Source organism: Quercus robur, chromosome 11 (genome assembly GCF_932294415.1).
Source record: "Quercus robur chromosome 11, dhQueRobu3.1, whole genome shotgun sequence".
Taxonomy (NCBI): domain Eukaryota; kingdom Viridiplantae; phylum Streptophyta; class Magnoliopsida; order Fagales; family Fagaceae; genus Quercus; species Quercus robur.
In genome coordinates, this window is record NC_065544.1 from 7,438,180 (window position 1) to 7,582,358 (window position 144,179).

General features: G+C 34.4%; 1 protein-coding gene across 7 annotated transcripts; it reads right to left on the minus strand.

Annotated features, from left to right (window-relative positions):
• Positions 1-523: 523 nt before the first annotated feature.
• On the minus strand, positions 524-85,385 carry LOC126705572 (cyclic nucleotide-gated ion channel 1-like). Of its 7 annotated transcripts, XM_050404639.1 has the most exons (11): positions 19,412-19,526; positions 18,928-19,007; positions 14,367-14,572; positions 13,178-13,278; positions 12,899-13,014; positions 10,377-10,589; positions 8,297-8,530; positions 8,216-8,262; positions 7,373-7,487; positions 2,848-3,093; positions 524-1,117 (listed from the first exon to the last, which is right to left on the minus strand). In XM_050404639.1, exons 3-11 carry the CDS (start codon positions 14,372-14,374, stop codon positions 635-637), a joined length of 1,563 nt encoding a protein of 520 aa, XP_050260596.1. In that variant the 5' UTR covers positions 14,375-14,572; positions 18,928-19,007; positions 19,412-19,526; the 3' UTR covers positions 524-634. The 7 variants fall into 7 exon arrangements, 6 of the variants coding, with proteins under 6 accessions (XP_050260596.1, XP_050260594.1, XP_050260593.1 ...); XM_050404637.1 differs by lacking the exons at positions 14,367-14,572; positions 19,412-19,526 and adding an exon at positions 85,215-85,385; XM_050404636.1 differs by lacking the exon at positions 14,367-14,572 and having other exon boundaries at positions 19,412-19,542.
• Positions 85,386-144,179: the final 58,794 nt, after the last annotated feature.

Here is a 144,179-nt window from a genome sequence, read left to right on the forward strand (position 1 = left end):
GCGCAACATTGGGCCTGACGGATTCGGACTCATGGGCCAATATTAAGCATGGGCCAATATTAAGCATGGGCCCAGGGCTTAGCATCACTTGAAATACTTGGTGTACGAGTTTGGAATCCGAGAGAATCCTAGGGAAAGCAGGACGTCCGTACAAAGATAATTCTAGAAGATCCGCCTTAATGAAAAACCCACTCTACAAGGAAATATTTGTCCATCATGTTTGGGATTGTTAGAGGAAGAGTCCCATAAGGAAAAGACTTCTAGTCCAAGGAAGAGAAGCCGACTTTCTTCTACTATAAAAGCTTCAATACCCTCGCAAATCAAGGTACGCATAATTTACCCTCTCTAGCACTCTAGAGTTGAAAACAATTCTAACTTGACCGTCGGAGGGTATTTGGTCGACACCACACCGGTGTCCATGGCGAGATCACTTCTTTCTTTTTGCAGGTTGTTAGAGCGAGCGTGGATTGTGTTGCTCACTGGTGATATTACGGCATCATCACTAATGAAATGGTACCAAATGGATCATAAAAAGAGTGAGTTTAATTGAGAAACAAGTAGCAACCTTATGACTAGAAAAACAAAATACTACAAAGACATCAAAACAAACTATTGCTTTGCAACAATAGTACTGTCAGGCTTTGATGGATTCTATCAGACAATCAAAACAAGTTTTCTTAAACTGTACAAGTGAAGCTGCCTGGGACAGAAATTGCCTGGAGCGCTGGAATCGTTGTACCAGGGACAGTTGCTCTGGGCCTAATATTTGTTTCAAGTCATGGGCCTCTAGAGCAAAGATTTCCACTTTTGTGTGGGTTTTGAGGGTTTTTGATGATACAGGAAGTATGGATAGGTTGCGCATGTCGTTGGAGGTAGGTTTCATAACCCATTCAAGAAGTTCTCCTCCAATGTACTGACCTTTTTCAAGACGCTCATCACCATTATTGCTTGTATAAGTGCGTACAATGCCATCTGTAACAAGCAATACCTTATCAATTGGATCTGTCTCCCTAACAATGCAGCAGTGCTCGTTGTAGAACATTGGTTTAAGAGAGTCGCAGATTTTAAGCAACAGTTGTTCTTGCCTAGCCAACACATTGTCTTTTATGATATCCAGCTGATCAAGGGAAAAAAAAATACTATTAGTTTGTGTAAATCTAAATTATACCTCTTAATAATTAGGTAATTGAGTTTCACGTAATGCAAATTATCTTAATAATGTTACTATACTTATAATAAATTACATACTAAAAGCATGTCAAGCTAAATTAATGTTTATATTGAGTCATTTGACAGTTCATAAAAAAACATATTGAGTAATTTGACATAAACAGTGTGTGTAAAAACCAACTTCTATTATATTAACTAAAATTTCTACAATATCTATATAATTCCCCAAATAATTATTATTAAAAGTAAAGGTGCTAAGAAATATTTAATATTTTATTTTTAAAAGTATAATGGATGTGAGAAAAAAATACTTTTAGGTCAGCCTGTTAACTTCTAGTCGATTAACATTGTTTCATTATAGGTACTCTATGAATGCATATAGTAGTTTTCTAGGCATAAAGAATACATTTTGAATTTGTTTTTTGGTTGTGTTTGTTAACTCTACTTTGTACTAGATTCTAAGAATATATTTTCCCTAACCTCTACAATTAAATCAGAACAGTAATTCTTATAAATAAATAAAAAATCAGAACAGTAATCCTTAGAGCTGAGGATTCTCATTCCACCCGCCCACCCAACTCACAAGCCATAGCAACCCACTGCTGTCTATGCTGTCAGCCCATACCCATTCATGACTTTTGCGGAAAATTGTTTGTGCATAAATCTCTATAAATTGTTAAGAAATTGTGTAAAATTGTACATAAATTATAAAAATTATGAAAACTCATATAGATGTTAGGGAAATCACTTCGGCTTTTTCTTCTTCTCATTTTTGTACAAATTATCCAATTAAAAATGAGTTTTTTGTTATTTTTTGTTATAATTTTTTCGTAGATCTAATTATACTAGCTCTAGCGTTTAGTTTTTTTTTTTTTTTTTTTTTTTTTTTCTTGTGCTTGATCTATTATTTACTAAAATGACTAACATATCATAGAAAATTTTAATAATAAATTATCATTTTATGAAAAATATATTCTCAAAAAACATGATCAAACGCATTTTAATGAGCATAATTATTTTCTCACTTATTTAAGCATTATTTAAAACTTTTTTTTTTTTTTAGATCCATTAAAATTTATTTCTCCAAACAATGTATTTTGCAAATTTCGTTTGGTTAGAATTTGATATTACAAGAATTCTATTTTCCAAAACTTACCAAACGTAGTCACGACCGTTCTTATGTACACAGTACACTAGTAAATTCTAAAATCTTAATATTCAACATTTTTATTAAATTCTCAAATGATATTTTATTATTAGATTGAATCTGGTAGGATTTTACTATTAATTTTCAAAAATTAGTCATTGTCACTATAAAATATATATTAAAGCCAGTAAATACTTGTTATTTCTAACTGTTATTCAAGACTATAACCAAAAGTACTACTGCAAAAGGGAACAAATATTTTTTCATAAGCTATAAAAATATACAACGGTCATAAAAACGACAGTTTTTTGTTTTTGAGTATAATTACCTAAATATATTCAACCATAAGAAATTTTATCAATCGAACTAATTAAAATGCACAAAATTTGTAAGTTATAGTTTTTAAGTTAAATGGTATTCTTCTATGTTCTATTAACTATTTAATTAGAATATTTCCAAAGTTTAGTACATTGTCATCATGCTTGGGACAAGCAGTTATTTAGCAAATTTATGAAGATAATGAAACTCACATTCTTGAGCAGATTTAAGCAGATATGGCGCTTGACAACGCTTTGAAGTTCAGGAGGAAGACGAGGTAAAAGGGTCTCTACATAAACGTCTTCGTCTGCTTCATAATTCTGACCTACGTAGCCAATAATCCTGTCTTTTGTTGGAATATCAAAGCCATATTTGGACATCCACAATGAAAGGATTTTTAGTCGTTCTCTCCTCATGCGTTCTTCTTGTTCTTTTTTTGCTTTCCACTGCATGTACATCTGTCGTCCCACTTCTACTAGTCAATTCAACTCACCAAATCTTACTATGTTTAGGCATTAAAACTAATAATGTTTTACAATTATACATCTCAATGTTCTACTTCCACACACAACTTTTCTTTTTCCACCTTCTCAAAAAAAAAAAAAAAAAAAACCTTAATTTTCGTTTTTCAAAAAAATAAATAAATGAAAAAAAAGAAAAGAAAAAAAAAGACGTAGATAGGAAAAGGGGTAGAATTTATAGACTTAAACAATCTTGTGGAGGGGAAAACGAAGGGAACAAGATTCAGCCGAAAAATAAAAAAATAAAAAAGGGGTAAAGTACAAGAAAAACCTCATAAATTTATAATTAGGACATATTAAACTCCAGACTTTCAACTGAGAATTGAGACACTTTAATTAAACTCCTGACTTTTATAAATTTACATTTCACATGTGAGGGTGAAATTTGTTTGGAAAGATTTTTGTGTATATTTATGAAAGTCTTGAGTTTAATGAGTCCCATTTAAAAGTGTAAGGTTAATGTGTCCTAATGATAAAACTATGGTGCCCTTTTTATACTTTCCCCAAAAGGAAAATACTAACAACTCAATCACCAACTTGTGCAATATGCGAAAGAGTTCCCTAAGGGTAACAACTAGTTGCTAGCTTCTGGAATATGCAAAAAAATACTAACTTATCTAGCTTCTAATGTAGAGAACACAACTTTGTTGATGGCAACGCCATTTGCTGGAAGAAGTTATGTTAGGAACCCCACACTTCTTGTAAGATCCTCTTATCTGAATAATCCTATCCTTACATCCCTTCAATTAGTAGTTAAGTTCCAAGTAAAATAGATAGAATTAAATCAATTACACATGTTGGGATTATGATAGAGTTAGAGGTATATGTGTAGGGTTGTGCAACCCACTCGGTTACCCAACCTAAGTGATAAACCCCATTGGAGCTGAGCTGACCGTAGCCTGACCTGACTACTCCAATGGTCTGCAACGGATCTCATCCTATATAAACTAATGGCGGCAAGTCAGTTGCAGGTCTCTTTCCTCAAAACCCAAAATACTCGAACTAACTAGAATATATATGAGTTTTCTAGCGAGATTCGCAAGATTTGGCGAGATCTTACTAGATATGGTGAGAAATTTGTCAGATTTGGAGAAATCTCACCAGATTTTCATCGATTTTTGCTGTTAACTAGCCTAATTTTCTCCATTTTCTAGATCTTCGACTCCAATCGAATTGACCACCACTTGTTGAAGGTTCGATCTACCCAATCTGATCAACCTTTTTGGTCGGCGATGAGTTGAGATATGCTTCACCTGTTCAGGTCAGGTTGAGTGCTTGAGCCCAAATCCGATCTGACCCAACCCATGGACAACCTTACATGTGTGGCCAATAGAAGGAGAGCTTGAGTTGTATAAAGAGTGCATGGAACCATACTTTGATATATCTTGAAAACAAAAATGTAATTCCTTGCTTAGTACACTTCCTTTTTTTTTTTTTTTTTTTTTTTAATAATATTTCTCTATAGAGTGTGACTATCTTGAATTAAGGCAACTAACATATGATTCCCATATATTTCCATACGCTTTCCACCCATCCCCAATAGAAACAACCAAGTTCCTAACAAGAGGTATAATAATGCTTAATTTTGCATATTTATATCATTATTAAAAAGTATTATCATACTTATTTTTTATTAATTCATGCATTTTATATTTGGTTTTAGAATAATATTGAATAATTGATTTTGTGCTTAAAATGAATTTTAATGCATGAATATGTCTTGTAGACACCCCATTTCGTTATGACCTACACTCAAATCCCCTAGTCCCAATGACAAGAATATTAGTCGCTACCAATTTGATATGCATCGTGTGTGGAACCCAATGAGCATACAAACCCCAAAGTGGCCCAATACAATTCAAGCCTAAGCCCAACTATGACTCAAGAATCATGCTCAAAAGCCTAAAAGCCCATTTTTGACCTAATTGGGTCAAGACTTACAAAAGGTACATACATCGGGTATTTGATACGTACACACTCAATTTGTGGCATACACACATTTTGGACAAAAGCCTCAAATCACTCATTTTCCATTTTGGTGAGATTCTAGGGCAACTAGCCTGGTCAATTGGCTGCCCAAATGTACCTAATCCTAGATCTCAATTTTTTCTATATAAACCCCCACTTTCACCATCCAAATGGTCCAAATTTTCAATACCTACAGAAACTCTGCCGAAATACCACTAAAAGGGCAAAAACTGTGAGCATTGGATTGATCTTCAGCCATCTTTGGTTAGAAGATAATCTCCTGCACATTTGTGTGTGCAAAATGTTGTTGTTGCATGTCGTGTGTGCAAATGTGGAACTCTGGTATATTTGCAATTTACAAATAAGAGGAAATTTTGCACAATTTTCATTGTGAAAATCTCATCTTGACATTGGACGGCCAAGGGTGATTTTTTGTTTGGTGCTTAAACTGATGATTTTATTGAAATAAAGCATAACATAGTTACAATAACACCACTTAGGACGGAAGCAAACCAAGGATTTTACAACAAACAACAGGCCTTAGACCAAAACACCCCAGAGGCATGTGCCGAACCAGATCTTAGCACAATACACGGAAACTAAAAACTGGATCCCTACTCCGAATCTCCAAAACTAACAGAAGGCCAAGGGTGATATTATCAATAAATTGGACCCTCGGCCCCACCAATAAATGAGCCATGTTTCTTCTAATCTACTCCAATTAGTTTCTTAAAATGATTTTCCAAACCTCAAAACGTTTTCCAAGTTTTCAAAAACACATCGCACCAAAATTATTGATGTTCCATCATGACACGATGGAATACTTACCTTGAAAAACATACGTCAATGTTTTTATATATATTCTACGCATTTATACTTTTAACATTTAAAACCTTAATGTTTAGCAAAAAAATAAAAAACATTTAACACCTTAAAAAGTACTTTTATCTCAATTTCATATCTTCTTATTTTTCACATTAGTTAAATACTATTCATTTATTTATTATTTTTCTCTTTCTATTCTTCTCTATCTCTCTATCTTCTCCCCTCTCTTCAACCCACAGCCACTCATGGCACCACCACTACCACCACCGCAAGTGTGAACCTTCAAGAAGCACTATAGCTATCTGATCAATACCACACGAGCTTCCCCACTTCCATGCTAGGAAGAAACAAAAAACCGGCAAAAACCAAAAAAACAACAGGTCGGAAACCCACAAACCCAACAATCCAAAACCCACGAACCCAGAAATCCCACCGTCGTCGATCACGGTGACGTTTTTCTGTCCTCCTTGACCTAGCACAGAACTTCAATGGGTTGGCGGCTAGGCAACTCTGATGGTACGGTTGACGGCGAGTGGTAGGGGAGATGGGTTGGCGAGAGTGGAGGAAGAGAGGAAAAATTAGAGGATCCAAAATACGAAACAGAAAAAGAGAGAAGAAAATTGGAAGAAACATTATTTGCAAATAAAATATCATTATTTCGGTAAACCTTTTAGCTCTGTTGATGCAGCCCCATTTTTGTTACATTGGTTGTTAAAATTAAAAATTTGGCAATTGGACACTACCAACACTGATGCTTTAGTCACAAGCGTCACTTAAAAAATAGGTATTGTTGTAAGACAGCCGTCATAGGGTAACAATTTCTTTCCTTCAAACTTTCAAGCTCACGTTTTTTGGGTCAAGAATATTATTTTTTATTGACAATGATGTGCCATGCTTTCCATCATCAAATCACTCCCTTCCTGTCTACTTCATTATGTATATCTATTTTTGTTAAAATTGTGTGCTTAAATAATTAAATTTATTATATTTCAATAATTTAAACTTTTGAGACAACTGGTAATTTAACAACACCTAATAAATTAGGGTTTGGTTGATGTATACCCTAATATTAATAATCATTTATTTTTAGAAATATTTTAAACGGAATTGAAAAAGTTATAAAAAAAAAGTTTGTAATTTTTTTCATTTTTCCATAAGAAATACACTAAAATAGTTTACTAATGTATGTCCTAAGGGCATATATTATTAAATCCCAATCACAATGTATTATAAACCTCTCTCACATATAAACATGGGATCCTATATATGGGGTCCATATATGGAGGCTTTTTTTATTTTTTATTTTTTAAAATGTATAAGAAAAGTGTAAAACATTGGATATACTAAATAATTTCACATGTAACTAGGAGCCTTAAAATTTTTGAGAAAGAAAGAAGAAAAGAGCAAAGAATTGGGTGCTCACCTGCGAATATCCCATCATGAAATATAGAAATAGTATCAACCCAAAGATGGAAATACCAAATGCAAAGCAATTTTCCCATATATAGCTACTTGTTTGGAGGTTTTGACCAAGTGAACTGCAAATATGGCACAACTATAATGTATAAGATACGTACTAATGTTAAAACTTTATAACAACAATACGTAAAATAAAAATCTACAAAATTTAGAGGAAATGAATAAATTCCAGCCTCTTACATTAATTATCAAATTTTTCAAAAAACAAAAGGAGCAAATTTCGCAAAGAAAATAAAAAGGAAAAGAAAGAAATGAAACCATCATAATAGGTTTAAAAAGAGGAAAACAAAAACTGAAGAACACTACAATAAACCTGCTCTGGGAGCATTTTTTTTGTAAGCGCTACAAAGAAGACCATTGTTATAACTCATATATTTTTTAGTGTTTAGATGAATCAGAATCCTGTAAGTGTTTATGGCAAAGAAGAAACTACCAAAAGCTACACGAAAAATGTCTCCGGAAAATGATTATAAGTAAACAGGCAAGAAAGTATGAACGTGACACAAATGTTATATATATATATATATACATATATATATATATATATATATATATATATATCTGTATGTATAGTTCAACAGTTTTATATTAAAACAAAAGTTTATTAGCGAAGCAGCAAAGAGCATGGAAATTAGTGGTTTAAAAAATGTATTAGGACGAATGATGTTCTACTTGACGAATTTAAATTAACTAGGGGAAGTTAATAGTTTAGTGCTCCTAATGTGTGCAAACATCAAATTCAAGAATAAATTAATTTGAAATATAGAAAAGAGTAATATGTGCAAACCTCAAGTTTCGCATGCCCCACCAAAAGCTGTATAATAATTTTTGTGGAAAATCTGTGGATTCTTTTTTTTTTTTTGAGAAAAAAATCTGTGGATTCTAAGACACCTGACTGAAGAGCTTCAAGAAATATTCCAAAGTTAAACGACGTTGTATTTGCAATATTTATAGGACAAATGTCATCTATAAAAGAGATATTTTTAAAATTGTGGTCACAGTTAAAAGAACTTCCAACACATTCACTATGATTGTCACATGCTATGTGCCAGCAAGCCGCCAGTCGTTGAGTAGAGAAAAAATACCAAGAGGCTCCCAATGCCTAAAAGACCATAAAATCATTAAATATCAATAAATTATGTAGATAACCTAACCAAATAATGCTACAACAAGAACAATAATAATAAGAGAAAAAGAGAATTATGTAGACATGAAAATTCCACTTAACATATTTGACAGATTATAAAACAAGTATTAGAAATAAATCATTCTCAATTAGCAAAAGTAAGTGTTCTAAAATTTCAGGACCGTTGGAAAAATACTTTGGAAGTTATGTAGGGTCATCTCCAATTGCTGGATAAGGTGCTTATTTAATTAAGTTATTATGCATAGATTAGGCACGAAGGCATCCAAAGTATTTTGCTAGGACATTCTATTTGAACGTGACGGGCAGTAACTGATCATGGACTTGGACCAGAAAGCAGCAAAGAAAAAAAAAAACGAGTACACATAGTGAGAACAAAATAATATACATGATTCGGAAAGATGCTTGTGTCTAGCTGAAGATCAAATTCGCTATACTCCCACTACAGAGAACTTTGTGTTCTATTACATTTTTAGAATTGGGTAAACATTGGTACATTTTTGATTCATTCTTCATCTCATAAGCCATGACAAGTCATTTCCAAATGCTTCTTTTGGAAGAGTACGGGAAAAGCATATGGAGTATTAATTTGGTTTGGGTTTGATTTGGAACTTCTGTAGGTCATGTATTTCTGATGTGTATTAAAAATTTATCATGTCATTTGAAAAATGTCATGTCATCGCTCTGTTAACTACATAGATAATAAGACTAACAACACTTGACACAAGGACTAAATAACACTTATTTTTTAAACTTTCAGGACCGATAGTGCTTGATAGCTTGTATAAAATCTTAGGGACTAAACACTCTCTTGGTAAATTTCAAAGACAACAATATAGTTTGGCTTTAACAAGATGAAACCTTTGGAATCTATAATGTTTTTTTTTTTTAATTTTTTTATTATTATTATTTTTATTTTGGCTTTAATAACATGAAACCTTTGGAATCTATAATACAGAATCAACACTTTTATCAAAGTCATCAAAACATTGATACTGAGGTTATAAGTTGTTAGTAATAGACAAGAAAGTAAGGTCAGTGCTTAGTGGTGAACCCCAACAAAAACCCATAATCACATAAATGGGGTGCTTTAAACAAGAATGATAAACAAATTATAATCCTTAGCTTATATAATAAACAAAATATATGAGTGACAAATTCTTTTTATAAGCTAACAAAAAGCTGCAACATAGTGTACGTTTGACATAAATTAAAAAGTCAGTCTTTTTTACTATTTAACTTATTTTTACTACTATTTATGGCTATGTTTTAAAAACATAAATGAATCGGCCAGTTTGGTCCGATAAAAACCCCTAAAACCAGTGAAAACCGGTCAAAAACCAAGTTGAACAAGGAATTTTGGAAAAAACGGTTCGGCTCTCAGTTCAGTTTTTTTAAAAAATGATCTATGGGTCTCATTGCACTTTTTGATATTATTTATGAGTCCTACTTTACTATTTCAGCTACTTTTTACCTTTATCAACACTACTTTCAACAAAAAGTTTTTAGTTATAGCTAAATAAGCTGTTCGCAAATAGATTTGTGTCCGTTTGGAAATAGTTTATTTAACTGAATTGAAATTTTTTTACTGAAAGTACTGTAAATAAAGGTAAAAGTTAGCTGAATAGTGCAGTAGGACTCATGAATAGTACCAAAAAGTGCAGTGAGACTTATGAATAATAGCAAAAATAAGTTGAAAGTAGAGATAAGCTGAAAAATTCAGCTCATCCCAAACACACACAAAATATTAGGACTTGCCAAGATTAAATTAATGATTAGGAAGTTACTCCTTATTCAAACTTACATGACCAGCAAGGATGTATAGCATGAAATTCAATGAAACTTTGACCAGTATGATTCTTCCAAACTTCCAGTAATTTCTTATTAGTCTGTTGCAGGATAGGTAGATTTGAGATACTCTTGGCACATATTGGAAGAGAACGATAGAGTTCAATAGTTGCACTTTAATCGAAGATTTTGTGCTTCTCATTTCCGAAAAGATAGGCAGAATTACCACCTGAACAACAGATTACAAGAAATTTCGTGTTAATTATAAAATCCATGTGTAGTATAGTGATATTTTAAAGAAAATAGTGATTATGGGTGTAGTGGGAATTACTTCAAATTTCGAATTTGATTTATTAGAAATCTATTTAAAGCGTTTTCATGTTGCAGTAAAACCTTGACGAAACTAGGATTTAATCTTTAGAGGTCAAAGTTGGAACCAATTTTTTTTTTTTTTTTTTTAAATATTCAAGAATAAGAAATATATTAATATCAAACTCTATATTAATACATGAAAACCTAAACTGCCAATTTTAATATTTACAAAATTTAAATAAAAGGAAAACAAAATAATTTTTTTTTTAATATATTCAACTCAATCTATGATAGATTTTATATATAATTTTGAATTTTCTTTTAATATACAAAATTTAAGAGTAATCTTCTATTTTGTTGCAAACCAGATTTAAAAATTTTTGTGGTTAAAAAATCAAATGTTAAACTTGGCACTCTCATAATCTAAAAATAAAATAAATGCTATTTATTACTTCATTATATGTTCAAGATTATTTTATCTAGAAAAATAATTAATGTTGCCAAATAAAAATTAAAAATAATTAATGATATATATATATATCTCGAAGTCAATTAAAAATCTTTTGTAGCTAAAAAATGAGCCATGGAAGAATGTCTTGATATTTTCATGTGTATTTTAATAAGTATTACTGTTTATTAAAAAAAAAAAAAAATCATCTAAATGCTTTTGAAAAATTTACTACTAAGCTGTCAGCGTTGGAACAAAATTTAGGAGGATCAATCTCTGTTGCTTTTAATCTTGCTCCACCTTTGTATAATATCCTAGTGACTACACTGTTTATTTGAAAGATGATACTCATCAGGTTAGAAGAGCTAAATCATTCTCTTAGGGGCAAAAAGGTTCAAGAAGTTAACCAATAATTATATATGTAGTTTAGGCAATTGTGATGAAGTTGGTAACCAATTGTGGTAGGAATATGTCGCGTGTAATGGATTTTGATAGGGAGAAGTCAATATTAAATTTTAAACCAAGGAAGGATATTATAGATGTGGAATTTTGTTACCATCACGCGGAGAGACACTATTAGTATTAATGTAGAAAGTTGAGAGCTAAGTTTTAAGAGTTAAAGAACAGTCCTGATTGTTGAAGTCTATGGATGCAATGGTTACTACTGCATATAGCAAAAAAATAGTGGTGGTGCTCTTATGGTTAGGAAAGGTATATATTCAATTAAAAGTTCATGTGTTTTAGATTTTGCTTGGTTCTTTCATGTTTTGGTTTTGAGATTGTTTTGACATGTGAAGAAAATTATGTTACATTGACTAATAATGTGAAATGTAAAGTTGTGAGAATCGGTTCGATAAAATTTAGATGTTTGATGAGATTGTGAGATGATGATAATGTGAGAGATGTACCCGAGGATGGAAAAAATCTGACTTTGAGATGAAGGTCATATTAGTATCCATTTGAGTCTTGGCCTAGAGGAAATTTATAGCATGTAGAAAATAATTTTATTAGGGATCCTCCAAATTTTTTTAATAAAATGAATACTCATTTGTCAAGTATGGAGGCCAAGATGGTGAAGAAGGATCGAGTCTTATAACCTTGCTTCATATCCTTTTGACTATGTTCTTGGTTTGAAAGAAGATACTTGAGTTAGAAGATGTGATGACAATTCTAAGTTGGGGCAGTTGTGATGAAGTACGAAACAAATCGTGGTAGAAAACAATCACATGGGAAGAATTTTCATAAATAGAAGTCCAGATCAATGTAGACCTACGAAGCATGTTAATGGCGTGGAGTTCAATTAATATCATAAGATGAGATATTATCAATATCATTGTCGGAAATTGAGAGCTGAAGTGCTGAACAAGAAACATCGATAAAAGTCGCGATTTTGTCATAAGGTGGTAGATGCAATATTGATGTAGCAAAATATTGATGGTGAAAAGATATGGTGGAAATGTTCTAGATGATAGCTAAAGTAGAAATTCAGTTAAAAATGCGTAAGTTTAACATTTCTCCTACTTTTTGGTTTGACAAATACAAAATGACGATGGTTTTTTGAGTATATAATATTTTAGAAAATTTTTCCACTCAATGAAGTTTGTTTTCTATTGACTTGTATTTTCCACCACAGCAAACACCAGAACTATGGAAAATGTTTTCGCCAGAAATAAATAAGGGTTGATTTGAGTGAATCCACTTTTACTAGTCATATTACAACAGGATGTGATCATAGTCTGTCCATAAATAATATAGTTAAAGAGAAGTCTTTCCCTTACCTGTGGGATGGGCAGAATAGCTAGAATGTCAATTAGGAAGTAGGGCCACAAATACCTCTTAGCTATTTTCCAAGCATCTGTATCTAAGCCTTTTCCTTGTCTCTCACGTTCCTTGTCTATTAAAGCAGTGCGAAATTGCAATATAATATGCACTAGGTAAATGATATCGGTGATGGATCGCAAAACAATAGCAGTGATCCACAACTTTTTGTCTAACCCAATACACTTCTTGTCTTCATTGATCACGGGAAGGTAAAAGAACAAGGGATCCAGAAATACCTTTTGGGTCAAGAATTGTATTCGGTGTCTTTCTTTCATTCACCGAATGATCACCTCCAACATCCTTGGGAAATTGCCCCTCGATATCCTTATTCCTGAACCTAAACATGGCAAACAAAAAAAAATTAGTTGGTGACTCTCATCCAATGTATTGTGTGTGTGTTCGTTTGTCAACCAATGATAAGCTAGTTTTTTACTTAAATTATCTACTAATTGCAAGTTTCACACTACTTTTTGTCACTGTTTTGTTTTAAATAATATAAGTTTCAGCTTTTTAAAAATAAGTTAACTTTTAATTTTTTAAAAATAAGCTAGTTTTTAGTTTTTTTTTTTTTTTAATCTTATTATATACAAATAAGTTACCGAAAGTGTCTATGGTTAAATAAGATATATGAAGTGTCTATGGTTAAATAAGATATATGAAGTTCATTTTATACTTGTACCATAATAAATTAATTAATGTGTTGATCTGATTATACAGAACATAATAATTAAAAGTGGAGAACATAATAATTAAAAGTGGATGTCATAGGTTAGATCTCTATAAAATAAAATAAAATAAAAATAAAAACTGCCAAAAATCTACAATTCTCAAATTGTATGAAACTTTGGTCCTTTCCGTTTGTTTAGGTCCATTCTACTAAATTACAACCGCTGAAATGTGAACAAAGCTTTATTTTCAAGAATTAGGTAGAACACTGTGTCTATTTGCATTATTTACTCTTTAGAACAACAACGTTAGCATCGGACTTCCACGCCGCCAGAGTCATTGCCGGAGCCTTGGAAAAACGACGGAGATGCAGTAAGCGTGGCATCGCTACATAGGTATCACTTGTTCATTGGGCATCAGACCCAAATTTCTTTATCATCTTTTTCCCTTGCTTCTTGGTATCCTCATTGGGAACTGGGTTTTCGAAAGCGCAGCCTCGCATTACTGGCGACGCCAGTCAGAGGTCAGGGTGTTCCCAGGAACACCTTGACTTCAAAAAAAAAAAAAAAAAAATTTATATATAATAATTAAATTTTTTTTATTTGTTTACCTTTAAAAAAAAATAGGAACACCCTCAAGCAATATCAGGAACACCCTCAAAATTTTTATGCCAAACAAATTTTGAACTAAAATCTAAAAAAAAAAAAAAAAAAAAATAAAAAGCCAAAATCATCAGTTTTTGTCATCACAACCACTCACCACCACATCGCCGGTCACTTCCATGTCTCCGGCCACTTCCATTTGGTCAACTGTAGTCTCCCCACCTGCTTCAGCTTCTTCTTCCTTGTCGTTTCTTCTCCGTTCTCTGTTTTTCTTCGACCTTTCCACTTCTCTGCTCTTTGTTATTTCTAGTTTTTGAACGCCAATTGCCGTATGTTCTTAGAGTCCCACTCCCCACGTGAATACTGAAGTCATTGAATAAGTCAACAGTTTTCAAAATTTTCAACCTTATCTCCAACCACCCACGTGCCTAGCTTTAAGTTTTGCACATTAATTTTTATTTCTCTTGTCTTTTCATTATTGCATTTAGTAAGTACATTTACTTTTTTTTTTTTTTTTTGAAATAAAAAGGTTGTAAGTACATGTACTTGATAATATTATTAAACTACAACTCTTCTAAAAAAAAATTTATACTACAACCATAATTATTACTACATTTAAAGGAATTATTATGTCAGACTTTAAAATCATTTTATATTTTTAAGAAAATATATATATTTAGTGGTAATTTCAAAACAGTACACCGATATTAATTGGTATCAAAATATTTCGTTTCTCTAACTAAACCAAAACGGCCTCCGGTACGGTATTGGAGAGGCAAGGGTGTGTGCACACATGAGGTGTGTGCTAGTGTGTGTGTGCACACATGAGGTGTGTGCTAGTGTGTGCTAATGCACAATGGGGTGTGTGCTAGACTGCTAGTAGTTAGTAAAAAAAATTAACGAAGCAACTAAACATCAATAATTAATAATTTAATTAACTAATACATTATAAAAGACAAAAAAATTAAATTATGTTAGGCTAAAAATCAATTAATAATTTAATAATTAATGAAACAACAATACAACAAATTACAGTTTATAAAAGAAAAAAAAAATTTATGAAACAACTAAACAACAATAATTAATAATTTTATTAATATTTCAAATGAACTTATAATTTATTCTATAGATACCTTTGTTCATTTCTTTTCTTTTCATTTTTTTTTTTCCTTTTGAGATTTTTCGGTGTACAGAATGCAAATTAGTTTTGGTTTTAAGAACATTTTTTTTTTAAAGCACAAACTTCATGCGGGCCAAATCTTGAATTTCGGTTGATATTTACCAAAACATCCCAAAACAGACTGAAATTACCCGAAATTTTTTCAAAGTGGAATAGGAACACCCTGGACAAAATTCCTGGAGTCGCTACTGAATTTACTATCCTAGTATTTGTGGTCAATTTCTTAAAGTTTGAAGTCAATTGAACTCAAGGATAAGGAACAGTAAGAGAATTTGGGCGTGGTGCACAAACATCATGGCAAAAATGAACTCAATGATGGTAGTAAATTGACTTCAAGCTGGTCAAGAATCAATGCTATTAGTGCTAGTGGTGCGATGGGGTCTCGTCTCTCTAATTTATTTATATTTTTTGGGTATTTTCCCACTGTATTTGAGCCAATGAATGAATGAAAGTGTTGGGATTTTTTTATTTGATGCCAAAATACAGAGAAACCCATACCAAAATCAAGTTATTAATGTCCAAACCCCTATGTTCATTGTGTCTTCGGCATTTTTCCGATGCTCTAGTAGTGACTCCAGTAGCGTGGAGGTCCGATGCGAACGTTTCCGTTCTATAGAGCAAGTTTGGGTTTTGGTTTTGTAAATGAATCTAACACCCGATTGAAGTTGTTATTTGGTGTGGTGGGTTTTATTATTATTTTTTAAATGCTTACTTGGCATTCTCTCATTAGAGGGCGTAAATCTAGACATGGCAAACAAGCAGGGTGGGTCAGGTTCGGGACCAGTCAATAGGGTTGCTGGTCTAATGGGTTGCAGGTAAAAAATGGTCATTTTAAGCGGGTTAAAAACAGATCCGTATCAATCAGGTTGCGGGTCAGGTCATGTTGACCCGTATTTTTAATTTTCACATGAATTTAAAAAAAAAATTATAAAGAAAACAATTTGTATTTGCAATTTAGAAAGTCATGCAATAAATTACTTGATGTTAAATGTATTATTTTAAATTCACCACTTATATTAGGAATGAACTCAGGTAAACTTATTAATACTTATTCAATAATTTTAAAATTATACAAATCTCAACATTACTAACTAAAATAAAATAACAGAAAAATAAGTAAAACAAATACACAAGTTTTATTTCTACACAATATTAACATAAAAAAAAAAAAAAAAATTTACTGATGACTTATTGGATAACTTATTTGACAAAGTAAAAAAAACATATAAGAAATTAACAATCTTGAAAATTAATTTTATAATCAATTATCAATTGTGATTGGCATTCTATTTCAATTTGAGAATATACATTAAAGTTTGATTGTTTACTTTTTTATACATGGTCTCTTTTATGAATATCATGTCATTGTTAAACAATACACACTCTAGGAAATATCATAATTTATTTTGAAAAGTCATTTATTTTGGACATAAATTGTTAAAAAGTATGTCTAAGCATTCATAATTTTTACTAATTTGATACTTTGGTTTCACTATTTTCACACTTATGAATGTTTCTCACACATATTTACAATTTTATATCTATATTTTTAACTCTATTATAACTAGATTATTTTGGCATGTACTTTGCTATTTGATATCTAAAAATCTTAGTCATTATAGAATGCTCAACCATTTATTTTTCAATTCATTTGCATGCAATTATGTAAATGTCTCAATTGTTTCCTTAAAGTTTACAACAAATAATTAAACCAATATTATCTTAATTTTATTATTTTTTTATCCCAAAAAAAAAGTTTAAAAGAATGATTTGGATTACAAGTCAGGTTGCAGGTCGAGTTAGGTTGACATGCAAAAAACATGGGTTGGGTCACAGGTTAACCTATTTTTGCTTCGGGTAAAAAATCAGATTTAGGTTGTGTATTTTTCAGATCAGGTCGGGTAAGGTTAGAAAATTCTGAATCGTTATGCCATGTCTAGTTTTACGCTAAGACCGAACCCAATTCACTCTCTCTACAAATTGTATAGTGTAACTCTTGTAAATAAGCCGAGTTTGTGGTCTAGTTAGTTTACTTGTTTGGCTTGTGTAATTATAGTATTGGTGGAGGAGGTTTTTTTTGTTTTTTTTTTTAGAAACTATTGGTGGAGGAGGTTAGTGGAGTTAATTGTTTAATAGAATTTTGGTTTTACTATTGTTACCTAACGGCTATACAGCTAGTATACACTGTTTTTCTATAGATAGAAATGTCTCCAGTGCTGTTAGGAACAACAAAAGAAGATAGAATAAAAAAAAAGAATTAAAAGAATAAAGAAAGAATATTTAATTAAAATTGTAAAAAAAAAAGAGTATAGAATCTATGATCTAGGATGTATTGTAAAGTGGTGTGTTATAATAGATAAATAACTTTTTAATGTGTCAAAATAACATATTTTTAGAACACCTAATGCTAATACTAACCACTTCATCAAAGTATTAGTAGGTTGAAGAAAATTCAAATAAGACTTTTATATGTTTACATTGTACTTGCAATATAAATTTGTATTGTAGACACACAAAAAGTGACAAATGTTGTACATATTTGCAAAAGTGATAAATATGTAAAGTATTAACCACTTTTTGTGTGTTTACAATATAAATTTGCATTTTACTGTACAATGCAAAAGAAGAATTTCTCATTCAAATATATATAAATGAGATATGGGGGATCCTTTGGAATTCTTTTAAAATACGAGGCTCAAAGTTAAAATTTTATCATTCTCGGATTTGAGTATTATTTTATTATTATTATTTTGTTTGACCTAATTTCTTTTTTGTGGATTTTTTAAAAATATTTTATTTGGCAACACGTACTGATTAGGTTTTTTTAGGTAAATTACCATTTTGGTCTTGGTCCCTAATATATAATATGTGTCAATTTGCTTTACAGTAAGTTGGGTTGGATTTGGGTCATAAAATTCACAAATCCGCCTAACTTGACCTGATCTACCTATATTTAATAAATATTTAAAATTAAAAAAATATATTGTAAATATTTTTATTTACTTTTTTACCCCTCTTCCTAAATAAAACCCAAATCTTAAGCTCTCCTCATATGATTTGTATTGATTTTGTGTTATACTCAGTATTATATTATTTGGTTATAAATTTGCTCTTATCTGTGATGATGGCGTTCTAATTCTCAATTTAACATTAGTAATAGTAATTAAAAAAATTTGTCCAACTCGATCCACATGGGTTGGATTGGGTTGGGTTGGACCCCTATGATGAACTAGGTTAGGTTGGATTTTTTTTAACCTATCATAGTGAGTTGGGTTGAAAAAAACCCTTTAACCCAACCCAATCCTACCATGCACACCCTAGTAAATACTAGTGGACAACAGAACAGAACAGTCTGAACAGACATGCGAAATCTTCTTGAAAAATGTTTGAGCTGATAGCCTAATAATAACCATTTTATTTATTAAAAGAAAACTGCAACAATTTAGAACTAAATTTGTTAGACTACTGGCCAAAAGAAAAAAGAAAAAGAAGAAGAAAAAAGTCATTTTTAGCATATAAGTAGAGAAAATGAAACTACCTTGCTTGTTGATGAGCCATCCTCTGAACTATGTTTGCACAACCCAACGAGCTTTACAAAAAAAGTTTGAATTTTGATCCCTGGAGAAATGGAAAATAGAGATTAGACAATACTAACAAATTTTTCATTTATTTCAAAGTGCAACAATACTAATGAAAAATAAGGCTATTGACCTAATTGTTCAAAAATATAATAAAAGTAAACAACAAGTATTTCTAAATATATATATATATATATATATATATATATATATATATATATATATTTTGGAGTTATAAATAGCATCACAAAATATATGTCTCCTTAATGGGTGGTTGAAAATATAGTGAAGTTGGCTTGGTTGAGACTGCGTGGTCTATTGATCTGGTATTGACCTTAGCATACCCCCTCGTTCTTTCTTGGGTTAAATTTAATGGAACGAATACTTGTTCAAGAAAAAAATAAAAGGTAACCCCTTATTGAGAAAGAGAATGTGTAATTGAACCTGATCACAAACTCAAGTAGCATGCATTTTACAAGGCGGAACAAGAGGAAAGGGAATTTGGACAAAACAAAGAGTGGCAGAAACTAGCTTTCTTATAGAATTTTAAAGCTGCATTTGGATTGGGCTGATTGCGTCTGCGTCTGCATTTTGTTTTGTTTTGTTTTTTTTTTTTTTTTTTTTTTTTCACGCGTTTTTCAGATTGTGGCTACTGTTCATACACTGTTCAATGAACAGTAGCAGTAAAGTTTGACTTTTTCAAACTTTTTTGGAACAATCAGTGCACATCATGTACTGTTTACGGACTCATAAATTTCACTTTTCAGCAACTTTTTTATTAAAAATGGGTCTCACGTTTACACATTTAAAAATTATTTTGCTATAGTATTTTTCAGTTTTCAGCTGTATCTAAACGGACCCTAAGAGCATGCATAGGTGCGGAAGCAGCTGAAAGTAATAAATAAGATTAAGACCTGTCATCATGATCTTAATTGGTGAGTAATATGAACCATTCACACTTAATTGGTCAATCCCTCAAGTCTTCCCATGTTTGTCTTTTTCACCAACCAACAAATATGGGTGGAAAGGTTTGGAGATAGGATTTTAATGGAGGGGGCAACGTATGAATTTTCTATTTTAATGAAAATTCAAATTAATATTAACAAAATATCATAAAATGAAAAGATACAAAATAATTGTTTATATATATATATATATATATATATGCATACAAAATATTTAGTTACTATTAGATATCAGATTTGCAACTATAGTGTAGAACGTAACAATAAGAGTATTAGCATCTGAGGTGCTGAAGAAGTTTTATTTTACACTCTAAAAATTTACTTTGTACCCGTTTGGGAAGCGTGTTTTGCACATTCTCCGACAAGTGCGTTTTTTTAGTAGGTCCATAAGCACTGTTCATGGAACTCACAACTTGAGAAAAATGCAAATTTAACTTTAAAACTGGGTCCTACTGTACTATTCACACATTTAAAATTATTTTGTTATAGTGTTTTCAGTTTTTAATTTTCAATTTTCAGTAATAAACGGTATCCAAATAGACCCTTTATCTATTTTATCATCTCATTTTATACTTTTGTACGTAAAAATGGAATTTTTTTTTCCTCATTTGTATGAGAAACTGTCACATTTAAGAGAATTAATACCGTACCGTGTATGGTTGGTTTTTTTTTTTCGTACCAGTGAATTGACTGGTACCAAAACCCTCTTGATTTGTACCACTCTGAGTACCAGCCCATACCAGATTGTTTCGGCCTTACTGGCGAAAATTGGATGTTTTGGCTAGTAAATCAAAACCGGGCCGGTGCAAAAAAAAAGTAAAAAATCATTAGTTTTTGTCGTCATAGCCACTCATCACCATGTCGCTGGTCACTTCCATGTCTCCAGCCATTTCCATTTTGTCAATCGCAGTACCCCACCTGCTTCGGCTTCTTCTTCCTCGCCTTTTCACTTCTCCGTTCTCTGTTTTTCTTCAACTATTCCGCTTCTCTGTTCTTTGGTATTTCTAGTTTTTAATGCCTATCACTATATCTTGTTTTGTACGCTAGAGTCCCACTCCCACATGAACCACTCCCACGTGAATACTGTAATCATTAAATGAACCAAAAGTTTTCAAAATTTTCAAACTTATCTCCAACTCCAAGCACCCACATGTCCTAGCTTTAACTTTTGCACATTGATTTTTTATTTCTTTTGTTTTTTTCATTACTGCATTTAATAAGCACATGTAAATACTGTGAGTTTGGATTGCGATAGGAGTGGCGTTCACGTGTTTACGTTTTTTTGTTGGGTCTGTGTACTATTTACGAGACTCGCACGTACGAAATTTAACAAATTTTTCTTTAAAACTAGGTCCCACGATACTATTTACACATTTAAAAATTATTTTCTACAGTGTTTTCAATTTTCAGGAATAAGCGATATCCAAACAGACCCTTATTAATATTATTAAACTACAACTCTTCTAAAAAGAAAAATTTATACTACAACCATAATTATTAATATTTAAAGGAAATATTATTATTGGTTAGACTTTAAAATTATTTTATATTTTTAAGAGAATATATAAAACTTTTAAGTATATATCTTAATTGGTGAGTAATATGAACCATTCACACTGATCATTCCCTCAAGTCTTCCTATGCTTGTCTTTTTCACCAATAAATAAAATATGGGTGGAAAGGGATGGAGATAGGATTTTAATGGAGGGGGGCAATGTATGAATTTTCTATTTTAATGAAAATTCAAATTAGTATCTATTTAATATTAACAAAATATCATAAAATGGAAAGATACAAATAATTTTTTTTCTTTTTTTATATACAAAATATTTAGTTACTATTAGATATCAGATTTGCAAATATATATACGTATATCTCCGAAAAACATGTTTAGACCCAAAATATTTAGTTACTATTAGATATCAGATTTGCAACTATAATGAATTATTCACGACTTAAACCAGATAATCATTTATCACAAGTTTTGCATGGATAAACATATTTAAGGAAATAAATAATCAACACACCCATACAGACTTAGTACTAGTTATGAGATAAGTTCAGAATCTATGGGTCGAAGGGGATGGACGGAGGATTTCAATTGAATTGAGGGGAGCAACATATGAATCTTCTATTTTTAATGAAAATCCAAGTTAGTACTCATTTAGTATTAACAATAGAAAATGAAAAGTGTTTAAGTGTCTACCTGATCATGTGCATTGTATATGACTTTTGGATATATGTTACTTCTTTTCTATTGCCACATAACCCATTATGTAGCAATTGCTGCATACTAGTAAACAACAAAACCTTTCACTTAAAAAAATATTATCAAATGAAAAAATACAAAATAAATTTTTCTTGATACTTGCATTGTAAATATCTATTAAAATGAAATTTAACTTTCTTTACATCTTGGAAATCATCTATAATTGATTCTATACTAAATATTTGAGGAATTTTTTTTAAAATTTTTTTTTAAAAGATCATAATCAATAAAAGTTACCTGAATAAAAAAATAATCTTCTGAATAATTTAAGGTTTTTTTTTTTTTTTTGGTAAAAATGTAAAATGTTGCAGTTAACTTACCCATAATCTAAAACTCAAATAAAAATTATGTTTACTATCTCATTGTATGTCCCATTATATTCTAAAAGAAGACTAATTATTATTGCTAAAGAAAAAAAGGAAAAAAAAATAAAAACTCAAAAAAATAAAAATAAAATCTATATGTGGAAGTCTATTTAGTAAGCTTAACAATGTCATGGTGCTCAATGCATAAAGACACCCATCACAAACTTGATAAAACAAAAAATTTGTGGGCCACTCAATGAAATACATAAGAAAAATAAATGAATAAAAAATGACTGAAGTTTTAAGTTATTTAGTTAGAAGTAATGATCCCAACTAATGATGCTCATGATCATCAACAAGAGAATTGTCCAAACTTGTAGTGTTAGAAGACTTGAAGAGCAAAATACCTACAGAGTGCACTGGTGTAGTACCGGCTAAAACCCTTTCAAAGGTTAAGTCAAAAACTCACAACAATCTCCAGGAACTCTAAAAGTATAAGTATGAAATTATGCACACATACCTTGAAATGGAGGTGCCTTGGTATTTATGTAGTAGTTTAGGGTGACCAAATTCCCAAGAAGGTAGGAATGTAGGCACTAGTAAAATGGAGGAAGTGGAGTTAGTGGCACCGAGATCTTTGGGTTTAACTTCTCATACTTAATGCGCACGGATTTGTAGGAGAACCTTCTGGTGTGGTGTGTAATAGTTTCTATGTGTGGGTAAGTGTGGAATGGGAGTACGTATATCACCTCAAGGAGTGAACTGTTCTCACTTGTTAATCCATTTGGGCGTCCGACTAGCAAAGATGGCTGGACATCTCACTTCAGTGAATAGTCCTTGTGGTGATTTCAATGGCTACTCAACAGTATGTTAGATTGGTCTAAGTGTTTGATGGATTAGGTTTCATTGTTGGATAGGTCCAATTGTAATGTTCCCTATCACTAACCCACCCACTGACAATCATTAATAATAAATTAGTTAATTTTATATATAGTTTCTTATATGCAGTATATTAAGTTTTTTTAATTAAATTCAAACGTATGACTACATTGATCAATGAAAAACAAAAATATTTTTTTTCAAGGAACATTCAATTAAATTAAATTATCTATTTGAATTTAATTGAAGAACCTAATATACAGCACTTAAGTCTGAAATGGGAGTGATTGGAGCCATTTAATGTTAATTGGGAACTAATTTGGGATCTATTAATGTTAATTGTGATGAAATCATTTTCTAACAAATGACCTCTACTCACCATTTCATCGATATCTCTTAGAATATTTTGAATCTGTGAATGAGGTTAATTTTCCCAGAAACTAGACATCCAGGGCTTCAATTTGAGCATAAGAAGGAGACAATTCTGATCAGAATTGTGTCAGATATGATTATTCAAAGTTGGCTCTACAAGTTGTTACAGCAGCTACGGGAAAACCGAAATTTTGGCTTGCTTCTCACTCCCACCAATCTTTCCATTTAATGCACCAAATTTCCCCCAATGCTAAAATGAGGTCTAGGTTCATGATTCTTTGTCAACCCTCATTAAATGGTCTTTCATTCATATTTCATCCACCACTACTATATAAACCCCCCATCTCCTTCATTCCAAGACACAAACCCCCCCCCCCCTTCTCTTCTCTTCTCTGGAGTTTTAGTGAAGTTAAGTAGTCTTGTTATATCTTGGTCTTCTTGAGACTCAAGGTATTAAGTGAGACTCACTCTCCCTCTCCTAACTCTTCTTTTCCTCCACTCTTATGACCTCCATCAAGAGTCCCCCCCTCCACCATATGGATCTTGCATGAAGGTATAATCCCCTTTCCTAACTATTTGTTTATGTTGCCATGATGAGAATTTAAGATTAAAGCATGATAATTCCCTTGAATATGTTTGAATGTTTTTAACTGTTCTTATGTGTTCTTCACATGTTCTTGGTTGCTCATCACATGTTCCTGCATATCACTAGATATAATCTTAAATTCACATAAAAAATATGAAAAACATGTTTGTTTAATAATTCTTTCAAATCCTTGAATCTAGGTTATCACCATCCACACACATTCACTAGAATTTATTTTTCAATCCAAATGCAATGCTTAATAAATTGAATTAGGGTTTATCACATGCACACACATTAAATTCAACATGCAAATTGATTGATAACATATTGGATGATGTGATATGAATTTTGGCCACCATAGTCTAGAAGACCAGTTTTACCGAGTAAGGTGGGTGCCTAACACCTTCCCACCTTGTAACATAGCCTTCGAACTTAGATCAAGGGTTAGTAGATCAAATACTTATCCATGTAATTTTCAATTTTTTAGATTGTAACTAGGAAACAAAGCAATGTACTTTATCTTAGATTGTATCTAGGACCAAAGCCATGTAATTTTCCTAGAATCGATGTAAATTCAATTTCAAATTAATAAAATGAGGAATTTTTCAATTATGGTTTTCTTATTTTTACAATAATTAAATAAGTGGAAACTCCATATAATCAGTCGAACCTCCATTTTGAGAGGCAATAACACAACTCCACCCATTCACGTGGGTTTGGCCCAACATCCTATAAAAACGGGCCGGGGGCACGGTCTCTCACAGGCACATGTCACCCCCTCGCCCCCTGAGGACGAGGACCCCATGTCTCTCGTCCACAAACCAAACCCTAGCAAGGAACGCGCCAAGAAAATTGAACAAAGAAAGCCCTAAAGAAGGCCCCCAAATATGGTGCGTCGTCGTCATCAATGTCTAACAAATTATCCAAAATAACTCTCAACAACAGATATTGTTAGGACATATGTGGTTCACATGTTAACAACATATGTCATATTTTTATGTAATTGGCTAATCCTTTGATAAAATGCATTTTACTTGTAATTGGGTAGCTCTAGGATGTATTCAAATACTTCAAGAAACAAAGTTTCAAGATCAAGTGTTGAAGTCATCAAGTCTGTCCAAGAAACAAGTTGAGAAGTGCAAATTCATTAAAGCTCGACAACTGTCTCGACAGCTACATCTATCGAGGTTTAAGGAAGCTGTTTAGCCCGTGGCTCGACATTTGCTCGACAACTTATCTGTCGAGATTTAAGAAATTCAGAATTCTGATCTGATTTCTTGGAATCCGTGATTATGTGTTTAGGTCTTTTTTTTTTTTTTAACCCTAAACATATAAAAGAATTATTTTAAGGGCCGTCAAAGAGTTCACAAGTTGCACAAGCATTGAGCAAAATTCTGTTCAAGCAAATTGTGACCGAAGACGAAGTTCTTACCCTAATTCATCTCTTTCTCTTGAAGAAGTTACTGTGTATGTGTATTGTAGGGTTTTGTAACCAAGCATCTTCTTGATCTTTATCGTGTGGATGAACTGAAAAACTTTACAGCCAACAACCTTCTTAGTTGGTGATTGAAGTCGCATACTAGGATTCGCGCAATTGGTTAGTCACGTACTTAGGAGCCGTGCATCAGAAAGGGGAACTGTCACTACATAACAAGTTCAATTGGGTATTGGGGTAAGGGTTCAACTGTAAGTTGGTAAGGTACTTGGGATTCCTTTACTTGTAACTGCTTGTTATGATAATAGTGGAGTTTCGAGAGTGGTGACTTGAAAATCACCCAGTAGGGTTTTTGCCTTTAGGTTTTCCCTATTTATAAACAAATCACCATGTCTTTTATATTCCGTTGCATATTTAGTTATTTGGTGATTTGTTTGTGCTATCATGCGCTTTACATGTTAATTTGATTAATTAATAAACTTGGTTAATTAATAAATTAATTCATCACAAGAGGTCAATTTGTTTTTGGCCTATCAAGTGGTATCAGAGCAGGCACACTCTGATTATTGTTTAATCTTTGCTGTGTTGATCCATTGACCCCTGTTTGTCATGGATAAAGGACTGTCATTAATCATATCTCCTTTATTTGATGGCATTAACTATGTATACTGGAAAGTATGCATGAGAGCTTTCTTACAGTCTTTAGATGAGAAAGTTTGGCAAGTTGTAGAGATAAGCATTGGCCGACTGGGATGATGCCAAGATTAAGGTGGAAAACTTCAGCAGTAGAGCATTGAATGCGTTGTTCAGTGCAGTCACCAATGAGGAGTTCAAGGAGATATCCTCAACTAAAACTGCCAAGGAGGCTTGGACCATCCTCTAGACAACCTATGAGGGTACAAAGGTTGTCAAAGATTCAAAACTTCAGAGGTTCACTACAAGCTTTGAAGAGAAAAAAATGGAGGATGAGTCATTCGATGAGTTCTATGCCAAGCTAAAGGACATAGTGAACTCAGCCTTCAATCTTGAGGAAACCATTCCTGAACCCAAGATTGTAAGGAAGGTGCTCAGATCTCTACCCGAGAGATTCCATGCCAAGATCACGACAATAGAGGAGTCAAAGGATATTGATGAGATTCCTTTGACTAAGCTGGTTGAAAACCTACAAACTACGAGCTAGGATTGACAAGGATTGGCAAGATGGGTAAAGGCAAGAGTATGGCACTCCTGCTAGTAATGTTATAATTGAGAACAATGAGATTAAAATTGAATTGGCTAGTATGAACATAGACAAGGGTAAATCTATCTTAGGAGCACCCCCTAAACTTGAGAAGAAAGATGTTAAAAACCCTAAGGCTAAGAAGGCTAACTCTCAAAAGCCTAAACAAAAGAAGCAGCATCTCTATCATCATTGTGGAGCTACCGGTCATACTCGACCAAATTGCTACAAGTGGCTTGCCACTTAACAGAGCAACAACATGATAGCATTTAAGAACCAGAATTAGCTTCAATCCTCTCTTGCTCCCCTTGGACATCTTCTCAAAGCCCTCATGTTTCTTTCAAACTTGAACGGTTTTTCTCCTTCACTGCCGGTTCAAGAGTTTAATAAAAGGAAAGGTTCTTCCAGGGTGTGGAAGGAAAATGGCTCCAAGTGATTCTATCACTTCTCTCTCTCTCTCTCTCTCTCTCTCTCTCTCTTTGTTTTTGTGTGTACATTACTTATGTGTTTTGCTTTCAAGTTTTGAGTCAGCCTAGTTTTTATACTTTGGTTGTTTAACATGTTTTTGTTTGGTTATTTTTCAGTTTTGCTTTGTTTTTTTTTTTCATATAAAAATAAAATAAAATAATTGAAAAATCAGAAAAATACAAAAACAGTGTGCGTTTTGTGTATATTGGTACTTGTGTACCTTGGATGGCCATTGAAACAAAGTCTTCTAAACTTTGTATCATTTGTAGCTTGGATGAGCATCTCTATGCACAACTAAGCAAGTGAGCTTTGTGGCTCTTGTTTGTGATGAGTAAGATTAAGTTGTCTCTTGTACTAAACACTAGTATCACTCTTTTTGACGGGAAGGACTAAAACATCCTAAGACAAAGGCATTAATAACCATCTCACCACTGTTTCCTATCAATCATAATATGACACCTGCATGTTTCGGCATAGCAAAAGTGCAATGACAATGACATTTGTGTGCTTAGGCATAGCAAAATTGGAATGTCAAATATCATGGGGTATTTCTTTTCTCTCTAATATGCCCATGCATGATATGATTAAAAGAAAAATATGCAAAAAAAAAAAAAAAATCAAAAGCAAAAAGATCAAAAATGCTTTAAATATAATTGCAAGTGTGTATTCTAGGAGATGTGGGAGTTATAGGATGTATCTCGAAGGTGATAGTCCCCATCAAGCAGTTATGAATGTGTGTGAGTTAAAATGATTTTCTCATATCACAAATCATCATAACATGTATACACTTATGCAATCTTGCGATGTTTTTCACACACAACACGCAATATTCTTTGCTATTCTTGATACATGTGTAGGTACAATGTGATTTGGCCATCACAAGGTTTTACATGTGTTAATGTATGCTCACTAAATTGTCTTGACTTGTTTTTGAAATATAAAATTGGTTAGACTTGTTTAGTGTGTGTGTGTGTTTCTTTTTGAAGATCCATGTGCTTAGAATTTTTATTGAGAGATGATTTTGAGAGCTTAATATGTTGATTGGATCATTAGTTGAGTTACGCATTCATGTCTATGTTTTTCACATCTCGAAAAACTGGTTTTAAATGCTAGCTCCACACCTCCTCAATACCTTACTGTCTATCGAGCTTCTTCAGCCTTTTCTAATCGCAATCCTGACAGCTTCTTGATACCTGGTGGATCAATTGAGAATGGTTATGCATCCTCGATAGCTTCTTGATACCTGGTGGATCGATCGAGCTTCTATTCTTGGTTCTATTGGGTTGTCCCTTGACACCTCCTCGATACCTCAGTTGTCGACGACCATTTTCTCGACACCTCTCTTGACAGATATCTCGATACCTCTTGATACTTGCATCTGTCGAGATTTACTACTGGAACTATTTAAGCTCCCTGTGAGATCCGGAACTCATTTCACTCGATCTCTCTCTCGATACTTCTCTCTTTTCTCTCCCAAACGTTCTCATCTCACTCCAATCTTTGTTCCTTTAGGATTCTTCAAGCTTTTTCAAGAATTTATTTACTTGGTAAGCTTCTAATCCTTTCACATTCATGCATTTCATGTTTTGAAACCTAGGTTTTAGGGTTTTTGAAAAATTTTGAGGTTTTTCAAAATTGATGAGTTATTATTGAAATTTTGGGATGGGTTCTCACTTAAATGAGTTTAAAACCTCATATATTGCATCACATTAGTATTATAATGGCATTGTCCTGCATTTAGATGTGTATTATTTGTTTGTGTGCTGATAGGTTTGGATTGGGCTGAGCCCATGATGCAATTTCTTTTGCATGTCACATGTTCATGCATTTCCCATGCATACATACTCTTTTTTAATATACTTGTTATATTTGAAATTGCTTGGGACTTTTCCGATTGTCTTTCTTTTCTCTTCCTCTCTTTCTGTTTACGTTAGTCATGTCTATGGCACCTAAGTGTAAATCCACTCTAGCCCAAAACCCTCTTTGTTCTGGAGCTTCTTCATCATCTGATCCTACACTATCTCATATTTGGTTCTGTGATGATGATGCCTTCAAGGCATTTTCAAAGAACTTTTCTAGACGAGGCATTCATTCGGAACGCCAAGTCATTCTGTCGGACTTTGCCGACATCGACCTTCTCTCTGTCATTCACATCAGGGGATGCGAGTCACTGTGTGACATCCCGGTCACCTGTCCTCTCGTGCTTATCCAAGAGTTTTACTCCAATATGCACGAGATTGATTGTTCACTACCTCTTTTCTTCACTCGCGTTTGAGGTACGCGCATTCCTATCACATCGTAACTTGTTGCGGATGTGCTTCGGGTCCTTAGGATAGAGTTTCCTGACTATCCGAGTTGTGAGCATCTGAGGATTATGTCTAGGGATGAGCTCATGTCTGCTTTCTGTGAGCGCCCTTCTACTTAGGGTTAGCGTCTGTTTACACCATGTTGACCTTTTGCTAAAGGTCCTAGATTCATGAACATGGTGATGACCTTTGTGTTGCATCCACTTTACAACTCCATTACAGAGCCTCGTGCTCGATTTTTGTTATCTCTTCTTGAGCATCTTACTATAGATTTCCCTTCTCATTTCATTCTATCTATTATAAATGTTCATCTAAATTCGGCGTCTCGTGATAAGCTCATATTTCCTTCCGCTATCACGAGGATCTTACGCCATTTTTTCGTTCATTTTCCCTCTTTTGACTCCTTCACCGCCATGTGTGCCATAGATTACGCTACTGTTAAATGTAGCGAGGCCCAGCTTCGGTCACGGTAGTCGGATTCAGTAGCTCCTCCCTCTCGTTCAGCTTCATCCCGTTCTACTCCATCCACATTTGCTCTTCCCTCTTCTTCGAGTTATGTGACTTTAGGAGACATCATGGCGCAGCTGCAGCGCATGGATCCTCACCTAGATACACTCTCTATAGAGTTGTATCAGGTGAACGTTCGTGTCGGTCGTATTGCACGGCAACAAGCGTCCATGGGTGGTTTTGCTCCTGAGGCTACTCCTTCACCACCTTCTCTCGTGGCTTCTGATTTTAAGGATGAGGATGATGATGATGGTGATGACGATGATGCTTCGAATGATGCTGATGGAGATGCTAGCTTTATCGATGAGATGTCTACTTGACACTTTTACCCTTTGTTACTCGTGACAAAAAGGGAGAGTAGTTTTGATATGAGAGTAGTCAATATGTTTTGAGGGATGTAGTGAGGATAGTATGTATCTTTTCTTTTCTTTCTTTTTTAGATACATTATTCTTGTACATGAGGTCTTGTGACCATTTATAGACATACTTTGTACTTATCTCCTTATTTATGTTGATGTATGTCTTTCTTACACCTACCCCTTCATGTGTTGTTTCTTTTCTCCCTTTATACACATGTTTCTTATACTTGTATGCAATCTATTATTTCTATTTCACACAAAGATGCCTTAATGAGTTTTGTTTAAAGTGTTTCAGAAATATAAGTTGTCAAAGTCTACTTGCCATAAACTCTCTTCTTGCAAAGTTTTTCAAGAGTTTGTGTTAGGATAGATTTTATTGTATTCAACAAGTGAATATGAGTTAAGTAATTTATGACTTCTCTCATATGTTCATTTGTTTGTTGTGGTTTTGTCACAGATTGCCAAAGGGGGAGATTGTTAGGACATATGTGTTTCACATGTTAAAAACATATGTCATGATTTTATGTAATTGGCTTATCCTTTGACAAAACACACTTTACTTGTATTTGGGTAGATTTAGGATGTGTTTAAATACTTCAAGAAATCATGTTTCAAGATCAAGTGTTGAAACCTTCAAGTTTGTCCAAGAAAACAAGTTGATAGTGCAAATTCATTAAAGCTCAACAGCTGCATCTATCGAGCTTAAGAAAGTTGTTCAAAGCCCGGTGTGCTCAACACCTTCTCGACAGCTGCTCGACACCTCCTATCTGTCGAGGTTTAAGATTTTCAGAATTCAAATATGATTTTCTTAGGATCTGTGAATATGTCTTTGGGTCTTCTTTTCTCCTAACCCTTGACATATAAAAGGATTGTTTTAAGGGACGTTAAACAGTTCACAAGTTGCACAAGCATTGAGCAAACTCTGTTCAAGCAAATTGTGACCAGAGACGAAGTTCTTGCCTTAGTTCATCTCTTTCTCTTGAAGAAGTTGCTGTGTATGTGCACCGTAGGGTTTTGTGACCAAGCATCTTCTTGATCTTCATCATGTGAATGAACTGAAGAACTTTGCAATCAACAACCTTCTTAGTTGGTGATTGAAGTCATGTACTGGGATTCGCGCAATTGGTTAGTCATGTACTTGGGTGTCATGCATCAGAAAGGGGAACTGTCATTACAGAACAAGTCCAATTGGGTATTGGGGTAAGGTTCAACTGTAGGTTGGTAAGGTACTTGGGATTCCTTTACTTGTAATTGCTTGTTGTGATAATAGTGGAGTTTCGGGACTGGTGACCTAAAAATTCCCCAGTGGGGCTTTTGCCGTTAGATTTTCCCCATTCATAAACAAATCACCGTGTTATTTATTTTCCGCTGCATAATTAGTTTATTGGTGATTTGTTTATGCTACCACGTTTTTGTATGATAAATTGATTAATTAATAATTTGGCTAATTAATTAATTAAATTCTATCACCAGGGGTCATTCAGTATGTGGCCTATCAAATGAGATTAAAATTGAATTAGCTAGTAAGAACTTAGACAAGGGTAAATCTATCTTAGGAGAAACCCTAAACTTGAGAAGAAAGATGTTAAAAAACCCTAGGGCTAAAAAGGCTAACTCTCAAAAGCCTAAATAGAAGAAGCATCATTTCTGTCATCATTATGGAGCTGCCAGTCATACTCGACCAAATTGCTATAAGTGACTAGCCACTCAACAGAGTAACGGTATGATAGCATCTAGGAACCAGAATCAACTTCAATCCTCTCTTGCTCCTCTTGGAGATTTTCTCAAAGCCTTCATTCTCCTTTCGAACTTAAACGGTTTTAATTCTTCCCTTTCACCGCCGGTTCAAGGGTTTAATCAAAAGAAAGGTTCTTCCAAGGTGTGGAAGGAAAATGACTCCAAGTGATTCTGTCACTTTTCTCTCTCTTTTCTTGTTTTTGTGTGTGCATTACTTATGTGTTTTGCTTTCAAGTTTTGAGTCAGTCTAGTTTTTATGCTTTGGTTGTTTAACATGTTTTTGATTGGTTATTTTTTCAGTTTTGCTTTGTTTTGTGTTTTATATTAAAAAAAAATGAAAAATCAAAAAAATACAAAAACAGTGTGTTTTGTGTACATTGGTACTTGTGTACCTTGGATGGCCATTAAAACAAAGTTTTCTAAACTTTGTATCATTTGTGGCTCTTGTTTGTGATGAGTAAGATTAAGTTCTCTCTTGTGCTTAACACTCATATCACTCTTTTTGACGGGAAAGACTAAAAAATCATAAGAGAAAGGCATAAATAACCATCTCACCACTGTTGCCCGCCAATCATAATATGACATCTGTATGCTTTGGCATAGCAAAAGTGCAGTTTCAATGACATTTGTGTGCTTCGGCATAGTAAAATTGGAATGTCAAATATCATTGGGTATTTCTTTTCTCTCTCTTATATGCCCATGTATGATATGCTTAAAAGAAAAATATGCAAAGAAAAATCAAAAGCAAAGAGATCACAAATGCTTTAAATATGATTGCAAGCATGTATATTCTAGGAAATGTGGGAGTTATAGGATGTACCTCGAAGGTGATAGTCCCCATCAAGCAGTTATGATTGTGTGTGAGTTAAAGTGATTTTCTCATATCTCAAATTGTCATAACATGTATACACTTATGCAATCTTGCGATATTTTTCACACACAACACACAATATTCTTTGCTACTCTTGATACATGTGCAGGTACAATGTGATTTGGCCATCACAAGGTTTTTACATGTGTTAATGTATGCTCACTAAACTGTCTTAACTTGTTTTTGAAATATAAAATTGGTTAGACATATTTAGTGTGTGTGTGTGTGTTTTTTTTTTTTATATCTATGTGCTTAAAAATCTTTGTTGAGAGATGTTTTTGAAAGCATAATATGCTGTTTGGATCATTGGTTCAGTTGCATGCTTGATTGCATTCATGTTTGTGTTTTTCTCTTCTCGAAAAACTATTTTGAAAAGCTGGCTCGACACCTTCTCTATAGCTAGCTATCTGTCGAGCTTCCTAAGTTTTTTTTTATCGCAATCTCGCCAGCACCTCGACACCTTTTGGATCGATCGAGAAAGTTTCTGTCCCCTCGATAGCTTCTTGATAGCTGGTGGATCGATCGAGCTTTATCTCTTGCTTCTGGTGTTTGTATTTCTTGACAGCTTCTCGACACATTATTTGTCGACGTTTTTTTTCTCGACACCTACTCAACAGATTCCTTGACACCTTTTTGACACCTTATCTGTCGAGATTTACTGTAGGTTCTATTTAAGCTCCTCGTGTGATTCGTCTATCATTTTCTCTCCCAAAAAATCTTTTCTCTCCCTCAAATTTGTTCTACAAGGTTTCTTCAAGCTTCACCAAGTTTTCTTCTTGTGGTAAGCTTCTATTCTCTTGCATTTCATGCATTCATGTTTTTGAAACCTAAGTTTTGGGATTTTTTTAATTTTTGGGTTTTTCAAAATTGATGAGATTTCATTGAAATTTTGGGTTAGTTTTTGAAGATTTGATCTTAAAAACTTCATGCATTGCATTACATTTGCATTATAACAGTATTATCATGCATTTAGATGTGTGCAATCTCTTTGTATGCTGATAGGATTGGATTGGGCTGAGCCCGTGATGTACTTACTTTACACATCACACGTTCATGCAATCTCCATGCATATGTACTTCTTTTCACATATTCTTTTTATTTTGAACTGTGTTGGGACTTTTTTGATTGTCTTTTTCACTCTCTCCCTCTCATTCTGTTTACGTTAGTCGTGTCTATGGCACTTAAGCGTAAATCTACTCCCGCTCGGAACCCTCTTCGTTCCGGTGCTTCTTCATCTTCTGATCATGCACCTCTTTCTCTTCGGTTTCGTGATGATGATGCCCATAAGGCATTTTTGGAGAACTTTTCTCGACGAGGCATCCATTCGGAGCGCCGAGTCATTTTGGGTCATTTTACTGACACTAACCTTCCCACTGTCATTCACAGTCAAGAATAGGAGTCTCTTTGTGACGAGCTCGTCACTTGTCCTCTCGTGCTGATTCAGGAGTTCCACTCCAACATGCACGGGATTGACCATTTTGTACCTCATTTCGTTACTCGTGTCAGAGGTATTTCTATTCCTGTCATATTGCAGTTTGTTGCGAATGTGCTTAGGGTTCCTAGGATAAAGTTTCTTGACTATCCTTCCTATAAGCGTCTGAGGACTGTGTTCAAGGATGAGCTCATGTCCGCTTTCTGTGAGCGTCCTTCAAAGTAGGGTGAACGCCAGTTCACTTACTGTTTGGCCTTTGCAAAAGGCCCATGGTTTTTGAACATGGTGATGACCTTTGTTCTTTATCCTCTCTCGCATTACAACTCCATTACGGAGTCTCGTGCTCGTTTCTTGTTATCCCTTCTTAAGCATCTTACCATTGACTTCCCCTCCCACTTTATTTTGTCTTTGATAGATGTTTTTCAGGATTTGACGTCCCGTGATAAGCTCATCTTTCCTTCTGCTATCACGAGGATTTTACGCCATTTCTCCATCCCTTTTCCCGCGTCCAACCCCTTCCCTTACATATGTGCCATAGATGCCGCTACCGTAAAACGTAGTGAGGCGCAGTTTAGATCGCAACAGCAGGATTTTGCACCTCCCTCCCGATCGACTCCATCTCATTTTGCTCGACCCACATCCGCTCCTCCTTCTTCTTCGGGCGATGTGACTCTTGGAGACATCATGGCACAACTTCAGCGCATGGATGCTCGCCTCAATACACTCTCCACAAAATTGTATTAGGTGAATGTCCGTGTTGGCCGCATTGTTAGACGGCAGGCGACCATGACCGGTTTTGATCCTAAGGCTACTCCTCCTCCCGTGGCTTCTGATTCTAAGGACGAGGATACTGATGATGGTGATGACGATGATGCTTCAGATGATGATGATGGAGATGCTAGCTCTACCGATGAGATGTCTACCTGACACTCTTACCCTTTGTCATTCGTGACAAAAAGGGGGGAGTAGTTTTTGTTATGAGAGTTAGTATAAGTCATTTTGTTAGGGAGAGTGTTGTTGAGTTCTGAGGGATGTAGTGAGGATATTATGTATCTTTTTGTTTCTTTTCATTCCTTTTTAGATACATTTTTCTTTTACATGAGGTCTTGTGACCATTTATAGACATACATTGTACTTATCTCCTTATTTGTGTTGATGGATGTTCTTCTTTCACCTACCCCTTCATGTGTTGTTTCTTTTCTCCCTTTATACACATGCTTTATATTACTTGTATGCAATCTATTATTTTTGTTTCACACTAAGATGCCTTGATGAGTTTTGTTTAAAGTGTTTTAGAAATACAGGTTGTCAAAGTCTACTTGTCACAAACTCTTTTCTTGCAAAGTTTTTCAAGAGTTTGTGTTAGGATATATTTTATTGTATTCAACAAGTGAAAATGAGTTGAGTGATTTATGACTTTTCTCACATGTTCATTTGTTTGTTGTGGTTTTGTCACGGATTGCCAAAGGGGGAGATTGTTAGGATATATGTGGTTCACATGTTAAGAACATATGTCATGTTTTTATGTAAATGACTAATCCTTTGACAAAACGTACTTTACTTGTAATTGGGTAGTTCTAGGATGTGTTCAAATTCTTCAAGAAACAAAGTTTCAAGATCAAGTGTTGAAGTCATCAAGTCTGTCCAAGAAACAAGCTGAGAAGTGCAAATTCATTAAAACTCGACAGTTGTCTCGATAGCTGCATCTATTGAGATTTAAGGAAGCTGTTTAGCCCGTGGCTCGACACCTGCTCGACAACTTATCTGTCAAGATTTAAGAAATTCAGAATTCTGATCTGATTTCTTGGGATCCGTGATTATGTGTTTAGGTCTTCTTTTCTTCTAATCCTAAACATATAAAAGGATTATTTTAAAGGCCGTCAAAGAGTTCACAAGTTGCACAAGCATTGAGCAAACTCTATTCAAGCAAATTGTGACTAGAGACGAAGTTCTTGCCCTTGTTCATCTCTTTCTCTTGAAGAAGTTGCTGTGTATGTGCACCATAGGATTTTGTATTCAAGAATCTTCTTGATCTTCATCGTGTGGATGAACTGAAGAACTTTGCAGCCAACAACGTTCTCAGGTAAAGCCAATAATTAGAGGCATCGGGGGTGCAACGCCTTCGACCTATTCTCAAACTTTAAATAGGTAGAATGGTGTGGCTGCTTCATTGAGTTGCACCAAGGAATCGAGAGCTCTTAATTATGAGTACTTAAGAATTTTATGAAGGCTTACGTCAAAAATAAAAAGGAAAAAAAGGAAAAAGAAAAGAAGAAGTATATATATAAAAAGTCTTTTTTGTTAGTTCCAAATTACATGAAAAATACGTGAAAATAGTATTTTCCAACCTACAAGGACAAAATGGGCTTTTGTCCTTTTCAGGCAAATTAATTAGTTTTATACTCCATTTCCCAAACTAAGTAGGGAAATACCCCTCTTTTAAAACTCGATTTATGATAAATTGAGTTAGAAATTTTTTTTTTGAAACCCTATAGTGGCGTTTTAATGAGCCTATAGTGACGTTTTTAAGACCTATAGTGACGTTTTTTAACTCGACTTCAATGAAATCGAGTTATAGGCAATTTGTTTACCTATAACTTGATTTCATTGAGGTTGAGTTAAAAAATGTCACTATAGGCTCCTTAAAACGCCACTATAGGGTCCTCGATTTATCATAAATCGAGTTTTAAAAGTGGGGCATTTCCCTACTTAGTTTGGAAAAGGGGGTATAAAACTAATTAATTTGCTTGAAAAGGGCAAAAGCCCATTTTGTCCCAACCTACAATGTAGCAAAAGTCTCCCTTACCTGTGGAGTCGGCAGAATAACTAGAACGTCCAACATGATGAACCATAAGTGCCTTTGCCATTTTGCCCAACGTGTAGTATTTGTCTCATCATTATGGTCATCACGTTCATCACGTCGTATCATGGATTTCACTACAAAATGCACTAGGTAAATAATATCGGTGACTGATCGCGAAACAATAGCTATGTTCCACAACGCTTTATTTAACCCAATGCACTTTTTGTCTTCTTTGATCACGGGAACGTAAAAGAACAAGGGATCCAGTGATACTGCAAGCGCGCGAAAGAATATAGGTATTTCATCATACCATCGAAGGAACAACCGTACCAACGGCTCAAATTTTGTTTTTGAAACAAATTCAACAACCTTGCTGGGACGTTGCCCCTCGATATCCTTTCATTCCTGAACAAAAACATGGCAAACACAAAATTATAGGTTGCCTTAAAAAAAAAAAAAAAATGCTAAACACTATCAGATTCTGTATTAGGATCTTCTTTAAAAAAAAAAAAAAAAAAAAAAAAATTATGTATTAGGACTGACTTATGCCGACTTTGTACACCTTATGGTCTGTTTGGATTGAGGGGGAAGGAGGGGGAGTAAAGTAGAGTAAAGCAGATTTAACCCAAAATTAGCCTATTTTCAGCCAACTCTACTCTACTCTCTTCCACTCCTCCTCCTTCCCCCTTCAATCCAAATAGGCCCATAAAGTGGGTTCTATAATGATGGTTCTTTATCATTAAGCCAAAATGCTAATTAGTTTTTGGTATAAGTGAAGATTGAACTCCAGATTTTTTATTTGATAATAAGAGATTTTACCGATTGACCTAATTGAAATCCACTATTTATTAAAAATTAAAACATCTCTATTTACAAGAAAACTAGATTTTTATAACAAAGTACATGCGCATTGCTTTCTTCTATTAAAAAAAAGAAAAAAAAAAAAGAAGAAGGTTTGGAATGGAATTTCTCATATTTAAGAAGTTTGGGATTGGAAAGAGGCTAATCCATCCCAAACCTAACCAATTACCACTCTTATGCACATATGAAGTTGAATTAGTGGAACCACATATATATATATATATATATATATATATATATATATATGTGTGTGTGTGTTTTCTTTCCGACTCCCACTCTTTTGCAATAGATGATTGGAGTGCATTGTTTTGGAATTTTACAGAGCAGCTAGCATTAACAATATGTTGAATTAAAGAAAATATTATAATAAAAATTACTTTGAATTAACTTGGCAAAGGCATATGTAAATTCAAATTTTTATCAGTACTTCTGGTAATAAATAGCTTAAAATTGCAGCATTTTCTTATTTCCTAAACATTTCTATTAGCATTTAGCAGTCAATTACTTGGTCTTCGAATCATGGTTCAACTTGGACTACTATGCTTTGGGGATTCTGCTTTTTAGTCGATGAATTGTTCAATTTTGAGTAAGGTCAAAATTATTCACATGCACTTATTCACTCTATAATTTCAAATGATTTTATATTGTATGCATCTAACAATGGATTTTGCTCTATATTTGGCTTGAGATCCTATACACTTACACCTTATTCCGATTTTTCAATATATTTACGTGCCAAAAAAAAAAAAACAACTTATTCTACTTCCTGTGTAAAGAAAAGATTAGAAAAAGCAATTTCCCCTATTTATGTTTAAATATTCAGGATTAATTGCATCTTATATTCACCTTTTAAACAAATGGCATTTTATATTCATGAGAACCTAAATTTTATAGCAAAGCCATTTAATTAGGGGGAAAATGTAGGTGGGCTACAACTTAATGTAGGAAAGTACAATTATGGGTAAAAAAAATTCCTCTGCCACACAAATTTCATAAGATCCTTCACATAGAGAACTCCACAATACTATTGTTCCACATAAAATACATACATTCCCTTAGCAAAATTCTTTTAGTGCTTTTGGCTTTTACATAGTTATTGATTTCATCCCGTTCTGGCTAGGAAATACTGTATTGGTAAACAAACTGGAACAAGGAACCCACTCGTTCCATCTCGGGAAAAAATTCAAATCATTCCAGATTATTTCTATCTATACCGACAAGTATTTGAATTTTGGGCGAAATGCAATTTGGCTTGAAAATTTTTACTTTTCTAACTTCTCTACTATTTTTTTCACTCTTTTGAATTCTCTACTTTTTACTCATATCCCTTCTCTTGCTCTTTCCTCCCTCCTTTCCAAATGCAATGTCACTCTTTTTTGTCTTTTTTTTTTTTTTTTTTTTTTTTTTTTTTTTCACTTTTTCCTCTCTCTCTCTCTCTCTCTCTCTCTCTCTCTTCCTTTTATTATTATTATTTTTTTTTTTTATCTCACAATCTTTCTCCATCACATCACTATCTACCTAGGCCTCTCTCTATCTCTCTCTCAATCAAAAGACTCAAAACATTCATAAAAAAAGAAAACAAAGACTCAAACAAATTCTCTACTCTCTCCTTATTCTCCCCCCACGGCCACCCCATCATTTATTAGCTTAATTTATTTTATTTTTAAATATATTTCAAGTGTTATATATAACGGTAAGCCAAAAATTCATGGTACACAAAATACATCAATATCAAAAATATTTCATTATAATGAACAAACCAAAAGGAGTACCCAAATGGAATTAACCAAATTTAAGTGTAAGAAAGTATTCCAATAGGTGAAACATTTAAGGAATATTACCAAGCTTATGATTCATTTCTTAATACTAACCACAGTTGAATCATAGTAAATAACTAATCACAGTACACAACTCTTTTATATAATTACGAAAATTAAGACCCAAATTTTTATTAAAACAAAAAATCATTGTTCACAATTAAATTGATTTAAAATATATATTAAAAATTTTAAAATAAAATTTGGTGATATAAATTTAGTGGAAATATTAGTTTTAGAATTTGTAACAAAATTTTATGTATTTCTAATGTGTCAAATAGCTAAAACATGTGCAATCTATACATCTATCTATAATAATAATAATAATAATAGGTAAATCTAAGAGAAACTCAAATTAGAATTCCAAATTAAAATTCTAATTTCATGCCATGTGTCCTAAATTATTTACTCTTAAAGAGTTTTATTTCTTAATTTTAGAATCAAATGTGGGACCACATCATAAATATTCATCCAAATGAATTATTAAGTACAAAAACCAAAGAGTCTAGAGTAAATGAATCGTAAAAAAAAAAAAAAAAAAGTGCTTCACAATAATAAATAAATAAATAACATGGACAATTTACATTTTATATCTAATAATATCCTTACAAAATTTTTTAAAGAATTAATAAAATATAAAAATGGCTATCAATATATAGTATTTAAATTATATATATAAGAATTATATTATGTATCTTATTGTATATCTTTAAGTGTATCCATGCATATGCATGAGTTTATAAGCTAGCGTTTATAATGAATCACATTGCATTGCATAAATATAATATTTTAAGACCCAATTTTTAGCATATATAATATCACAATTTCATTGTTAGAATAATTCTTTATATTTTTATTTTTTCGCTAATAATAAAAGTTTTTGGCGTCATAATATTTTTGTGCACCATATTATATGTGCTGTGTTGGTAACTTGGTATATAACTTGGCAAATTAAAATCATTGATTTTCTGTTTCTCAAAAAAAAAAAAACAAAATCATTGATTCTCAAAAAAAAATCATTTTCTTATAAAAAAGATAATTCATTGATTGAAAATTCGTGACTTAAAATTAAGATCTTGACAACTTTAGTTGGGTTAGACATAGTTGGCCCCAAAAGCAACATAATACAAGTAAGATGCTGTAATAAGGTGTCTTTCAGTTTCAGACATTCGAAATGTTATTAAAAAAATGTTCTAATAGTAATTAACCAATATTTTGATTCAGACTACTGACAGAAGAGGGAACAACAGTTTATTTTTAGCACATATATAAAGTCAAAAAAAAAAAAAAAATTCAGGTTCAGACATACAAAATCTTCTTGAGAAAAAGAAACTACCTTTCATTGTCCCCTTGCTGATGGTAGCTCATACCTAAAGCTTATCGATGATCCAAGGTCCAAATAAAGAACCTACCACTGAACTATGTATAGATGACCTAGCAAACTTTACCAGAAAAGTCTGAATTTTGATCCCTGGAAAAATGGAAAAAGATTAGACAATACAACCATATCAAAACATATAATAAAAATAAACAATAAGTATTTCTAAATATGTATCCCCCTTAGTGAGAAAGAGAATGTGTATTTATAAAAAGTAATTGAACCTGGCAAACTCAAGTAGTATGCATTTTACATGCAAGGCTGAACAAGAGGGACAGAGATTTGGAAAAAACAAATTTGAGTGGCAGAAATTGGCTTTGTTGTAGAATTTTAAGAGCAAGTGCAATTGCAGAAGCCGATGCAACTATGCAAGTAATAAAGATAAGAGCAACTCTTGCCGTGCACTTAAAAAATGAGTTAATAGTGTGTATTCACAGAATTAATCACGATGGTCAATACCTCAAGTCTTTCAATATTGTAGTTTTTTCAGCAACCAATAAGGTAAGTTCAGAATCTTTGGGTGCAATTATTTCCAAAATTTTTAGATTTATTGACAAAATAATTGTTGGTATAAAAGTGTAAGCATTCCCATGTAAAAAGAAACGCATTTTGAATCATTAAAAAAAACTACTTTTATCTATCTTACATTATCATTTAATGATTTTTTATATATCCTATACCATATTCTCTTGTCACTTTATTTGAATAATTTTTTTTATTCAATTTTACATTATCATTTTAACAGTACACCTTACATCTCATATTCTATTTTTATTTTGTGTGATTAAAGGTATTAATAGTGGAATAAAATAATATATTACTCTAAGAAATGATCAGATCTTTCTAGTGGAGGCAGCCCTTCATCAAGGGGGATGTGCCAGGAGGAAAGACCTCGAAAGGACTTAATAATTCCTCCTTTTTTCCAAAGTTAAATTAGTCGGCTAAACATGGAAATGTGGAATTCGTGGGGGAAATGAAAAATGTTAAAAGAACACATTTATTAAGGTGGTGAGTTGTGATTAAAGCAATATAACTTCTAACTGGATCTATGATTGAAACAATTTTTATTATACATTAATCACAAATTCACAATATATCAAATCAATAATTGAGAAAATTTTGAGAGCAACTCCAGCCATGCATTTAAAAAGTGAGTTAATAGTGTGTATTCATAGAATTAATCACAATGATCAATACCTTAAGTCTTTCAATATTGTAGTTTTTTCAGCAACCAATAAGGTAAGTTTAGAATCTTTGGGTGCAATTATTTCCAAATTTTTAGATGTTAGGACATTTGTGATTCACTTGTTAGGAACATATGTCACTATTTTATGTAATTGACTAATCATTTGACAAAACGCACTTTACTTGTATTTGGTAGAGTTAGGATGTGTTTAATACTTCGAGAAATCTTGTTTCAAGATCAAGTGTTAAAGCCATGCAAGTCTATCCAAGATTTAAGCTGAAAAGTGCAAGTTCATTAAAGGTCGATAGTTAGCTTAACAGTTAGCCATCTATCAAGCTTGAAGAGCTGTTCCAACCCTGTGGCTTGACAGCAGCTCGACAGATAGGGTATCTGTCGAGGTTTATGAAAAACAGAATTTCAGATTTGTTTTGACTCTAATCCGTGATTATGTGTTTGTGTTTTCTTTTCTCACAACCCTATACATATAAAAGGATTATTTTAAGGGCCGTCAAAGGTGACACAGGTTGCACAAGTGTTGAGCAAAGTTTGTTCAAGCAAATTGTGAATAGAGACAAAATTTGCCCTAATTCATCATTCTTGTGTAGAAGTTGCTGTGTTTGTACACCGTAGGGTTTTGTGACCAAGCATCTTCTTGATCTTCATCGTCTGGATGAACTGAAGAACTTTGTAGCCAACAACTTTCTCTAGTTGGTGATTGAAGTCGCGTACTGGGATTTGTGCAATTGGTTAGTCACGTATTGGGAGCCGTGCATTATAAGGAGAGATTGTCACTATAGAACAAGTCCAATTGGGTATTGGGGTAAGGGTTTAACTGTAAGTTGGTATAAGGTACTGAGATTCCTTTATTTGTAATTGCTTGTTTTGATAATAGTGAATTTTCAAGAGTGGTGACCTTAAAATCACTCGGTGGGGTTTTTGCTATGTTGGTTTTCTCCATTCGTAAACAAATCACCATGTCAATTTAATTTCTGTTGCACTTAGTTTAATTGTGATTTGTTTGTGCTACCATGCGTTTGCATGTTAATTTGATTAATTAATAAACTTGGGTAATTAATCAATTAATTTATCACAAAGGGTCAATTCGTTTTTAGCCTATCATTAGATTTATTGACAAAATTATTGTTGGTATACAAGTTTAAGCATTCCCATGTAAAAAGAAACACATTTTGAATCATTAAAAAAAAAAAAAAAAAAAACTACTTTTATCTATTTTACATTATCATTTAATGATTTATTATATATCCTATACTATATTCTCTTGTCACTTTATTTGGATAATTTTTTTTATTCAATTTTACATTATCATTTTAATAGTACACCTTACATCTCATATTCTATTTTGTTTTGTGCGATTAAAGGTATTAATAGTGGAATAAAATAATATATTGTTCTAAGAAATGATCAGATCTTTCTGGTGGAGGCAGCCCTTCATCAAGGGGGATGTGCCAGGGGGAACGACCCCGAAAGGACTTAATAATTCCTCTTTTTTCCAAAGTCAAATTAGTCGGCTAAACATAGAAACGTGGAATTCGTGGGGAAAATGAAAAATGTTAAAAGAACACATTTATTACGGTGGTAAGTTGTGATTAAAGCAATATAACTTCTAATTGGATCTATGCTTGAAACAATTTTTATTATACATTAATCGCAAATTCACAATATATCAAATCAATAATTGAGAAAATTTTGAGAGCAACTCTTGACGTGCACTTAAAAAGTGAGTTAATAGTGTGTATTCACAAAATTAATCACAATGGTCAATACCTCAAATCTTTCAATATTGTCGTTTTTTCAGCAACCAATAAGGTAAGTTTAGAATCTATGGGTGCAATTATTTTCAAATTTGTTAGATTTATTGACAAAATTATTGTTGGTATACAAGTGTAAGCATTCCCATGCAAAAAGAAACGCATTTTGGATCATCAAAAAAGCTACTTTTATCTATTTTACATTATCATTTAATGATTCATTATATATCCTATACTATATTCTCTTGTCACTTTATTTAAATATTCTTTTTTTATTCAATTTTACATTATCATTTTAATAGTACACCTTACATCTCATATTCTATTTTGTTTTGTGCAATTAAAATATTAGTAGTGGAATAAAATAATATATTGTTCTAAGAAATGATCAGGTCTTTCTGGTAGAGGCTAGCCCTCATCAAAGGGGATGGGTTAGGGGGAAAGAGAAAGATCATGAAAGGACTTAATAATTCCCCCTTTCTTCCAAAGTGATCAAATTAGGTAGCTAAACATGGAAACATGGAATACGTGGGGAAAATGAAAAATGTTAAAAGAACATATTTATTAAGGTGGTGAGTTGTGATTAAAGCAATATAACTTCTAATGGGATCAATGGTTGATACAGTTTTTATTATGCATTAATAAAAAATTCACAATATATCAAATCAATAATAGAGAGAGAAAAAAAAATCACTGTGCATCCTTGGCGTAGTGGTCACTCTACTAGTGTAAGTGCTTGTGGGGTGTGGGGGGGGGGGTAAGAGTCGGGGTTTAATTTTCTAGGAGGGAGCTTCATACACATATACACTTAAATTAGGTTATAGTAGAATTTTTATCTTGTATTAAAAAAAATAATTGAGAAAAATTTGTATGGGAAGACTTATTAAATAAAAATCCAGTTTCACAATTTCACAATTTCCTAACAAAAAATAAAAAAGTAAGAAAAATTACACTTTTTAATTTTTAATAATTCAAAGTAGGGTTTTATTATTATTATTTTTTATATATGCAAGATAAAACTTCTATTCTCCTGTAGAGTTGAACCTTGGTCTCGCCCCTCACACCCGACAAGAATTTTGTATTTGTGGAGTGACAATCAAGCCAAGAGTACATGGTGGTAAAGTATGGTTAAATAACCTAACAATTGTGCTCAATTAACATTTTCATCTATCATGAATTAATGTATGTAATATATATATATATATATATATATATATTTTTTTTTGGATAAGATAATGTATGTATGTTAGTTAAAGGTAAAAGTACTAAATGTATGAGACAACATTAATGACTAGTCACTACTTAGGTGATTAGAACATTAACTAATAATAGGTCATGATATGGGTTCAAGCTCCATGGTAACTTGACTAAATTTACACCTTTTTAAGGTCATATATTCTCATTAAATCCAATGGTCAATAAAATACTATTTTCCAATAATTAACGTAGAGCTATTGATGGAGATCATATTGTCAAACATTGGTGGAGCCAATATTTAGTATACTAAGGATACTATAAATATTTCTCTAAGAGTAAAGATTAGTGACGCACCACTAACCTTTACTCTAGAGAGTATCATGAATTTTTGTACTTAATTCTCCTTATTTATTTACATTTATCGAATCTAAGGGGTGTTTTGGACAGTTTTCCTTCTATTTGGCATTTTCGAAAATTGACCCCGGCAAATTTCAAATCAGATTCCTCTGATTTTAGACATAAAAAACCAATTAATTTCAAGTAATAATTTCTTATTATTGTATGTCACATAACCTCGCTTTTTAAATCAACATATATAACCTTATTAGCTGTGATTGGCTACAAGAATCATAATCCTCAATTAAATCCATGTTTAGTACATGATTAAGAGAGTGAACAGATATCAAACTAAAACCTTAAACTCTAAATCTAAAGGGTTAAAAAGGACCAAATAGAAAAAGGCCATAGTGGCTAATCCATCCAAGCTCAATTGGAAATGCTACATCTTTTCTAGATCTGAAAAATTATGCAAAATTAATTAATTTAATGCGGAAAATGAGTTCAAATTTTGCGTAAAATTGATAAAAACTTGTAAAACAAAAAATGCATAATCAAAACAATTTAGAGAACTCAATGAAAACTCGAACCACAACCATCTGTTATATAATCTCAATATGGCTTGCCAATGCACAATATTTGCCCCAGGTGTTTTGGTTGATGGATCTGAATTGCATCTTCATGTATAGTTCTCAACTCCATGTTATCCACTAGAACTAGAGGACCATACTAGTAAACTTAACCAAAAAAATCACTTCCTAACCTCAAACTTATTTAACCCAAAAACAAAAACGCATAAACCCACTATTTTCTCAAATAATAGATGTCGGTGCTAGTGTCTAGCAGCTTCCTTGTAAAGATATCACAATGAAACAAGCCAATCTTGTGGAACCATCCTCATTAACCGTATTAGCTATTCTTTAAATCAGCCAAGTCATGAACTAAAAACCAAAAGAGAATTTTTGACATTAAAAAATACCTTCCCCATCCCAATAGCCCTACCTTTTCGAACTCCAACATTAAAATACAAGCAGCATTCTATTCAAGAGGAAAAATATTAACCCACAACGCGACCACGGTTTCAGACGATAAGCAATTGAATATTAGACAGAAAAAAAAGGCACAAAAGTAGAAGAGAGAGGACAGATGAAGCACGCTTGAGTAGTCTTCACCGCACCAGATCAGAGCAGGCTAAATCATTGTTGCTATCGAACGGCACGGTGGGACCACAAACAGCGAGATTGGAGATGGGAGGGAGGGACGCCGCTGTTCAATAGAGAGAGACCATCTTCCTGTTTGAGCTGTCTCTCATCAATTTATGTCTCACAACTGAACCTCTAGTTTCTCTATCTCCCATCTCTTTGGGTTAGGCAAATTTTGTCCAGCTGAGAGGCGTTAGTAATTTATTTAAACTTTAGACTTAACAGAAGTATGAATTTGGCTTACGTATGAAGTTGATGGAGTAAGTGTCCGTTTGAAATTAATTTATTTTGCTGAAATTGAAAATTTTTTCATAAAAATATTTTAGGTAAAAGTTAGCTGAAATAGTATAATAGGACCTATGAATAATATCAAAAAGTCTCATGGGACTCATGAATAGTACCAAAAATAAGCTAAGTAATAAAATAAGTTGGCAAAAATAATCCATATCAAACGTACACTAAATTGACTAAAATAAAAGTTCATGGGATGCAATGCCTACTATACACCCCCGACTATTCTAAAGTTTAGGGGAGGTGTAAGAGCATTTCCCCCCCCCCACCCCCCCCCCCCCCCCCCCCCCCCCACAAATTTATAGAGTTAAACAAACTATTCTTTTTAAAGCAGATACAGTGCTTGACATCGCTTTGAACTTCCCAAGAAATATTTTGGATTAGGTTCTCCACATAAACATCTTCGTCTTCTTTAAATCGCTTCTCATTATACTAGGAGATTCTTTCTGGAAATCCACAGTTCTATGATTGCCTTTTTTCTTCTAGTCGTATCCTTTTAATTCGTAAAGGGTTTTTTGGTTTACTCTTTTTCTTCTTCATTTGCAGTAGTAAACCCCCTTTAAAATTTTCTTCTTGAGAAGACCACCATTTTTCAAATTTTACTATTTGAGAAGAACTGCATACTTCAATTGATTTTAAAGTCCTTTGCTGCATGTACACCTGTCACACTTACTCATAAGTTAATATCGCCAAATATTACACTATATAGGCATTAACAAAATGTATATTTTTACAAGTATTGTCAAAAGTATGTGCTTAAATGATTAAATTTACTATATTTTAATAGTTTAAACTTTTGGAACAATCGGTAAATTAACATGGTATATATAACATTTCTTTATTTCACACACTAATGCACACAACCTAATTGGGTAATACACAGTGAAAAATTCTGAAATTTGTTTTTGGAGGTTGGATTATGTTAAAGATAAATCAGTTAAAACATACTCAAAACAGTGTGTGTATGAAGAATACTCAAGAACATACACAACCTAATTGGGGTGACAATGTGTGTGTCCCCACACGCATCTATGAACAGAAGTACAAATCTTAATTTTCTAATGATAGAATAAATTAGAACATATAAATATACTATATACAAAGTATTCATACATAGAAAGACAAAAATATTAAAGAGAACTTATCATCTTCCTAAATTTTACAAAGTGAAGAAAAATTGTGTGATTTGCTATAGACATATATATAAAAAAGTTATTTAAAAAAGAATTTAAACTTAGTGATATTATTTTATGAAATAAAGTTCATCCATATTATTATTTATTTTTAGATAGGTACATAGTTGGGGGAGTTGGAGTTCAACTCATGGTTTTAAAAATTAGAATGATCAAAGAACTAGAAAAGGGATCGGTTCTTTATTTTTTCTAGTTCTTGACCAATTTTCACTAGTTTTTGTCTAACTGGTTCTTGGTTCGATTCAACTAGTTGTACTGATTGGTCCGATTTTTAAAACAATGGTTCAATCTCTTTAATATGTTTTGGCTTTGTCTTGTCGACCCTCAAACCTTTTTCTCCTCAGCACATGAACTTGAATGTGATAATTTTGATTTTGTGGTTGGCTTATGAAATTTATGATATTTTCATCTTTGTATGAATTTATAGATCTATAATCCACAAGATCTATAATAATAATGAAGAAACCATAAATAAACCAACACTTTTTCATTCTTTACCAAGAGCAAATTTTATGTTGCTTACTATCGATTTGAATGTCATCCCACCATTTGGCTTTTCTCTGTCTAATTTATTAGATACAAGTTGTAATTTTTCCTCATCACAAATCTCCCAATAATTAAAGTACTCTTCCAAATCTAGAATCCAATAAATAAAATCCAAAATTTCCTTCTATCAATCAAAGAATGGAACTTTCTCATATTTGGGAATGCGTCCATGAATAGATTAATTGCTGTTGCTGTGGAATGATTTCCTAGCAAGAAGAGTAGCAAATACTTGTTGTAATTCTTGTTGGTTCTCTTCACAAAATTGTTGAAACTCAGCCCTAGTGAGGACTGCATCTTCAACTTTATCATCACTGGGATGGTAGCCATCGCATCTATTAGTTATCAAACTATGGTATGTTAAGGCTCTAATACCAATTGAGGTGGTGTGGAAGCCACAAGAGCACATCTATTTCAAGGAAATAATCTCGAATTCACAAGAGTTCCTCCCAACTGCACATTCAACCACCTAATCACTACCATCTAAATTCCTTCCTCCCATCTTGGCTTCCATTGCCGCCTCCTCCATCCTCTTATTCTTGATCATCCTTTACAGTAATATCACCTACAAGTGCACCACTCCTGACTCCTAACTCCCACATCAATCACTTGTCCTACTCTATCCTCTAACATGCCACTAATTTCTTCTCCCATTGCCTCGTCTTGAGCGACTTTGGCCCAATTGTATTTGGTTGCAAACACCCTTACTACCATTGCCATCAAGGTCATCGACTCTTGTTCACTTCAATGAATGTGCTAGTTCCACAACAAGCTCTTCTTCTGCTTCAAGCTCCACTCTGCTTATCTCATCTTTGTAATTGTGTTTCTTTTCCCACCACAAATGACATTTTGTGATGTTTTTGGTTGCCGAGAAAGTAAGGGGAAACTAAGGAAAACAAAATAAAGTAATTTTATTTGAATTTCTTTATTTTGAGAGTAATTTTTAAGCTAATGTGCCTTCTTTTTGTTGGAAATGTTTTTATTTTATTTTATTATTATTTTTAGCTAATGATGAAGAATAACAATGAAACAGGCTTTAATAGAGTTAGGACTAAAATAAAACAAAAAATTTGTTTAAGGAACAAAATGAAGCCAGCCCTAAAATTAAAGTTGTGGACCAAAAAAGCATATTTAAGGCTCAATCACATTAGCAATAATAACAACAACAAATGGCAATAACAACAATAATATCACTGGTAAAAAAATAAGAAGTAGTAATAATATCAGTATAATACTGTCACTAATAATAGGGATGCTATAGATGTCCATAATTTAAATCTCTTATTTCCAATTGTCATAACTATTGAATTATAATAATAATAATAATAATAATAAAAACAATTATCTAGATTAGCATATTACTTGGCGAATTGATGATCTCTCTCTCTGTCTCACTCACACGCACAACTATGAGCCTCAAACAATTTTAAAAAGAAACGAATTGAAAGGAAAAGGATTGGGTACTCACCTGTAAGATTCTCATGAAATAAGAAAATAATAACAGACCAAAGATAGAAATTCCAAGTGCAGAGAAATTTTTGTTAGGTTCTAAAGATTTAGATTTAAATATATAGAATCACGTTTGTATTGTGTTGGCAAACCGAGAAAAAAACATGTCTAGGCTTCGTTTTTAGGCAATGCTTAAAAGAGGGTGATTCAAGATTCAAGTTTAGCTAAGTGCAGAAAAAGGGAGTGTGATTCTGCCTTGCTCGACTGATCGAGAATTAGGCTTGATCGATGGAAAATCGCAAGCATAGTTTTTTTCTGTAGATTTTTAAATAGGCCCAAGCCCACGAAAATGTTTAGGGTTTCATCTAAACTTCTCCACATATAAAAGGGAAACCCTCGCCACATTTTGAAGACTTTTGGAGAGACTTGTGTGTTACTCTTTGTGAGATTTGAGAGGTTTTGTACCTTCTAACTACACAAGAATCTACCTGAGCCAAAACTACAATCAAGGGTTGGTAGAACATAGTTGTTGCATCAAGATCATTATTGAAGGTGATCTGAAACCTTTGAGTGGGATCTCAAAGTCACAAGTAAGGCAACTCGTGTTGGTGTAAATCCAAGAAGAGAAAGAGTCTGTGGATTTGGAGCTTGCACGTGGTTGTGTTAGTAAGTTATTACATGAGGTAGCAATAGACTTAGTGTTAAATCTGATTGTAAAAACTTTTCTCTTATAGTAGATTTGGTTTACTTTGAGGATATTTAGGTCAAATCCTCCCAAGGTTTTTACCTTGAAACGGTTAGTTTCATTGGTTTTCCTATGTCATCATATCGTGGTGTTATTTACTTTTCCGCTACTTTGCACGATATGAAATATACTTGTTTAACCTAGATCTAAATAATAAACATAATATTCACTTGGTTAATATATTAGGTTAAACAATTTGGTTTAAGGGGTCTAAACGAACAAACAAGTGGTATCAGAGCGGGTTTGCTTTTGTTCTTAGGTTTCTTAACCTAGAGTTGATTCTTGACCCCTACTGTCATGGAACAAGGTCACTCTCTTGTGATCCCCCCACACTTTGATGGAAATAACTATGCTTACTAGAATTTTAGGATGAAAGCCTTCTTGAAATCCATTGATGAGAGAGTGTGGTTGTCTATTGAAAATGGTTGGGAAAGACCAATCACTGCTAGTGGTGAATGGACTACTACCCAAAAGGAAGTAGCAAGCTTTAATATTAAGGCTATGAATGCGATATTCAATGCTATTTCCATGGAAGAATTTAAGAGAATCTCAAATGTGGAGATTGCTCACACTGCTTGGAAAATCTTGCAAACAGTGCATGAAGGCAATAAGGCAGTAAAAATCAATAAACTGCAGCAGTTGACATCTATATTTGAAAGTATTAGGATGTCTAATGATGAATCTTTTGATGAATTCTATGCTAAGTTGAACGATATTGTCAATTCTGCTTTTAATTTGGGTGAAGTATATGATTAACCTAAAATTGATAGGAAAATTCTTAGATCATTGACTGAGGATTTTAGATCTAAAGTGACTGCCATAATTGAAAGTAAAGATGTTGATTCTATCCCTGTAGATGAACTTGTAGGATCTCTTGAGTCTTATGAATCAAACTTACCAAAAACTAATAAATCCAAATCTATGGCTTTAAAATCTATTGATGATGTTGATGATTGTGGATTTGATGATGAAATCTCATCTACTAAGATTGCTTATCTTGGTAAGAACTTTAAAAGCTTTCTAAGAAATAATAATAGGAGGGCAAGAAATAGAAACAATGTTGACCCTAAAAATATGAAGAAGAATGACACTGCCAAAAACAACAATGTTGAAAAATCAAAAGATAAAGTAGGTCAATCTTCAAATTATTCTTTAGGACAACAATATTATGACTGCTAGGGTTATGGTCATCTAAAATCTGAGTGTCCAACTTTCTTGAGGTCAAAAGGTAAAGTTATGGCTGTTACTTTAAGTGATGATGAAGTTATTGATCATGAGTCTGAAAGTGATCAAGAAGGAAACTTCATGGCTTTCACTGCTACTAATGTAGTAAGTGAAATAAAGACTATTGATGAGAATCATTCTGATGGGGAATTCTTTGAGAATGCAGATTTGCAAGAAGCTTACAACAAGCATTGCAAGGTAGTAGCTAAAGATGTTATGAGTGTTGAATTAGGGTTGAAAAAGATAAACACTCTTGAACAAGAAAAGAAGAATTTGTTGCTAAATTTGTTTAATGCTAATGAACTCTTAAACCTTGTTAAGATTGAGAACATGCCTTTGCTTGAAAAGGTTAAAAGTTTAGAATTAGAATTATCTGTTGCTACAGAACAAATAGATAGAACTTCTACCTCTAAACTAGATGAGATGTTGCATGTTTAAAAGTCTGTTTCTGATAGGATAGGTTTAGGGTTTGTTGAGAGTGGATCTACTACTGTGGTGAATTCTCCTAAGTTTGTACTTGCTACATCACCTTCTATTGTTCATCCAACTCTTTCTGAAGTAAAGGCATATATGGATGTAGTTCCAGCTTCTAGAAGAACTAAGGTAGATCTGAGTAAGTCTAAACCTAAGAATCCTAATCAATTTGGAAGCAAGAAAAACCACAAACCTCAGTGGTTTTTTCACTTTTGTGGTGGAGTTGGGCATACTAGACCAAATTGCTTTAAGTTGGAAGCTTTAAAGCAATCTTCCAAACAAAAAGTGCCTATGCCAAAAGCACAAGATCCTATAACACTTATTCATAAGTTGGTGAAGGTTCTAAACCTTTATACCAATACTGGAGCTGAAATTAGGGTAAATTCAAATAAAAATCCCAACTTTAAGTTTGCATCTAAAAGGGTTTGGATGCAAACTCAAGCTTAGTGAGTCTGTCTGACATGGTCCTTGTGTTAATTCTTTCTATCTCTTGTGACCAAAATTGTTTTTCTTTAAGATTGCATTTGCATAACATTCATACATTGCATTCTAGGTTTGTTTTGTTTTATGTTTTTTTAGTTTTTTTTAATTATTAAAAAGAAACAGATAATAATAATAATTTTTTTTTTTGGTATTATACATCTTCAAGATGTGTAATTGAGGTTGGCCTATGAAATTTACATTTCATGACTGTGTACCTTGTTTAGTTTTGATGAGTTTTATTTTTCTGCACTTTGCTAGTTTGTGCTATGTAGTGTTTGTATTGTGTGAGTTGTTTATGGTTTTTAATCACATGCTCTTGATTTTGAAGTCACATTATTTTGATTGTAAGGACTAAAAAATCCTAGGAAAAAAAGCATAAATAACCATCTCACCACTGTTACTCGCTAATTATGAACACCTGTGTACAAATCATAAAAGCCATGCTCGGTAAGGTGTAGAACTTGCACAAAAAAATTCTTAAGGTGTTATTGTACATTAGTTAAAAGAAGTAAAATGAAAAAAAAAAGAAAAAAAAAAAAGAAAAAAAAAAAAACAATTTGCATGGTTGCAAGCGTGTTTTCTAGGAGATGTGGGAGTTATATGATGTAACTCTTTAGATGATAGTCACTTTCTACATTACAAAATTATGTGATGAATAATGTAGAAAGTGTGTTTATTCTCTATTTACATATCACCTTGTGAGTATCTCACACACTTACTAGTTGCACACACCACAAGCAAAACTTGGTTAAATTTGGTACATGTGATTGTGTGTTAAGTTTTGTAGCCTTCCAAAGTTAAACTTCTTGATGTGTTTAATGCATTTTTGGGAGTGAGGAAAGAAAAGGTTGAGGAAATTTGATAAAGTTTGGTTTTGTCTTTGAAAAGTTTGGTTTTGAAAATCATTTGAAGTCATGAACATACATGTCATATCATAAAAACAGTTTTTCAAATGATTCTGTAGAAATTTTTTTTTCCAAAATTTTCAAAATTTCTGTCCTTTAGATTTCGACTGATTGAGTCTATTTTTCGACCGATCGAAATGTGAAGAGGAAAAACAGGTTTTAATTAAAAGTTTCAAGTTCCTTTGTTTCCTGCCCGATTCCTTTCGATCAGTCAAGCATGTTTTCATGTGAAACTTGATTCCTACCCAATTCCTCTCGACCAATTGGATCTTGTTTTTTAAAAACATATAGGAATCAGATCTGACTTTTTCAAAAGCTTCTTTTTGTCTATCTCATCAATTCCTCTCTCGATCCCTTCTCTCTAATTTTTTATTTTTTTTGGTCAAAGGTTCAAAGGTGTTCATCATACACTTAAGGTAAGACATTTTTGTCCTTTCTTTTTCATCTTTTTACAAGTTTTCATGCATTTTTAATTGATTTTTTTTTAGGGATTTTCACATTTTTGAAAATTTGGGGTTTTTGATGATTATGGACTTTTTAATCAAATTTGAACCACAGATTTTTTTTATGCATCATATTAACATGATTCACATGCTTTAATTTCAAAATTAGGGTTCTAAGTTCTTGAGAAATTGGGGATTTTGTGAAATTGGGCAAAATTGAGTGAAATTGACATGTGTTATTGATAGATTGAGTAATTATAACATGTTTTATGCTTGTTATGTTGTTCAATTGATCAATATGAGGTTGTTTTTAAAAATAATTTTTTTTCAAAATTGGGATTTTCTAAAATTCTTAATTTTCTTTGTCAATTTTCAAAATTTTGATGAAATTATAATGTTTTAGAGCATTAGAGCACGCATCATATGGGTTTAAATGTCATGCATCATTTAGTTTTTCAAATTGCATGTTATCTTGTCTCCTAAGGTTGGTAGAAAGTTTAAAACTAGAGCAAATAGGAATCCTGGCTCTTCCTTATCTAGTTCTGTCCTAGGTGATAGAGAGCATTTTCTATCTAAAAAAATGTGAGGAAACATATGAGACCTTAACTAAGTATAGGTCTATCTGGGGTGAAAGGGAAATAGTTTTGAGTGGGCCAGATCCTTCCATTCATAGGAACTAGGTTTCTCTGTGTGAGGTGTTTGATCCTCCTCCTGCTTCTTTGATTAGAGAGTTTTACTCTAACCTCTCTGTGTATTCTAAGGTCATAGGTGGTCATTACTTAACTTCCTAGATTAGAGGTCAAGAGTTTACAATCTTTAAACAAATTGTTTTTGAAGCTTTAGGTGCTCCTTTAGTTCGTAAACCCACATACCCATACACTGACTTTCCTGCTATTGATGACATGATGTCACTTCTTTGTGGTCGTCCTACTTCTTGGGGTACTGAGTCAAGAATCAATTCTTGTGAATTCACTGAGCTCAATTCTTTATATCAAAGGATTTCTTGTCATAACATCTATCCCATTTCACATGTTCATACGATTCCTATAGATAGATGTGCTTTTCTTTATGCTCTTATTTCTGATGGGTCCATGTGTTTTTCATCCATGTTTATTCAAACCATTGTTGATTTCTCTAGGAGTACAAGTAAGAGTCAAAAGTTGTTTTTCCCTATGTTTATATTTAGGATTTTGAATTTTTTAGGATTATTTGAGTTTACTCCCTTAGAGTTAGTACATGTCACTACCCCCATAGGAGCTACCTATCTTAGACAGCGATAGGCACAGATGAAGAGTGCTGAGCCAAGCACTGGGACTTCTAAGAGATCACGAGGAGAAGCTTCTACTACAACTCTTGCTACTGAGGAGGCGTTTGTGGATTCGACTGTTGTTGTGGATCTTGTTAGTGGTGCTGAGGATGTTGATCCTATGGTTGATCCTCCTCTATCACTCCGTGCTATGATTTAGTCCTTCATGACTACACAGGTTGCTCATGGACAACTTCTCGATGAGTTATTGATGCAGGTTGCCTCTTTAAGAGCAGATTTTGTGGAGTATAGGAGTGCTTTTCCACCTCCTCCACCCTTTGACGATTGATTTTGCCTTTGGCAATGTGTAACTAAAAGGGGGAGTAGATTTAGGACTTTGTGTATTTGTGTAAATAAGGGGAGTAGATTTATTGTATTTGAGTTTGATGTATTTTGATTTTTTTTTTTTTTTTTTGGTTTTGTGTTTATATTTCTATGTTTAGATCTGTTTATGTCTTTGATTCACAAACATTGATGTGGTTATTGATTATGATAGTTTTTGTTAGGTTCTAAAGATTTAGATTTAAATATTTAGAATCACATTTGTATTGTGTTGGCAAACTAAGAACAAAGCATGTCTAGGCTAGGTTTTTAGGCAATGCTTAAAAGTGGGTGATTCAAGATTCAAGTTTAGTTGAGTGCAGACCCTAGCCACATATAAAATGGAAACCCTAGCCACGTTTTGAAGACTTTTGGAGAGACATGTGTGTTACTCTTTGTGAGATTTGAGAGGTTTTGTACTTTCTAACTATACAAGAATCTACTTGAGCCAAAACTACGATCAAGGGTTGGTAGAACATAGTTGCTACATCAAGATCATTACTGAAGGTGATCTGAAATCTTTGAGTGGGATCTCAAAGTCACAAGCAAGGTGGCTTGTGTTGGTATAAATCCAAGAAGAGAAGGAGTTCGTGGATTCGGAGCTTGCACGTTGTCATGTCAGTAAGTTACTACATGAGGTAGCAATAGATTTAGGGTTAAACTGATTGTAAAAACTTCAGTTCTCTTATAGTGGATTTGGTTTACCTTGAGGATAGCTAGGTCAAATCCTCCCCAAGTTTTTACCTTGAAATGGTTAGTTTCATCGATTTTCCTAGGTCATCATATCGTGGTGTTATTTACTTTTCTGTTGCTTTGCATGATATGATATATACTTGTTTAACCTAGATATGAATAATAAACCTAGTAATCATTTGGTTAATATATTAGATTAAAAAATCTGGCTTAAGGGGTCTAAACGAACAAACAGTTTTCACAAAAAAAAAAAAAAAAAAAAAAAAAAAAAAAAAAAAAAGTGAAAGGAAAGGATTGGGTACTCACCTGCAAGTTTCCCATGAAATAAAGAAATAATAACAGACCGAAGATAGAAATTCCAAGTGCAAAGATGTTTTCCCATATGTAGCTACTTGTTTGGAGGTTTGATCCAAAAGAACTGCAAAATGCCACAACTATAATGTATGAGACACTAATCTTAAAAATTTCAAACTAAAATTCAAAAAATGAGAATTCACGAAATTTTAGGGGAAATGTTATAAGTCAGAGAAAATAAAAGATCTATACTTGGGCCTTCAGAGTAAGAAAACAGGGTCAAGATCACATGTTTATGGCCTTTGGACAAATAGGAACTCCAGCCCCATACATAAGAGCACTGGTTAATTAAGGATGGGGTTCAAGCCCATTACATCCATGAGAGAAGGAAGCATGAACGTGACACAATTAGAGGAAATTAAAGAAAGAATGAAGAGCAAAAAGAAGACAATGGCTACAAACTTCCCTTATATCTTTTTATTGGATGTGAATTTTGACACATCTACCATTTGATTGGATTTTCTTATTATGTCCTCAATACTTGTAAAATTTCAAGAAGATTAAAAATCAATAACTATATTAACAATTAAATGTTTAAATTTCAAATTTTTATGATCTTAAATTATGCATAAAAAAATTTATAGATTGAATAATAAGTAACATCTTATTTAAACAAAATATGACATATATGTTAAGAACATGAATATTGGCTTTTGATACTGTAATGTAAATAGTGGTAATCAAGGTTGAAGTATCTATTCACTATACAAGACAAGCTTGACAATGCAAGAATGAAGGCTCGGTCATGTGAGATTGACAATCAGGAAAAAAAAAAAAAAAAAAAAAACTCTTGGAAGACTCTTGGTCAACTGATAGCCTATTACAAAAATTTCGAGATTTGCTTCTGGATTGTTTACTTACGGCACTAAATCAGTGTGAAGACTAAAGGCTAGTTCAACAATGGTAGCAAAAGCGGTAAGTTAGGATTCATTGTCTATTACTTGTGCTGGAGGTCTAGTTACTTAGTTTCTATATCAAAAATCTTTATGTGTAATTATTGTATGGGTTACAATCGAACCCAACATGTTTTTTAAAGTGATTTTTTTTTTTTTTTTCAAGTTGGTTATATGGATTTAGGTAAGTTAATTCAGTTATAGAATAGTCATAATTTTTAATTCTTTATTGAATCACTTTCTTTGTATATTTGACTTATATTAAAGTTTTTTATTGTAGATGAAAATACTAACAAAATTACTTGCCAACTTGAAGTTTGATTCTTGAGGTACAATTTATATTAAATATTTATTCATTTTTCTTTACATAATATGTTATGTTTTACTCTTAAAACATTTTTTGTTTAGTTATTTTTCTAAATAATTTAACTTTATTATTATTTTACATGCAATAAGAAGCGACGCAACTGAGAAGGTTGATAACTTGACATGGTCTACAAACTTTAGCATTTTCTTTTTGTTATTTTATGGTGATGATATCATTAGTGAATTTTGGATGGTGGAAACTTAGAAATCAATATATTATTTAAGTTTTATTTAAACTTTTTTTTGTTATTGGTTCTCTTTTTTTCTTTTTCCTTTTTTAGTTATTTGCTCTCTTATTTGTATGGAAAGGAACTAGGAAGACAAAAATAATATGCACATATTATTATTATTGTTAGGTTCTAAAGACTTAGGAACTAATGTATTTAGAACTCTAATGTGTAATGTTGGCAAACCATGATCAAAACAGTTGTTAGTCTTGTTTAGACTTGCTCAAAGTTGTGTCTTTTATGTAAAGTTGGAATCGAGTGGCTGCAAAAGTATTAGTGACTTTTGGCCTGGTTCGATCAATTGAAGAATAGGCTCGATCGATCGAATCTCGGGTAGAATGTTTTTTCTGCAGATTTTTCCAACTCAGCCCTAGCCTATTAAAACGTGTAGGGTTTTCTGTTTTGCCCTAGGTATAAAAGGCAAACCCTAGCCACGTTTTTGAGGATGCTTTATTTTACTCTGTGTGTGAATCTCTTGTGAGATCTAGATGTGGTTGCCTTAACACATGCTAGGATTATCAAGAAGGAGATAGATTGAGAGCTTAATGATCATTCAGTTGTTGCACTAAGGAGTTTAAAGAAACACAAGCGGGTGTGCTTGTACTTGCTGGAGAATCCATGAAAGCAGGAGACTGTGGTCTCGGAGCTTGCACGTGGTCGTGTCAGTAAGTTTCTACTAGTGGGTAGCAATAGGATGTTAGTGGTCTAACTCCTATTGTAAAACTTCAATTCTTTCATAGTGGATTTAGGTTTACCTTGAGGATAACTAGGTTAAATCCTCCCCAGATTTTTACCGGTGTGGTTTTCTAGGTCATCATATCTTTGTGTTATTTATATTTCCGCTGCTATGCATGATATGATTGTTTGGTTATGATAACCTAGATCTGGAATTTGGACTAAGTAATAACTTGGCTAATTAATTAGGTTAATCCAATTGAGTTTTAAGGGGTCTAAAATCGAACAAGTGGTATCAGAGCGGGTAGCTTTCTTATTGTTAATCTTTTGATCTCTGAGCTGATCCTTGACCCTTGTTGTCATGGATTTTTGGAAAATCTTTTTGCTTATTTGTCAACTTGCTTACTTGTTATCTTTGTCTTTTGTTACTTTTGTTAAATCTTTCCTTGAGCTTCTTGGTCTTATCACATGTGATAATAATTACTTGTGTTATACTGCTTTAACTGCCTTAAAGGCACGTGATTCTTGTCTTTGGTATTTGGATAGTGGTTGTTCTAGGCATATGATAGGAAATAAAGGATTATTCAAGACTCTTTTTTAAGGAAAGATTGGGACAGCCACTTTTGGAGATGGAAGCAAATCAGTGATCAGAGGCATTGGAACTGTAGACATTCCAGGGTTGCCAGTCTTTGAAGATGTTTGGTATGTTGATGGACTGAAGGCAAATTTACTCAGCATCAGTTAGATTTGCGATAATGGACTGAATTTTCTCTTCACTAAGTATGAATGTGAGATACTTGATGGAGGAGGTGACCGTATGTGTGTCGGTGTAAGGACTGCTGACAACTGTTATGGTTTAACACCAAGTATAAGCAACAAGTGCTTTAGTGCAAAGATTGATCAAGTTAATTTATGGCATCAACGGTTGGGGCATGCAAGTCATAAGTAGTTGGAGAAGATTTCCAAATGTGATGCAGTTATTGGTTTACCTAATTTTGAGAAAATAGATAAGTGCATATGTGGACCATGTCAGATAGGTAAACAAGTGAAATCCAAACATCCGTCTGTAGCTAGTGTTCAAACTTTAAGATCTCTTGAGTTATTGCACATTTATCTTATGGGTCCTGCTAGAGTTCAGAGTTTAGGTGGAAAGAAATATATTCTAGTTGTTGTGGATGACTTTACTAGATATACTTGGGTTGTACTTTTGAAAGATAAAGTTGAGGCTCCTAAGAAGATGATACATTTGTGCAAGAAATTGTAGGTTGAGAAAGATATTGTGATAGCCAGAATCAAAAGTGACCATGGAAGAGAATTTTAGAATTCCAAGCTAGCTACCTTTTGCAATGATCAAGGCACACATCAAGAGTTTTCTTCACCCAAGACACCTCAACAAAATGGAATAGTGGAATGGAAAAATAGGGTTGTTCAAGAGATGGCACGTGTCATGTTACACAATAAAAAGTTGCCCAAATCCTTCTGGGGAGAAGTAGTTAACACTACTTGCCATACACTCAACTGGGTGTATTTCAGACTTGATTTCAAGAAGACTCCTTATGAAATCTGAAGAGGAAAGAAGCCTGTAGTCAAATATTTCAGGATATTTGGTAGTGATTGTTACATTCTATGTGACAAAGAAAACCTAGAAAAATTTGATGCAAAGAGTGACAAGGGATATTTTCTGGGATACTCCTCTACTAGTAGAGCATATAGAGTATATAATCTAAGAACCAAAATAGTCATGGAATCTTCAAATGTTGTGATCAATGATGAAGTATGTTCAGAAGCACATTCAAAAAACACTGCACTGGTACAAGATAAGCCTATGGAGGTTGATGACTCACTTCCTGTTGATTATGTGAGAAAGTATAGTGATGAAGAGTTAATGGTGCTGAATGATGCAGTTTCTATGCCATCTAGTCCAGAACCATCCACATCGGTTCATGAGACTCAACAAGCACAACATGAGTTTAGTCCTTCATCAGAACAAAAAGGTACCTTCACATCTCTAGTTAAAGGTCATTCCTCTAAAGTAAGGCTAAATCATCCTATCACAAATATATTGGGAAGTTTGAATGATAACATGAGATTAAGATCAAAAGCTTTAAGTGTAATTACACACTCATGCTATTTGTCCCAATTTGAACTGAAGAAGGTAGATGAAGCACTTCAAGATGCTGATTGGGTAAATTCTATGCATGAAGAACTTCATCAATTTGTTCGGAATGATGTGTGGGAATTAGTTCCTAGACCAAAGGGAGTAAATGTGATTGGAACTAAATGGATCTTTAAGAACAAGTCAGATGAACATGGCACTGTTATCAGGAATAAATCAAGACTTGTTGCTCAAGGTTATACATAAGTGGAAGGGATTGACTTTGATGAGACCTTTACACCGGTAGCAAGATTGGAATCCATTAGGATACTTTTGGCTATAGCTAGCCATCTGAATTTCAAGCTATATCAAATGGATGTCAAGAGTGCTTTCTTGAATGGAATGTTGCAAGAAGAGGTATATGTTGAACAACCAAAGGGCTTTGATAATCCTTACAGACCGGATGATGTTTATAAGTTGAAGAGAGCCCTGTATGGTTTGAAACAAGCTCCATGGGCTTGGTATGATAGATTGACTGCATATCTCACTGAGCATGGATTCAAAAGGGGATCTGCAGATACTACTCTCTTCAAAAGAAATGATAAGAATAGTTTTGTTGTAGCTTAAATTTATGTTGATGATATTGTTTTTGGTACTAGTAATGACTCTCTTGCTCATTTTTGTGTGGATGAAATGAAGGTAATGTTCGAAATGAGTATGGTTGGTGAACTAACTTATTTCTTAGGAATATAGGTGAAGCAAACGGACTTAGGAATCTACATCAACCAAGCAAAGTACGCAAGAAATCTAGTCAAGAGATTTGGATTGGACAAGGCTGCACATGCTAGAACACCAATGGCAAATGCAAAATTAATAAATGATCCATCAGGTGAGTCTGTTGATGTTACATTATACAGAAGCATGATTGGATGCCTGTTGTATTTGACTGCTAGTCGGCCTAATATTGCCTTTAGTGTTGGTGTTTGTTCTATATTTCAATCTAATCCTAAAGTTTCACACTTGAATGTTGTAAAAAGAATCATAAAATATGTTGGTGGAACTTGTGATTATTGATTATTTTATAGTAAAAAGTCTAATCTGTCTCTTGCTAGATTTTTTGATTCTGATTGGGCTGGTAATGTTGATAATAGAAAAGGCACCATCGGTGGGTGTTTTTATGAAGGAGCCAATCTTGTTGCTTGGATGAGTAAAAAGTAAAATTCTGTATCTTTGTCTACTATAGAGGCGAAATATATTGCTGCTGGAAGTTGTTGCTCACAGCTTCTTTGGATGAAAAAGTTTTTGACTGATTATGGGATATCCCAAGATACCATGGTTGTTTATTGTGATAATTCTAATTCTATTGATATCTCTAAGAACCCTGTTCAACATTCTAAGACTAAGCACATAGAGATTAGATATCACTTCATTAGGGATCTTGTTGAAAGGAAGATTGTGTGTCTTGAGTATATCCTTACTGAACGTTAGAACGCTGACATCTTCACCAAACCTCTTGACAGAAGTAAGTTTGAGACACTTCGTCAAGTAATTGGTGTGATTCTGTGTCCCTGATCTTTCTTGGCTTTCTTGGTTCTTGTGCTTCATTGCTATATTCTTTGTGACCATTGTTCTTTGGTTTTTTGTTTACTTTGTTTCTGGGATTTGCATTGCATAACATTCATGCATTTCATTCTAGGTTGTTTTTGTTTATTTTTTTCAAAGAAAAAAAAAAAAGGAGAAAAAGGAAAGAAATTGTGTTTTGCACTATTTTCTTGGTTTTGAAAACAAGGTTGGTCAATTTATTTTCACATAACATGTCTTTTATACCTTGTTTAGCTTTGATGAGTTTACTTATTGCACCGTACTAGTTGAAGCTTTGTAGTGCATGTTGTGTGGGAAAGATGTTTATGGTTTTGATCACTTTGCCTTGATCTTGAAGTCACATGTCTTTGACTGTCGGACTTGAACCTTTTGAGGAAGGCATAAATAACCATCTCACCACTGTTCACTAGCCAATCATGAACACCTTAGTGCATATTGTAAGATTTTGTACTCAAGAAAGTGTAGCATATGCATAAAAAGAACATAAGGTGTAGCCTTGGTTTAAATGTTAAAATTGGTGTGTACATTATTGGACTTAAAGCTAAATCAAATAAATAAAATTGATGTGTACATTTACCCTTATTCATATCTTCTTTTCTTTCCTTCTTTCCTCTTGATTCATTTGTCTATTCGTGACAAAAAAAGGGAGAGTATACTGGAGTGTATTGTCATTTTTATATGACTCATGCGCACATTCGTAGGGGAAGAAAGCCATAGGGGAGATTCGTATACCAAGGGAGAGAAGACATTCTTTTATGAGAAAACCTTGTTTTGTTTGCTACATTATGCGTGTTTTCTGTTAGGACATATGTGATTCACTTGTTAGGAACATATATCACTATTTTATGTAATTTGCTAATTCTTTGACAAAATGCACTTTACTTGTATTTGGGTAGATCTAAGATGTGTTTAATACTTCAAGAAATTGTGTTTTAAGATCAAGTGTTAAAGCTATGCAAGTCTGTCTAAGATTCAAGTTGAAGAAGTGTTGTTCATTAAAGCTCGACAGCTAGCTATCTATCGAGACCTGTAGAGCTGTTTAGCCCCGTGGCTTGATAGCAACTCGACAAATAGGGTATCTGTCGAGGTTTATGAAAAATAGAATTCTAGTTCTATTTTGACTTTAATCCATGATTATGTGTTTGTGCTTTCTTTTCTCACAACCTTAGACATATAAAATGATTATTTTAAGGGCTGTCAAAGCGTTCACAAGTTGCACAAGTGATGAGCAAAGTTTGTTCAAGCAATTTGTGATTAGAGACATAGTTTTGCCCTAGTTCATCATTCTTGTGAAGAAGTTGTTGTGTTTGTGTATCGTAGGGTTTTGTGACCAAGCATCTTCTTGATCATCATCGTTGGGATGAACTGAATAACTTTGCAGCTAACAACCTTCTCTAGTTGGTGATTGAAGTCATACGGTTAATAGGGTGTGCTTTAGACCTGGTACCAAGAAGACTCCATATGAGTTATGGAAAGGAAGGAAGCCGAATATGAAGTATTTCAGAAGCTTTGGAAGTACTTGTTTCATCCTCAAGGATAGAGAGAATGTAGGAAAGTTTGACTCTCAGGGATGAAGGTATATTTCTGGGCTACTCCTCCATAAGCAAGGCTTATCGGGTAAACAACAAAGGAACTATAAAGGTAATGGAGATAGTGAATGCTGTTATTGATGAGTCTTTAGATTCTAGTCCTGAGAAAGGTATTGAGGAATTCCCCAAAGAAATTCTTCCTCCTGAGCCTAAGGAAGTTCAAGAAATTGTTGAACAAGAACCTGCATCTTCAAGTACTCCTAGTACTCCCAGTGTTGTGGAAGATTCTGTAGATATACCCACTTCACTAGATTCTGAATCTCATGAAGAGGAAGGACCTTCCTCCAGGATTAAATTAAATCATCCTCCAGAAGTTATTATGGGAAATATGAATGAACTCACATTAAGGAAATGTACAATTGATAAATGTGTTGCTAACTTTATGTCTTATTCTTGTTATTTGTCACAAGTTGAACCCATAAAAGTTGAGGAAGCTCTTCAGGATGAAAGTTGGGTTGAAGCAATGCATGATGAATTGCTTCAATTTCAGAGGAATGATGTCTGGACCTTAGTACCTAGACCGGAGGGCGAGCACATCATTAGCACAAAGTGGATATTCTGCAATAAGACCGATGAGGAGGGCAATGTGATTCGCAACAAGGCTTGGCTTGTAGCTCAAGGATACTCACAAATGGAAGGAGTAGACTATGATGAGACATTTGCCCCAGTTGCCCATATGGAGTCCATCAGAATTCTCCTTGCCCTAGCATATCATTTGAAGTTCAAACTTTATCAAATGGATGTAAAGATTGCTTTCTTAAATGAGCTACTTAAAGAAGATGTCTATGTGGCTCAATCAAAAGGATTCATTGATCCACACTTTCCAGAGCATGTGTTGTATCTCAGGAAGGCACTTTATCGCTTAAAGCAAGCACCTAAAGCTTGGTATGATTGGTTTACACAATACCTGGTCTCATATGGTTTCACAAGAGGAAAAGCTTATTAGACTCTATTTATCAAAAGGGAGAATGGCGAGTTGATAGTTGCTCAAGTCTATGTTGATGATATCATCTTTGGGTCTACAAAGGATGAACATGCTCATAATTTTTCAAAGCTTATGCAAGCCGAGTTTGAGATGAGTATGATTGGAGAGTTGAATCACTTCCTTGTATTGCAGATTCGTTAGCAAGAGTAAGGTATATTCATATCTCAATCTAAATATGCTAAAAATCTTGTGAAAAAGTTTGGATTGGAATCTGCTAGTTCTATTAGAACCCCCATGAGCCCAAACGTTAAACTCATTGTTAACCTTTTAGGCAAAAGTGTTGATTCTTCTTTATACAGAAGCATGATAGGTAGGCTCTTTTACCTTACTGCTAGTAGACCTAACATTAGTTACAGTGTGGGAGTGTGTGCTAGATATCAGGCTAACCCCAAAGAGTCTCATATGATTGCTTTGAAAAGAATCATAAAATATGTCAAATCCACTAACGATTTCGGAGTATGGTATAGCAAGGACACCAATGATATCTTAGTTGGGTATTTAGATGCAGATTGGGTTGGGAATGCTGATGATAGAAAAAAAACTTCGGGGTTTTTTTTTTATGTGGGTAATAATCTTGTCTCTTGGATGAGTAAAAAGCAGAATTTCATCTCACTATCCACTGCTAAGGCTGAATACATCGCTGCCAGTAGCTGTTGCACCCAACTTCTGTGGATGCAAAAACTTCTTCTTAATTATGGTATTTGTCAAGAACATCTCACCATTTATTGTGACAATACCAGTGCCATTAACATCTCTAAAAATCATGTTCAACACTCTCGAACAAAACATATTGAGATATGACATCACTTCATTCGGGAGCTTGTCGAAGATGGCACCCTAACTCTTGAGTGTGTTATGTGTATATTGGTACTTGTGTATCTTGGATGGCCATTGAAACAAAGTTTTCTAAACTTTGTATCTTTTGTAGCTTAGATGAGCATCTCAATGCACAACTAAGCGAGTAAGCTTTATGGCTTGTATTTGTGATGAGTAAGATTAAGTAATTTCTTATACTTAACACTCATATCACTCTTTATGATGAGAATGATTAAAAAATCTTAAGAGAAAGACATAAATAACCATCTCACCACTAAAGCCCGCCAATCATGTATAACATCTAGATGCTTCGACATAGCAAAATTGTGATGTTTTAAGCTTAACATAATTGGGTATTTCTTTTCTCTCTCTTATATGCCCATGCATGATATTCTCAAAAAGAAAAATATGCAAAGAAAATCAAAAGCAAAAAGAATCAAAATGCTTTTAGATATGGTTGCAAGCATGTTTCTAGGAGATGTCGAAGTTATAGGATGTACCTCGAAGGCGATAGTCCCCATCTAACAGTAATAATTGTGTGTGAGTGATATTGATCTCATATCTCAAATCATCATAATATGAGACATATATGCACTCTTGCTATGTTTTCACACACAACACGCAAATTTTTTGCCACTTTTGATACATGTGTAGGTACAATGTGATTTGGCCGTCACAAGGAATACATGTGTTAATGTATGCTCCCTAAACTGTTATAACTTTTTTTTTGAAATATAAAATTGGTTAGACTTGTTGTGTGTGTGTGTGCGTTTTTTGGATCATGAATGCTTTGCATTTTGTTGTTGTTGTTATTGAGAGATGTTTCTGAGAGCTTAATATGCTGATTTGATCTATGTTTGATAGCTTGCTTGTTGCATTCATCTCTTTGTGTTTTTCCGCTCATTGAAAAACTCCTTTTCTTCAAGCTCAACAGCTTCTCGATAGAACCTCGACAGCTTCTTATCTATCGAGCCCCTTAGACTTCCTTTCTCAATAGATCTTAACACAATCTTGAGCAATCGAGCTTTCTAGAATTTGTCTTGATAGTTTTTCGAGAGCTTTTCGATCCATCGAGAAAGTTTTTTTTCTGGCCAATAGATCCTCGACAGAATCTCGATCCATCGAGGTATTTTTCTGTCGATAGATTCTCGACAGCACCTCGACAGATTCATATTTGTCAAGATTTAGTGCTCAACAAATCTCGATAGCTCCTCGGTCCATCAAGCTGCGATTTTTATATATATCTTCAGTGCAAAATCAGATTTCATTTTCACTTCTCTCTCGAGATAGAAAATATTTTCTCTCCCTCCAAACACTCTCCTCTCACTCTAATTTCCACTCCTTTCAAGTTTTCGGCCTAATCAAGCTTTAATCTTGTGGTATGATCTTTAAATCCTTCATTCTTCATGCATTTCATGCATTAGACCTAGGTTTAGGGGTTTTTGAAAATTTTTAGGGTTTTTGATAATTTTTGAGATTTTTGTGAAATTTTTGGGTTAGGTGTTGTTTATTTGATGATATATGATCATTCATTGCATTCCATTACCTTTTCACAATGTTTCATGCATTTAGATGTGTGCTTCACTTTTTAAAATTGTGTGTTGGTAGGTTTGGATTGGGTTTCAACCCATGATGCAATTATTTTTTAGTATGTCACATGCTCATGCATATTTCATGCATATGTACCTTTTCTTTTCTTTCTTTGTTCTATCTTATGATTGTGTTCTTTCTGTCTTCTCTCTCTCTCTCTCTCTCTCTCTCTCTCTCTCTCTCGGATAGACTGTGCATGGCACCCAAGTGCAAATCTACTCCGACTTGGAACCCTTTTCATTCCGAGTCTTCATCTTCTTCTGATCTTCCCCCTTTTCACGTTCGGTTCCGTGATGAGAAGGCCCATCAGGACTTCTTTGAGAACTTTTTTAAACGTGGCGTTCTTTGATACTGCTCTACCCGGTGTTATTCACACTCGGGGATGGGAATCTTTGTGTGAGATATCCTTGAGGTGTCCCATCATGATCATACAGGAGTTCTACTCCAATATGCACGGTATCGATACCACTGTACCTTAGTTTGCTATGACTCTCAAAGGTACACGTATCGTAGTCACTTTGGATCTTGTATTCGAGATACTACACGTCCCGTGGGTAACGCATCCTAACTACCCTGCTTGTTTACATCTGAGGACTGTGTCCAAGGACTTCTATCTCACTTCTGTGAGACACCCGCCATATGGGGTGAGCACCAAAACACCCTATGTTGGGGCTTTGCAAAAGGTTCGAGATTCCTTAATATGGTGATGACGTTTGTTCTCCATCCACTGTCTCACTATAGCTCCATCACAAAGTCTCGTGCTCGATTTTTGCTATCCCTCTTAGAGGACCTCTCCATAGACTTTCTTTCTCATTTCATTCTTTCTCTCATAGATGTCTATAGGGATACGGCGGCCCATGATAAGCTCATTTTTCCTTTGGCTATCACAAGGATCCTTCGCCATCTTTCTATCCCTATTCTTGATTCTCCTCTCTATATTGTCATGGGTGCCATCAGCGCAGCTTTTGTTTGGCGGAGCGAGGCCCAGCTTTGACCGAAGTGACTACGGATAGAGACAACAGATCCTCTAGCCCCTACCATTCCTTCCACCTCCAATCCTTCTTCGGGTGGTAGTGTGACTCTCAAGGTGATCATGGCACAACTTCAGCGCATGGATGCTCGCCTTAACACTCTCAGTAATGAGTTGTGTCAGGTGACCATCTGTGTTAGTCGTATCACATGACGACAGGCTTGCCTTGATGGCTTCGTTGCTTCTCCATCTCCTTCTCCTGAGGCTTTTGACGATGAGGATGATGATGAGAATGAGGATGCTAGCTCTTCCATTGATGAAGAGATGATGACCTCTCAGTGACTCACCCTTTGTCATTCATGACAAAAAGGGGGAGTAGTTTTAGGATAATGAGAGTAGTCTTGTATCTATGGGGGAGAGTTAGCATAGGATTGTTTTTGTTAGGGGGAGTGATTTATTTTTTTAGGGATGTAGTGAGGATTTTATGTATTTTTCTTTTCTCTCTTTTCAGTTACATTATCCTCTTGTACATTGGTCTTGTGACCATTTATTTATGACATACATTGTATTTATGTTCATTTATATATGTGATGATGTATGTTGTTTTTTACCTATCTCTCCATGTGTTGTATCTTTTCTCTCTTTATACACATGTTTCTTTATGTATGCAATCTTTTATTTCTGTTTCACACAAGATGCCTTGATGAGTTTTGTTTAAGTGTTTTAGAAAGATAGGTTGTTAAAGTCTACCATGCCATGAACTCTCTTCTTGCAAAGTTTTTCAAGAGTTTGTCTTAAGATTATATTTTATTGTATTCAACAAGTGGTTATGAGTTTAGTGATTTAAGACTTCTCTCATAATTCATTTGTTTGTTGTGTTTTTGTTACGGATTGCCAAAGAGGGAGATTGTTAGGACATATGTAAGATTGTTAGAGACATATGTTATGTAAATTGGCTAATCCTTTGACAAAACACACTTTACTTGTAATTGGGTAGATCTAGTATGAGTTTAGTACTTCAAGGAACAAGAGTTCAAGTCTAGTATTGAAGCCATACAAAACTGTCCAAGAAACAAGTGAAGAAGTGTTGTTCATTAAAGCTCTACAGATAGCTCAATAGAATCATTTCTATCGAGGTTTAATGATGGATCTCGACAGTAGCTCAACAGAAGTTATATCTATCGAGAATTACGAAATTCAGAGGTTTCTTTTCACGCATATCCATGTGTATTTGTGTAGGGTTTCTTTTCTCATAACCCTAGTCATATATGAGGATTATTTAAAGGGCCGTCTAAACAGATGCAAAGTGATGCAACTCAATGCAAATTGATTGTGCATGCAAATTGTGACCGAAGATAGAATTTGCCCAAGTTCATCATATTCCTTGTAGAAGCTATTGCGTCTTTGTGCCAAGGGTTTTGTAACCAAGAAGTTTCTTGATCTTTATTGTTCAATGAACTGAAGAACTTTGCAGCCAACATCTTCCTCAAGTTGGTATGTTAGTCATGTATTGGGATCCGTGCATCAATTGGTTAGTCATGTACTGGGAGCTGAGCATTGAAACGAGAGATTGTTACTACATCATGAGTACAATTGGGTATTGGGATAAGGGTTCAACTGTAGGTTGGTATTAAGTACTAGGATTCCTTTTACTTGTAATCACTTGTTTTGATAATAGTGGATTCTTGGGAGTGGTGACCTTAAATTCACCCGGTTGGGTTTTTGTCTAGGTGGTTTTCTCCATTCGTAAACAAATCATCTTGTCAAATTTATTTTCCACTGCATTTAACTTAGTTGGTGATTTGTTTGTGCTACCACATTTAGTGCACATAATTGAATCTAATTAATTCACTTGGATAATTAATTGATTAATTTTACCAAAGGGGTTAATACATTTTTGGCCTATCACATTGAACGGAAAGATTGCCACTACAATACAAGTCCAATTAGGTATCGGGGTAAGGGTTCAATTGTAGGTTGGTATTTCAGGATAGGCCAAAGTGTTTGATAAGATTCTTTATACTTGTAACCACTTGTGATTGATAATAGTGGATTCTTGGGAGTGGTGACCTTAAAATCACCCGGTAGGATTTTGCCTCGGTGATTTTCCCCATTCGTAAACAAATCACTTGTGTCAATTTTATTTTCTGCTGCACTTAGTATAATTGATGATTTGTTTGTACCTTCACGCTATTGCATGTAATTGAACCTAATTAATTAACTTGGGTAATTAATTAATTTGCGAAGGGGTCAATACAATTTTTACCCTATAAGAGGTCATTAATAAAACTAGGAGAAACTAATAACTATTGGAAAATATTATAGGTTTTACAAGTTTTATTATATATAATATAACTTACAAATTGATATGCTAATGAATGTGATTGGTAAGTTCTAACGACCTGACAATTGAATATTTGAATTACCTTTTTATTATTGGTGACACATCAATTTGTATGCTTAATGTAGTAAACTTGTAATAAATATCACATGTAGCACTACTCATAACTATTTTAGCTTCAATTGTGTGCAAACAAATTTAAGAATAAATCAAAAAGCCATAAACCTTGTAACTTCAAACAATGTACATCACTTAATATTTTTAATTGAATGCAAATTTTAACAAATTTACCGAACAACCTTTATATTATATTCATATGTTCTTCATGCTTACAAAAATTTCAAAGTGATCAAAGATCAAAAGTCATGCCATTAATTAATTATTTAAAATCAAGTTTTTTGTTTAAAATAATATATAAAATAAGAATTTATTAATCGAATAGTAAATAACATCTGATTGACATGAAAATTGGCATGCATGTTAAGAACATATAAAATATATAATCCAACAGTGAAGTTTTCAGAATATGAATTTAATAATAAGTTATTGGATGGTGTGATATTCTTAAAACTACATCATGTGTAACTTGAACCACATGAAAATGGGCAGGACTTATATATTTTGATATGGAATAGAAAAGGGTGTAATATGTGCAAACCTTAGATTTCGCAAGCCCCACCAGCAACAGTAAAGTACTTTTTGCAGAAAACCTGTGGACTCGAAGATTCTAGATCGACGGGCTTCAAGAAATATTCCAAAATCAAAGGAACTTGGATTTGGTGTATCATCAATACGGCAGAAATCATCTAAAAAAGAGAGCTTTCTTAAACTGTGGTCACAGTTAAAAGAAATTTCAACCCCATCACCATGAATTTCACACGCTTTGTGCCAACAAGCCATTAGTTGTTGAGCAGAGAAAAAGTACCAAAACGCTCCCATTACCTAATCGATTAGATTATCGTTATAAATTAATAAATTTTGCAGATATCGTAACCAAAGGTTAATAACCATTACAACTATAACAATAAGAGAAAAAGAGAATTGTATGGATATGAAACTACACTTAAATCATTCTCAATAAGCGAATCGAGATGCTTTTCTAGACTTTGCGAACGGATGGAAACATACTTTGCATAGATTAGGTATGAAAGGCATCCAAAGCACAGGGACGGAATGTGTGTAGTTGGAGCCTTCACAAGTTTGGATCACACAAAACAAGCCGATAAAAGCTCATACAAACAATCTTAATATATATATTAAATTAAATCCAACAAAAGAGTATTGCCAAATGGTGCGACACAAGGTTCCCATGGATATAGTAGTGCAGGCTAAGTTCTAAAAAATGAGCATACGAGGTTGACATGTGGTTCTTATGGATGGCATACATAAGGCTTATGGATGACATGTTGACGAAGAAAAAGTCCATAAGGAAAAAGGGAGCAAATGGGACTTGTTTGTTGCCCATAGAGAGGCAAAGATTCATAGGTGAGAGGGAAGATTGTTAAGTATACATATATAAGTGAAGTCTCACATTAAATAATAATGAGAATGATGAGTGGTTAATATAACATAATTAGGTTCATACTCATTAGTTTAAGCTGGCCTTTTGAGTCAAGTGCTTTCTCCTGATATATATGTTGTATTAACTACCCATTTTGAAGCTTTCCAAGGTATGATCTCCCCAACACAACTCTTACACGAGATAGCACCTTCTAAGTTTCAATGTATTAGCATTCTTGAGGTATTTGTACAAAAAAATTAATCTAGGTAATTCTAAAAATTAATAAAATGAAACATTCGTAATTTTTATTCTTCTTTCTTTTTTGGATATTTCTTCAATATATGATTTTGATTTAGCAAGCTTGGTTGGTTTTGATTTTTTTGAGAAGAAGGTTTATTTGGAATTTAAATATTAAAAAGCCAACAATACATTGATAAAAGAATCAACATTTGAGAAGATTAAAAGTAAAGAATATGAAATTACTACGTAAGCAAACTTACATGACCAGCAAGGATGTATAGAAATAAATAGAATGAAGCTTCGATCCATACGGAAGCTTTATCACATTTCTCTGCGCTTGCATGATCAGCAAGGATGTATCGGTAGATTTGGGAAACTCTTGCCCCATAATGCAAAAGAATTACAGAGTTCAAGATTGTTATATTTGAAGATTTTGTCCGTCTCATCTCTGAAAATATGATTGGCATTACCACCTGAATGGATTACAACAATTTTTGTTTTTAGAGTCAACGGATATAATCTAAATATGTGTAGGACAGTGATATACTTTAAAGAAAATAGTAATTATGTGTGTATTAGAAATTTTTTCAAATTCACATTTTGATTTATTACTAATCTATGGAAGTTTTGTTATTAAAGAAAAATATTTTTGTTGTAAAATAAAAGTAACTTTAATATTCCTTATCCAAGAAAAAATTTAGTATTTTTTGTCCGTTGAAGAGTACGTGTTAGATCTTCATAATATAGGCAGTTTTTTTTTTTTTTTTTTGCTAAGCTATAATACAGGCAGTTAGGTACTGCTATTAAGAAATAGGAATTAAATTAGAAACATTCGTACAGTGAGACTTTGTTCGAAGTAGTGGTGATGCCAGAAATTATTTCATGGGGTCGAATATAAATATGATGATTAGTATTTTTTTTTTCTTTGAATACATTGTATTCCTACTATGTGTAGTTGGATATATAACATTGCGCTATAAAAAAAGATCAAATATAAATCAAGTATTTTATAATCCAAATATGTACTACTTAAAATATACCTATTAAACTTCAACAAACTTGAGTCAAGATTGACAAAATAGATTCAATATCTTTAATCAACTATCATTTTTATGAGAAGGAAGCTCAATTCTTTTTATGTTTTCCATTTTATTTTAATATATATTCATTATAAATTTATGAATACCGAATTATTAGAATATACATGCAACTCATCAACAATATATAGGATCGTTTTTGTTTGTTTGTTTAGACTCCTTAAACAAATTGTTTAACCTAATATATTAACTAAGTGATTACTTAGATTAATTTTCAGATTTAGGACAAATAAATCATATCATGCAAAGATGCGGAAAAGTAAATAACACCACAATATGATGACCTAGGAAAACCGATGAAACTAACCGTTTTAAGGTAAAAACCTAGGGAGGATTTGACCTAGTTATCCTCAAGGTAAAGTAAATCCACTATAAGATAATTGAAGTTTTTACAATCAGATTTAACCCTAAATCTGTTGCTACCTCAGGTAATAACTTACTGACATGACCACGTGCAAGCTCCGAATCCACAGACTCCTTCTCTTCTTGGATTTACACCAACACAAGCCGTCTTGCTTGTGACTTTGAGATCTCACTCAAAGGTTTCAAATCACTAGCAACTATGTTCTACCAACACTTGATTGTAGTTTTGGCTCTGGTAGATTATTGTGTAGTTAGAAGGTACGAAACCTCTTAGATCTCACAAAGAGTAACTCACAAGTCTTCCAAAAGTCTTCAAAACATGGCTAGGGTTTTTCCTTTTATATGTGGAGAAGTTTAGATGAAACCCTAAACATTTCCGTGGCTTGGGCCTGTTTAAAATTCTACAGAAAAAAAACTGGACTTGCGATTTTCGATCGATCAAGCCCAATTCTCGATCAGTCGAGCAAGGCAGAACCACAATCCTTTTTCTGCAATCAATTGGACTCGAACCTTGAAACAACCACTTTTAAGCATTGCCTAAAAACCTAGACTAGACATGTTTTGTTTTTGGTTTGCCAACACAATACAAATGTGATTCTAAATATTTAAACCTAAATCTTTAGAACCTAACAATCTCCCCCTTTGGCAATTCATGACAAAACACACATAACAAATGAAATGCTTAAACTTAAATACCAGCCTAAGTACAAGTTATTGCCCTAATACAAACCTTACACAACTACTAACTATTAGTTGCTAGTATAGACAGCAGCTGTAGAAAGAATTAACCTGTAAAATCCTAAAACACTGAAAATAAACCATAAACACATGTGTAGAAGATACAATATAATAATCTAAGTAAAGAAACAGTGAACACATCAATAATGAATAACCTCATCATCAAAAACTATCATAACCAATAAACACATCAATGTTTGTGAATCAAGAACATAAACAATTAACAAATATAAAAAAAGAAAATATAAACACAAAGACCAAAGAAAAATACGTCAAACTCCCCCTAAAGACAATAAATCTACTCCCCCTACGTTCTCCCTGTACGTACAAAAAAAGTCCTAAACTCTACTCCCCCTTTTTGTTATAAATTGCCAAAGGCAAAATCAGTCCTCAAAGGGTTGAGGAGGTGGAAAAGCACTCCTATACTCAGCAAAATCTGCTTGCAAGGATGCAACCTCCATCAATAACTCATCCAAAAGCTGTCCATGAGCAGCCTGTGTGGTCATGAAGGACTGCATCATAGCACAGAGTGATAGAAGAGGAGCAACCGTAGGATCAACATCTTCAGCACCACCAGAAGGATCCATAGCAGCAATCGGATCCACAAATGTCTCCTTAGTAGCAGGCATAGCACTAAAGGCAGGAGCTATAGTAGAAGCTTCTCCTCGTGATCTCTTAGAAGTCCCAATGCTTGGCTCAACACTCTTTATCTGTGCCTGTCACTGTCTAAGATAGGTGGCTCCTATAGGGGCAGTGACATGTACTAACTCTAAGGGAGGAAACTCAGACAACCCTAAAAACCTCAAAATCCTAAAAATAAACATAGTAAAGAACAACTTCTGACTCTTACTCTTACTCCTAGAGATATCAACAATGGTTTGAATAAACATGGAAGGAAAACACATAGAACCGTCAGTAACAAAAGCATAAACAAAAGTACATCTATCTATAGGAACAATATAAAAACTTGAAATGGGATAGATCTTATGACAAGTAATCCTTAAATATAAAGAATTTAGCTTAGCGAATTCACAAAAATTGATTCTTGGATCAGTACCCTAAGAAACAGGATGACCACAAAGAAATGACATCATGTTGTCAACAGTAGGAAACTCAGTGTATGGGTATGTGGGTTTATGAACTAAGGGTACACCTAAAGCTTCAGAGGCAATTTGTTTAGAGATTGTAAATTCTTGACCTCTAATCCAAGAAGTTTAGTAATGACCACCTGTGATCTCAGAATACACAGAAAGGTTAGAGTAAAACTCTCTAATCAAAGCTACAGGAGGAGGATTAGACACCTCACATAAAGAAACCTAGTTCCTAGACACAAAGTTCCTACAAATGGAAGGATCTTGCTCACTCAAAACTATTTCCCTCTCACCCTAGATAGACCTATACTTAGTTAAGGTCTCATATGTCTCCTCACATTTGGCAAATAGAAAATGTTTTCTATCACCTAGGGCTGAACCAAAAGAGGAAGACCCAAGGTTCCTCTTTGCTCTAGTTTTAAACTTCCTACCAACCTTAGGAGCCATGACTAAGGATAGAAATAAAAGAAAACACAAAAAAAAACAAGGGCAGACTGCATTAAGAAGGGTTAGAGACAAGATAACATGTAATTTGAAAAACTATATGATGCATGACATCTAAACACATATGATGCATGCTCTAATGCTCTAAAAACAATCTAATTTCATCAAAATTTTGAAAATTGACAAAGGAGATTAAGAATTTTAGAAAATCCCCAATTTTGAAAAACCTAATTTTCAAAAAATCCTTATATTGATCAATTGAACAACACAACAAGTATAAAACATGTTATAATCACTCAATCTATCAATAATACAAGTCAATTTCACTCAATTTTGCCCAATTTCACAAAATCCCCAATTTCTCAAGAACTTAGAACCCTAACTTCGAAATTTTTAATCAACCACAGAAATTTTGAAATTAAAGCATGTGAATAGCATTAGAAACTCATAAGTGGTTGCACTCTTGACAATTGTTATGGCTTAGTTCCTGATGTTGATATTGTGTGTAATAGCATTTGTTTGCCAAATGAAGACCTATGGCACCAAAGGATGAGACATGCTAGTTACAAACATCTCTCAATTTTATCTAAGCATGAGTCAGTCTTGGGAAAACCAAAGCTCAGTAGAGTGGACAATGTGGTGTGTGGACCATGTCAGCTTGGAAAACAGACAAAAGCTAAACATTCAGGCACTCAAACGTCCGCTACATCTAGACCATTGGAGCTACTACATCTGGATCTCATGGGTCCAACCAAAACTGAGTCTCTTTGTGGAAAGAGATACATCATGGTTGTGGTAGATGACTTTACTAGGTATACTTGGGTCATCCTCCTACAATCCAAGTTTGATGCTCCTAAGCACATTGAAGTCTTCTACACAAGATTGCAAAATGAGAAGAGCCTGAAGATTGATCGAATTCGAAGTGATCATGGAAAAGAATTCAAGAACTCATATATGGAGTCCTTTTGCATGAGATCAGGAATATCTCAAGAATTCTCTACTCGTATTACTCCTCAGCAAAATGGTGTAGTAGAAAGAAAGAACAAGGTTATTCAAGATATGGCTAGAGCCATGTTGCACAACAAAGATGTGGCTAAAAACTTGTGGGGAGAAGTTATCAACACTGCTTGTCATACGGTTAATAGGGTATATTTTAAACCTAGTACCAAGAAGACTCCATATGAGTTATGGAAGGGAAGAAAGCCAAATGTTAAGTATTTCAGAATTTTTGGAAGTACTTGTTTCATTCTCAAGGATAGAGAGAATGTGGGAAAATTTGACTCCCAAATTGATGAAAAAATATTTCTGGGATACTCCTCTACAAGTAAGGCTTATTGGGTATACAACGAAAGAACCATGAAGGTAATGGAAACGATGAATGTTGTTATCAATGAATCTTTAGAGTCTGGTTTTGAGAAATTTAGTGAGGAAATCCCCAAAGAAATTCGTCCTCCTGAGCCCAAGTAAGTTCAAGAAATTGTTGAACAAGAGCCCACATCTCCAAGTACTCCCGGTACTCCAAGTGTTGTAGAAGATTCTATAGACATATCTACTTCACCTGATTCTGAATCCCATGAAGAGAAAGGACCTTCCTCCAGGATCAAATTGAATCATCCTCCTGAAGTTATTGTGGGAAACATGAATGAACTCACACTAAGGAAGCATATAGTTGATAAATGTGTTGCTAACTTTGTGTCTTATTCTTGTTATTTGTCGTAGGTTGAATCTGCTAAAGTTGAAGAAGCTCTTCAGGATGAAAGTTGAGTTGAAGCTATGCATGATGAATTGCTTTAGTTTTAGAGGAATTATGTCTGGACTCTAGTACCTAGACTAGAAGGTGAGCACATCAACAGCACAAAGTGGATATTCTGCAATAAGATTGATGAAGAGGGTAATGTGATTCGCAACAAGGCTCGTCTTGTAGCTCAAGGATACTCAAAAATGGAATTAGTAGACTATGATGAGACATTCGCTCCGGTAGCCCGTATGGAGTCCATCAGAATTCTCCTAGCCCTGGCATGTCACTTGAAGTTCAAGCTCTACCAAATGGATGTAAAGATTGCTTTCTTAAATGGGTTCCTTAAAGAAGATGTCTATGTGGCTCAACCAAAAGGATTCATTTATCCACACTTTTCGGATCATGTGTTGTACCTCAAGAAGACACTTTATGGGTTAAAGTAAGCCACTAGAGCTTGGTATGATCAACTCACATAATACTTGGTGTCACATGGGTTCACAGGAGGAAAAGAAGATCAAACTCTCTTCATTAAAAGGGAAGCCAACGAGTTGATAGTTGCTCAAGTCTATATTAATGATATCATCTTTGGGTTGACTAAGGATGAACTTGCTCATAATTTCTCAAAACTCATGCAGGCCGAGTTTGAGATGAGCATGATTGGAGAGCTGACTCACTTCCTTGGATTTCAAATTCATCAACAAGATTCAGATATATTCTTATCTCAATCTAAATATGCTAGAAATCTTGTGAAAAAATTTGGTTTGGAATCTGCTAGTTCTGTTAGAACCCCTATGAGCCCAAATGTTAAACTCACTATTGACATGTTAGGTAAAAATGTAGATTCTTCTCTTTATAGAAGCATGATAGGTAATCTTCTTTACCTTACTGCTAGTAGACTTGACATTAGTTACAGTGTGGGAGTGTGTGCTAGACATTAGGCAAATCCCAAAGAGTCTCATATGATTGCTTTGAAAAGAATCATAAAGTATGTCAAAACCACTGCCGACTTTGGTGTGTGGTACAACAAGGATACAAATGATGTCTTAGTTGGGTATTCTAACACAGACTGGGCTGGGAATGCTGATGATAGAAAGAGTACATCGGAGGGTTGTTTTTATGTGGGTAATAATCTTGCCTCCTGATGAGCAAAAAGCAGAATTCCATCTCATTATCAACTGCAGAAGCTGAGTACATTATTGCCAGTAGCTGTTGCACCCAACTTTTATGGATGAAAAAACTCCTCCATGATTATGGTATTTTTCAAGAGCATCTTGCCATCTACTGTGACAATACCAGTGCCATCAACATCTCTAAGAATCCGATTCAAAATTCTCGAACTAAACACATAGAGATTCAACATCACTTCATTAGGGAGCTTGTCGAAGATGGTACTCTTACTCTTGAGTTTATTCACACTGATGATCAGAAGATTGATTTGTTTACCAAGCCTCTTGACAACAAACGGTTTGAATTTCTTTGCCAAAACATTGATGTCATCTCCATGGATTGATCTCTTCTTCTTCTCCTTCTTCCTCATGCATTTGCATTTAGTTTTATGCATTGCTTTGCTTAACATGTTTTTGTTTGTTTATTTTTCAGTTGTGCTTTATTTTGTTTTTCATATAAAAATAGTTAAAAAAATTGAAAAATCAGAAAAATACAAAAACAGTGTGTGTTTTGTGTACATTGGTACTTGTGTACCTTGGATGGCCACTGAAACAAAGTTTTCTAAAATTTGTATCGTTTGTAGCTTAGATGAGCATCTCTATGCACAACTAAGCAAGTGAGCTTTGTGACTCGTGTTTGTAATGAGTAAGATTAAGTAATCTCTTGTACTTAACACTCGTATCACTCTTTTTGTTGGGAAGGACTAGAAAATCCTAAGAGAAAGGCATAAATAACCATCTCAGCACTGTTGCCTGCTAATCATGAAATGACATTTGTATGCTTCGGCATAGCAAAAGTGGAATGTCAAATGCTTAACATCACTGGGTATTTCTTTACTATCTCCTATATGCCCATGCATAGTTTGCTTAAAAGAAAATTATGCAAAGAAAAATAAAAAGAAAAAAGAATCAAATGCTTTATATATGATTGCAAGCATGTATTCTAGGAGATGTGGGAATACATGTGTCATCACAAGAAACATGTGTTAATGTATGCACACTAAACTGTCTTAACTTATTTTTGAAATATAAAATTGGTTAGACTTGTTTAGTGTATGTGTGTGTGTGTGTGTGTGTGTGTGTTTTGGATCTAAATGCATGACATTTTTCCTGTTGAGAGATGATTTTGAGAGCATAAAATGTTGTTTGGATCTTTGGTTGTGTAGCATGCTTGATTGCATTCATATCTGTGTTTTTCTCTTCTTTGAAAAACTGTTTTAAGCATTCTCAATAGCTTCTCGATACCTCTCGACAACTAGGCTATCTATTGAGACCCTTCAACTTCTTTCATCGCATTCTCGATAGCTTCTTGATAGCTACTTTGATCTATTGAGAAAATTTATGAATGCTCAATAGCTACCTCGATCCATCGAGCCCCTCTTGCTATGGACCCTCTTGACAGATCTTAGATAGCTATTTCTTGCTTTTTAATTCTTGATAGCTCTCGATCCATCGAGAATTATGAACTTCTATTTAAAGGGTCAGCGTGATTTCAGCTTCACTTTTCTCGATCTCTCTCGATCCAATCTGACCTCTTTACCTCCCAAAACTTCTCTCAATCACTCCAAACCTCTTCCTCACTCAATCTTCGGTCTCAAGATCATTTTCTTAATCTGGTATGTTGATGTCTCACTCTTTATCATGCATTTCATATCTTCTGACCTAACTTTTGGGATTTTTGATAAACTTTGGGGTTTTTCAAAATTTTTGAGGTTTCTGTGAAATTTTTGGGATGGGTGCTTGTTCAAATGATTTCAAATCATCATGCATTACATCACACTTGCATTATAACTATATTTTCATGCATTTTAGATGTGTGCTATATTATGTTGATCTATTTGTGTACTGTTAGGTTTGGATTGGGCTAAGCCCATGATGTATTTAAGTATGCATGTCACATGTTCATGCATTTTCATGCATATGTACCTTCAAGTTTTTATATTCTTCTATATTTTGTCTTGTTGGTGCTTTTCTCTCTCTCTCTCTCTCTCTCTCTCTCTCTCTCTCTCTCTCTCTCTCTCTCTCTCTCTCTCTCTCTCTCTCTCTCTCGTTAGTCTACTCTATGGCACCTAAACGCAAATCCACTCCATCCTAGAACCCTTTTCGTTCTGGGGAATCTAGTTCTTCTTCTGACTTCATTCCTTCTCATATATGGTTCCGTGATGATAAAGCCTGAAAGGACTTTTCGGAGAACTTCTCTAGACGAGGCATTCATTCGAAACGCCAAATCATCTTATCATATTTTTTTGATATTGACCTACCCACTATCACCTACAGTAGGGGTTGGGAGTCATTATGTGGCGTCCCGGTCATGTGCCCTTCCATGATCATACAGGAGTTTTACTCCAATATGCATGGATTTGGTCCGGTTATGAAAACAATGCTTAATTATGAGTACTTAATAATTTTCTAAAGGCTTACGTTAAAAAAAAAAAAAAAAAAAAAAAAAAAAAAAAAAAAAAAAGAGAGAGAGAGAGAGAGAGAGAGAGAGAGAGAGAGAGGTGTGTATATATACACGTGAAAATAGTATCTTTCCACCTACAGTGTAGCTAAAGTCTTCCTTACCTGTGGAATGGGCAGAATAAATAGAACGTTGAACATGATGAACCATATGCCTTCGAACTTTTGCCCAACATGTTGAATTTGACTCGTTATTACGTTCATCACATCGTATCTTGGATTGCACTACAAAATGCACTATGTAAATGATATCGATGACCGATCGCAAAACAATAGCTATGATGAACAACACTTTGTTTAACCCGATGCACTTTTTGTCTTCTTTGATCTCGGGAACGTAAAGGAACAAGAGATCCAGTGATACTGCAATCGCGCGAAACAATACAAGTATTTCATCATGCCATCGAAGGAACAACCGTACCAACGGCTCAAATTTCCTTTTTGAAACAAATTCAACAACCTTGCTGGGACATTGCTTCTCGATATCCTTATTCTCATTCCTGAACAAAAGCATGGCAAACATAAAATTATAGGTTGCCTTAAAAAAAAACAAAAGCTAAACACTATCAGAGTCTGTATTAGGATCTTCTTTTAATATATATATATATATATATATATATATATATATATATTAGGACTAAGTTATGTCGACTTTGTACACCTTAAACTAATATAAGCTAACCTTACTCAACTTTTAACCTATAATGCGTGTTATATAATGATGGTTCTTTATCATTAAGCCAAAATGCTAATTGGTTTTTGGTGTAAGTGAAGATTGAATTTCAGATCTTTTATTCGATAATAAGAGACTTTACTGATTAAGCTAATTGAGATCCACTATTTATTAAAAATTAAAACATCTTTATCATTAATTCTATTTACGAGAAAACTAGATTTTTATAACAAAGTACATGTGCACACCTTTCTCTCTATTTAAAAAAAAAAGGTTTGGAATGGAATTCCTCATATTTAAAAAGTTTGGGATTGGAAAGAGGCTAATCCGTCCCAAACCTAACCAATTACCACTCTTATGCACATATGAAGTTGAATTAGTGGAACCATATATATGTTTTCTTCCCTACTCCAACTCTTTTGCACAAGATGATTGGAGTGCATTATTCTGGAATTCTAAAGAAAAATTAGCATTAATAATATGTTGAATTAAAGAAAATATTATAATAATTTAATTCAAATCGAATAATAAAAATTACTTTGAATTAACTTGGCAAAAGCATATGTAAATTCGAATTTTTATCAGTACTTCTGGTAATAAATAGCTTAAGGCTGCAGGATTTTCTTATTTGTTAAACATTTCTATCAGTGGTCAATTACTTGGTCTTCGAATCATGGTTCAACTTGGATCTAGGCTTTGGGGATTCTGCTCTCTAGCCGGTGAATTGTTTTTCAATTTTGAGTAAGGTCAAAATTATTCATATGCACTTATTCACTATTCTAATTCAAATGATTTTATTTTGTATGCATCTAACCCAACCCAACCCACCTATATTTAATATATATTTAAATTTAAAAAAATATTTTATAAATATTTTTATTTACTTTTTTTACCCCTCTTCCTAAATAAAACCTAAATCTTTAGTTCTCCTCTTATAGTTTGTGTTGATTTGGTGTTATTCTTAAGTATTATTTGGTTATAAATTTGCTTTTATTTATAGTGGTAGTGTTCTAATTCTCAATTTAATGTTAATAATAATAATAATTAAAAAAAAAAAAACCATAGGTCCAATTGGATCCACAAGGTTTCGGTTGGATCCCTGTAATGGAATGTGTTGGGATGGATTTTTTAACTCACCATGATGGACTAAGTTGAAAAAACCCTTCAACTCAATCCATGCACACCACTAGGCACTAGTAAATACTAGTGGAAAACATAAGAGAATGACATACAAAGTCTTCTTGAAAAATGTTTTAGCTGAGAGCCTAATAATAACCAATTTATTTATTAAAGAAAACAACAACAATTTAGAACTAAATTTGTTAGACTATTGGCCAAAAGAAAAAAGAAAAATGAAAAAAAGTTCTTTTTAGCACATAAGTAGAGAAAAAGAAACTACCTTTCAACGTTCTCTTGCGATGGGCTACGATTACTCATACTTAAAGCTTGTCGATGATCCAACCTCCAAAACAAAGAAGCAATCTCTGAACTATGCTTACACAACCCAACGAGCTTTACAAAAACAGTATGAATTTTGATCCCTGGAGAAGTGTAAAACAGAGATTAGACAATACTAACAAATTTTTCATTTATTTCAAAGTGCAACAATACTAATGAAAAACAAGGCTATTGACCTAATTGTTCAAAAATATAATAAAAGTAAACAACAAGTATTTATAATTTTTTTTTTTTTTTTGAGTTATAAACAGCGTCACTAAATATATATCTCCTTAGTGGTTGGTTGAAAATATGATGAAGTTGGCTTGGTTGAGACTGCGTGGTCTATTGGTCTGGCATTGACCTTAGCATACCCCCTCGTTCTTTCTTGGATCAATGGAACAAATACTTGTTCAAGAAAAAATAAAATGTAACCCCATAGTGAGAAAGAGAATGTGTAATTGAACCTGATCACAAACTCAGGTAGCATGCATTTTACAAGGCGGAACAAGAGGAAAGGGAATCTGGACAAAACAAAGAGTGGCAGAAACTGGCTTTCTTATAGAATTTTAAGAGCATGCGAGGTGCAGAAGCAGCTGAAAGTAATAAGTATGTGTGTGGATACCAATGAAAAATTAAAATTATTTTATTATTCAGTTTATTTTTGCTATTATTTATGAGCCTCACTGCCCTTTTTGGTACTATTCATGAGCCCTACTATACTATTTCAATAACTTTCAGTAATAAGTTTTCAATTTCAGCAAATTAAGTGGTATTCAAGGAGACCCTAAATAAGATTAAGACATCTCATCATGATCTTAATTGGTGAGTAATATGAACCATTCACACTGGTCGATCCCTCAAGTCTTCTTATGTTGTCTTTTTCACCAATAAATAAAATATGGGTGGAAAGGATGGTCAATCCCTCAAGTCTTCTTATGTTGTCTTTTTCACCAATAAATAAATTTTGGTACTATTCATGAGCCCTACTATACTATTTCAATAACTTTCAGTAATAAGTTTTCAGTTTCAGCAAATTAAGTGGTATTCAAGGAGACCCTAAATAAGATTAAGACATCTCATCACGATCTTAATTGGTGAGTAATATGAACCATTCACACTGGTCAATCCCTCAAGTTTTCTTATGTTGTCTTTTTCACCAATAAAAAAATATGGGTGGAAAGGATGGTCGATCCCTCAAGTCTTCTTATGTTGTCTTTTTCACCAATAAATAAAACATGGGTGGAAAGGGATGGAGATAGGATTTTAATGGACGGGGCCAACATATGAATTTTCTATTTTAATGAAAATTCAAATTAGTATTTATTTAATATTAACAAAATATCATAAAATGAAAAGATACATAATAATTGTTTTTTTTTTTTTTTTATATACAAAATATTTAGTTACTATTCGATATCAGATTTGCTACTATATATACGTATATCTCTGAAAAACATGTTTAGACCGTTAAAACCAACTTAGTGAATTAATGAATTATTCAGGACTTAAAGCAGATAATTATTTATCACAAGTTTTGCACGGATAAACATATTTAAGGCAATAAATAATCAACACACCCACACAGACACAAGAAATAAATAAATGCAACTCCTGTCATGCTCATAATCAGAACTTAGTACTAGTTATCTGTACTAGTACTAGTTGTGAATAAATAAATGCAAAACGTAATAGAGACAATTGGTTTTATAGTAATTACAAAATTATTTTAACCAAAAAAAAAATTACAAAATTATGGTTATTTTTTATTTGCAAAGGAAAATGTAAAATAGAGGTTAAACAAAATATCCAAAACTTTGAGTCTCCATTTGAAAACCCAAATTAGATTGGCTCCTAACCATAGTGGGGCTACCATGCTACCACCATTGTGACCAAGATCAAAATACAAAACGATATTTCTGAATTCGTGATTATTCAAATAGTGATAAATTCATTTTACCACTTTTTTTTTCTTTTTTAGGAAATTATAAATTTATAATTCAAAAACTTTGAACCCCAAAAGTCTTGAAAAGAGAGTTTTGGAGACTTCGTTTTTATTGTCCAAAGTCTTTGGATTCGAAGTAATCTATATACACTAGGTAGGACTTTTCAATTTAGAAAATTCTTTCTTTAGTACCTAATTTTCAACACTAACAATAGCATTTTTGTTTGTCTAGATTTTTCTAGAAACTGTCTTTCAAGAAAATTAAAGCTTGATTGTGAGGCCTTAGAATCTTGACAACAAACAATAGGAGACATCGAAATCTAATATTGTGTAAACTAGGTCTTCTTTGTTGACAGCTTGAAATTTTGGTAAGGTATGAGTCCCTAAGTAAAATAATAATAAAAAAAGTCCAGTCAAAATGGTTCAATGTCAAATTGTCAACATATTTATGAGCATGGATAAACATATTTAAGGCAATAAATAATCAACACACCCACACAGACACAGGCAACAAATAAATGCAACTCCTGTCATGCTCATAATCAAAACTTAGTACTAGTTATCTGTACTTAGTACTAGTTGTGAATAAATAAATGCAAAATGTAATAGAGACAATTGGTCTTATAGTAATTACAAAATTATTTTAACCAAAAAAAAAATTACAAAATTATGGTTATTTTTTATTTGCAAAAGGAAAATGTAAAATAGAGGTTAAACAAAATATCCAAAACTTTGAGTCTCCATTTGAAAACCCAAATTAGATTGGCTCCTAACCATAGTGGGGCTACCATGCTACCACCATTGTGACCAAGATCAAAATACAAAACGATATTTCTGAATTCGTGATTATTCAAATAGTGATAAATTCATTTTACCACTTTTTTTTTTCTTTTTTAGGAAATTATAAATTTATAATTCAAAAACTTTGAACCCCAAAAGTCTTGAAAAGAGAGTTTTGGAGACTTCGTTTTTATTGTCCAAAGTCTTTGGATTCGAAGTAATCTATATACACTAGGTAGGACTTTTCAATTTAGAAAATTCTTTCTTTAGTACCTAATTTTCAACACTAACAATAGCATTTTTGTTTGTCTAGATTTTTCTAGAAACTGTCTTTCAAGAAAATTAAAGCTTGATTGTGAGGCCTTAGAATCTTGACAACAAACAATAGGAGACATCGAAATCTAATATTGTGTAAACTAGGTCTTCTTTGTTGACAGCTTGAAATTTTGGTAAGGTATGAGTCCCTAAGTAAAATAATAATAAAAAAAGTCCAGTCAAAATGGTTCAATGTCAAATTGTCAACATATTTATGAGCATGGATAAACATATTTAAGGCAATAAATAATCAACACACCCACACAGACACAGGCAACAAATAAATGCAACTCCTGTCATGCTCATAATCAAAACTTAGTACTAGTTATCTGTACTTAGTACTAGTTGTGAATAAATAAATGCAAAATGTAATAGAGACAATTGGTCTTATAGTAATTACAAAATTATTTTAACCAAAAAAAAAATTACAAAATTATGGTTATTTTTTATTTGCAAAGGAAAATGTAAAATAGAGGTTAAACAAAATATCCAAAACTTTGAGTCTCCATTTGAAAACCCAAATTAGATTGGCTCCTAACCATAATGGGGCTACCATACTGCCACCATTGTGACCAAGATCAAAATACAAAACGATATTTTTGAATTCGTGATTATTCAAATAGTGATAAATTCATTTTACTACTTTTTTTTTTTTTAGGAAATTATAAATTTATAATTCAAAAACTTTGAACCCCTAAAGTCTTGAAAAGAGAGTTTTGGAGACTTCGTTTTTATTGTCCAAAGTCTTTGGATTCGAAGTAATCTATATACACTAGGCAGGACTTTTCAATTTGGAAAATTCTTTCTTTAGTACCTAATTTTCAACACTAACAATAGCATTTTTGTCTGTCTAGATTTTTCTAGAAACTGTTTTTCAAGAAAATTAAAGCTTCATTGTGAGGCCTTAGAATCTTGACAACAAACAATAGGAGACATCAAAATTTAATATTGTGTAAACTAGGTTTTCTTTGTTGACAGCTTGAAATTTTGGTAAGGTATGAGTCCCTAAGTAAAATAATAATAAAAATAGTCCAGTCAAAATGGTTCAATGTCAAATTGTCAACATATTTATGAGCATGGATAAACATATTTAAGGCAATAAATAATCAACACACCCACACAGACATAGGCAATAAATAAATGCAACTCCTGTCATGCTCATAATCAAAACTTAGTACTAGTTATTTGTACTTGGTACTAGTTGTGAATACCCCCGAAACCTAAAAATGACCAAAATACCCCCAAAACCTAAAGAATGACCAAAATACCTCCAAAACCTAAAAATTACCAAAATACCCCCAAACCCAAAAAATAACCAAAATACCCACAAAACCTAAAAATGACCAAAATACCCCCAAAACCTAAAAATGACCAAAATACCCCCAAAACCCAAAAAAAATGACTAAAATACCCCCGAAACCTAAAAATGACAAAAATACCCCCAAAATGACAAAAATACCTCCAAAATCTCTAAAATGAGCAAAATACCCCCCAAAACCTCTAAAATGTCGAAAATATCCCCAAAACCCAAAAAATTACCAAAATACCCCCTAAACCTAAAATATGACCGAAATACCCCCCCCTAAACCTTAAAAATCACTGAAATATCCCCGAAACCTAAAATATGACCAAAATACCTCCAAAACCTATAAAATGACTAAAATACCCCGAAACCTAAAAAAATTACCAAATTACCCCGTAACTTAAAAAATGACATAAATAACTCCAAAACCCATAAAATTACCAAAATACCCCCTAAACTTTAAAATTTACTGAAATACCCTGAAACCTGAAAAATGACTAAAATAACCCCCCCTCGAAACCTAAAAAAAAAAACCAAAATACCCCTCAAAACCTAAAAAATGACCAAAATAACTCCAAAACCTAAAAAAAATAACTGAAATACCCCCAAAACCTAAAAATTACTAAAATTAACCCTAAACCTAAAAAATTACCAAAATACTCCCTAAACCTAAAAAATGTCCGAAATACCTCCAAAACCTAAAAAATAACTAAAATACCCCGAAACCTAAGAAAATTACCAAAATACCCTGAAACCTAAAAAATGATCGAAATACCCCAAAACCTAAAAAATGACCAAAATAACCCCAGAACCAAAAAAAAATGATCAATAAAAACCCCTAAAACCTAAATTATGACCAAAATACCCCTAAACATATAAGATGACCAAAATACAGCTAAAACATCTAAATTAGTGAAATAGAGGTTTGGGGTATTTTGGATGTTTCGAGGATATTTTCGACAAATTAAAGGTTCTAAGAGTATTTCAGTCATTTTATAGGTTTCAAGGGAATTTCGGTAATTTTTTAAGTTTCAGGGTTATTTTGATCATTTATTTTGGGTTTTGGGGGTATTTTGGTTTTTTTTTTTTTAGGGGGGTTTTTTTTTTAATTTCGGGGGTATTTTGGTTTTTTTTTGAGTTTCGAGGGTATTTTGGTCATTTTATGGGTTTTGGGAGTATTTTGGTCATTTTCAGGTTTCAGGGGTATTTTGGTAATTTTTTGGGTTTCGGGGGGTAATTTGGTCATTTTTTAGGTTTTGGGGGTATTTTGGTCATTTTTTGGGTTTCAGGGGTATTTTGGTCATTTTCTGGGTTTTGGGGGTAGTTTGGTAATATTTTGGGTTTTGGGGGTATTTTGGTAATTTTTTTGGTTTTGGGGATATTTTGGACATTTTAGAGGTTTTGGAGGGCATTTTACTCATTTTAGAGATTTTGGAGGTATTTTGGTCATTTTAGTGGTTTTTAAACATATTTGATGATTTTAGAGATATCGGGGGTATTTTGGTCATTTTAGAGGTTTCATTGGTATTTTGCTCATTTTATAGATTTTAGGAGGGTATTTTGGTCATTTTAGTGGTTTTTGAGCATATTGGGTAATTTTAGAGATATCAGGGGTATTTTGGTTATTTTAGAGGTTTCATGGATATTTTGCTCATTTTAGAGATTTAGGCGATATTTTCCTCAGTTTAGAGATTTTGGAGATAATTTTGGATGTCCAAGGGTATATGGATAATTTTGGAAGTGTAGGGGTATTTGCGTCATTTTAGGTATTTAAGGGTATTTTGGTCATTTTTGAGGTCAATAGGGTATTCAAGTAGTTTTAGAGGTATTTGGGTCTTATTGGGTTAAATGGGTGGGTTATTAATTAAATGGGTTGATTTGATAATGGATAATTAATTTATATATAAACGGGTCATAAATGGATAAATGGGTAATTACACACCCAACCCATTTATGACCTGACTCGCCCATTTGCCACCCTTGAGTTACTTGTGAGATAAGTTCGGAATCTATTGGTGGAAAGGGATGGACCGAGGATTTCAATTGAATTGAGGGGACCAACGTATGAATTTTCTATTTTAATGAAAATCCAAGTTAGTACTCATTTAGTATTAACAATAGAAAATGAAGAGTGTTTAAACATCTACTTGATCATATGCATTGTACATGAATTTTGGACATATGTTGTTTTTTATTTTTTATTTTTATTTTTTGAAAAATATGTTGTTTTTTTATTTACTGTCACATAACCCATTATGTAACAATTGCTGCATACTAGTAAACAGCAAAACCTTTCACTTAAAAAAAAAAATTATGAAATGAAAAAATACAAAATAAATGTTTCTTGATACTTGCATTGTAAATATCAATTAAAACGAAATTTAACTTTCTTTACATCGTGGAAATCATCTATAATTGATACTATACTAAATATTTGATGAATTTTTTTAAAATATGTTAACTTAAAAACAATTCGTTAAAAGATCATAATCAATAAAAGTTACCTAAATAAAATAAAATAAAATAAAAATCTTTTGGATAATTTAAGCTTTTTTTATCAAAAAGTTAAATATTGCAGTTAACTTCCCCATAATCTAAAACACAAATAAAAGTTATGTTTATTATCTCATTGTTTGCCCATTATATTCTAAAGAAGACTAATTATTATTGCTAAATAAAAAAAGGAAAAAAAAAAACCCAAAATAAAATAAAATCTATATGTGGAAGTCTATTTAGTAAGCTTAACAATGTCATAGTGCTCAATGCATAGAGACACCCATCACAAACTTGATAAAACAATAAAAATTAGCGGGCCACTCAATGAAATACATAAGAAAAATAGATGAAAATAACTGAAGTCGTAAGTTATTTAGTTAAATGTAATGATCACAACTAATGATGCTCAGGATCATCAACAAGAGAATTGTCCAAACTCATAGTATTAGAAGACCTATGTGGTCGGCCTTTTTGCATCTTAGGCTGGATTACTCCTTAGGCTAAAGCATGGCATACATGAGACTTCCCACTGCAGAAGTATAAGGAACTTGTCTCATCATATTTTCTTCCTCAAAAGTCTAAGACCTTTGGTCATCAGATAGAGGAACTCCATGTCTAAAAGGAAGCAATCTTTTCTTGGAGTTTTGCATGCTAAACCGTTCTAGAAATTTATCTATATATCCAGCTTGTGACAAGCCTAACATCTTATTCTTGCGATCTCGCCAAAACTTGATCCCTAGAATAAAGTTAGCCTCACCCAAGTCCTTCATATCAAATTGGCTTGACAACAAAACCTTTACTGATGACATGACCCCAACATCATTTCCAATGAGTAGAATATCATCAACATAAAGCACTAGGAGCATTACTACTTCATCTCGATGTCTTTTGTACACACATGGTTCATCAAGATTTTGTTCAAAACCAAATGACTTGATTGCTTGATCAAATCTGATGTTCCATGACCTAGATGCTTGCTTGATCAAATCTGATGTTCCATGACTTGATTGTTGTACACACATGGACCTTTTTAACTTGCATACCATATGCTCTTAGTTCTTTTCTATGAAAACCTTCTGGTTGCATCATATAAATTTCTTTGCCTAATTAAGACACACCTTAGGCCAGCTTATGTGCAAGTTAGGCCCTTCTTGTGTTGACACATCCTAGTAGCAATCTCGAGCATATTCACGTGCTCTAGGCAGGAAAAATTGTTAAAGTGTTATAGCAGGAAAACACAATACAACAAGATATCTAAAATACTTTAACAAAAATATTTTCTGCTAAACAATAATACATGAATAGTTCCACGAAAGAGACAAAATAATATCACAATGTGATTACTGCAGAAATAGATTGATGGCAAGATGTCCGGTTAGTCATTAATCAACCATGACAAAGGAAAGAAGATTAGTCTGCTAAAGGAATGGGCTTGGCTCTTTAGCATATTCAAGTCCAAAAAGGGGAACCAATCTCTAATGTGGGTAACCTTAGAGAAGAGTCCTACTGTAGAAGTTACTCACTTTGGAAAATGGACATAGATGGCTTAATCTCAGATTCTTGACTCATTAGAGAGTGGGCTATTGAGAGGGAGAAAAATGGGTAGCCTATTGATGCATACTTTTACTCCTATCACTCATATTATTCTTGGTTTTCTGTGTTCTTTCTTTCTCTCACTCGTTTTCTCTGTTTTCTTCCTTTTTCTTCTTCCTTTTTTTATTTATTTATTTTTTCTTTTCTTCTCCCTTCCCCCCCCCCCCCCCCCTCCTTATTGTGCATGGCTATGGCCTTTTTATACTACCTTCCATGACAGGATTTGCCATTTTTATCCCTTAACTGTTTTTGGCCTATCGTGTGTGTCCTTCCAAGACTGCCCATTGGTATGTCGGCTGCTCAGCCACCACCACTACACTGTTTTGGCTGTGCCACACCTCATTCCTAGAAAAAAGTGGTTTTGTTTTGTTTTTTACTTCCCCTTGATACTCCCATCTGGTTAAGGGTTAAATTTTTCCCTTACCAACCTCTATAGCATACGCCTAGTTAATAGGCCAAAAATGTATTGACCCCATTGGTAAATTAATTAATTAATTATCAAATGAATTAATTAAGTAAATTTAACATGCAATGGCGTGGTAGCACAAACAAATCACCAACTAAGCTAAATGTAGTGGAAAATAAATTTGACACAGGTGATTTGTTTACAAATGGGGAAAACCACCGAGGTAAAACCCCACCGGGTGAATTTAAGGTCACCACTCCCGAGAATCCACTATTATCAAAATAAGTGATTACAATTAAAAGATATCCCAGTACTTAATACCAACCTACAGTTGAACCCTTACCCCAATACCTAATTAGACTTGTATTGCAGCGGCAATCTCTTCGTTCAATGCACAAATCCCAGTACATGACTAACCAATAATGCACGGATCCTAGTACGTGATTAACACACCAACTTGAGGAATATTTTGGCTGCAAAGTTCTTCAGTTCATCAACGATAAAGATCAGGAAGCTCACTGGTCACAAAACCCTTGGCGTAAAGACGCAGTAGCTTCTACAGAGGGAAAGATGAACTAGGGCCATTTTTGTCTCCGGTCACACAATGCATGTAACAATAATTTCAAGTTTCAACCTCCTTGTGATGACCCTTAAAATAATCCTTATATATGTCTAGGAGGTTGAGAAAAGAAACCCTACACAAATACTCAATGATATGTGTGTAATCAGATTTGGAATTTCTGATTTCATAATTCTCGACAGATACAGCTTCTATCGAGCTTCAACAATAATTCTCGATAGAAAGGATTCTGTCGAGCTTTAATGAGCAACATATTCTTCACTTGTTTCTTGATCAGATTTGTATTGCTTCAACACTAAACTTGAACACTTGTTTCTTGAAGTATTAAACACATCCTAGATCTATCCAATTACAAGTAAAGTGCATTTTGTCAAAGGATTAGCCAATTACATCAATTATGTCCCTAACAATCTCCCCCTTGGGCAATCCATGACAAAACCACAACAAACAAATGAATCATGAGAGAAGTCTTAAATCACTAAACTCATAACCACTTGTTGTATTACAAAACAAATCTTAGCCTAACATAAACTCTTGAAAAAATTTGCAAGAAGAGAGTTCATGACATGGTAGACTTTAACAACTTGTCTTTCTGAAACACTTAAACAAAACTCATCAAGGCATCATGTGTGAAACAGAAACAAGGATTGCATACATAAAGAAACATGTGTATAAAGGGAGAAAAGAAACAACACATGTAGAGATAGGTGAAGAAACATACATCATCATTATATATATGTGAAAAGATAAATACAATTTATGTCAATAAAATGGCCATAAGACCAGTATACATGAGGCTAAAGTAAAAGAAAGAAAAGAAAATAAATAAGAACCTCACTACATCCCTCAAAAAGTATACACACTCCCCCTAACAAAAAAATGTCCTATGCTAACTCTCCCCTTAAGTACAAGACTACTCTCATCCCAATACTACTCCCCTTTTTTGTCACAAATGATAAAGGGAAGTCACCGAAAGGTCATCATCTCATCATCATTGGAAGAGCTAGCATCCTCATCATCACCACCATCATCATCCTTGTTAGGTTCTAAAGACTTAGGATCTTATGTATTTAGAACTTTAATGTGTATTGTTGGCAAACCATGATCAAAACAAGATGTTTAGTCGTGTTTAGACTTGCTCGAAGTTGGTTCTTTTATGTAAAGTTGGAACAAGTTGATGTAGAAATTAATATTGCTTCTCGGCCTAGTTTGATCGATCGAAGTTTAGGCTCGATCAATTGAAAATCGGGTCAAATGCGTTTTTCTGTAGAATTCCAACTCAGCCCTAGTTTATTTAAAACGTTTTAGGGTTTTGTGTTTTTGCCCCAGGTATATGAGGAAAACCCTAGCCACGTTTTAGTGTTGCTCATATTACTGTTTGTGTAAATCTCTTATGAGATCTGTGAGGAGCTTTCCTTTACACAAGCTTAGGATTATCAAGAAGGAGATTTCTTCAAGAGCTTGATGATCATTCATTTGCTACCACAAGAACTTAAAGAAACACAAGCGAGTGTGCTTGTACTTGCTAGAGAATCCAAGAAAGAAGGAGTCCGTGGTTTCGGAGCTTGCACGAGGTCGTGTCAGTAAGTTTCTACTGGTGGGTAGCAATAGGATGTTAGTGGTCTAAGTCCTGTTGAACAACTTCGATTCTTTCATAGTGGATTCAGGTTTACCTTGAGAATAGCTAGGTTAAATCCTCCCCAGGTTTTTACCGGTTTGGTTTCTTGGGTGATCATATCATTGTGTTATTTATCTTTCTGCTGCTTTGCATGATATGATTGTTTAATTGTGTTAGCCTAGTTTTAAAATTGGACTAAGTAACAACTTGGCTAATTACCTAGGTTAATCCAACTGTGTTTTTTTTAAGGGGTCTAAAAACTATCAATCCTCATCCATCGAAGCCTTTGGAGAAGGAGATGGAGAAGGAGTGAAACCACCAAGACAAGCTTGTCGTCATGCTATTCGACTGACACGGGTGTTCACCTGACACATCTCATCAGTGAGAGAGTTAAGGTGAGCATCCATGCACTGAAGCTGCGCTATGATGGCCTTCCAGGTCACGCCAACTAACGAAGAAGGAAGACCAGAGGTGGAAAGAGCCGAAGAAGAAGGAGCTGCAAGATCTGCATGATCGGTCATCTCCGTCCATGGTCGCTTCGATTAAAGTTGGGCCTCGCTTCGCCGAACAAAACAGGCACTGATGGCACCCATAATGGTGAAGTAAGGAGAATCAGGAATAGGGATGGAGAAGTGGTGAAAGATCTGCGTAATAGCTGAAGGAAAGATGAGCTTATCATAGGTTGATGTATCCTGATAGACATCGAAGACAAATGTGATGAAGTGAGAGAAAAAGTCTATAGAGAGGTCCTCAAGAAGAGACAAAAGAAAACGAGCACGAGGCTTAGTGATAGAGTAATAGTGAGACAACGGAGTAAGAGTAAATGTCATTACCATTTTAAGGAATCTCAGACCTTTTGCAAAGCCCAAGCAAGGGGTGTTTTGCTTCCCACCCCATATGGAAGGTGTCTCACAAAAGTAAGATAGAAGCTCATCTCTGGACACAGTCCTAAGGCACTCACAACCAGGGTAGTTAGGATGCACTACCTTTGGAACGTGTAGTACCTCGGATATAAGATCCAGGATAACTACGATACATGTACCTTGAAATGTCGTGGCAAACCGAGGTATAGAGGTATCAATGCCGTGTATGTTGGAGTAAAGCTCCTGTATAAACATGACAGGACACCTTAAGGGACTCTCAAGAAGAAATTCCCCAACCTTGAGTCCGAATAACAGTGAGGAGAGGAGTGTTGAAAAAGTCCAACATAATAACATGGCACTCCGGATTAACGCCACATTTTTGGAAGTTCTTTAAGAAGTCCTTTCAGGCCTTCTCATCATGGAACCGAACGTGAAAAGGAGGTATGGGATCAGAAGAAGAAGAACTGGAACCTTGAAGAGGATTCCAACCTAGAGTGGATTTATGTGCTTTGGGTACCATAGCGTAGTCTATCCAAGAAAGAGAGAGAGAGAACACATCACAACCAAAAACAAAGAATAAAAAGGAAATGAAAAGATACGTATGCATGAAATATGCATAAACATGTGACTCCCTAACACTTTCTCTAAAATCCTTAGATATCACCTAAACAATTTTCAAGCATTATACTCAATAATCAAATAATTCAAGAAAACTTATAACGGTACCCGACTAGAAGAGAGACTATTAAAAATATCCCATAATTTTCCACTATTATCTCAATGCAAAAATCCACATATTCACTGTATATATTTTCTTTACTTTCTGCTACTAATAATACCCTAGAATAAGAGTAGCCATATCAGTGGATGCAAAGTCATGCAAAATGCAAAAAATCCTTCATTTACACATTTTGACCAAAAAAACACCCACATCAGTGGGTGTAAAAATGTGCATAAATGCATAATTGCTACAGTAAATATGCATATATGCACGGTTACTATAGCACTTGCATTTATTATTTTATTAATTTTTTCTCTCTCTTGTCTCTGCTTCTTTTTCCTTCTTTCTTCTCCTTTTGGCTCCAACCCTTGTTGTCCTCGTCACCGACCTCACTGACTCCAGCCTCATCGTCCTCGTCACCGACATCGCTGGCTTCGTCAGAACCCACGTCTCCATGGTCCTAAAGTGACGAGGCGATGGGGTTTTGGGTCTCAACAACTTCAATGGGTCTTGAATGGGACTGTTTGTCGATCAGGGTGGGTGACGATTATGGCTGGGTGTTCGAATTAAGTGGGTTTCGGCTTGATGGTGGCTGGGTGATGATGATGGTGGTTAGGTCTGAGAGAGAGTGTGGTAGTGAGAGAGAGAGAGAGAGAGAGAGGCAATGAGTGAGAAAATAATTTAAAAAATGGTAAAAGAATGAAAATTTTATTGAATAAATGTGTAGAATAGATAGACTGATGTGGGTGTTTTGTAAAAAAAAAAAAAATCTATGGATGCTCTAAGACCTATAGAACGCATGAAGGTAAAAGTCACTTGTAAAAGAAGAGCAACACGAGGACTCCTCTTCAAGTACAAGGGTTTTCCTTTTTTTTTTTCCCTTCTGCCACTTGCCACCATTATCATCTTTTGAGATGATGACAACTCCAGGTACAAGCTAGGCCATGTGCCTTACGGAAAAATAGTTACTATTATTTTTTTTTAACTTGTCAAACCTCAACCTAAACCTATACTTACTAAACTTTTTTTGTTTTTCCCCAAATCCATCAATTTGGGTATAGTTTCCTAACACAAAAACTGTGTAGAACTTGACGCGCCTAAATCTGCAGCTTCAATCTATGCTTATTGCAACAAGTGTATATAAAAAGATTAAATCACTGAACCTAGAAAAATCTGCAAATACATCATCCAATTTACCAAAAAATAAATCGAAGCTTTTCCATTAAAACTCTTGAATATTTAAATAGTTTGACTATTGGCCAAAATAACAGCATAAAACATATTCTAATTCCAAATAAAGCATAGATTTGACAAGAAAGAGATTCTTAGGCTCTTACCTCAATTGTGCAGTCAAACTTTCTCTACTTGAGTATTTTATGTAGTCTCCTTTCTCAAAATATTTGTCATTATACGCTGACTTAAATTAAATTATATATAGTTAGGGTTTCAACCTTATTTTCTAAAACCCCCTTAGTAATATTAATTATAAAATTGACCCCCATAAACAAATTTACTTAAATATCCCTCATTTTTAAATCTTTTTTAAAATTAATATATTTGGGATTTGCTAACACTTCACATAAAAATGGCTTTTTTAATTGCTTTTTTTTTGGGGGGGGGGGGGGGGCGCGGGGTGGCTAAGGGGCTGTTTGGTTTTAGTATTTTCATCACCCAATACTCAATTTTGTGGGTCCCATGGCAAGGTGGTTTGTTTAGATTAGTTTCCTAACTTAATTTCCATAATTCAGTTCTCAAAAAAACTGAGTTTGAGTTATGGAAATTGAAAACATCATTTTGATGTTTTCAAGTTATGGAAAACAAGAAACAGTGGCATTATTGTAAATACATGCATCTTTATGGGACCCACGTTAGATCATGTCTACATCAAGTTAGCCCTAACGACTCTCTCTTTCTCTTCTTCCTCTTTCTCCTTTCTCCAGCAGCATTCTCTTTCTCTTTCCCTTTCTTTTTTCTACATTCTCCTTTCTCCTTCTCCCAACAGCAAACCAACATTTATTCATAAGTTTTTTACTCCTTTCTCTCTTGTCCTATCTTTACTTCTCCCCTTTTTATCTGAAGAACAACAATACCCATCTGAAGCTCTCCATCTTAAAGAAAACCCAGAAACCCAGCAATTGTGAGGAACGAAACCCACCAACCGAAGACCACCCGAATCTTAAAGAAAAGCTAGAAACTCAGCAACGGTGTTGCTGGGTCACGATGGTTGAGATCTGCCAAAATGCAAGTTAAAATGCCTTTACTTTATGTCAAAGATGCTTAAATTATAACTTGACCCAAGTAGGTTGATCAGAAAAAATTAAACATAACATAATCTTAAGACTTAATATGGTCTTGAATATTTCGGAATAATATTAACAAAAATAAGTAAAGGATGATCCTTGCTTATACTTTGCAATAAAATGTTGTAGTTGAAACCTTGCTAACCGTTCTATTCTTTCACGACCATTTTCCTGAGAAAGTTGTAGTGAAGAACTCTGGTTTGGTTTTGGGGTAAATGGAGTAAAGAAGGGTGGGTAGGGGTTTTGGTGCATTGGTAGTATATGTTAGAGTGTGGGTTCCAAATTTTTGAGTTCTTGAAGTTGAAAACAAAATCGAGTTTAGGTGCCAAACCGACTTTAGAGACATTTGGGGATTTTTGAGTGATAAAAAAAGATATAGAGTGATGAGTGATAAGTGATGATATTTAAGTGAGGAGTGATGAGTGATTATTTGAGACACCTCTCAAATACTTGAGTCACAAGTTCTCCTACTTATGACTTTGAGACACCTCTCAAAGGTTTCAAATCTTCTTTAAAGTTCTTTATACAGCAACTGAAGCAATCATCAAGTTCTTGACATGAATCTTGATCTTGATAACTCTATGTGTGTGTATGAAGGTAAACACCTCTCAGATATCAGAAAAGATTTAATACACAACTCGACAAAGACATCTAAAACGTAGCCAATTTTTTCCTTTTATACTAGGAGTGAAACACTTAACCCTACACGTCATATGGGCTTGGGCTAGTTTAATAATTCTGCAGAAAATTACTGATTCATGAGGTTCGATTAATCGAGTCTAATTTTCGATCGATAGAGCCTTGCAGATTTTGATTAGTAATTCCTGCAAGTACTCAATACTAACTTTACATTAAACCACACTTTGAGCAAGCCAAAACCTAGACTTTATGTTTTGATCATGGTTTGCCAACATATACAAATTGAAGTTCTAATACATTAGTTCCTAAAGTCTTAGAACCTAACAAACTCCTCCTTTGGCAATCCATAACAAAAAACATTACACGAAATAAAAGCTCAAAGTAAAAACAGCCTAATTAAAAAATTAAAGCCCAAATTACAATTCAACCTAAACACTATCTATCAGTTGTAAGAGTAGACAACAACCTCAAATGAATTAACCTGTAAATTCCTGAAACACTAAACAAATCATAAACGCATGTGTGGAAAATTCATGATTTCACAAAAAACATAAAATAAAAGACATATACCATGAATAATCTCATAATATAAATCATAACCAATGTATCATAATGTGAATCCCGAACAAAAAAAACATAAAAGCAACAATGTCTCCCCCTAACATATACAACTCATCATCAAATTAAGCAAATACATCTCATATCTCCCTAAAATACAATTTGTAGCCAAAAGCCAAAAAATCAAATCTCCTCATCTCCCCCTATCTCTATGTACTCCCACTTTTTGTGACGTATTGCCAAATGGCAATCAAGACTAATCAGAGGGTGGAGCTAGTGGAGAAGCACCTCTAGCATGAGCTAAATCTGCTCGTAAGGCCGCAACCTCATTGACCAAATCCAACAAAATCTGTCCATATGCCGCTTGAACGATGAGACACGTCTCCAGCATAGTATGCATAAATGAAGAGGATGATGTAGATGGTGGAGGATCCACAACAGTAGTGGTGTCCACAAAATCATTAGTTGTAGGATCACCAAAAGGAGGGGCTCTAGATGCATCACCTGTAGAAGACTCGACACGAGGGCGTTTAGAGCTTGCTTTCAACTGAGCAACCCTTTACCTAAGGAAAATGGCACCTATGGGAGCGATGATATGCATAGGCTCAGATGCGGGGAAGTCCTCTAAACCTAAGTCTAACAAAATCCCATGAATGAAAACTAGAAAAAACAAACCATGTCATTTTGCACTACTCCTATGAACCTCAACAAGAGAATGAATGAAAAAGGTAGGGAAACTGATAGGAGTATCAGTGATGAGAGCATACAAGAACGCACATCTCTTAATAGGAGTGGTATGTGCATGAGAAATAGGCCAAAAGTTATGATAAGAAATCCTAAAGAATAAGTAATGGAGCTCAGTAAGCTCATGTGTGGTAACTCTAGGATCAGTACCCCAACTAATGGAAGTACCAGTAAGAAGAGACATGATGTCATCAAGAGGGAAAAAAAAAAAAAACAAGAAAAACAAAAAAAAAAACCAATGGTAGACTGCATTAGAAAGGGTTAGAGCACAAAATATATCAATAAATAACAAAATATACGATGCATGTAATGAATGCACATATGATGCATGCTTTAATGCACAAAATCTTGTTCAATTTTTCAACATTTACCAATAATTGACTTGTACATAGAGTTTTAACCCAAAAATCCCAATTTTTGAAAAATCCATTTTCAAAACCAAATCAAATTGATCAATTAATCATTACACTAGTTAGGAAACATCATATAATGATATCATTTATCATTTTCACAAGCCAATTTCATCAATTTAAGCACAATTGAACAAAAACCCAAATTTCTCAAAATACCAAATCCTAGAAATTTCAATTTTTCTCAAAACACAAAAACAATCTAATTAATGCATGAGAAACATAAGTAGAGGACTTAGGAACAAAAACACAATGATTGAACATGAACAAAAACAACCTAAAATTCAAAAACCCCAAAAATATTTTGTTCAAAAATTTCAAAGAAAATGCATGAAAAATGTAATTAAAATGAAAATGAAAGGGTATTTAGGTCTTACCAAAGCTTGAGGACAAAAACCCTTGAAAAAAATTGAGGAAGAAAATGACAAGGGAGCTTGGATTGGATCGATCGAGGAAGAGAAATAAGAAAAAGGTTGAAAAGATATTTGAAAATTGAAGAACACATGATTGAAACTGACCTTTTTGTTCTTTTCTTTCGAAACTCGATCGGTCGAGCACTGATCGGGTACCAATCAAGCCAGGCATAAAGTTTTCTATAAAAACTTTCAAAATTTCGATCGGTCGAAATTTAGATTCGATCAATTGAAAAACTAGTTTTGACTGATCAAACACCAATCAAGAATCAATTTGAATGCTCTAAATTGTGTGAAAATACAAGAGCTATCTAGACCCCAAGATAAAAATTATGGCTCTAAGTGCGGAAAAGAGTAAAAGCGAGCGAATGAACAAATAAACTACTCTAAGCCATAAACAATATATCACAACCGTAATATGAAAGCTAAAAGAGTAGAGAAGAAGGATGCAAACACAAAGACAACACAGCGATGTGTTATCCAAGAGGAAACCAAAGTCCTCGGCGTAAAACCTCTTCGCCGCCCTCCAAGCGGTAATCATTCCACTAGACAATCAATTGGGATACATGAGTTAGCAAGAGACTCTCCAAGCCTAATCTACCCAATGTACCTAAGCCCTCCAAGCTCCTACTCCAACAAGGCTATTCGAAACCGTGTCTTGTTTAGCTCTTTAGATCCCGCAACAAGCTCCATGTTGCATCTGCCATCCTTGGATTCTTCCAATGCTTTCTAGTAGCACCAAATTCTCACTTGACACTCTAAAAGGGTGTGGTAAGTGTTTAGGCTATCAACCTCTGAATGATATGGAAATGGAGAGATAAGAGTTGAGGAAATCCACAAGCAAATGTGTAGAGATATGTGGGAATAGCAATCTCTAACTCTCAAGGTTTTTGGCTAGGGTTTTCTCTCAGAAGCACTCCTCAAAAATTGTGGGTAATATGGGCATATATAGTGTGGGTACAGAAAATGTGTATCAGATAGTACAGATTGGCAAAATAGAATGTTTCGCAGGTATTTTGCGGGAAGGCCTTACCCGCAAGCTACTCGTGAAACATAGCTGTCTCCATCTATCGTGACTCTTCACATTCCGATCATGTGCAGGGCATATGCATCATTTCGCGGGATGCTTAGTCGTAAGCTACCCACGAAAACCCTTTTTTCTTCAATAGCTTGAGTCTTCACACTCTCTCTCTATCACACAACCCTTACAATTAAATCCCACAATAAATACAGGGTACAACAGATTGAATGAAATTACAATCAAATTTGGCATGGAATAAAGCCAACAAAACATATTGTTGTAAATTACAACTTTACACAATTGAACCAGGCAGAACCAAGCTTAAAAATTTAAGGAATTTTTGATCGGTCAAAAAACACTCGATTGATCGAAAATATGGAAAAAATGAATTTTGAAAAACATTAGAAGTTTTATGCAAAAAACACTCAAACCAACTGATTTCATGAATGAAATGCATGAGTATGAGTTTTAAATTTTTCCAAAAACACTTGTTTTCAACCTAGACCTTCCAAAAACAAGATTATAACACATTTTGCCCCCAAATTTCAATCAATGAACATATTTTGTATCAAAATCAAAGAACATATAATCTGGGATGGCCAAACCAAATTCGCACACAATTTCATCTACTAAGTTTAGCAAATAATAACTTATGAAGTGTGTGCAATTAGTAACAGCATGAGATACATGTGAGGTGATATGTAGATAATAGTCAATCACAATTTCTACATTATTCATCACACAAGTTTGAAAGTGACTATCACCTAAAGAGTTATATCATATAACTCTCACATCTCCTAGAAAACAAGCTTGCAATCATGCATTTGTTTTATTTTTATTTTTTATTTTAGCCTTATAGTATACAAGAATTTTTTATTTTATTTCTTTGCCTTATTATTATTATTATTATTATTATTATTATTATTTTAAGGCTATACCTTATTTTCTTTTTGTGCATGTGCTACACTTTCTCGAGCACAAGATCTTACGATATGCACTAAGGTGTTCATGATTGGCTAATAAACAATGGTGAGATGGTTATTTATGCCTTTCTCTTAGGTTTTTTTAGTCCTTACAATCAAAAGCATGTGACTTCAAAATCAAGATTATGTGATAAAAAACTATAAACAACTCCCACACAACATGCACTACATAGCTAAAACTAGCAAAGTGCAGAAAAAATAAGCTCATCCAAACTAAACAAGGTACACAAGCATGTTATGTAAAGATAATATGGCCAACATTAACTACACATCCATGATATGTAATACAAAATACATTCTTCCACATTCCTCTTTTTTTCCTTTTTTTTTTCTTTTTTCTTTTTTTCTTTTTTTGTTGAAAGAAAGAAACAAAAAACAACCTAATATGAAATGCATGAATGTAATGCAATTCAAATACTAAAAAGAAAAAAAAAAAACAAAAACTTCAAGAAAAAGGTCATAAAGGATTTTGAGATAGAGCATAAGGACCATGTTAGAAAGACTCAATTAGATTGAACCTTTTGCATCCAAAAATTCTTAGATGCAACTCTGGTTTCGGAGTTATTATACATATTAAAATTATAAGCAACTCCAGCATTGGTATAAAGGTTCAAAGCCTTTACCAATTTCCCAATAAGTACCATAGGATCTTGTGCTTGAGGCATAGGTTCTTTTGGCTAATTTGCTCACTTTGCAACTTGCAACTTGAAGCAGCTTGGGCGAGTATGCCCAACCTTTCCACAAAAATGACAAACACACAAAGGTCTATCATGCTTCTTGTCCTTAGTGAGGTTAGGATTCTTAGGCTTAGACTCTTTAAGATCAACCCTAATCTTCCTAGGAGCAAGAGAAACTTCTATAGGTTTGACAATCTCTATCTTTGATGGCTCAGTAGAAGGAACAAAATTTGTGGAATGAGTTTCAGACACAGAGATGCTATCAACAAAACCTAAACCTGTTTTTTCTAAGGGAGATTTCTGAACACTTAACATGTGATCAAGTTTAGAACTAGCAGGCTTATTTGTTTGTTCTCTAGCAACAAATAATTCTAGTTCTAGATTCTTAATCTTATCAAGCAACATCATATTTTCGGTCTTCACCTTATTAACCAGTTCATTAGCATCAAGCAAATTCAACAACAAGTTTTTTTTTTTTCAAGTTCAAGAGTAGCAATCTTCTTTAGCCCTAAGTCTACACTCATTGCATTCTTTGCAGCAACCTTGCATAGCTTGTTATAAGTTTCTTACAAATCAGCACACTCAGAGAGTTCCCTATCAGAAGGGTTTTCTTCAACCAAAACACTTTCATCAACTACAGCAGCAATAAGGGTTTTCTTCAACCAAAACACTTTCATCAACTACAGCAGTAGCTGTGAAAGAAAAGAAGTTTCCATCTTCATCACTTCTAGGCTCGTGATCAGAAACTTCACCATCACTAAGGGTTACAGCCAAAGCTTTACCCTTTGATCTCAAGAAAGTTGGACATTCAGATTTCACATGACCATACCATTGACAACCCAAACATTGTTGACCAAAAGAATTATTAGAAGATTGACCAACTTTTTCTTTTGATTTTTCAACATTATTGATTTAGTTGGTTCATTTTTCTTAAAATTATTAGGTTCAACATTGTTTCTACCTCTTGCCCTTCTGTTGTTATTCCTAAGAAAGTTTCTAAAGTTCTTGGCAAGATATGCAATCTCTGTAGAAGAGAGTTCATCATCAAATCCATTATCATCAACATCATCAACTGACTTAATAGCCATTGATTTAGATTTTTTTGTTTTGCGTAGGTTTAACTCATAGGACTGAAGAGATCCTACAAGCTCATCAACAAGGATGGAGTCCATATCCTTGCCTTCAGTAATGGCAATCGCTTTGGGTCTAAAGTCCTTAGTTAAGGATCAAAGTATCTTCCAAACAATCTTAGATTGATCATAAATTTCACCTAAATTATATGCAGAATTAACATTATCATTAAGCTTAGCATAGAATTCATCAAAACTTTCATTATCAGACATCCTAATGCTTTCAAATCTAGTTGTTAATTGCTACAACTTGTTTATTTTAATTGTCTTTGTGCATTCATGCACAATTTGGAGAATTTTCCAAGCAGTATAAGCAACCTCAACATTTGAGATTCTTCTAAACTCCTCCATAGAAATAGCATAAAAATAGCATTCATGACTTTGCTAGTAAAAGCGGCTGCCTCTTTTTGGGTCGTGGACAACTCGCTAATAGGAGTAGTCAGTTTCTGCCATCTGTATTCAACAGAGTTCCACACTCTCTCATCTATAGATTTTAGGAAAGCTTTCATCCTTACTTTCCAATAGGCATAGTTATTCTCATCAAAGTGTGGAAGGATCACAAAAGAGTGATCGTGTTCCACGAAAATAGGGGTCAAGTATCAACTCTTAGATCAAGAGATCTAAACACAAGAGCTAACCCGCTCTGATACCACTTGTTAGTTTTTAAACCCCTTAACACAATATGTTTAACCTAATATTAAGCCAAGTTAATTAACAAGTTTGTTAATTAGATCTAGGTTAAACCAATATGTGTCAAACATATATAATGCGGAAAAATAAAGAACACACAGATATAATGACCCAGGAAAACCTAATCGGTAAAAAACTTAAGGAGGATTTAGCCTAACTATCCTCAAGGTAAAACTAGATCTACTATGAAAGAATTGAAGTTTGTACAATAAGACTTAGATCAAGTATCAACTCTTAGATCAAGAGATCTAAACACAAGAGCTAACCCGCTCTGATACCACTTGTTAGTTTTTAAACCCCTTAACACAATATGTTTAACCTAATATTAAGCCAAGTTAATTAACAAGTTTGTTAATTAGATCTAGGTTAAACCAATATGTGTCAAACATATATAATGCGGAAAAATAAAGAACACACAGATATAATGACCCAGGAAAACCTAATCGGTAAAAAACTTAAGGAGGATTTAGCCTAACTATCCTCAAGGTAAAACTAGATCTACTATGAAAGAATTGAAGTTTGTACAATAAGACTTAGACTACTAACATCCTATTGCTACCTTTTGTAGAAAACTTACTACCATGATTGAAAGTTCAAATAGTGTAAAAACACTCTTGAACGTTTAGACCCTCAATTTACAAATTACCAATTCAAGCTTTATATCAGATAATTAATGTGCAGAACATGAACAAAAGCTTAATATAGAATTGGTAAACAATCTATGCCAATTAAAATCACATCCACAGCAGAAAATAAAAGGCAAAGATAAAGGGAAGAGAGATGCAAATACAAGGACAACACACGATGTGTTATCGAAGAAGAAATCGAAGCTCTCGGTGTAAAACCTCTCCGCCTCCCTCCAAGCAGTAAATAATCTACTAGAAAATGTAGTTGGGATACATGAATAGCAATAGACATTCCAAGACTAATCTACCCAATGTACCTAAGCCCTCCAAGCTTCTTGCTCCAACGAGGTTGTGCCAAACCTATTTCTTTTCTAGCTTCCCGGATTCCGCTACTTGACCATAACATCAACCAATGTAAATTGGTTCCTTCCTAACTGCTTCCCAGAACACCAAACAGCCCTCTCACAGTAATGGATATGGTGAGAAAATGTTTTGGTAAAAGGCCTCTCAAGGGTTTAACAATGGAGAGGAAGAGAGTTGAGAAATTTAAAGAGACTCTTATGTAAAGATTGTAGATAAATCAATCTTGTTTTACTCTAGGGTTTCTCTCTCAAAATTCTCTCTGGAAGCTGTCGTTCTTTCGTGGGTATGAGGGGTATTTATACTAGGGTGAGAATGGAATGTGAAACATCAGGTTTTTCAAAACAGGGCTAGCTTGGCCTCGCGACTTGACTAAGTCGCGAGATCCAATTGCGAGATAACAGAACGGCCAATTGTCCTATTTTGTCCTGTAGTGCTCCAGCTAGCGTGACGCTTCAACTTCTGGCATGCTTGGCACGTGTGCTGCTTCTGGTGGCTTGCAACTGCAAGTCACCCGTAAGATCCAGCCACAAAACTCTGTTTTCTTGCACACTCTTGAGCATTCAACACTTTATCTCACTCATTACCCTTACAACAACCCCACCTAAATACAGGGTTACTAATTGCTGAAATACAAGCAAATTTGGCACGGAATAAAGCCAATAAGATAGTTGATTAAATTCAACCTTACAATGATCACGTGACAGCTCCGAGTTCACGGACTACTTCTTTCCTTGATCTGTAGCAACCATAAGTTCTCCTACTTGTGACTTTGAGACACCTCTCAAAGGTTTCAGATCTTCTTTAAAGTTCTTTATGCAGCAACTGAAGCAATCATCAAGTTCTTGATGTGAATCTTGATCTTGATAACTCTATGTGTGTGTATGGAGGTAAACACCTCTCAGATATCAGAAAAGATTTAATACACAACTTAACAAAGACATCTAAAACGTAGCTAGGGTTTTCCTTTTATACTTGGAGTGAAACACTTAACCCTACATGTCATATGGGCTTGGGCTGGCTTAATAATTCTGCAGAAAATTACTGATTCACAATATTCGATTGATCGAGCCTTGCAGATATATGACCATTTGGCTTGCTTGTCATATTTAATTCTAAATTTACAATATTCGGGCTTTATTTGGGACCAGTGACCACAACAATTTTTTATTTATTTCAAGTGCAATAGACCTTTTTTGATTTTCATAGAAAAGAAGTAAAAAGATTTTCATCGAATAATACTAATGAACCACAATACTCTTGATCTAATTGTTCAGAAATTGTAATAGAAGTAAATAAGTAGTTCTAAATATATATCCCCCTTATTCAGCATATAGTGATAAAAAGAATTTGTATTTATAAAAAGAAAAGATTGGCTGAAATTGGTTTTGTTGGAAGATTTTTAAAAGCAGGTGCAAGTAATAAATAGACATACCATGGTCTTTATTAACAGTTTTTTGTTTTTTTGTTTTTTACAAGAACAAAGGAAATAGAAGCTTGCTGTTTCATTGATAGTTAATTATACAAAACTAATGGATTATCCCATTTAAAAATGGGCCATCAACAATAGACTACTTACAAATCTAGTTTATGCAATTTGAATGTATCTTTCATAAAACCACAATGACTAAGACATGGTGAAACTCACTAATTAAATAAAACCTGTGTTGTGTGATGCTTTAACTATATAGAAATTTGGGGTCTGGCAAATAGCTTGACAGGAAGATTAGACAAAAAGACGATAATTATTTAACCTTTTTGTTTCATATGGGAAATATATAGAGGCAGCCACCGTCAGTGACCTTATAGACGACGTTTCTTCTTCCCTGGTCTCTATTAACAGTTAGTTCTAGTGGGGAAGTGTTAAACATTGATAATTGTGTAGTCTTTCTCGCTATCAATATCGTCTTCTTCACAAACCAACAAGAATTTTTGTTTTTTTGTTTTTTCCCCTAAGAAATTATTAGGCCCTCAACGGATAAGAATTCATTTCCACCTCCCATAGGGGTTGGCCAGGAAGGAAGACTCCTGCAAGAAGACTCCGCAGTCAACTCAACCATTTACGTGTAACAAATGGCAGAAATAAAAATCAGCAATTTATTTTGTTTTATTATTTTTTTTCTTTTTTTAATTTTTTGTTTTATATAATTTAATTATTAGGAGAGAAGGGATTTGAAACTGAACGCTTCTCTCAAAAATATCAAGAAATATCAATTGTTGAACTACAAAACTCTTAACAAAAACTATCAATCTTATAAATATAATTTTAAGAGCATGCATGGAGACATGTGCAAGTAATAAATAAGAGTAACACCTGTCATCGTGATCTTAATTAGTGAGAAATATGAACCATTCACACAGGTTAATCCCTCAAGTCTTCCGATGTTGTCTTTTTCATCAACCAATAAAATATGGGTGGAAAGGGATGGAGCTGGATTTTAATGGAGAGAGCCAACGTATAAATTTCTATTTTAAGGAAAATTCAAATTAGTATTTATTTAATATTAACAAAATATCATAAAATGGAAAGATAAAATGAAAAGATACAAAATAAATTTTTTTTTTTTATATATACAAAATATTTATTTACTATTAGATATCAGATTTGCAACAATATATACTTATATCTCTGAAAAAAAAAAACAACTTTAATGAATTAATTCTTCTCAAAAAAAAAAAAAAAAAAACTCTAATGTATTAATGAATTATTCAAGACTTAAAGCAGATAATTATTTATCACAAGTTTTACATGGACAAACATATTTAAAGCAAAAAATAATCAACAGACCCACACAGACACAAGCAATAAACAAGTGCAACTCCTGTCATGCTCATTACGAGTAGTGACCGACTGACCGCTAGTTATGAGATTAGTTCGGAATCTATGGGTGCAAAGGGCTGGACCGAGGATTTCAATTGAGGGGACCAACGTATGAATTTTCTATTTTTAAGGAAAATCCAAGGTTTTTTTTTTTTTTTTGAATGAAAATCCAATTTAGTAATCATTTAGTATTAACAAAATATTATCAAATGAAAAAATACAAAATAAATGTTTGTAGATACTTGCAATGTAATTATCTATACAAATGAAATTTGACTTTCTTTCCATCTTGAAAATCATCTGTAATTGATTCCATATTAAATAATAGAGGAATTTTTTAATATATTAACTTAAAAAAATTTGTTAAAAGATCATAATCTATAAATCAATAAAAGTTACCCAAAATAAAAAATAATCTTCTAAATAATTTAAACTTTTTTTGTGAAAAAGTTAAATATTGTAATAGTACTTTGGTTATGTAATGTATTATAAGTCTGTTTAAAAAATTATATATATTACTTTCATGTTTGTATATTTTAATAAGCATTAATGTTTCATAAAAAAAAATAAAAAAAAAAACTTACCCATAATCTAAAAGTCAAATAAAAATTATGTTTATTATCTCATTGTATATCCCATTATATTTTAAAAGAAGACTAATTATTATTGCTAAATAAAAAAGGGGGGAAAAAACAAACCCAAAATAAAATAAAATCCATGTGGAAGTCTATTTAGTAAGCTTAACAATGTCATTGTGCTCAATGCATAGAGACACCCATCACAAACTTGATAAAACAATAAAAAATAGTGGATCACTTAATGAAATACATAAGACAAATAGATGAAAATAACTGAAGTATTAAGTTATTTAGTTAATGATGATGCCGAAAAAGTCACCAGTGAGCCATAAGATACTTGCACACTCGAAATAGCACCTGCAGAGCACAAAAGAGAAGACCTTGCAGAGAGCACCGGTGTGGTGCCGGCCAAATACCCTCTGAAGGTCAAGTTAGAACTTCTCACAAATCTAGAGTGCTAGAGGGGTAAATTATGCGTACCTTGACTAGTGAGGGTATTGGGGCTTTTATAGTAGTAGAGGGTTAACATCTCTTCCTTGGCGTAGAAGTCTTTTCCTTATAGGAGTCTTCTTGGGCATATTTGGCGAGATCCTTTCCTTATAGATATCCTTTGAGTAGCGTCAAACGTGGAGGGCAAGACATTTGCTTATATATGCAATCGTGGGTAGCAAGTAAACCTGCATTAGGGTCGTCAGCTTTATCCTACATCCTTTAGCCTTACTATCGTCAGCTTACTGATGGCATCAGCCTTTAGGTGCGCCTTGCGGACTCCCCACATTACCCCTATTAGAACTTCATTCGTTGACACCTACCAAAGGAAGCTGACGATTTTACTCGTAACCTTCAACTTGTGCCTGATGGCTTTATCTAAAATCGTCATCTTATGCCTTATATGAGTAAGCACTATTTTTATCCTTATCAGCTGCCCCCTACTCCATATCCTCATCATTTTAAACTGATGGGTTGTGGAGTCAAGTTTTTATCGGTTAACTATCTTTTGGTCCAGAGGAGCAGGAAGAACATTTATGGGTGATTCCTCAAGCCGCCAGCCATTTAATGCTTCAGACACGTGGCGCGCTCTTTTTGGCTTCGTTTCTGAACGAGGGCATCGCTTCGTCTTCTGTGCATTTTTCCTCTTATATATAATGCGCGTCCTTCTCCTCATTCCCTTATTTCAACCTTGTTGATATTTCGAGAGAGAGAGCTTGTCGCCTTTGCTTTCGTTAGCTTTGTTGATTCGTCATTTGTTGCTAACGCTGTCACTTTTAAGGCCACTCCTTCCTCCAAGGCTCATTCACTTGTAAGTTCTTTTTCCTTCTTTCTTCACATTTTTGCTCTAGGTGAACAATATTTTAGTGAGGACGTCAATATAGGTACTTAGAATGGATCCGTCACTTGTAGGTAGTTAGATGTCAAGTGACACGTGGAGTGAACAGTCGTCAATCTGCGATGGAGTGGGCTACGACGAAGTTTTTGGTTCAGGTCAAGAGTTCGACGGCTTTTCTGGGACGTCAGAAAGGGAAACATCAGCCCAGTCACCTGGCAATGATGTAGAAGGTTACGCTAAGGGAGTTGAGGAGGAAGTAGTAGGTGAGGATGAAGGGGAGGGAGAGAGTGACAGAGATGAAGACGAGGATAAGGGTGACAAGGAGTCCTATGAAGAGGCTTCAGTCAGTCTTGGAGGAAATTGTCCCTTCATCCTTCTCGAGGATTAGGTTGTCAACAAATTTTTGCCAAAAATGAGTGACAAGGTTTTCAAGGAATTACGTACCCATTTCCAAATCCCAGACCACAACTCAATCTGTCTCCCTAGGAAAAAGGAAAAGTGCTATCAGGGAGGACCGCAGACGTTGGCATGTATGACGTCGTGCTTGCTGTTGGATTAAGGCTACCACTGACGACTTTGTACCATCAGTTAGTTGACTTTATGGGGCTATCCGTCAGCCAGATTGCCCCCAATGCTTGGAGTACTTTTATTGGAGTGAAGGTTTTGTGGGGTCATTTGAGCGATGGGACCTGTCATCTTTCCTTAGACGAGTTAACCCGGCTGACGACCCCCTCCTTGGCAACACAACGGTCCTAAAGGGCCTTAACACGCACTAAGGCCTGAAAAAGATACAGGCGTCAGTCAAATGAATCAGAAAGAGACGGAACCAACTTAACCCGAGGAAGCAAGCATACCCTAGCAAGGTTGAAAAGAGTCGACGCCCCTAAGTCCTCCGTCCCTAATTGATCGCAAGGTCCTATATCCGTCAACTTTATGAAGGACTCCACTTCCTCGACGGCATTGTCCTTATGGGTCAGAAGGCAACGAGGTCCCTCGATGACGAGACCAGAGGAAGTCATTACCCCTTTGCCCGCATCCTAGCTTGACTTAAGGGGTGACTTCTTCTTGGGAGGCATGTCCCCTAGAATGACGATAACCTTTTTGGAAGGACGGTCGTTCTTCCCGTCAGGCTTCCTTTTTAAGACCTTAGAGATAGTCTTGGGGGCTGACGAGGATCCCCCCTTTGTTTCCTTCGCCTTCTTCTCCTCCTCCTTTTTGCGGGCCGCGGCAACCCTCACCCTTTGTCTAGCAGATTCCATCTCTGTACAAAAAAACTAACGTTAGTATAGCAGACGAGATGAGTAAACTGACGAAGGCAATAAAGAATCTACTCACGTTGATGAGAAAATTCGTCCAACCTACGAGCTTTAGCCATCGGCTCTAGACCCCTGCAAATACAAGTGAATAGTGTCAAGGGTAATCAAGTCCCTACACTTTCATTGCTCCAATGGGATTTCGAGAACCTGACAGATGAACGCCTTCTGCTCGTCAGTTATAAGTGGACGAGTGCAGGCTGGAAAAAAAAGACCAAACAACGACATTAAAACACTAAATGGAGCAATAAAAAGCTAAAAGCTGATAGTGTTAAAAGAAAAATAAAAGCTGTCGGTGTTAAAACCTGAGGCTTTAACTAGTGCCCAAGTATTATCAAAACCACGAGACATGGTAACCCACTCTTTTGAGCAGCACACCCAATCAGACCCCTCAATGAAAAAGTATCTACTTTTCCAACTCCTGTTCGAATCTAGCATGTCAGATACAAGTCTTAAGTCCTTCTCCCGGACGGAAAAGTGATAAGCTCCTTTAGATGAAATGATCTGACGAGGCAGGAAGCATAATGCAAACTTGATGAATAAGTAGGGGAAATATAAAGATGTCGTCCGTACTCTAAATAATGAGCTGAAGGAGACAAAGGGGAAGCTGGAGGGGGCAGATCGTCAGAAGGAGGTGCTATAGAAAGAGGTGACAGCTTTGGGCGAAAAGGTGGAGACGGTTGGGACTGACGTTGTCCAAAAATTTAAGGTGTCGCAATCATTTATTGACTCATGTGCCAACTATTATGGCACTAGGTTTGATGATTGCCTTAAACAAGTCGCGTCAGCTTTCCCAGAGCTGGACCTATCTGGGATTACGATGGATGATCTTGTGCCGACGTCGCCCGTTGGTGACGACGTTGTTGATGAAGGTGACAGCTCCCCTGAGTCCAATCTTCCTCCCAAGGATGATGGCGTTGTTGTTATAGCTCAACCTGCTACCAATCTTCCTCATGCTTCCGCTTCTAACCCTCCAGCGGTGTTTGTAGATGTTGAAAATCCTCAGTCTCAAAAAGATGACGGGAACCTTATTGATGCTCTTGCTACCTGATTTTGCTTTATGTGTATTTCATTTATTTTGCAAACAATGTTTAAGTGCCCCTTTGCTTTTGGGCTTTTATTTGTAAACAGTTTATCTTGTTATATGGCATGTTACTTCTGTCATTTTCTGCCTTTTACTTGTTGATGCGTTGTGTGTTGGATGCCTAGAATGAATTTGTCGGTCCTGCAATCCCGTCTGTCTTGGGAAACTCGTTAACTTTAAGGATGGATTTGTTTATTATAAAAATCCGTCAACACAGGCTCATGCAACTTATGTTCTTTTTGAGCTCATCTATCTTATCCCCTGAGTTTGATAAGCTCGTCGGTTTCATGAGCTTTACCTCTGGGCATTTGATTGTGTTGCTAACCTTACGACCTCATCCACTTTATAGACTTTGATGAAAACACCATTTTTTATAGGCCCGTTAGCTTTATAGCTTCGTCCATGTTATGGACTTAATGACCTTGTCATTTTTTATTAGCCCATTGGCTTTATAAACTCATCCATGTTATGGATTTAACGACCTTGTCATTTTTATAATCTCACCCATTCGATGAGACTGTTGGCTTTATAGCTTCGTCCATGTTATTGGCTTAATGACCTTGTCATTTTTTGTAAGCCCGTCGGCTTTATAACCTCATCCATGTTATGGACTTAACGACCTTGTCATTTTTATAGTCTCATCCATTTGATGAGACTGTCAGCTTTATAGCTTTGTCCATGTCATGGACTTAATGACCTTGTCATTTGTAAGCCCGTTGACTTTATAACCTTGTCCATGTTATGGACTTGACGACCTTGTCATTTTTATAGTCTCATCCATTTGATGAGACTGTCGGCTTTTGTGAACTTCAAACCGGCCACTTTTGTGAACTTAGTCATCCACTTTTGTGAGCTTAGTCGTCCACCTTTGTGAACTTAAAGTCGTCCACTTTTTGCGGACTTAGGGTCATTCACTTTTTGTGAACTATAGATTTGTAAATAGAAACTTCAACCATTTTTGAATAAACTCCTCTTATTGCCATGCATTCATAGAAAAACGTAGTTCGAAAAAAGAAAAAATCCTGCCCTTTGGGCTTAAAAGGAAAAAATGTATTGTCACAAAAACTAAAGTAAATGATAAAACTGAGGAGTATAACTAAAATTTGCTATGGTGAACTGTAAACAAAAAGGGGGGCTGGTCTTCATGTCATAATCTCTACTGATAATACTTCTGCAAGTGCTTGGTGTTCCATGGATGCGGCAGCTTCTGTCCATTTAACGTCTCCAGGTGGTAAGTGTCTTTCCTCTACCGTGACGTGATTCGATAAGGTCCTTCCCAATTGGGGCCGAGCTTCCCTTGGGTAGGGACTCTAGCAGCGCCCATGACTCTCCTGAGAACGAGATCTCCAACCCAGAAGTCTCTGTGTTGGACCTGGGAGTTGTAATGTTTAGCCATGCGGTCCGGGTACCATGCGAGCCTTTGTTCTGCTGTCGCCCTGACTTCGTCCACTAGGTCAAGTTATAGTCGCATGGCCTCGTCGTTCTTGCTTTCGTCATGGTTGTGTACCCTTTAGCTTGTGAGTCCGACTTCAGCCGGAATGACTGCTCCACTCCCGTATGTTAGCCGGAACGGTGTCTCTCCTATGGGCATCCTTACCGTTGTCCTGTATGCCCATAGTATGCTTGGCAATTCTTCAGGCCGTATACCCTTTGGCCCCTCGAGCCGAGTCATGATAATCTTGAGCAAGGTTCGGTTCGTGACTTTGACCTGTCTGTTAGCCTGAGGGTGGGCGGGGGAGGAGTAGTGGTTTCTTATCCCTAACTGCGAGCAAAAGTCCCGGAAGGAGTCGTTGTCGAATTGCTTCCCGTTATCTGAGACTAAGACTCTAGGGATGCCAAACCTGCATACGATGCATCTCCAGATGAAACTCCGCACGTTCTTCTCTATGATGGTGGCCAAGGCTTCAGCTTCCACCCACTTTGTAAAGTAGTCAATGCCCACTACTAGGAACTTCAGTTGTCGTACTGTCATAGGAAATGGCCCCATAATATCTAATCCCCACTGACTAAACGGCCATGGGGCCGTCATCGGGGTTAACTCTTCGGTTGGTTGTCTAATAATATTGCTGAACCTTTGGCATTTATCGCAAGTCTTGACATAAGCCTTGGTGTCCTTTTGCACAGTGGGCCAATAGTACCCTGCTCACACAAGCTTGTGTACTAATGATCTTGACCCCGAATGGTTTTTGCAAATTCCCTCATGTATCTCCCTTATGACGTAGTCCGCCTCTTCCTTACCTAAGCATCTCAGATATGGACGGGAGAAGCCTCTTTTATACAGGACAACTTTTATCAAGACGGATCTTGCTACCTTGACCTTCAGCTTTCTCGCGACCTCCTTCCCATCTGGCAAGATGCCGTTCTTTAAGTATGAAACTATCGGTGTGGTCCAGTTACTTTCAGAGCCTATCTCCTGTACGTCATCATAATCTCTTAGTGGAGAAAGCTAAACAAAAGAGAGTACATTATCGGGGGTGATCATATGTTCTGCTGAAGCGGCTTTGGCAAGACGATCGGCTTACTCATTTTCTCCTCTGGGGATTTAGATGATTTTGGCCTCTAGGTTGTCTACTCTTCTCCATACTTGATCCAGGTACATCTTCATTCTTTTGCTCTTGCACTCATAGTCTCCATTTACTTGGTTAGTAACGACCTGAGAATCACAGTAAATGACCACGCTCACGGCTCCCACTGCTTTGGCGAGGTCGAGGCCTGCTACTAATGCTTCGTATTCCGCTTCATTGTTGGTGGTGGGGAAGTTGAGACGGACCATACATTCAACCGTGTCTCCTTCTGGTGACAGTAGTACGACACCGGCCCCCCCAGCCTGCCTATTGGACGATCCATCTATATGTATGCTCCACTGAGGAGACTCCTCTGCCCCCTTGTCTTCGTCGTGGGTGAATTCTGCTATGAAGTCCATGACGACCTGTCCTTTGATGGCGGTCCGTGGGCGGTACTGGATGTCAAACTCGCTCAATTCTATGGCCCATAACGCCAATTGACCTGCAGCTTCAGGGTTGCTCATCGCCTGCCACAGGGGCTTGTCAGTCAGGACGATCACCGTATGGGCTTGAAAGTATGGCTTGAATTTGCGAGCTGCCATAACTAGTGCAAAGGCAAGTTTCTCTATGGGTGGGTATCTTTCTTCGGCACCGTGAAGCGCCTGGCTGGCATAATACACAGGCTTTTGCACTCTTTCTTCTTCTCTGACCAAGGCAGTGCTAACGACGGCAAGGGAGACGACCAGATAGAGGAAAAGCTCTTCTCCTGGTTACGATGGACTTAGCAGCGACGGGGAAGAGAGATAGGCTTTTAACTCCTCAAATGCCTGCTGACACTCAGCAGTCCACTTGAATGATCTCTTTAGTGTGCAGAAGAAGGGCAAACACTTGTTCGTTGCCCTTGGCACGAACCTATTTAGTGTTGCTATTTTTCTGTTGAGGCTTTGTACTTCCTTCACATTTCTTGGGGGTGCCATCTCCATTGTGGCCTGGATCTTGTCCAAGTTGGCCTTGATGCCCCTTTGAGACACCATGAATCCTAAGAATTTTCCCGCCGTCACTTCGAAGATGCATTTTCCTAGATTGAGCTTCATGTTGTAAGAACGAAGGGTGTCGAATTTTTCCTTGTGGTCTTTCAAGTGATCTTCCTCCCTTCACCTTTTTACCAGCATGTCGTTAATGTAGACTTGGACAATCCTCCCAATTTGCTATGCAAACATTTTGTTCATAAGCCTCTAGTATGTTGTGCCCGCATTTTTCATGCCGAATGGCATCATTTTATAATAGAAGAGGCCTTGGCTAGTCACAAATGAACTTTACTCCTGATTAGCATCGTGCATTCAAAATTTGGTTGTAACTCGAGAAAGTGTCCATAAAGCTTAACAGCTGGTGCCGAGCCGTAGAGTCTACTAGAACGTCGACCCGTGGAAGGGGATAGCTGTCTTTGGGGCATGCTTTGTTAAGGTCGGTGAAGTCCACACACATCCGCCACTTCCCGCTAGCTTTCTTAACCATCACTACGTTTGCTAGCCAATCGGGGTAGTAAATCTCCCTAATGAAACTTGTCTCCTGTAGTTTTGCAAACCTCTTCCGCTATGGCTTGATCTCGCTCCGGGGCGAACACCCTCTTCTTCTGTCAAATGGGTAGGAAGAAGGGTGACACATTCAGCCTATGTACCATGACTGAAGGGTCTATCCCTAGCATGTCTTCATGGCTCCAAGCGAATACATCCCGATTACTTCTGAAAAAGGTCGTGAACACTTGATGGAGCGTGGGATTAGCGAGGGTTCCAATTTTGGTTGTTCGGTCGAGCTTAAAGTCGTCAAGAAATATTTCTTCAAGCTTCTCTACGGGCTCCATCGCCATGCGGTGTTCTTCTATGTTCATAGCTTGGAGGTGGTCATCCATTTCCATCATGGCTATCATGTACAGCCACCTGATTTCTGCGTAGCTCTCCCACTCCGTATTCGGTAGGAAACTTAATCATTAGGTGGTAGGTTGAGGTTACAGCCTTCCACGAGTTGAGGGTGGGTCATCCGATGATAACATTGTAGGCAAATGAGCAATCGACCACTAGGAATGTTACGTCCTTGGTGATCTGCTGAGGGTAGTCACCTACCATGACAGATAATGTAATTGCGCCCAAGGGGAACACCCTTGTTCCTCCAAAGCTGATGAGCGGGGCATTTGTCAGAATCTATCGTTCTCTGTCAATCCCTATTTACTGGAACACTGGGTAGTATAGGATATCCGCTGAGCCGCCATTGTCGACCAGCACCCGGTGCATGTTGTAGTCCCCTACTCAAATGCTGACAACAAGCGCATCGTCATACGGGTGGTAAAGGCGTCACACATCTTATTTTGAGAATCCAATGACAGGGCCTTCTGTTCGTGCTATCTTTGGCATAGAGCCCATCAGTTAGACACTCTGGACCATCCTGAGGTAAGTCTTGCGAGCCTTTTTTGACGGCCTAGTAGTTACTGTTCCCCCTATGATCATCCTAATGTCTCCTGTGAGGGGTCTAGGGCGCTCATTATCTTATTGGTAGGGTTGCTCTTGAGGAGGTGGATCCACTCTCTCCTTTCTAACGATCTGCAATTTCCCTTGCATAATAAGGGCCTCAATCTGTTGCTTTAAGTCGTAACAATCGACTGTGTCATGATTGTGGTCACGGTGGAAGTGGCAATATTTGTCCCTCGATCGCTTGTTAGGATCTCCCTTCAGCTTTCCAAGGTAGGTCAGGGCCTCCTCGTCCTTGATTTGCATTAGGACTTGGTCTATTGGGGCAATTAACGAGGTGAAGCTTGTGAACCTTCCTCCCGGGGGCCTAGAGCGCCTTTCATCCCTTAGCTCTCCTATTCTTGCCTTCTTCCGCCCTTGGTCTTGCCGCGTGTCTTCCTGTCTCTCCCTTTTCTTGGGCTTTTCCTCTTGAGCCAACAACACGTCTTCAGCATTCATGTACTTGGTGGCCCTGTAAAGCACTTCTGACATGGTCTTCGGGTCATTCTTGTATAAGGAGAACAAAAACTTTCCCTTCCGCAGCCCATTTGTGAATGCCACTACAAGTATCTTATCGTTGGCTTCGTCGATTGAGAGTGCTTCCTTATTGAAGTGGGATATGTAGGATCTCAGCGTCTCATCCTTTCGCTACCTGATGCTCATCAAGCAAGCCGTAGACTTTTTATACCTATGTCCCCCGATGAAGTGCGCAGTAAACTGAGCACTTAGCTCCTTAAAAGTGCTAATGAAGCTAGGCGTCAACCAACTAAACCAAATTCTTGCTGCACCCTTCAGCATTGTAGGGAAGGCCCTACACATGATTTAATCTGCTACTCCTTGAAGGTGCATCAAGGTCTTGAAGGTCTCTAGGTGATCTAGAGGGTCCTTGACTTTGTCGTAACTATCTATCTGTGGCATGCGAAACTTATGCGGTAGGGGGAAGGAATTGATGGAGGTGGTGAACGATGAGTCAGTTCGATTAACGAGATCGTCAAGATTGTTGGACACTCGTCCCTTGAAGGCGTTCATCATAACTTTCATCTGTTCCTTTATCGCCTGTATCTCTGCGGCAACAGGCGGGGGAGTCATATCTGTAAGGGATGGGAGGCTTACATTTTGTCACTCCAGTCTGCTTAGGGCGTTACTACCCTCCTGTCCCTCTCGATCTAGTCGCTCGGCACTGGTACCCTCCTGGTCCTCTTCTTGAGCACCGTGTCCTGCCTTCCGACGTAGTTGTTCTTCCAAAATCTAGTTTTGCTTAGTGAGGCATTCCACGACTGCGGTTAGAGTTTGCACTTGTCTCTCGAGAGTAGTCAGTCGCAGCTTGTCTTCCAGAACGTTGTTGGTGGTCGCCATTGATCGAGTAAGTACCATGCAACTCTTTGTTCGGGAAGCGTTTGCTATGACTTATAAATCTACTACAAAGCCTTTCCCACAAACGGCGCCAACTGATGATGCCGAAAAAGTCACCAGTGAGCCACAAGATACTTACACACTCGAAATAGCACCTACACAACACAAAAGAGAAGACCTTGTAGAGAGCAACGGTGTGGTGCCGGCCAAATACCCTCCGAAGGTCAAGTTAGAACTTCTCACAACTCTAGAGTGCTAGAGAGGAGTAAATTATGCGTACCTTGGCTGGTGAGGGTATTAGGGCTTTTATAGTAGTAGAGTGTTAACATCTCTTCCGTGGCGTAGAAGTTTTTTCCTTATAGGAGTCTTCTTAGGCATATTTGGCGGGATCCTTTCCTTATAAGAATCCTTTGAGTAGCGTCAAATGTGGAGGGCAAGACATTGCCTTATATATGCAATCGTGGGCAACAAATAAACCTGCATTAGGGTCATCAGCTTTATCCTACATCCTTCAGCCTTACTGTCGTCAACTCACTGATGGCGTCAGCCTTTAGGTGCGCCTTGCGGACTCCCCACATTGCCTCTATTAGAACTTCGTTCGTTGACACCTACCAAAGGAAGCTGACAGTTTTACCCGTAACCGTCAGCTTGTGCCTGATGGCTTTATCTAAAACCGTCAGCTTATGCCTTATATGAGTAAGCACTATTTTTATCCTTATCAGCTAAAAATAATTATTCTAACTAATGATGCTTAGATAATCAACAAGACAATCATCCAAACTCGCAGTGTTAGAATACTTGAAGAGCAAAATACATATGGAGTGCATTGGTATAGTGCTAGCCAAAAACCCTCCAAAGATTAAGTTAGAAATTCACAAAAATCTCCACGAACTCTAAAAGTATGAGAGTTAGGAAATTATACACACATGCCTTGGAATGGAGGTGTCTTGGTGCTTATGTAGTAGTTTAGGGTGACCACATTCCCAAGAATGTAGGCACTAATATAATGGCAGGAGTGGAGTTAATGGCATTGAGATCTTTGGGTTTAACTTCTCGTATTTAGTGGGTATGGATTTGTAGGAGAACCTTCTGGTGTGTTATGTAATAGTTTCCATATTGGGTAATTGTTCTCACTCGCCTATCCACGTGGGTATCCAACTAGTCAAGATGGTTGGATGACTCAGTTCCATGAATAGACCTTGTGGTGGTTAGCTAGCTACTAAGCAGTATGTTAGACTGGTCTAAGTGTCTGATGGATCGGGTTTCACTATTGGATAGGTCCAATTGAAATGTTCCCTATAAGTAACCCACCCACCGACAATCATTAATAATAAATTAGTTAATTTTAGATATACTTCCTTATATGTAGTATATTAGGTTTCCTAATTAAATTCAAACATATGTCTATGTTGATCAATAAAACACAAAAATATTATTATTTTTTCCATGAAAATTAAATTTAATCTAATTATCTATTTGAATTTAATTGAAAAACCTAATGTGGAGCACCTAAAAAACTATATCTAAGTTTTGTCCTTATAAATTTGCAAAGTTTTTGTTATAAAATTAACTAATTGTGTTTATTTTCATTAGACATGTATAGTGTGGTGTGGATTTTTTTTTTTAATTAATATATTTGGGATCTGTCAACACATCTCATAAAAATGGTTTTTTTAATAAGTTTTTTTTGGGATGGGGGCCTAAATATTGGGTTTTTTTTTTTTTTTTGCCCAAATTTTTGTTGTTATTGTTTGGACCAAAATTTTTTCTTCTTCTGTTTCAAGGGGCCTAGGATTATATTAAGAGTGCTGAGAAGAATTTTCTTGAATCTAAATTATAAAATCTCATAAAATTTATATACAATATATTTTTTAAAAATTCTGAGGGGCCCCGGGCCATGGACCTCCTTGGTTGAACCGTCTATGTTTTTAGATTAATTAACACAATTATTGTTTTTTTTTTTTGGCTAAATATTCACACAATTATTGTTGAAAACTTGAAATAAAAATGTGACATATAGATAAATGACCGTTTGGCTTGCTTGTCATATTTGATGCTAACTTTACAATATTCAGGTTTTATTATTGGGACCAGTGACCACAACAATTTTTTTTTTTTTATTTCAAGTACAATAGACCTTTTTTTATTTACATAGGAAGAATCAAAGAAGTAAAAATATTTTCATTGAACAATACTAATGAACCACAATGAAAAAAATACTCTTGATCTAATTGTTCAGAAATTGTAATAGAAGTAAATAAGGAGTTCTATATATATATATATATATATATATATATATATATCCCCTTTATTCAGCATATATGTACATACCCCCCTTATTAGTGAGAAACAGAATGTTTAGTTATATAAAGAAAATGGTGACTAAATTGGTTTTGTTGGAAGATTTTTAAGTGCATGGTCTTTAACACTTAGTTCGAGTGTGGGAAGTGTTATTCATTGACAATTGTCTAGTCTTTCTCGCTATTAATATCGTCTTCTTCACCAACCAATAAGAATTTTTTTTTTTTTTTCCTAAGAAATTATAAGGCCCTCAACGGATAAGAATTCATCTCCACCTCTCATGGGCAAGGTTTTCAGACCCAGACCATTCATTGAACCGTAAAAATGAGAGGTTCAAGGTTTTGAGGTCGAACCGATGTCGAATCGGGATCGAACCGTGATGACGTCATAATTAATTTAATAATTAATTAAAGCCTAAATATAGATATTAAATTTATAAAACTAGAAAAAATTGACTAATATATCTATATATGTGAGGAAAATTTAATGATTTTCAAGCATATATTTGATAATTAAATAAGAAAGTTAATAAAATAAAATAATAACCATGAAAACATTAAAATTTATGATTAATTTTTGAAATAAAGTTGAATATCTTTGAAGGATTTTAATTATAATTTTTTTTTATTCCTTGTAAGAGATGGATAATTTAATTAAGTAGAATAAAATTGTGTTAAGTTGTTTTTATAAAAATAAAATAAAATTAAAAAAAAAAATTGCTAAGGGGTTGGACCGCACGATTCTTGCCACCAATTCGTGCGGTCCAACCCTAGTTTTAGGGGTTTATGGAATTGCCACATATGCCCGGTTCTTTATGCTTAAAAAACTGGTTTTCATCCTGGTTTCTAGTTTTCACGATCCGACCTCCCGGTCTAGTTCGGTTCTGAGAACTATGCTCATGGGGGTTGGTCAAGAAGGAAGACTACTCCAAGAAGACTCCACAGTCAACTTAACCACTTAAGTGTAACAAATGGGAGAAATAAAAATCAGCAATCTTTTTTGTTTTTTCTTTTTTCTTTTTTTTTTTCTTTTTCTTTTTGCATGCTTTTTGTTTTATATAATTCAATAGTTAGGAGAGAAGGAATTTGAATCTAGATGGTTCAGTCGAAGATTGCTAATTTTTGTTCTTAACAAAAATTAGCAATCTTACCAGCATAATTTTTTCACAATTTATTAAGTTGTGTTTAAAAGCATTATTACCTTCAAATGAACTCATTCTTGACATAGTTTATAATATAAATGACAAGTGACAATATATCACATCAATAATTATAAAAAAGAAAAATTATCACAAAAACTTATTGAATAAAAAATTTCAAGTAAAGGTACTAAATGGATAAGACGACATTGTTGTCTAGTCACCACTTAGGTAGTTAGAATTTCAACTAATAATAATGGAACATAATAAGAAGCCACATGCTAACTTAACTAAAGTTACACCCTTTTAGAACAGTAGTTTGTCGCTAAAGATCAGCAAAATACTACTTCCCATATCAGTAATGTAGAGTTATTGGTGGAGATTATATTATGGAATAGTGGTGAAGTCAAATTTGACTTTAGGAAGATAAAATTTATAACTTAGATACATATATCGATATGGGTAAATTTTAGGTATAGTATTTAAGTACTGTTTCTTAAGTTCCTTTCTTAAAATTCAGCTATGTAGCTACTTAACTAAAAATGCACTTCCATCACATGAGAAAAAAGCCACATAATTGAATTTTAAGAAAGAAACATAAGGTACAATACCTAAGATATTATACCTAAGTTTTGTGCTATCATTATGTACTCACATACTGTTGGTGCAAACACAATAATAATGGAAATAACACAATGAGAAACTGAATAGTACTTCTGAATATTATGAATTCAATGAGAAAAATTACAAAACACTATTTGGACTGAGGCGCGACACTCGCTCTCTTTAAGGAGATTCAAGCCCTTGGTTGGCTAATCTTTGTAATTGGTGCAAACCTTCTCTGACTTATCTCCCCAGGATACAACAGCCCAACAAATGTTGTATGGCTAGAACAACTTCTGCACAAAGTGTTCAAGCCCAAAGCTCCACCAGAAGAACACCTTTCTTTGGCCCAAAATCTCTCAAGTATTTAGGAATATTATTGAATTCACTCTCTCACATAATACTCTTTGCTTTTAACTATTTTCTTCATTCACTTTTGATATGAAATTAGTCCATAGCATAGCCGTATATATAGTTTTCCAACCCTTCCATAACCTACATGTTATTTATTAATTTAGAAAACTTCTCTTAATTTTATTAATCTAACTTACATACAAGTAACTCTTTCTTTAACAACTTTTATTATAACTCATCTCTTTATTCATCTTCAGTTATTTTGAGTTTTAACATATTTAATTTAAAATGTACTAACATTCCCCCACTCATTTTATTATTAAATTTGCAAAATGAGAGATTATCGGGCAAAGAGGGATTATTATGCATTATGAAGGTGTGCTCTGCATTGAACCTTCACTTAGTAAAACAACAATCTCTACTCCAGAGTCAGTAGTGGTCTCTGACTTGAACTATGACTGCTTAAGGGAAATAAAGTATTGTTGCTCACACATAGTGATCTAGGTGTTGACATGAGCTTTTATAGCTAGCACTTTACAGCCATGTGCTGATCCCAGTTTCATAAGTGTATTTGAGATTAAGTCCAAATCTCATAGGGAGCGGCCCCACCCCCACACTCACATAGGTGAAATTTTGTCAAGGGTGCTCCTGTAATTCTGACACCCCACTCATACGAGCTACAAATTTCATTAAGAGTTTTTTACTCAACCTCTCCACATTACAGGATAAATGCACTTACATCATAGGGATGAACAATTAAAAAATTATTTACAGAATAAATAATTTTTTAAAAAAAAATGAATAGTGCATTTCTTATGACCATCGTATGATTTGTTTTTCCCATTGAACCCAATTCTTAGGATCTCTGGTCCTTGGGTTGGGTATCCTCATACATGGCTCATGATTCTATGGACTTTAGTCCCATCCCCCTCGATGTATTCCAGACTCTATCTTTTGCCAAGGCCTTGGTAAACGGATCTGCAAAATTACCATTAGATTTAATATAATCTACAATTATGATGCCACTACTCAAATAAGATCGCACGGTACTGTGCTTTCTTCTTATAGGTCTGGATTTACCGTTGTAGTAACGGTTTTTAACTCTACCAATTGCGGCAATGCTTTCACAATGAATTAATATAGGTGGAATTGGCTTTTCCCAAAGTGGAATTTCAAACAACAAATCTCTAAACCAATTTGCCTCTTCACTAGCTGAAGCTAATGCTATTAATTCAGCTTCCATTGTTGAATTAGCAATTATTGTTTGCTTTTTAGATTTCCAACAAATAGTACCACTACCTAAGGTAAAAATATAACCAGTGGTAGAGAGAGAATCACCTGACAAAGTATTCCAATCGGCATCACTAAAAGCTTCAATCACAGCAGGGTACTTTTTATAAAATATGCCATAGTTTTTGGTACCAATTAAATATCTCAAGACTCGCTCAATAGCTAGCCAATGATCTTTACTAGGCTTGCTAGTAAATCTACTAAGCACTCCTACTGCATATGCAATGTCAGGTCTAGTACAATCAGTAGCATAACGCAAACTACCAATGATACTAGCATAATCCTTTTGATTAAAAATCTCATCATCATTATTCACAGGAAATAAATGAACACTAGAATCAAAAGGAGTAGCTACACTTTTGTGATCATGAAAATTATATTTTCTCAATATTTTCTCAACATAATGTGATTGATCAAGATATATTCCACCACATGCTTTTGTAATTTTCATGCCCAAAATAAAATTAGCCTCACCAAGATCTTTCATATCAAAATGGCTTTTAAGCATATTTTTCGTCTCATTTATAACATGCATATTTGAGCCAAAAATCAACATATCATCCACATAGAGGCTAATAATAACATGTAGATTATTCCATGATTTAGAATAAATACATTTATCACATTCATTTGATTTATAACCATTCTCAATCATGCAGGAATCAAACTTTTCATGCCACTGCTTAGGTGCTTGTTTTAAGCCATATAGGGATACCTTGCTTTCTTGTCCAGGCTCTACAAAGCCTTCAAGTTGGTCCATATAAATCTCTTCCTCTAGGTTCCCATTTAGAAAAACAGTTTTTACATCCATTTGATGAATTTTCAAATCAAAAATTGCAGCAATAGCAATTAACAATCTAATAGATGTAATTCTTGTTACCGGAGAAAATGTATCAAAGAAATCAAAATCAGTTTTTTGTTTAAAGCCTTTTGCAACAAGTCTAGCTTTAAACTTATCTATTGATCCATCCGGTTTCAACTTTTTTCTAAGGACCCATTTACAACCTATGGTCTTACAACCCGGTGGAAGATCTACTAATTTCCAAGTTCTATTAGAAATTAGAGATTCCATCTCATCATTTATAGCCTATTTCCAGAATATAGCATCAGATGATGTTAAAACCTCTTTTAAATTTTGGGGATTTTCCTCAATGTTAAAAACGTAATAATCAGGACCAAAATCTTTTTCAGCTCTAGCTCTTTTACTCCTTCTAGGTTTCATTTCAAAATTTTCTTGATTTTGTAAATGTGACGTAGAAGAATTAGGTTGTGACAAAATATTTTCTTCAACCCCACTATTTTTCAATTTAAAAGGAAATTTTTCTTCATGAAAAATTGCATCACCAGATTCAAAAATTATTTTGTTTTCAAGATCAAAAAATCTATAGGCTGCACTATTAATCGCATAACCAAGAAAGGCACAGATAGTAGCTCTTATACCTAATTTAGGTATTTTAGGGTCAGTAAGCCTTACATAAGCAAGACAACCCCATACTCTCAAATATCCCAAATTTGGCTTATGTCCTTTCCACATCTCAAAAGGTGTGGTATGTGACTTTTTATGTGGCACCCTATTCAAAACATGACATTTGTTAACATGGCACCAGATTCAATTAACATGGCATTTGTTAACTCAATTAAAGTTCTATTTTTTCTTTTGCCACACCTTTAGAAGCAGGTGAATATGGCGTAGTAGTTTCATGGATAATTCCCAAAGACTAAACAAATGAGTTGAATGCACTTGATTCATACTCACGGCCTCTATCACTTCTTATTCTTTTTATTTTTCTACCGAATTGATTTTCAACTTCTTTTAAAAAATCTTGAAATTTTTCAAAAGCATCACTTTTATTTTTCAACAAATAAATAGTTGTATATTTTGAGAAATCATCAATAAAAGTGATAATATATCTATTTCCTCCACGAGTTAAAATTCCTTCAATTTCACATAAATCAGAGTGAATTAACTCAAGCAATTCGGTATTCCTTACAACATTTTTATGAGGCCTTTTTGTAATCTTAGCTTGACTACAAGTTTCACACTTGTCAAAATCTTTTGACAGTCTTGGAATTAATAATAACTACTCACGATTCCCACATATCTACTATTTATATGACACAAACGAGCATGCCAAAAATTAATAGAAGAAAGCATATAAGCTGAACTGGTGGATGCTTTATTATTCTCAACATTCAATTTAAACATTCCATTACAAGCATAACCCTTGCCCACAAATAATCCGTTTTTAGTGATTAAATAATTATCAGATTCCATAATTTGCTTGAAACCAGCCTTGTTAAGCAAAAAACTTGACATCAAATTCTTCCTCATGGATGGAGTGTAAAGTACATCTTTCAATGTTAGCACACGTCCAGAAATGAATTTCAATCCAACCTCACACACCCAAGAACCTTAGTTTTGCTAGAATCACCAAGCATAACAGTTTTTTCTTCTTCAAAAGGAGTGTACAATTTGAACCAATTTTTGTCATAACAGATGTGTCTATTAGCACCAGAATCTGCCCACCACCCTTCAACATATTGCACCATATTGATGTCTGTAATCATAGCCACTAAAGGCTCTTCAGTTAGGTTAGCCTGCGGGACAGATTCACGTTTCCGAAATTTGCAAAATCGAGCAATATGCCCACTCTTGCCACAGACAAAACAGGGTCTATTAAATTGATCCTGTGAAGGGGGTCCTTGGTTCTTATTGTAATTTTTATTTGGGTTTCCCCTTCCTTGAGGTCTATTATTATTTTTAAAGGCTCTTTTTTTACGCTTCAATTGAACATTTCTAGGAAAATGATTTTTGGGCATATTATTATTGGCTGAAATAAGGTTTACCTTTGTGATGGAATTACCATTGCTCTTTTGTGTCATGAGTGCATCTTGTCCTCTAGCCTCATCCTCCACACGGATGCGTGTGATCAAAGTCTTCAAGGATGTCTCCTTTTTTTTGTGCCGCAAAGTCTTTTGGAACTCCCTCCAAGATTGTGGTAGTTTATCAATTATGCCAGCTACCACCAAATTGTCTCCAATCTTTATGCCTTCGGATCTCAATTCTGCCACGATCATTTGGAAGTCTTGTGCTTGATCCACCACCGATTTTCCATCAACCATTTGGTAATGGAAAAATCTACTAGCAGCATACTTCTTTGCACCAGCCTCCTCGGTATCATACTTGCTTTGTAAAGCTTTCTAAATTGTCTTGGCAGAATTGTAAGTTGTATCATAATAATCATAGAAATGATCGGTAAGACAATTCAAAAGATAAGAGCGACAATTATATTCATCTTTTGTATACTTATCTATTTTTTCTTGATGGAGACTATATTCTTTCTCACTCATCTCATCGTTAGGAACTTTTGATGGATTCTTGTCAGTGAGGATGTAGGAGACTTTGAGAAGACTCAAGTAGAAGAGGACCTTTCCTTTCCACCTCTTGAAGTGGGCTCCCTTAAAGCGAAAGGGCTTGTTGAGATCTCCAACAGGTTCATTTGGTTTCTCTTGTGTAGGCTCCATGTGTTGAATCTCCTTAAAAATTGTTGGTACAAACACAATAATAATGGAAATAACACAATGAGAAACTGAATAGTACTTCTGAATATTATTAATTCGATGAGAAAAATTACACAACACTATTTGGACTGAGGCGCGGTACTTGCTCTCTTTAAGGAGATTCAAACCCTTGGTTGGCTAATCTTTGTAACCGGTGCAGACCTTCTCTGACTTATCTCCCCCAGGATACAACAGCCCAACAAATGTTGTATGGCTAGAACAGCTTCTTCACAAAGTGTTCAAGCCCAAAGCTCCACCAGAAGAACACCTTTCTTTGGCCTGAAATCTCTCAAGTATTTAAGAATATTATTGAATTCACTCTCTCATACAATACTTTTTGCTTTTAACTATTTTCTTCATTCACTCTTGATATGAAATTAGTCCATAGCATAGCCGTATATATAGTCTTCCAACCCTTCACATAACCTACATGTTATTTATTAATTTAGAAAACTTCTCTTAATTTTATTAATCTAACTTATATACAAGTAACTCTTTCTTTAACAACTTTTATTATAACTCATCTCTTTATTCACCTTCAGTTATTTTGAGTTTTAACATATTTAATTTAAAATGTACTAACACATACATACAGATTTTTATACATTGTCTAAAAGCATAACACATGTACACATTATATATGGCACACTTAAATCTAATATAGAAAATTAAATACTGCTTTTTTGTCTTTCTCAAAAAATAAAAAATAAAATACTGCTTATGTGAATACAGGTATTTTTGGTGTTAAAAAACAGTACAAAGATAGCACATTCCGTATATTGTATATTTATTTACTATGTTACCACCACAATGAATAGTTTTGATAATAATTATGTTAAATTTTCATCCTAAAAATCAATTAATCTCGATTATTTTTTTTTTTTTTAAAAACAACGATTTAGGTTAATGTGTGGCCCTAAAATAAAAAACATTTTTAAAAAAAATCTACATTTTATACAACTAAAATCTTATAATTCAATTAGTTGCAGTGCCGGCTCAATGGGTGAGCCAAATAGGCAATTGCCTAAAGCCTTCAATGAAAAAAGGCCCCTAAATTTTTACTAATAGAGATATTTTGTACTAATTGAAGTATTAATTAAGTCCTAAATATTCACCAATAAATATAAAAATAGTTTTTTTATTTTTTATTTTTTAAGAAAAACCAGTTAAAAAAAATATTTTCATTAGATGAGTCAATCATTTAATCTCTCATACATAAATGTTAAAAGAACTCATTAATCTTACACTAGTAAATAAATTTATACTCAAATTCTATTTAGAAATATCAAATATATAGCTTTATTAAACTTTTCTGAATGTTCAATTAGTGTATAAAATATCTTGAACGTTTAAACCTCCAATTTACAAATTACCAATTCAAGCTTAATATCAAACAATATATGTGCGGAAAATGAATACAAGCTTATAACAGAATTGATAAACAATTTAAACCAAATAAAATCACATCCATAGCAGAAATCAAATGGTAAAGATTAAGGGAAGAGAGATACAAATACAAGGACAATACAACGATGTGTTATCGAAGAGGAAACCAAAGCCCTCGGCGTAAAACCTCTCCGCCGCCCTCCAAGCGATAAATAATCCACTAAAGAATGAAGTTGGAATACATGAACAGCAGAAAACCCTCCAATCCTAATCTACCCAGTGTACCTAAACCCTCCAAGTTTCTTGCTCCAATGAGGTTACGCCGAACCTTTGTTTTCTTTAGCTTACCGGATTCCGCCATAACCTATAGCATCAACCAATATCAATTGGTCCCTTCCTAACTACTTCCCAAGCACCAAATAGCCTTCTCATAGATATGGGTATGGTGAGAAAATGTTTTGGCTAATGTATCTCTCAATGATGTAACAATAGAGAGGGTGAGAGTTGAGGAATTTGAAGAGTTACTATGTAAAGATTGTGGATGAGTCAATCTTGTTTTTCTCTAGGGTTTCTCTCTCAAAATTCTCTCTAGAAGCTCTCTATATTTCGTGGGTATAAGGGGTATTTATACTGGAGTGAGAAAGGAATGCTAATAGTTAGTTTTTCCATAACAAAGTGAACTGGCAACTTGGCCTTGCGACTTGACTGAGTCACGAGTCCAAGCCGTGAGCTAACTGAATGGCCAATCTGGACTTTTTGTCCTGTAGTACTACAGCTAGCATGACGGTTCGGCTTCTCTGCATGCTTCACTCGTGTGCATCTTCTGGCGGCTTGCAAAACGCGAGCCACCCATGAGATCCAGCTGCGAGTCCCTGCTTCACTGCATAGTCTTGAGCATTTCTTTACACTCTCTCACACATTACCCTTACATGATTCCCACCTAAACACAGGGTTACTAATTACTAAATTACAAGCAAATTTGGCATAGAATAAAGCCAACAAGATGGTTGATTAAATTCAACCTTACATTTTCAATCATAAATTTTTAGTATTTGGTTACTTCATTCAATAAATAGTGTTTATTTAGTTATATAGTCATTGAGTAAAGCGATGGGTTTATTTTAATTTGTAATTTTTTTTCTAAAAAAAATAGATTTTAAATGAAAAAAAAAAAATCAAAAGTCAAATAAATATTCTATTAATATTCAAAGTATAAATGTTAATCATTTAATCTTTCACACATAAATGTTAAAAGAACTCATTAATCTTACACTAGTAAATAAGTTTATACTCAAATTCTATTTAGAAATATCAAATATATAGCTTTAATTTATTAAACTTTTCAATCATAATTTTTTAGTATTTTCTTACTTCATTCAATAAATAGTGTTTATTTTAGTTGTATAGTCATTGAGTAATGCGATGAGTTCGTTTTAATTTGTAATTTCTTTCTAAAAAAAAAGATTTTAAATTGAAAAAAAATCAAAAGTCAAATAAATATTCTATTAATATTCAAAGTATAAATGTTAATCATTTAATCTCTCTCACACATAAATGTTAAAAGAATTCATTAATCTTACATTAGTAAATAAATTTATACTCAAATTCTATTTAGAAATATCAAATATATAGCTTTATTAAACTTTTCAATCATAAATTTTTAGTATTTGATTATTTCATTCAATAAATAGTGTTTATTTTAGTTGTATAGTCATTGAGTAATGCGATGAGTTCATTTTAATTTGTAATTTTTTTTTCTAAAAAAATAGATTTTAAATGAAAAAAAAATCAAAATTTAAATAAATATTCTATTAATATTCAAAGTATAAGAATAGACCTTACTTAAAGTTGTCGCCTTTGGCCCCACGGTATCTTGAGTCGGCCCTTATTAGTTGACACCTCTTCCTAATTTTTCCAAATGAGATTGTCAAATTATTATTATTATTATTATTTTAAAAAAAGTAATACTTTTAGTGTAAGTAAAATAAGAATCTCTTAATCATCAGAAAATTAAAAGAAAATTGAGAAATAAAGGACTTGAAGCAATAAAACTCAAGTAGGATGCATTTTACAGTTGTACTAAAGTGAGAACTGTAAACCATTAACAATGGTGCACTCGTTCTTTAATATCATCTTCTTCACCAACTAATAAGAATGAAACTTTTTCTATGAAATTGTTAGGCCCTCAACTGATAAGATTTCAATTTTTCCTGAGAGGAGACCTTAGAAAGAGTCTAATAGAGAGAAGGCCCTCAACCTCACTAGTCAAATCAACGTAACCTTATTTCTATTGCTTGAGATTTGCTATGACAATCATAATCCTCAATTAAATCCATGTTTAGTATACGACTAGAAGTGTAAACACAGATCAAACTAAAACCACTTATTCTAAATCATATATATAACACACAAAAAAAGGCCATAGTGGCTAACGCATCCCAGCTCAATTGGAAATACTACATCGATCATTTCCAAATCTAACAAAATACATAAAATTAATTTAAGCAATTTAACATACAAATCAATTGGGCTCAAATGTTGTAGAGTAAAATTGGATTTTATTGAATTGTTTTTTATTTTTTTTATAGATAAAGTAGAATTGAAACTAGGGAGTCTACTTTATGATGATTGCTTTTATTATCAAGCTAATACATTAATTGGTTTTTTGGTGTAGGTAAGATTTGAACCCTATATCTTATTTGCCGACAAAAAATTTTACTAATTGAAACAAATCCTGAATTTAATATGATGCATCAATTAGTTTTGTTATTTCACATGTTGTCCTTTTCCTAATTTCACCATTATCATTAATTAAAAAAACATAGTGTTCAATTTTAGACCCCTAGAAAATACAATATGTTTAACCTAATTTATTAGTCAAGTTATTACTTAAGTTAATTATTTAGATCTAGATTAAACATTCATCACAATCAACACGCATAGCGGAAATCTAAATAACACAAGATGTGATGACCTAAAAAACCAATGAAACAACTTGTTTCAAGGTAAAAAAACCTGGTGGGAACTATTTCAAGAGAATAATCAACTATATCAAATTGAGATTTACAGTCAAGAATACCAATTCATAATAAATCTAACACAATTACCAAACTGGGCTTTGAACTCCTCAGACTTCTTTGATTTGGATCTTTTCTCATATGAACCTCCAGTTCATGCTTTGATCTTCAATATGCTTAATAACTGAAGGTTGAATTGCAACTTTACTCCACCGATTCTAGCAGTATGGATTTGATCTCCAATAGGTGCTTGATAGAGTTAGAAGATATAAAGCCTCACATATCTCACAAGAGTAATTCTCAAGACTTGAAAACATGTATTAGGGTTTTTCCTTTTATACTTAGTAGCGTTCGACTTAAACCCTAAACGTTTCACGAGCTGTTGGGCTTTAAATATAATTATGCAGATCACAGTTTGATCAATTGAGCTTCACAGTTTTTCAATTCTTCTTTCTGCAGCTTGTACGTTCTTGAATCTTGAATTAAATCAACTTGAGCAATGTCTAAAACACTTCAAAGACATTAAGATCTTATACTAGACAAATTTTTGTTTTCGGTTTGCCGACATACATCAAATTTAGAACTTAAACATTTATGACTAAATATTTAAGACCTAATAAGTAGCATCTGTATCACTAGAAAAACTAAATTAATACAAAGACATCAAAACAAATTAACCTATTGCTTTTCAACAACAGTGTCATGTGCTACTGGATTTTGACGTTTTCTTGAAGCACCAAATTCATCTTTGTTTGGGTGATTGAGCCGCCTGATTCATTGTTTAGTGGAAGCTGACTTGACTTGTGCAATTGCTTTGGGTCTAATTTTGGAAACCTAGAATGGAACAAAGGCTTCCACGTTTGTATGGGTTTTGAGGGTTCTTGAGGAAACGGGGAGGTTGGATATATAAGTTGCGTTCACTACAAAAAAAGGGGTCTATAGCCACATTTAAAAAATGCGGCTATAGACCCCAAAAACACGGCTATAGGGTAGAGCCGCGTTTTCTATAGCCACGTTTGTAAACATAGCCTAAACAGTGCAGCAATAGGCCTATAGCCGCGTTTTTGTAACTGGGGCTATAGGATTCGGGCCTATAGCTGCGTTTTTAGAAACGCAACTATAGGCTGAGACCTATAGCTGTGTTTTTTAAAAACACGGCTATAGGTTTTTTAAAAACAAAAAAAATAAAAAAATAAAAAAATTATGGGTTTTTTTTTCCCTAGAAAATTCAAAATTCAAATATAAAAAAAATTCAAAATTAAACACAAATCTAGAAAATTCAAAATCAAACACAAACCCAGAAAATTCAAAATCAAATACAACATACTCACAATACATACACACCCAGAAAATTATAAATCAAACACAACATACTCACAATACAAACGCACCTAGAAAATTCAAAATCAAACACAAACCCAAAAAATTAAAAATCAAACACAACATACTCACAATACAAACACACCCAGAAAATTCAAAATCAAACACAACGTGCTCCAAAATATAAGAACATAAACCCATGAATCTCCTCTCATTCAACAAAACCAACCCAAATCTAACACTAATTCCATTCAAGGAAAACAAAAGCACAAGCTCAGAAACACAAAAGAACACAAACCTATGAAGAAGGAAGAAAGAAAAAGGGAAAAAAAAAAAAGTTACCCATATGTGAAGAAGGAAGAAAGAAAAAGGAAAAAAAGAAAAAGAAAAAGAAAAAGAGAAAAGAGTTACCTAGATGTGAAGAAGGAAGAAAGAAAAAGGAAAAAAAAAAAAAAAAAAGAGTTACCCAAATGTGAAGAAGGAAGAAAGAAAAAGAAAAAAAAAAGAAAAAGAAAAAGAGAAAAGAGTTACCTAGATGTGAAGAAGGAAGAAAGAAAAAGGGGAGAAAAAAAAAAAAGGAGTTACCCAAATGTGAAGAAGGAAGAAAAAAAAAAGAAAAAAAAAAAAGAGAAAAGAGTTACCTAGATGTGAAGAAGGAAGAAAGAAAAAAAAATTAAATAAAAATAGTTACTGATGCAGATTGGTTAAGGGAGAAGAAAATATTTTCAACTGATGCAGCGTAGGCGTGTAGAAGCAGAATCTAAAACACACAAATACTACAACTCTTCCACTAAACCTAAGTTCTACAAGAACACTAGGCTAATAGGCATAGTAATAGAGAAAACCTCTCTAGCAAACTTTTATTCAAAACACACATAACAATATCAATCAACCCCTCTACAAAGAGTATTTATAAGAATAGAATTTCTTCTACTCCTTTTAGGAAAAGATATTATAAACCCTACTTCTACTTAAGAAAAGAAAAACAATTTAACTAGGAAAAGAAAAACAATTTAAATCTTAATTCAACTAGAAAAAAAAGAAAACATTATAAAATATTAAAATATTTTATTCTTCTTTAACCAATCTGCATCAGTTACCCAGATGTGAAGAAGGAAGAAAGAAAAAGAAAAAAAAAAAGAAAAAAGAAAGAAAGAAGAACCTGAAGAATGAAGAAAGAAAATGGAAAGAAAGGGAAAAGAAAGAAAAGACGAGTATGTGGGGGTATGTGGGAAAGTGGGAATGTAGGGGGGAAACTTCATAAATATATTTTTTTTTTTTTTTGGGTGTTACCTATAGCCGCGTTTTTAAAACACAAAAACACAGCTATAGGTTAGCTATAGCCGTATTTTTTTAAAAAAAATTTATACAACTAGACCTATAGCTGCATTTTTCAAAAACACGATTATAGCTAACCTGTAGCTGCATTTTTCGCATTTTAAAACACAGCTATAGGTCACCTTTAAAATAATATATACAGTTGGACCTATAGTCGTGCTTTTAAAAACGCAGCTATAACTCACTTGTAGCTACATTTTTGTGTTTTAAAATGCAGCTAAAGGTTACCCATAGTCGCATTTTTAAAAAACGCGGTTATAGGTCCCCCTTAAAAAATTATTCGACTGGACCTATAGCCACGTTTTAAAAAACGCAGCTATAGCAAACCTTTAGCTGCGTTTTAAGGTTAGCTATAGTGGTGTTTTTCAAAACGCGGCTATAGGTCACCCTCAAATTCAAAACTATTCGACTAGACTGATAGCCCGTTTTAAAAACGCAGCTATAGGTTAGTTATAGCTGCATTTTTAGAAAACGCGGCTATAGGCCACTTTTTTGTAGTGGTTTGAGATTAAAGTTTAAAGTCAGCTTATTTTTACTACTATTTATAGGTCTCATTGCACTTTTTGGTACTATTCATGAGTCTTACTATACTATTTCAGCTAGAATTTACCTTTATCTATAGTACTTTCAGCAAAAAAAATTCAGTTTTAATTAAATAACTTATTCCCAAACGGACCCATAGGTTTTACATGTCAATGGAGGAAGGTTTCAAAGCCCATACAAGAAATTCTTCTCCAAAGAATTGACTTTTTTCACGATGCTCAATATGTCGAAAGGCAGTTCCTTCACCATTATTAGTACTTGGATAAGTCCATGCAATGCCGTCAGTAAACAAGAATACTGCATCAATTGACACTCCCTCCGAATAATGTAGCAGTTCTTTGTTGTAGAACACTGGCTTAAAAGAGTTGTAGATCTTAAGCAACAATATTTTTTTTATGCTTAGCCAAACCATTTTCTTTTTATGATATTGAGCTTATCAAGAAAAGTGTTTATGATTTAGTGATTATTATTACTATGAAATTTATTGAGTATGAACCATAACCAAGTTTAGCTGTAAAATATGAAATATGAATTAAAGTTATAGTAAAACCTAGAGAAATCCATGATTTAAAATTAAGGATGAGGTGATAAAATTTTATTTGTGTTTCTTTTTTTTTTCCTCCTGTAGAGAGGAATTTTGAACCAATTGCAAATTGCCACGCCATATTATCAATTCCACATGCTACGTTCAAAATGGTCAATTACAAAGTGTCATGTGCTTTGTAGTAAATCTCACTCTCAATATTCAAAGAGAATAATTATATTTTTAACAAATTTTAGATCAAAAGATCAGGATTGTTATAAATCTCATTTAGTGTAAATTTGGATATTAGAATGAAAATTTCAACATTATGCATCGATGTGGATGTGCAATTGCAAAGAGGTGTAAATGGGAGGTAGTTGCCTTATGAGAGGAAAAAAATAAGGGTAAAATGAAAAATAAAAACAAGAGAATAAGTTAAATAAAGGTTTGGTGTAAAATGAGACTTTTACACTCATGATGCCCTATTGGGAAAATTTTGAAAACCAAGATCCACATAACCAAAAGAGATTAAATTCAATAATGACCTAATGTAAAACAAGTTTTTTACACCTCCAATCCTAACATGCCACCTCAACATTTTATAAATTAATGATTAGGAAGTGTCATACACAATCAAATCCTCATGAATAACTGTAAGGTTGAATTTAATCAACCATATTGTTGCCTTTATTTCGTGCCAAATTTGCTTGTAATTCAGCATTTAGAAACCGTGTATTTAGGTGGGAATCATGTAAGGGTAGTGTGAGAGAGAGTGTGAAGAAAAGCTCAAGATTGTGCACTCAGCAAGAGATTCGCGACTGGATCTCGCGGCTTGCAAGTCGCCAAAGGATGCACACGAATGAAGCATGCAGAGGAGCTGAACAGTCACGCCAGTTGAAGCACTACAGGACAAAGAGTCCAGTTTGGCCATTCAGTTAGCTCGTAGCTTGGACTTGCGACTCAGTCAAGTTGCGAGGCCAAGTCTCCAGTCTACTCTGTTTGGGAAAAACTGACTCTTTGCATTCCATACACACACCAGTATAAATATCCCTTATACCCACAAAATGTAGAGAGTTTTGAAAGAGAATTTTGAGAGAGAAAAACAAGATTGACTCATCCACAATCTTCATCCTTTGATTCTCCAAATTCCTCTACTCTCACCCTCTCCATTGTTAAATCTTTGAGAGGTACATTAGCTAAAACATTTTCTCACCATACCCATATCTGTGAGGAGGCTATTTGGTGCTTGGGAAGCAGTTAGGAATGGATCAATTGATATTGGTTGATGCTATGGGCTATAGGGGAATCCGGTAAGCTAGAAAAGAGAAAGGTTTGGCGTAACCTCGTTGGAGTAAGAAGCTTGGAGGGCTTAGGTACACTGGGTAGATTAGGCTTGTAGGGTCTTCTGCTGTTCATGTATCCCAACTTCATTTTCTAGTGGATTATTGACCGCTTGGAGGGCGGCGGAGAGGTTTTACGCTGAGGGCTTCGGTTTCCTCTTCGATAACACATCGTTGTGTTATCCTTGTGTTTGCATCTCTCTTCCCTTAATCTTTACCATTTAATTTCTGTTGTGGATGTGATTTTTTTTTGGTTTAGATTGTTTATCAATTCTGTTATAAGCTTATGTTCATTTTCTACACATACATTGTTTGATATTAAGCTTGAATTGGTAATTTGTAATTTGGAGGTCTAAACGTTCAAGGTGTTTTATTCACTAATTGAACATTCAATAGCCATCTCTCGTATTAGACTAGTCACCATGGCCAACTTCTCAAGCTCTACACGTAGCGGCTGCTGTGGTTGTCCTTGGCGGTAGCTCCCACACTCACCCACATCTCTTGCTCTCTAACTTTCTCCTTCTCTCTCTAGTTCTTAGAATACAAGTTTCTCTCCAATCCATTCTTGTTTGACACTAACTCAAAACCAACAATTCTTCCTTCAATACTTGATCTTCAAGCCCATCAACAATCTTCACAGAACCCATTAACCATCATCTTTCAAACCCCCAGACCATAGCTCGATGGCAACATCTTGCCCATTTCAAAAACCACCTCATCAAACCCATATCAATTAAAACCCAAACCGTCATTCTTCAAACCCAAATTGTTTGAATCATTATGGCATCAAGGTTTTTGACCATTAACCTCTTTAAGCTTGGGGAGCACAATGATGGCAGTGGCGATTGGCGTAGATTTTGTGGTTGGCCATGGATGTTTAGATTAGAGAGGGTTTAGGTGTCAAAATTAGAGAGAGAAGGAGAAAATTTTAGAGAGAGAGAAAGACGGAAGTCAGTGTGGCACCCACTATCAAGGACGGCAGTGGCAACCAGTGATGGACAGAGCATGGTGATGATCATATTTGAGAGAGAGAGAGAGAGAGAGAGAGAGAGAGAGCTTGGTATTTAATAAGGAGTGATTGTGTGTATCACCTTTATTCATTAATTTGTACGATGCTGATGTGGCACACTGGGATTAGAGAGTGTAAAACATAGATTTTACAAAACATTCTTACAAAATTCAGACTCTAACCAAAATGGATAAGACCAGATGCTAAACTTTTTTGAATCACTAGCAACTATTTGACACAATATAAAGAGTAGCAAGCACAACACACCTAATCAGCTTTAGGAAATAAGAAGAAGGGAACGTTGATGGTGGGTGTGCCATAGTGACTACATTGAATTTAAAGATATATATTGGATTCATATTACATGTGTATTGATCCAAGAGGCCCAATTGTAATATAAAGTTAATATGCACCTAACCCTATCTCTTGCAATTCCTATATATCCCCTACTAGGGTTCATTTTACAACATATTTGATCATATAGTAAAATGTAATTGAAAAGGGCTTCCTCTACAGACATAGACTGTCCGTCCAAATCATCATGTATTCTTTGTGTTCTTTCTTTTCTCATTGCTTTCACTTCCACATCTCTCTTTGCAATTTCCTCTACAATATGTTATATTTTGTTTCAATTTCAACAATATATATACACATGCAACCATTTTCATTCGACATGTGTTTTATATATTTTTTTCAATAGATTTATATCTTTCATTAATGGAAATTATTTGATGTAGTAAATACTAGCTTTGATTGTTTGTTGTTCAAGATTTATTTTTTCTCATATCATCCACGCCATCCTAGTTGATTGTTTAACGAGGCATTTAATTATTTTGTGGTTTGCTTTATAAGACTTTTTTTTTTCACTATTTTTAATGGAATAAAATAATGGGAGAAGTGCCAACAACCTCCTTAGGAAAGAATTAAAGAAAAAAATTTCTATATTAAAGAGTACACCTTGTAAACAAACACACAGCCAAATGAGGTTTGAAGGAGAAAGTTAGAGAGAGAAAATGTACAGGCAAAACTATTTCTTTCTTCAATGATATTTTTATATGTGATGTTGGCACTTGCTAAATCATCAAATTTTGTTAAAAGATAACAGAAATGCTCCATAAAGTGAACCACAAAAGAGATAAATATCCCATAAAACAAATTACAAGGGAGGAAAGTGTTGCGAAATAAATCGCATGGTAATTCCATATTTAATTTAAAGGTAGTTATATGTATAATCTACCATTAATAATAAGGGGAAAAAATGTGCCATGTTTATCACAGGTGCCTATGCATTGGATTAGTAACGCAAATGAATAAGACATAATTGAATCCTATCATATAAAATAATATTAGATATCCAAATCCATTGCTTTGTGCAAAAATGTAAGGTACTGCTGATTCATAAGTTTTCTTGGAGCACCAACACTTTGGTTGATTACAGCACCAAACTCATTGTAAAATAGAAGCTGCCTTGGATTTAACGCTATCATCCATCTTTGGGTGATGGCAGCGCCAGATTCGTTGTAGAGTGGAAGCTGCCTCAACTTGCAATTGCTCTGGGTCAAACCGTGAAAACCTAGAATAGAGATTACCCTTCTAGTCGTTGGCCATTAGAGCAAAGGCTTCCACCTTTGTATGGGTTTTGAGGGTTTATGAGGAAAGTGGGAATTTGGATAGGTTGTATATGTTGACAGAGGAAGGTTTCCAAGCCCATTCAAGAAGTTCTTTTCCAAAGAAGTGACCTTTTTCAAGACGCTTAGCATGCCTTCCTTCATCAGTATTACTGTTTGTATAGGTCCATGCAATGCCGTTCGTAATCAACATGAGCCACAATCTCCATATTCCTTTCTTCTCTTCCTACCTGGTTCTTCTCTAATAGGCCACAACACATTAAAAGAATGAGACATTGAGATATCTTCCAAATAAACCGAGGTTAGTTATTGATAGGCCAAGAATGTATTGAACCAATCGATGCACGAATCCTAGTATGTGACTAACACACCAACTTGTGAAAGATGTTGCCTGCAAAATTCTCCAGTTCATCCACACGATGAAAATCAAGAAGCTTCTTGGTTACAAAACCCTATGGCGTACAAATGCAGCAGCTTCTTCAAGAGAAAGATGAATTAGGGCAAATTGTCTCCGGTCACAATATGCATGAATAAAACATTTGCATCAAGTTGAGACGGCCCTTAAAATAATCCTTATATATGTCTAGGGTTGTGAGAAAAGAAAACCTAAACGCATAGCTTGGATATACATGAAAAATAGATCTGGAAATCTGAATTTTGTAATCCTTGATAGATACAGTTGTTGAGCTATCTGTCAAGTTTCGAAGAATTAAACCTCGATAGATACATCTGTCGAGCTATCTGTCAAGATTTAATGAATAACACTTCTTCACTTAATTCTTGGACAGATTTCCATGGCTTCAATACTTGGACTTGAACTTTTTTTCTTTGAAGTATTAAACACATCCTAGATCTACCAAATTACAAGTAAAGTGTGTTTTGTCAAAGGATTAGCCAATTCTATATGACATATGTTCTTAATATGTTCCACATATGTCCTAACAATCTCCCCCTTTGGCAATCCGTGAAAAACCACAACAACCAAATGAAATATGAGAGAAGTCATAAATCACTCAACTCATACTCACTTGTTGAATACAATAAAATCTAATCCTAACACAAACTCTTGAAAAACTTTGCAAGAAGAGAGTTCATGACATGATAGATTCTGACTACCTATATTTCTGAAATACTTTAAACAAAACTCATCAAGGCATCTTAGTGTGAAACATAAATAAAATATTGCATACGTAAATAAGAAACATGTGTATAAAGAGAGAAAAGAAACAACACAAGAAAAGATAGGTGAACATGATAACAACATCATCAAATATATATCAAGGATAAATACAATGTTTGCTATCACTAAATGGTCACAAGACCAATATACAAGAGATATTGTATCTAAAAGAGAAAGAAAAGAAAAAAAATACATAAATCCTCACTACATCCCTCATATATAAACAAAAACACTCCCCCTATCAAAAAT

Bases quoted from the DNA above. Each gene is read 5' to 3' on its own strand.
- LOC126705572 (XM_050404634.1), bottom strand. From the start codon at position 13,216: ATGAAAGAAAGACACCGAATACAATTCTTGACCCAAAAGGTATTTCTG. The intron at 10,590-12,898 runs GTAAGGGAAAGA...TCTGTTGTTCAG, and splicing joins CTATTCTGCCCATCCCACAG to GTGGTAATTCTGCCTATCTT. The intron at 8,263-8,296 runs TTTCTCAAAAAA...TCCACAGATTTT, and splicing joins TCTTAGAATCCACAGATTTT to CCACAAAAATTATTATACAG.